This window comes from Ochlerotatus camptorhynchus, unplaced genomic scaffold (genome assembly GCF_037179485.1).
Source record: "Ochlerotatus camptorhynchus isolate MF236.1 unplaced genomic scaffold, CSIRO-AGI_Acam_v1.1 ptg000137l, whole genome shotgun sequence".
Taxonomy (NCBI): Eukaryota; Metazoa; Arthropoda; class Insecta; order Diptera; family Culicidae; genus Ochlerotatus; species Ochlerotatus camptorhynchus.
In genome coordinates this window covers 3381584-3506286 of record NW_027040627.1, presented here as the reverse complement: position 1 = coordinate 3506286, position 124703 = coordinate 3381584, and the positions used below count along the sequence as shown (strand labels likewise).

Below are 124703 nucleotides of genomic sequence, written 5' to 3'. Positions count from 1 at the left end.
TTATGCAGCATCAGGTTCAGGTTATAAAAATGAAAGGAACATAATGTTCACTACTGATATTATTCCGCATTTATCAACCAACAAACGGAATGTTATCGTAGGCGATTTCAATTGTGTTTTGTCTAGAGTGGATTCAAATAGTAGAAATGCAAATATTTGCACAGGTTTGGAAACATTAGTTAATACACTGAGGATATACGACGTAGAGATGAAAAAAAAAATGAAAACCAACTTTACTTTTATTCGAGGTGATTCCAAATCCCGATTAGACCGGTACTACGCATCAGTAGAATTCATCGATGAAGTACGATCGATTACTACAAAAGCAGTTGCTTTCTCCGACCATCATGCTGTAATGGTGAAATATCAGGTACCTGATAGCATTTCGCTCCACGTTCGTGGAAGAGGCTATTGGAAAATAAATCCAAGTCTCCTTTTTAATGAGAATGTATGTGATTCTCTAATACGAAGTTTACTAGAATGTAAAAGGAACGGTATGTATCATAACCAGAGGTGGCAACAGTACATTTTTTGAAAAACCATCGTCCAGAGCGAAACAAAACAGCCAGCACACGGGCGACCGTGTATAACTACATTCCAAGCGAACAGCGGAGATAGAGAATAAATAAAATCTCGCAGCCTGATTTTTCCAAACAGTTTATTGTAATGAAATTTTAGCTGCAGGCTTGCGTGTGACAGTAAATTACCAACTCCTTTATTTACGCATAATTTTAACATCAATGCTTATGAGTGGTCAGTCTTCATTCTTATCTTTTAATTCCATGCAATAAACATCAAATAAATGCAGTAATTAGCCAGAAATCAGCAAAATTCTACACGACATAAATTTATGTCGCGCGCGCCGCCGGTCTTGTCTGCTTCTTTGTGCGAAAATGTTCTGTCGCTGGCAGAAAACAGTTTAGAAATGTCATGACATTTTTGCCGCTTGCCAGTTTGTTTTTGTGTGTCGTCACAATGGTTATGGCAAAATGTATCAAATGTTATGGAAAAAATGTTAAACTCCAGGACTCGTGCCACCACTGATCATAACGATATCAATGTGTGGTGGAATGAATACGCCAAACACAGAATTTCTAGATTCTTAAAAAATCAAAGCTTTCTTTTAAATCAACACATAGAGAGAAACAATTTTACTATGTATGTTTGAATGAAATTATTGAAAAACAGTCGGCAGGCGAAGATGTTTCCACTGAAATGTGTTTCGTAAAGTCCAAATTAATGGAAATTGAAAACAATAGGTTATCAAATTTAGGAATGAAAATTAGCGTAGAAAAAATTAGCTCGAATTCTCTGCTGCACGATGAAAACATTAGTTTATTTCAATTAACATCTCGAATAAATAGACAATCGAAGAGTACAGACTCTTGCTTAATAGTTGATGGTGTTACAACGTCTGATCCTAGTGTATTGAAGAACTACTTGTTTTCACATTTTAGTAAGGTTTTCCAATCAGATAACAATGAAACTGAATACGAAGAGATTCTTGGACACCTTACAGCCAAGATGTCTGATGAAGATGGAGCTGATTTGGTCAGGCCTATAGAAAAAAAACTGAATTAGAGACAGTTTTAAAAGAAGCTGCCAAAAAGAAAACCCCTGGTCCAGATGGACTAACTTACGAATTTTATTTAAGATTTTCTGAATACCTCATTGATGATTTGGTGGTACTCTTCAACAAATACTTGGTCGAAGGTGTGCGTCCACCTATGAACTTTTCAAAGGGTATAATAACCTTGATTCGAAAGAATGGTAATCCACATGATATAGCTAATAAAAGACCAATAAGTATGTTGAACGTGGATTATAAGCTATTCACAAAAAAAATAGCAAATCGACTACATCCCTTACTAGATAAAATAATTGGACCTGGCCAGACGGCATGCAATCCGAAATACTCATGCGTTGATAACTTAAAAAAACTGCGTAACATAACCATTCGTGCAGGACAGACCAAAAGATTCAAAGGGCTTCTTCTAAGCCTTGATTTAGAAAAGGCCTTCGATAGAGTTAACCATGCGTTTCTATGGGCGGTGCTTGAAAAATTTGAATTTCCAGTTTCCTTTATCAACTGTCTTAAAAACCTTTACTGTAATGCAAGTTCCAAAGTTCTCTTCAATGGATTGCTAACCAATGACATTCATGTTAAGTCTTCAGTACGCCAGGGGTGTCCTATTAGTATAGCACTATTTGTTCTGTACATAGAACCGCTTATACGAATGATTAGTGATAATATTAGAGGCTGCTTCTTGGCCAATACTTTTATAAAGGTATTAGCCTATGCAGACGATCTCAATATTTTTATCCTCAACGATCATGAGTTCGACACGGTTCTGGAGATCATCAACTATTTTAGCATATATTCTAAAATAAAATTGAACATCCATAAATCGCATTATATGCGGTTTAACAATTGCAAATCTGGACCGCACCAAATTCAAGAACAGGACAGTTTAAAAATATTAGGTGTAATATTTCATGCAAAATATCCATATACAGTAACAAATAATTATAATTCAGTGATTCGATCAGTTAAACACTGCCTTACAACGCATTCCAAAAGAAATTTGAATTTAATACAAAAAGTCTGGGTTCTAAATACTTTTATAGTATCGAAAATATGGTATCTAGCACAAGTTTTTCCACCCAACAAAAATCACCTGGCACAAATTAATACAAGTTGCTGGATGTTTCTTTGGAATCGACAAATATTCAAAGTTGCTCGCAACCAGTTGTTCATGGATACGAGTAAAGGGGGCCTCTCCCTCATTGACCCTTACCTTAAAAGTAAAGCGTTGTGCATTAAAAATGTATTATTTTCCGAACAAGCCGATGACACAGTTGATCATTTCATGATGGCTCAAAAGAACAACACCTCGCTAACTTTAAACAGTCGCGAATGGCTATGCTATGCCGATACAATTGCTAATAATCCTTTGCTAATTTCAACAAAACTAATGTACAGCGCTATGCTAAGTGAGCGTAATCATGCTATTAAGATAGAGATGGAAAACCTTGACATACAGTGGGATATCCTGTGGGAAAATTGTAGCAAAGCTAGAGAAGGTCTTTACATGTCCTTGAATGATATTGTTAGCTCTAAAGTGAAGCAATTTAGGAATAGAATTACAGGGATAAATACTGATACATGCGAATATTGCGGACAGTTAGATACTACAGAGCATCGTATAAAGAAATGTATAGGATCAGACCAAATATGGAGCTGGATTCATAATTTGATTAGAAGAAGATTGAATTTAGTGTATGATGACCCAGAAGAAATAATAGGAATAAGTATCAATGAAAAGAGTTATAAAGAGAAAGCAGCATTATGGCTAGTCGGCGAAGCAATCGCCTTTAATTTGAGAAATTTTGGAAAAAATAGAATGTATAAGTTTCAAAATCATATTCGGCAACAACGGTGGAACAATAATGATGCAATGAAGAAACATTTTAAAAATTGTTTGTGTATATTCTAATAAATTTATATAATAAAAAAAAAAGACTAGCATTTCATAAAAATTTTAGTACATTAATTGAAAACAAATAAACATTTAAATAATTATAATATGTTTAACCTTATGAAAAGTTTCAAAAAAAAACTACACAAAATAAATGTGCCTGAAAGAAAATTTGGACGAAATTATTTTCAAACTAAATTTAATGGATTTAAACAAGTTTTCGACTCGGTTTTGAATCTCCTGTTCTTCAAAATTCGTAATTCAAGATCATAGGAAACTTACCTAGATTCTGAGACTCACAGCATTTCTCGAGAGAAAAATTCTTCGAGATAAGAAAGTAGAAAAAATAAAGATTCAAAAATTTCGAAAAATCTTGACTGTGAAATTGTGAATAATCAGGTTATAATTTTATTTCATCAGGTTTTAAGATACCGGATTCTGAATGTCATGATTCTGATATTTGAACAGAAAAAAAAAAGTAATAAAGAATTTATCCAGAACAATTTTTATTCGATTCATCGGACTAACTAACATTCAGAGTTATATAAAAAATCAAGATTTAACTATATTTCTAATCGAAAGGAATGAGCTCGAAACTTGAATGATTGTGTCTCTTTTTATAACTAGATAGTAATTTAACTTATTTTTACAAAAGTTGGGTCAGTGAAGTCAGTCAACTGACTATTGATTGCTTGTGAATAATGCCTTGTTTGGCAACCGGTATTTTAGCAGTTCTTGTTTTTGTTTTGTTTTTCAATGTTTTCAAAAACGACACGGACTCCAGTTGGGACTACACACTGGATGCACCCGTCTCCAAGGATGCCTGCAACGGACGAGCTCCGTTGCTGCACGATCCTTCCATCTTCGGCGGAAGACCAACCCCGCACAACGAACGTCAATCATTAGTCAACCAACCCTTCTGGGAGCCGGCGGAGGAAACGGATTTGCACCGAATTTTTCACCGCCCGAGTATCATCCGTTGGAAAACTGGAAACCAACATCGGCCGGACTGATGATGGACGCACCACTGACCCGAAACGGATCACCCGTATGCCGTCCGAGGATCTGCTGCTGACTCCATTCACCAACAAGGACTGCCGCCCGTCGCAAGTGCGAATGTTCCCGCTGAAATCGGAAAGTTCCTCGTCCGGATTGGTTGGGTTCCCGAGCGTAGCCCTGGTGGTGAACGTCATCATGAAGTGCAACCACAGCGCGATCGATCACAAATGCACAAAACTTCCGTTCATTATGAAGCTGTACTTCTCGTCCTTCAATGCTGCTGCTGCTGCTGCTGTTCCGTTTGCTCTAAAATTCGTCAAAAAAGACGGACCAGCAGCAGCATTGGAAGCAGCCGCAGCCGTGGGAGATACATCGCTAGTTCGTGTAGCCATGGCCGGAATCCTCGGTCAGGTCAAGATACCGCTGTCAGCTGTTCTTCGTCTGGGAGGAAATGTGGATGCGACTGCCGTAACCATGGGTGCCAAACAACGCCAATGACTGCACCCGGGTGTGCCCAAGTTTGATTTTGGCACTCTGTGCAGAGTGACCAACCCCTTTGGTTAAACCCATTTGGTATCTATTTATTATTTACACATACTTTATACAGGTCAGAGTTTTTTTCAGGTAATTCATTTAATCAAAAAAAAATACACACAAAGTACGGAATTTTTATGTGCTAATCCATGCAAACTATCCTGCAGCTGAATTCTGGGCATACAATTCATCGAAAAGTAAGAAATTTATACATATTAGGTATATGTAGAAATGGAAATTTCTGCCCGGAATTCAGCTGCTGGAGTGCAAATTTTTGACAATATAGCTAAATAACCAAGGCACGGGTCTTCCTTATAGAGAATGTACAAATGGTCATATAAAATCGAGATTCCTCATTCAAGATTCCATCTGATTCCATTAACTGGAAAAGTTTATCTAATCTAATCTAATACAAACGCAGCCAGTACGAGAAAGCATCCTGGAAAACGATGAGGTTAGATGAGGTCTAATCATTTTTCTTGTCTAATTGATGTTTACAGCATATCTGAGATATGATATAAACATCAATACGGCCAGACCTACTGCGGAACATTTCTTGAATCTACAGGGGTGGAAGGATGCGTGGACATACCGTACCAAACGCTCCGAGTTACTATGTGTAGTTGTGTGTAATGTGTAAATATTTGTACAATATTGAAGAATCATAAAATAATGCAATTAAAGGATCTTACCGAATTTCCTCCTATGTTGGTAATGATCCTTTTGCGCTTAAAAGTTTCGTTGGATGCATCCGCTCCTTGTTTATCATGGGGTTTGGGCTGCAGTTCCTCATTATTGCTCGTGGTTATGTTTAGTGATGTGATGGAGTTCATTTCTTTCACTAGAAACTACTACTGCGAAAACAAAGAGAAACAGAAACAAAACAGCTTGTTAATCACCAAAAGAGCACTGCTTTTGTAGATCATTGGAGTGTTGCATTTTTTGACAACGGCCAGCTCCTCGGTTTGAGCGCGTTAATAGGCATCCTCGCAGCTTGTGTAGATGTTTAGACTATGCTTAATCCAGGGATGCCATTCTCCCCAGTGTAAGCAGGGTGGTGAGTTGAAAAGACACCTCGCACTATGACAAAAGCAAACTCACCCGAGAGATCTTTATTTTGTTATCAGTTTCTATCGCTTCTCCCACTTCGCAAACAAATACAGTTTCTGACCTCGCACCTCCACCAGTCCGACACACCGGAGCGTATGAGTGATCACTAGGGAGCACCGTAGAGAGTTCGTTTGCTTCACCGGGGAGAGTCACCCCGGTGAAGACTTTGGTTGTTAGTTTGTTGCTAAGAGGAAGAGGAGACAACTGACTTCTTACTCTTTTATCTCTATTTCTATCTCTATCTCCATCTTACGCATTTCAAATCGGCCAATCACGAGATGGTTCGCGTTTGACAGAAAGTGATTCGTTTTCGCCCCCGTATTGTCTTCTCTTCCTCTTAGGTTTATTGCATACAAAGATTTTTTAAAGGTTACTATACACATTTTGGAAATGCGAATACGGGAAGTGCATCAGCGCATCATTATTGAAGTTTAGTCAACAGACAGACATGGGACAGAGATCGATTAGGATCACAGCGGGAGTTCCACTAGGCTCCATCCTTGGTCCAACGATCTGGACCGGGATGTACAATGGCGTGCTAACGCTGAAGCTGCCCAAAGGAGTTGAGATCGTTGGCTTTGCGGGCGACATTGTCTTGACGGTAACAGGCGAGACGCTGGAAGAGGTGGAAGTGCTGGCGACCGAGGCGATCGACATGATTGGTAATAGGGTTCTTTAAGGGTATTGAGGTAAATGCATATTCGTAATCTGCATTAAAAATGGAACCCAAACCCAAAATTTCATCAATTTTGGTACACTGGAACTATTTTAAATGAGAATGATTACATTTGCAAAAATCAACTTATTAGCGCCCCTCGGTGTCATTTTGTATGGGAGCGAGCTGTCTGTTTGTCAGTTTAGTGTCAAACAGTGATGTTATTATTTTGCTTTAAATATTGATTTAAAAATCGAGATGAAAGTGTGTGGGTTCGAAAAAAATATCGCTGTGCTCAGAAAACGAAGCTCTTTCAGATGATATATAAAAACCGATATATTTTTCAAAATTAAAGAACCCAATTGGATGTAAGGAGCGAAGCTGCAGATAGTCCATCATAAAACGGAAGTTCTATTGGACAGTAACTGTAAAGCGGTACAGCGGGAAGATATTGCCGTCGGTGGCATGTCATAACCTCAAAGTGGAAGACAGCGAGTGCTACAGGCGGAGGAAAGCCGGAAGAGTACGGAAAGTTGTGAGAGCGGAGTCGTTGGCTAAGTGGCAACAGGAGTGGAACACGGCAGAGAACGGTAGATGGACACGTAGACTAATAAAGAGATGAACCAGCCTCTGTCTGAAAGTCTCTCTATTAAACCTAACCACGTAGACAAATACAGATTTTTTTTCCAACGTGGGTGAACAGAAATCACGGAGACCTCAAATTCCACCTAACGCAGTTCTTGTCTGGCCGCGGCTGCTTCAGAAAGTATCTGCATCGGTTCGGACACGCAGTGTCACCCCTCTGTTCGGAGTGTGGCAACGTAGATGAAACGTCGGAGCATGTGGTCTTCGACTGTCCAAGGTTCGAGGTAGTTTTGTGAAGGGAGATGCACGCCCTTAACGTGGAGAATGTCGTCGATGAAATGTGTCGAGAGGAAGGCACTTGGAATGCCGTCAGCAGCTGCAGTGAAAATGGAGAGAGGAGCAGAGCCACACCAGAACACCCGATGAATATTGACGAGATGCCGCTTCAAGTTGAATACCGTGACCACTTTTAATGTTTTTTTTTTCATTTGCCCTGCAAAGCACAACTTTCACAACCACCTTTTCGGTACCGTCCTCAAACCGCACTAAACTCAGCAACACAGAGGCTTTCGGTAAAATGGCATTGGGCTATAATTTCCATAGTAATTTTTTTTTTCGCCCCTTCCTGGCTCAAAACCTGGCTACGCCCTTGTCTTTGCATACGTTTTTCAGCCATTTTATTGATGTTTTCACTCACTCACGTCAAGCTCTGCCGGAATCTTTGGAGAAACAAAAACGCATTTGCGCTGCCAGCTTTCTCACGGAAGTGAGTGTATAAACAGACAAAAAGTGAACTGTCAACATTCTCACTCTCTCGTTCTGTGTCTAAAAATCTCTCCAGTGGTGCCAGGAAAAATCTCCGAGGAGACAAGCAGAGATTCACCCCAGAGAATGATATCTCTTGCACCCGGGTGATTCTCTCCAGATAATTTTCAACTCTGGCTTAATCATGAGATTGTAGAATTGCATCCGAATGTTGTAGGAAATTTTGGTAGAGTCTGCTTCCAGTACCGGTGGAACAGGTTTCGCTGGCGGTGGAGGTGGAGCAGCAGCAGTAGTAGCAGATGAGGTGGAAGCCACTGGCGCTGCCACTGCAGAGGTCATGTGAGCTACTGGACCGACACCTTTGGGAACGGTTGTGCGGTTGTACGTATTCCTTTCATTTTTCGCAGTTGTTCAATTTTTTCCTTCGCCTTCTGAAAGGCTAGAACGTTAACGGCTGGTGTGAAACGACTTCTTGGTGTTGTACTTATGAATATTTTACATGAACAAAAAGGCGAACTAAGAGGGGAACGCCTGAGCCCTTACACACTTATATTGCTGTGAAGCAACTGTAAACTCTAGAGGGAATTCATATCTGCAACTGTAACCAGTTCGAATTTGTCTGCTAACCCGGTCACAATGACATATTTAATCATCTTAAAGATAAATCGTCCAGCTCAAACCATTGTAGGGGTAAGATGTGGGACCATCATGATTCTATTCTATGTTGGATGTGGAGAAAGGTTTGCAGCAGGGATCGTTCTGGTAAACTAATATTGATTGAAGCGATTTATAATAGAAAATACCTAAACTTATCTTTGTTTGCTTCTTCCGTCATGTTACATAGAGGAACCTTGTAAATACACCTTCTCCAGGCTTTCGACGATCCCCAGTGGCTGCACATTTCGGGAAACGGAACTCACCGAAACATCCATATTGGCAACCCTCTCCTTCGTGCCCCATAAGCCAGCTGCTCATGCTACCCGGCAAGAGCTTTGAATCTCACTCATCTGGCACACAACTCACACGCGTATCTATTATGCACTTTTCAACATTGATTTAAAAGCTTCGCGACATTTTACAAGCAATGCAGACATTAAGTTAAAAATTGATAAATCAGCGGAAGAAAAACACGCAGCAAAAATTCACTCGTCAGTCTTCAAGCGCGGACTACTTCGATCTTCCATTAACTGGAAAATTTTTGAATACTTTCTGATCAACCTACATACAACCTACCAAATATTCAGTGAACTTTACTAATATTTTCGACTATATAGAGATCTTTCGAATATTTCCTGCTGTCCAGGAAGGATGTCTGAAATAATATCCTGTAACTTATGCAATCTGAACATCTACAAAACTGAAGTTTTACAAAATTTTCTCAACTTCTACGAAGTTCCCTGAATTTATTCCAAATTCCATATATTGTCCATCTCTTTTAATTTTACAAAGATCTCTGAACATATTTGCACTTCTGGAAAGACAACTAAGACATCTACAAATATTCTTGAACACCTAGAAAGTTCCTTGAAATTTAGCGAAGTTTCCAAAAACTTCCATGAAGTTCATGAAGCTTTTTTGGAGTAAGATTTCTGAGGCAAACTGCAACGAAGTTCCCTAATCTTAAGCGAGGATCCCTGAGGTTCTTCAAAGTTTATTGGACTATTTTTAGATCGTTTAAAAAATTCTATGAACTTTTTAAAAATTCCTTACACTTATATGACGTTTTTTTTTACCAATCAGCTCCGCAAAATGCTACGAAATTCGAAAAACTTCTACAAAGTATGCTGCACTTCTACGTTTCTCGTGGATTTTCCACGCACTTGAACGAAATTTCTTGAATTTGCACGTAATTTCCACAACTATTCCTTGTCCATAAGGCTAAAATAAAGTAATGTTCCTTTAACTTCTACGAAGCTCCTCAAATTTAAATGAATTCTCTACTTCGACGCAGTTTTCAGAACTTTTCCAAGTTCCTTTTGTCTACGATTTTTCTGAAGGTCTATGAATTTCCAAGAATTTCGACCAAGTTTACTAAATTTCTACGATCTTCCCTGAACATCTATTTGAAGTTTTACGAAGTTCCCACAAGTAAAAGAAAAATCCCTGGACTCATGGCCCAAGCTTGTCCAATGTTGCGATTGATATGCGGTGATTCAATTGATCGAAGGCAGCAGATAAGTCAGTATAAATGAAATCCGTCTGAGCACGATCCACGATGCTGTTAGAGATGTAGGAAGTAAGACAAAGGAAGTTAGTGGCAGTGGAGCGACCAGTCATGGAATCATGCTCCACTGCCACTAATCGGCTTACAGTGAGTGAGTAACGGCTCCATAACAACAAGTTCGAACAATTTAGCAACAGCGCTAAGCGAAGTGATGCCACGTTAGTTGCCAACGTCCTGTTTGCTGCCCTTCTTGTGTAGTGGAAACATCCCAAGTAACCAAAAGTTCCGATAAAAGGCTATTTGTGGCTTAAGCAGCTTGGTTGGTGTTGGTCTATAGAATTCTAAGCAGCCTCATTTTTAAGTCGTTATAAGAACTTGATAGTTCCGGTATCATAATTGAAGAGCATTCTAAGCAGCTTCTGGCGGAACTTGAACGGAACTTTTAGAAAATATTAAAAAAGGTTTTTGTCCTCTACAATAATTCTATATTTAGTTCGCACTTTTATGAAAGTTAGTTCTAAAGGCTGGTATTAATATGTATTGATTTATCAACATAAGTGGTAGAGAATTGGAGCTGTTTGAAGAATTAAAACCCAGTCCTTCTGCGTGAGAGTTCCAGCACGAACCACTGCGTCATCTGAGATATAGTAAAGTGAGCTGTTGTCCCGCCTACTGTTGGAGTTTTCAGTCCAGCTGACTGACTTGAATACGAAGCACAACACCTTGATGAATTTTAAATTGGTGTTTGCCTGCATCGTATACTAATACATTTGTGGCGCAGTGGTTAGCGTGCGAAGATCACATGCCGAAAACACGAGTTCGAATTCAGGAAATAACTTTTTAATTTTTTTTATGTTTGTATAGAATGTTGATGCATTGCATAAATATAAGAATTATGATTTATTCGGGCCACTGATCATTTCATAATTACGTACATTAAATTTTGTAGCTAATAAAGACTTGTGCGGATTGCTTCATGTGGCTTGAAAGTTCTGTCAGAACTTTATTTGAACTTTATGGAACTTGAAAGTTCTGTCGGAACTTTATTTGAACTTTATGGAACTTGAAAGTTCTGTCGGAACTTTATTTGAACTTTATGGAACTTGAAGGTTCGGTTGGAACTTTATTTGAACTTTACGGAACTTGGAAGTGATTTTAATCGTTGAATGCGGAACTTTTGGTTACTTGGGATGTGCGCTAGCTTCCAACAGGATGGGAAAACGGCGGCGTTCACTGACCGTTGCAGTGATCCACTACAGCATTCACAATGATTGGGATATCGAGTAACACCATAATCAGGAAGTTTATATGTGCCGTGATGTACCCTAATACCAATCAGCGCCAGCGCCTAACTCCGTCCACGTGGGTCGAAGCGTTGAATATCAAGCCGATTTGTCATGAAACATCTGCAAAACTATGTAACTTAGTGTTCACATTACCGCTGCTTTGTGAGAAAATTCCGAAATGATATCATTTTTTTTAACTAGTATGTTTATTTGGAAGGCTCAATCGCGTTAGCTTTACGGAGCCGATAGTTCAGTTCTTTGTTAGTAACAAAATTCACTTAATTCTATGTCTAGTAGGAGTTGGGCCGATTACTCGAAGCTTACCCGAGGTTAGAGAGGTACATGTCGAAGGATAGGATCAGGGGAGGAGCTTGGGAGTAAGGTTTCATTGTCTCGTCAGAGCGTTGTCGACAGTATGAATGGTAGTGCGGTTCTAGTTTCGTCTGGAGTTCGACCGGCTATGGTGGGTGACCAGTGGGCGACGATGAGACTCATCGAGACGGGGGGACAAGACAAACAAAAACTAATAAAGAGATACAAAAGACAAAGGAATTAAATTCTTATACAAGACATTTGAAGAAACACATAAACCGACTGCATATAGCAGAAATTGCGAATTCCCAACACGTCTCTGATAGGAACATAGGGTTGTCTTCCTTGGGCCTCAAGGGTATTCAAAAGTCGCTCTCTGGCGGCGTCATTATCCATACATTGTCAAACTGCGTGATCGATGTCATCGTAACCGTTTCCACACCGACAGATGTTGCTGTCCACGAGGTTCATTCTATTGAGATGAGTATCTAGCGAGTAGTGGTTGGACATAAGTCTACTCATCACGCGAATGAAGTCACGACCTAAGTCCAAGCCTTTAAACCACGCTCTCGAAGAAACATTAGGAATAATTGAATGTAACCACCGTCCAAGATTTCCATTGTCCCAATCGGTTTGCCAACTCGAAAGGGTATTCTGACGCACTAAATGGTAAAATTCATTGTGTGAAATTTGCTAGTCATAAAATTCGCCTTCCTGCGCGCCCACCTTTGCGAGAGAGTCCGCCTTCTCATTGCCTGGTATGAAGTGATCATGTGGAAGATGCTTACCTCCAGATGAACTTTATCATGAATGAAAATTTTCTAGGTGATCAGGGCTTAGAAGTACATACAACATCAAGTTTTGTTTACGAATTTGGAAATAACGCGTTTTTTTTTTACACGGTAGGTACGTATCCCCCTTGAAAAAAAAAACGACCTTAGTGTATTTGTATCAAATGATCGATTTTTCCAACTATTCATCATTTCTATTGATGTTTGTCATTTTGAACTGTATCGAAACTGAGCTGTCCATCAGCTCTATTGGTTGGGCAAATTGAATCTCCCACATCCAGTTCAATTTTCTTCTACGGAACACACACACACACACACACAAAGCCATCCACGCTCCGTTGGTTGTTCCTTAGCGCGGTTAATCATGTTTGCAACAACTTCCGTCCATTTGCACTTCTCACATCGACCAAGAGTATATCCTGGATGAAAGGAGCAAGAGGGGACCACTGACTGCCAATAATTCAATTACGACCAATAATAGGTTGGCTATTAACTACAAAGTGAGCCTGTCGCTTTATCAAATTGACTCCGATCGGTGAACCCTTTTTGTGTGTTTTAGCAGTTGGCCAATCTACCAGCAGAAACCAACATCGGCTCTCATGTGTGTTCCCACAATTGCCACCACCATCATCAAAATGGATCATGGCTTTGCGGAAAGTGCCTTTGGTTGGATGGATCAGCATTTTTTTTTCCCCATCGACAAGTGCGGAATAGAATTTATGGAAAACAAAACAGCCAACAGAACACAAAGAATGGACAGTTCCTCTCCCACAGGCACGCTTCCCTGGATGACATCTATCAATTAAGCGTTGAACCATTGCATTGAGTGGAGGTGACATCGAGACACCTATAAGTGCTTTGCGAAATTTCAGTACCTGACCAATTACACATCATGTTGGCACCACTTTGCGTCTGAGCAAAATTCAAATCGACAATAGAGAAGTTGGTAACAGTTATAAAAATATTTACCTTTTTCTCTCTCTCTCTCTCGCAAAGGAATGCCATCAATCCAAACAATGCCCGGCCAGGATGCTGCTCAATCACAAAATTGAATTTAGGATTCAATTAAAAATCCTTTATTCCTACTAAATCGAATTAATTCAATAGGATGTGATGATGAAATATTGAGTCGGAATTGAGTTCACGACTGGTTTAAAAGTGCAAAGCAATGAGTGAGCCCGAGCGCGAATGTGTAACTACAGGCAGGAGGTTGTAAGTAAAAAAAAAATCTACCCCGAAGGATAATCAACAGATGGCAGCACGTGTGACGAACACCTCCGGCCCCGACAATATTTCAGCCGGAATGCACCGCGAACCTCTCAAACAGGTGGCCAGGTGTGGTATCACTCGACCGACCTCCTCCACCCTTCCAACGCCACTCCACTCGGCTGCTGTCACATCCGGTTGATTTTGCTTACGTGCGATCGGTGTCGTCAGTTCGTTTGAAGCTGGGCAGGTAAGCTGTTTGGCTGGGTGGAACTGGAAATTCAATTATAACTACCGATATTTTGCTTTTGCCGGTACACTAGAAGCCTAATGGATTGATGTCGTTGTTGTTTATGGGGGAGAAAAACAAAAGCATCGGAAATGTGCGGCAGTCTGTGATTTTGCAGGTGAAGTGCAGAGCTTCCTCTGGGTTGTCATCTTTGATGTCTTTAGGTTACTATCTCTATTGCTTTGCGAAAGGGGTTTCTCGTAATTTTGTTAAGAAGTTTTCAATGGTAATATAAATTCTTTAACCATAAAAATGTTTACCGATATTCAACATAAGGTTGGTAATGGATTCGATGACTGCATCAAACAATCATTAAGTTTGCAGTTATTGATATAACATCAATAATTTAAATCGAAGTCGTGGAAACGGAAGGCTTTGTTGTTTATGGATCTGTTAGTTTGCTGGAAATAAGATAGAGATGTCGAACCTATTACATTGACAATTTGGTAAGCGCCCTCACTTCAATATTACAAATTTTGACAATAATAAGAACAATATTAACAATTCTGAATGTAGCCAATCAGGGCTGGGGAGAGGCGCAGTCCTTCCATAATGCAGTAACTAAATAAATTTTCAAAAATTTCTAGGAACTACATAAGAATATTGAATAATTGTAATTCTCATGTCGTTGATAATCATCCATCTCTCAGACGTCAGAATGTGTTTGAGCTTGAGCATAGCTTGATTACCGTACATTTCGTTGTTGCAACTCCGTGATTGACAAGAACCTGCAAAACTGCACATAAGGTCTGTATCCATATTAATCCGGACACCTTCAAATCACTGTAACTTTTGAAATATTGCACGTAGGAGTGAAAAAAATCGCAGGGGTATAGCTAGGATTCATTGATGGAAAAGACTATGATTGGTGTTTACATTCCATGTAAACACGTGCGCGAGCGGATTTTGTAAGGACGTAATGCAAATCCCGACTTGTCAATACGGGAACTTGCAAAAATTGGATTTACCTAAATCCACGCTTCACGGTGTGCTTAAATCATTTTCGGAACGTTTAACGGTCGAGAGGAAACCGAGAAGTGCTAAAAACATTGGACGTGCTGATCCTGTCATGGACCGAAAGGTGAAGAGGATATTGAAGGATAACCCGAATCTCTCTGTTCGAACGGTGGCTCGTAAAATAGGAATGTCACCTGGTTTGGTAAAAAAAATCAAAACAGCGTTTGGGGCTGTGGTCGTATAAAGTAAAAACAGTTCCAAATCACTAGGACAAACAGAATTTGACAGCTTAATCATGGGCTCGATGTTTGTACTGCGAATATTTGACGAAGTTCTCATGTTGTTATGAACGATGAAACTTATGTCCTTGAGGATTTCAAGCAGCTTCCAGGGCTGACTTTCCAAAAGGGCCAAAAATGCCACAGCTGAGCTTTTCAGGACGAAGAAGGCATCGAAATTTCCAAAAAAATACCTTATTTGGCAAGCAATTTGCACGTGTGGCCGAAAGAGTAAATCTTTCGTCACTACAGGCACAATCAACAAGGAGATTTGCCAGAAAGAGTGCCTGTGCCCTTCATCAAAATCAACAAGGAAAACTCTTAGTTCTGGCCCGATTTGACATCATGCCATTATGCTAAAACTGTAATGGATTGATACAAAGCATTGTACCAAAAAACACAAATCCACCAAATTATCCAGAGTAACGTCCAATCGAGAGATAATGGGCTCTGATGAAGCGGAAGCTTTCTGGAAAGAAACCAACAAATTTAGACAAAGACGGCCACCCTAAAGCATGGAGTTTAGCGCAAAGTTCGAAAATGCAAATATCGATTAACTATGTTTTGACTTAATGAATTTTTAAATCATATCCCATGAATCTGAAATAAACAACTTCAATTGAATTATAATACGAAATTTGTGCTTCACATAATTTTTGATGTGTCCGGATTATTGTGGATACAGACCTTAGATCCAAATAGCGTTCCATCGATACTAAAGCTAGATATCGTTATACAAAATTTATGCAATGATATCATTTGTCATCAGCCCTGTAGATAAGCCATTTAAACAAGATATGGGTCTACCTAACCCAAATATCGCCCAAAGTTTCACAGTCAAGCATCGAGAAACTCGCCAAGGAATCTTTGAATGTGGATGAAGTTGTTGTGGAATCGCTGATACCACTGTCGGTCGATACTGTCTTTCGTATCATACAAGGTGGGAGTCAGCCTCGAATCGAAGTCGAAAGCTAAGGATTCTTTATCTTGTTCACAAGAAATCGAATTTCAGGAGTTTATTGAGGATGATACAAGGACCCGACATTTTTGGAAGCCGGTGCTGACATCAATTAGAACCAGCCGTAACAATTACCTCTTCTACTGCTCTCGTCAACACTCGTGATCATTTGACAGTCTACTATCAAAACATTTTGACATCGTTGTTTTCACAGGTGGTGGGTCATTACATCCTGCCGAATCTAGCTTGGGGCTTCGATGAGGATGTCCGAAGAATTATTCCCTCTCAATGCTTCATCTGAATAGGAACTTTCTGTAGTCGAATCCTTCAATCAACAATCTGGTTAACGCGACTGGTAAAAATCTCGACCAAGTGCTCGTTAGTGATTCAGATCCAATTGAGCTGTTTGAACCGCCATCTGCCATTTCGAAAGTTGATCGCCATCATAAGCCGTTCGTTTTGAAAGTTGATATCAATTCGAGTCACCATCTGTCACCGTATCCAGCAGCACGCAGTGAGTAAAATTTCGCACGTTGTGATTTCGATGCAATTAATGCGAGGATCTCAGCGTTGGATTGGGTGCAATTACTTGGCTGACCTACCATTGATACCGCCGTGTCCTTATTCTATGATAATATTTATAAAGTAATCCGTGATACTGTTCCGGTAAAGGTCTACGAGCCTATACATATCTAATAACCGTGGTGGAATCCGAAATTGCGAAATCTGCGTTACCGTCTGCATTAGGCTCGTAACCGTTACTTTCGCTCCAGGAATGCTGAAAACAAGTACGGTGCGCAGCTTGCAGAAGTCGAGCACAACAGTTTGCATGAAGTTCACTTTCGTGAGTATATCGATAACCTCCAGAGTGGCTTCAAAGAAAACCTATTGTCGTTCTGTTCTTTCGTAAACGCTCGCAAAAGATCAGTTGGTATTCCGGCAGACGTCACCTACTGCCGATGCCACTTCTGCAAACCACTTCGCTGATTTCTTCCGAAGCGTTTTCGAACTCGATCAAACTCCTCCGCATCAGCAGTACATCGACCAGTTACCGAAAAAAATAGTCTGCAGCTTAACTTCAGCCATGACGCCATTTTCAAAGCCCTTTGCTCGGTGGATTCATCGAAAGGCCCATGTCCGGATCATATTTCACCGTCTTTCCTCAAGAAATGTGCAGCATCGTTGGCGTGTTTTTTTTTAGGATTCCTGGAAGCTTGCATCCACTACACCAACTCAAGTCAGGTAGCATTCACAACGTGGAAAACTACCGACCTATCTCGATCCTTTAATGATTGGCCAAAGTTCTCGAAAGTCTTCTGCATGACAAGTTGTATCCAGCAAGTAGACGCCGTTTACATTGACTTCTCTAAGGCTTTCAACAAAGTCCCTCATGACCTCGCTATCGTAAAGCTGAGCCGCCTTGGTCTTCCATTGTGGGTCGTTCGCTGGTTAAAATCATATTTATCCTCCAGGAAGGCCTTCGTTATGTTCATGATGCCAGATTCGATGTGTTTTATATATCATCGCGTGTTCCACAAGGGAGTCACTTAGGACCTCTTAATTTCGTTTTATTTATTAACGACGTGTTGTACCACTTAAGTTCCTGTAAGTTGTTATATGCTGATGATTTGAAAGTCTACCGTGTGATCAAATCGACCATAGACTGTTGTGCTCTACAAACAAATACTGCCAAATACAAAGTCATTACCATCATCCGTAGTCACTCGCCGATCAGAATTAATTATTCGATTCTATTAAAGATCTTGGGCTTATCTTGCATAGCAAACTTAGATTCAACGAGCACATAGGGGAAATGGATGTAATGTTGGCCTAAATGCCCCTAATTTGGGCCCATACATAAATTCAGCAAACGACTAAATTTTCAATAGCGACCAAAAATAATCAATAGTACCGTCATAATGACGCGTTGATCTAGATAAAATTGATAAATAGCAGATTTTTAGCGATGGGCCCAATCTTAGATCCATAGGCCAACAATACCAATGCATGAATTTGTATATTGTGTGGCAATATACCCAGGGAAGTCGAGAAAATTTCCAATCCGAGAGATTCCCTCTATCGGACCGGGAATCGAACCCGCCACTTCCAGCTTGGTAATACGGTGCTGACTAGTCTATGAGACCCCTAAGTAATGGGGACGGTACTAATAAATATTTTAGGTCGCTATTGAAATGTTTGTTGGTTCCTGAATTTATGTATGGGCCCAAATAAGGAGCATTTAGGCCGACATTACATCCATTTTCCCCTATATATCCAAAATCTCATTTATTGCGGAAATTGCTTCCGATTATTTGTTTTGACATTCCGTGAGAACATTTAGTAAATTAACTGGGAATGGCGTCTGCTGTTTTACTATATCTTTCATGTATCGATTCCGTCCGTTTGGTGGTCCGTTTTATAGAATCCAAGAAATTATTAAAACTGGACGTGTTAGGGAAGCTGCCTAGTGTTGTGGAGGCCACACGAAATCGTCATGACGTTGTATGATGTTATATTATAGGCGCACCAGCCTGGCCTTTTTATAAAATCTGATAATACATTCGAATGTAGCGAGGTAAAATCAATAAAATGCATTGCGCGAGAAACATTTCAAATTTATCAATCCATGCTACCCTTTCGACAGGCCCCATCTTACGAGCGGCCATGCATATATCTCCACTAGACCTGTTCATTTTAAACGAAATGTTCGGAATGTAACGGGTCAACCGTGATTACTGTTCGTCATGTTAATTTGTACTTCTGTGTAAATTTTCAGCAAAATCGGTGTTGATTTAGAGGTGCTTCTAGTTAATTTTATGTTTTCAAGGTAATTTACGGCTTATAATATTTGTATCTCGAGACTGAAACAACGAAAGCTGCTGTAACAACTTTCATAGCAAAGTTTAATGTGTCATGTATCAACTTTGTGACCAAAGGTTGACTATTAGAAGTGATTCTATTGAAGTTTGACTTAGTTTCATGCTCGAAGATATCTTAAAAAGTGAAGAATTTTAAAGTATTTGTTGTACGAATTTTCCACCCATATAAAATGTGTAGTCTACGGCATAATGTTCCTCATATTGTTCTAGAAGTTTCGTTCAAACATACACAGCAAAAAAATAATTTTGATATCACGTCAAAGTGGATGCACTACAATCATGTCGAAAATATGGTGTAATATTACTTGCTAAAAATGACAAAATTATCATTAATACAATGCATGAACTGACATTACGCTGCTTTTACTGCATTTGTTTATTTATGTGGTCATAAAAATTACATGAAATTTTCGACATGATTGTAGTGCATCCACTTTGATGTGATATCAAAATTATTTTTTTGCTGTGTAGTTTTCGTGTATATTTCATAGATTGAGAAATAAAAATCAGAAAAGAGGCCGTTTAGCTAAAATTTACAAGACAACAGAGCCAATAAAAGTCAATTAGATTGACAGAACATAGTTGCATTGCTTTTCAATGACGACCGATGACTGTTTCATTGATATATGATTTTTTCATAAATATGAATCCTCAGTAGACGTGTTTTTTTATCAAAGGCAAGTGTCACTCGAGCCATTCAAAATGTTCGTTATTTTATAAATTGCTGTTATGGTTCGAGTGACACTTGCCTTTGATAAAAAAACACGTCTACTGAGGATTCATATATATGAAAAAATCATATATCAATGAAACAGTCATCGGTCGTCATTGAAAAGCATTCTTCCATTCATATGATGGAAGAGGAAATGAAGTCCAACCTAATTTACGAAGAGCGTATAATAGAAATTGTTTTTGTACTGATTCTAATCTTTCTTCGTGCGTGATTGAAAAAGGAGACCATATAATGCTGCAATATTCCAGTATTGACCTCACATAGGCAATATATAGTGTTTTAATTGTGTATGGGTCCTGAAAGTTATAGCAAAAGTGCTTGATAAGCCTAGCATGTTATTTGCTCTGTGAATAATTTTGTTGTAATGGTCTATGAAGGTTAGTTTAGAGTCTAAGATAGTTTCTAAATCCCTAACTCTTTCACATTTTTCTACATTTTGATTTCCTACTGCAATTGAAATATTTGAAGTTGTTCTTTTCCTGCTTAATGATATTAAGTTGCATTTTTTTACATTCAATTCTAGTAGACTTTTTTTACACCTGTGCATTTCATTCCGGAATATATTGATGTCTTCTTCATTTCTTATTTCCAAAAAGAGCTTCATGTTGTCGGCATAAATAAGCAATTTAAGTTTTTTGAGAATGAAAGAAATGTCATTTACGTATAGAATAAAAAAAAGAGGTCCCAAATGAGAGCCTTGGGGGACGCCTGAAGTGACTTGAATTGGACTCGATTTCTTTCCGTTGAATTTAATTATTTGTTGGCGGTTAGTTAAATATGATTCAAGCCATTTTAGGAGCCCTGACTCAATTCCAATTTTTCGCAATATAAAAAGTAGCATTGGTATGTCTATGCGGTCAAATGCCTTGCTAAAGTCTGTATAGAGAGCTTCTACGTGGTTTCCATTATCCATTGCATTCAATGAATAGTCTATACATTCAAGTAAATTTGTCGAGGTCGAGCGACCCTTGAAAAAGCCGTGTTGCATGTCAGTAATTCTATTTTTGATTAGGAGAAATAATTTTCCGTTGACAATTGCCTCGAAAAGTTTAGGAATGCAAGAGATAATGGCTATACCACGATAATTACGTCAGGTCCAGGACCTTTTGAGGCGTCTAAGTTTTTTAAGGCCTGCAAAATATCCAGCACTTGAAGTTGATTTAGGCCAATGTCCCTTGAAAATTCTGGAAAAAATGCAAAAAAATCGCGGTCGCAGTCTTTTTCAGAAAATGTCGTATAGATTTCTTGAAAAAATTTTGCAAATAGATTGCAGTTTTTTTCCGAGCTATCACCGACATTTTCGTCGAGTTGCATTATTGAAAGAAAATTGTCAGATTTTAATTTGATTTTTACGTATTCAAAGAAGTTCTTTGGACAGGAATTTATTTCATGTTCTGTTTTTGCATTATATTCTTCAAATGCAGTACTGATAGCTAAATTCAGTTGATCGCATACATCCAAATAAATTAATAAATTATTACTACTATTGTGCTTTTTTATAAATTTTATGTGCTTTTTGCTTCCGATTTTTCAAGTTCTTTAGTTGTCTGTTATACCAGACTGGATTTTGTGTGTTTCTGTTGCGTCTTTTTTTCTTCAAAGGAATTTCTTCCGAAATTATTTCTGTTAAAATTTTGTAGAACACATCTATACCAATTTCGACATTTCCTACATTCCTTAAAATTCATTGCCAATTGACACTGTTTAATTTAAATTTTATTTTTTCGTAGTCTGCTAATTTGTATTCAAAGACTTCTTCGTATTCGCAGTCGTTGGGTCTTTGGTTTTCATGCACAAATAAAGAATATTCAATTGCTGTGTGAAACGCTTCATTTTTCCACAGTGGATTTAATGATTCGGTCACACAGAAATCTTCATAAATATTCGTTAGTAAAAATTCCAAATAGCAATTTTGTTGGTTTTTAATGTGGTTAATTTAGTTCAGTCCTAAATTAGCAGCTTTGTCAAAAATGAACTGCAATGTTTCAATATCCCCAACGACTGGGACATTCATTTTCAGAGTCCAGAATGAAGTCAGCATGGCGTTGATTAAAGTCTCCATAGATGTGAACTTTAACCTCAGGAGGAAGCTCAGATAGAATTTGTTCAGCACTTTGGAAGAAGGCTTCATAAGTGCTGTTATGAGCATGGTCTGGTGGAAAATACACTGAGGCGAACACGTGCGGTTCACCGGCTATGTGTGATTTCACCCAAATATGCTCAAATTATGTAAATTTTACTGTAAAGATGAGTTCTGAGTTAAAATTGGCCTTCATTTTAGCTGGGCTTTTCATGCGATTGAAATTTTGACAGTAAATCAAAATTTCAGTCGCATTCTGTTTATGTGAAGAAATTGTTGGAAGTACGTCGGTTGATAAAATATTTTCATTATTATTATTATTTACACTTACGTTTCCATTTTCTTCTGAAAGTGTCCGAAGACTGTTGTCGTTTGATGAAAAGGTTTCTTCCAAAGTGTGCGTCAATGTCGATGAAACTTTTGGGTGCTGTAGAATTTATATGCGGCTTCCCGTGTGTGCTGCAGTCGTTGTGTGCGTTCACTAGATAAAAACGCACGGTGTGATTCCAGGTCTGCCAGGGCGTCAATACGTGGGATTCCAAGTTCTTCGTGGACGTCTAGGAAAATTTCGCGCAAAAGTTGTGTGTCCGTTGGTAATCCTTCGGCTGCTAGCATTAAAGTTGAACTTGTTTTCGTTATTCCGCGGACACATACTAAAGGCGGTTGGTTATGCAGGAAAGATTTAAAGTGAACAAACATCTACAAACAAAACTGCTTGGATAACAATTGTGTAACTTAGAATGCACAAAGTTACACATTTTGCTACCAGGTGAATCTTTGTCATTGACGAAAAAATGAATGAGATTTTGACAATTTTTTTTGAGAATCAAGTCTATCAGTGACTATGTGAAAATCAATATTGTCAATATCGCGCGAAAGTCTGTCAATAGCAATGAAAAATCTCTGCACTGGTGGTAAGTACAATGATACTCTATGCCCTGGGAAGTCAAGAAATTTGTCAACCCGAAAAATTCCTACACCAGACCAGACATCGAACCCAACCACCTCCAGCATTTTCTTGCTTTGTAGCTGCACATCGACTGAGCTAAAGAAGGCACAAGAAGCATCATGAAATTGTGATGTTCCGCATTATTCGAAGCGTTCTGGGACCACTCCAATCAATTTCATCAATCAAAGTAGGCCACAGGGTTGAAAATTCTCTGGGGAGAATCACCCGGGTGTGAGAGATATCATTCTCTGCGGTGAATCTCTGCTTATCTCCTCGGAGATTTTTCGTGGCACCACTGGAGAGATTGTTAGACACAGCACGGGAGAGTGAGAGAGTTGACAGTTCACTGTTTGTCTGATTATACACTCACTTCCGTGAGCAAGATGGTAGCGCAAATGCGTTATTGTTTCTCCAAAGATTCAGGCAGAGCTTGACGTGAGGGTACAAAGTGCAAACTGTTCTTCACGAAGAAAACTGCGGTTTGACGACAGTACCGGTGGTTGTGAATTTTGTGCTTTGCAGAGCAAATGGAAAATCATTCAAAGTAGACACGGTATTCAACTTGAAGCGGCATCTCGTCAATATTCATCGGGTGTTCTAGTGTTGCTAGATCGCTGCTCTTCTCTCCATTGTCGCTGCAGCTGCTGACGGCATTCCAAGTGCCTTCCTTTCGACACATTTCATCGACGACATTCTCCACGTTAAAGACGTATCCCTTCGCACTGCCTCGAACCTTTGACAGCCGAAGACCACATGCTCCGGCGTTTCATCCACGTTGCCACACTCCGAACAGAGGGGTGACGCTGCGTGTCCGAACCGATGCAGGTATTTCCTAAAGCAGCCGTGGTCAGACAGGAACTGCGTTAGGTGAAAGTTGACGTCTCCATGTTTTCTGTTCGCCCAGATCGAAAGAATCTGTATGAATCTACCGTTCTCAGCCGTGTTCAATTCCTGTTGCCACTTAGCCAACGATTCCGCTCTCACAGATTTCCGTACTCTTCCGGTTTCTCTCCACCTGTACCACTTGCTGTTCTCCGCCAGGGTGATGCCGATAGGGATCATACCGGCGATAACGCATACTGCTTCCGACGAGATGGTTTTGTACGCACTTACGACTTGCATTACCATGAGCCGGAACGTACTACTCGGTTTCCTATGGTTTTGCTTCATTTCCAGCGCTGCAACCCAGTCTGGACCTCCATACATCAGTATCAACGTTAATATAAAAAGTAACCTTTAAAAAATCTTTGTATGCAACAAACTAACAACCAAAGTCTTCACCGGGGTGATTCTCCCCGGTGAAGCAAACGAACTCTCTACGGTGCTCCCTAGTGATCACTCATCCGCTCCGGTGTGTTGGACCTTTGGAGGTGCGAACGTCAGAAACTGTATTTGTTTGTGAAGTGGGAGAGGCGGTAGAAAGTGAAAACAAAATAAAGATCTCTCGGGTGAGTTTGCTTTTGGCATAGTGCGAGGTGTCTTTTCATCTCATCACCCTGCTTACACTGGGGAGAATGGCATACTAGGCCACAAATATTAGGTAACGCAAAAAAACTGGATTTTTGAATACCCCCTCTCCCTTGTCAAAGCACTTTTCCTATACATAATACATGGGGGTTAACACATTTCCAGCCTACTCCCACCTCCTTTTGATTCACGTAATATTTGAATCGGCCCATAGTTGGTTGATAGAAATGTTTTTAGAAATTTTAGGAATAAATGCAAATAAATCGCGGTCACAATCTTCTTCGGAAAATGTGGTATATACCTACTTCATGGAAGAAGTTTGCAAAGAGATTGCAAATTTCATAAGAATTCTCACCTACATTTGCATCCAAATTCATTCGCGAAGGAAAATTGGTACTTTTTTAATTTCGTGTTTACATAATTTAAAACGTTCTTAGGACATGACTTGACTTCATTTTCGACTTAACGGTTTTGATCCTCATATGCAGAGTTGATAGCTGTATTTAGTTGGTTAAATAAGTATGATAGTTTTGCAAATTGCTTTCAGTGTTTTCGTTGTTGTATAGTTTGTGAGCTTACTGTTTTTTTATTAATAAAATTCTCAGTTGTTGATTGAACCACACTGGTAGTTTATTGTTTTGTGATCGTCTTTTTTTTTTTGGCACCACCATAAAAATAGGCCTTCTTAGAGACAAAACCAAGCGATGATACTGATATTTGATTCCAATATAAAAACCGTCAGCAAGATTCATAATCGTCAGCAAGAAAAGCTTAGAGCCAGAGTTCAATGTGGTAGATCTTACACCAGTAATGCACCACGAAAAGGTGATCTAGCTGCGTTACTGGTTGAGGAGAGCATATTTCCTTAACTCTCAAACTCTTTGGAGCCGGAGAGTACACTTTGATTACCAGCAATTAACAGAATCTGCCGCAGCAGATTGTGTGCTCCAAATGTGTATAACTTTCTCCAATGATTATTGAAACTGTCAAAAAGAAGAAGCCCACACTGCAGTATTGTGAAAGCCCTTTCGCTGCCGCCTTGTTACAATACAAAACTATCCCAATGAATTTCCATCCGGTTCCGTCCGATGATGTCAATCGCTGAACATCGGATATGGGATGGGTTTGGAAATTCCTGGCTTACAACAGGGGAAAAAGAGTGCTCAGAAAACAGCCACACTTTGATATGCATGAATACACACGTGTCTCGTACATCGAACATGTTGACTGATACTGCGATGTTTTTTTTTTGTGTGAACTGGAGAGAACATTGTGCAATATCGACAACCAGATCCATGGAGCCGTATAGGGTTGGTAATCCGTATTCTGGAGGGCGTGGGACATAATCTATTGCACTTCAAAGCCATTTCGCGGTTCAGGAAACCTCGAACGAGGTCAATGAACATGAACTGGGAACTCCGCTCAGCAAAGGGTCATGGCGATTGTACCACCAGCGAGATAAGTAATATTTGCAGGCAAAGGGTGCATAATAGATGAGAATGGCATGATGGGTTTTTTTTTTATCAGTCTCCTATGCTGAAACATGCATCCTCTGAGAACTAATTAAAATATTGTTCTGGGGAACTATACCAATGCAGAGTAGGCATGAGGGGGAATTTTCTCTACAGCAAGTACAAGTGAGCAAAACTATTCCGGCAACAAATCAACCATTCTAACCAAACAAATTCTTCATTCTTCATTAGAATGTCAATCGTTTAACCACCAAATGGGTAAACACACATAGACTGCTTCTTTCCAGATTTGCTGTAATTGACAGCAAATCAGACCTAAACACGGCTGTACACAGTTCAACTCGCTGCCAAATAAACGTAAAATACGGTGGGGGCGTCACGGTTGAATGCAATTAAAGGCGTAACACGCGCGAATCGTCAGAACCAAATGCACTGAACGACAACATCGTTGCTGCTTAGATAGCGACCGGTTGTATACCTACATACATACTCTCATTCATTCATCGAGCACCTATAGGTGGTGTACTCTTTCGTGGCATTAAAATGGGAATTCCTGTGTATATTTGCTTCATTACCGGTAAGTACACGCAAAACATGAATTAAACCCACTCAACAAGGGTCTAGGAACACCTCATCGCACGCTCTGTCCACTATCCGTTTAAGTGTGCACAATTCCATGTCGTAAGCCACCTTTATTCATGTGATTTTATGCGTTTGAGCTGATTCAGATTTTTTTACGGTTCGCGATGTCAAGCTCGAACAACACACCGACATCCATCGCATCGTTTGATATAGGTTATAGTTGGGATCGTTTCGAACGAATGGGATTCAAATTAAAGACAAATTTTTCGAGAACGGTAATGAAACTGTACCTACCTACGACCATACATTAGGCTAGTCATGACAAACGACAGCGAGAGGTGGAAGTAGTTTTGTTCTGTTCCTGCTAGACCGGAACCGAATGGAAGTGCTCGCCGATTTGGGGGGGCTGTGGCTGCTAGAACTGTCAGTTGGCTCTTTGCACTACGACACGGTGGCATGCTGTGTGCTGACTGGTACTATTTGTGACTTTTGGCTTTGGAATCACAACGTAATCGAATCGTAGCGAACCGGTGGCAACTTCAAGTGAGACTGGCAATCGGTTACTTAAACAGTTTTTCGCGGTAATTAATGCGGTACGGATGGCCATTCGGGAGAGTTGTGTTCGTTCTGTGGAATTAAATTTAAATATGGGATACTTTTGTTTTCCTAAATCGGCTACATGAGCAAACAGTGCTAATTACTGCGCCGAAAGTTTTTTTTGGAAATTGCATTCAAAATTCAATAAAATTACAGGATTGGTTGATTTTCTGTGGTGAATAAAAGTGAAGTGATGGAGCAAAAGTCGGTGCGGTTCATTGTTCGATGCAAACATCATATAGGGTAAGTTGAAAAAATAAGCGAAAATATTGCAAAATCTTATTATCACCCATCAAAGAACATTGCGCTTCCGTGATGACTTCGCCAGGGGTAGGTGAGCCAGTTTTGGCACTCCAATATTTGGTCCACTTGAAAACTGTAGCTGATAATAAGATAACATTGATGTATTGAGCTCATTTCAGTTCATTACATTTCAGTTCATAGTCCTTCAATTCAGTAGCATTAAATTGACTTCCAAATATTTCTTCTCTAAAAGGATCGATTTCTTAGCCGCACGGCTAAAAATTTGACGTTCTGTTTCGCGATATTTTTACCATAATATGACAAATGTTGATGATCTTTAAGCTGATGATACCGCATTAGCCATAAATACGCTGGCCATACGAACGTTTGCTATACAGATGCTTACCATAATAGGCATTAGCAATAAAGTTTTTTTTTTCCGAATATGGATGTTAGCCATATTGCACGATTGCCACAATGGATGTTTGTCATAAGTCTATAAATTTGAATGACATCATTTATTTCGAATACAATCGTCCATGAGTCAAGATTGCCATAGTCCATAGTTGATCCTTATTTTGTGACTAGCAAAAATGGGGAAAGAAGTGGATGCAATGAAAAACAATCGCTTGGCGATAATTTCAATAAATAGAATCAAGGAAAAAATCAATGAGAATTGATAAATCAACAAAACAAAACTTGATTACGTGTGCTCCACCAAAACAGCTTGCTGTATATGAACTAGCAATCCATTATTTTCTGGATAAACATCACCCAACAGAAATTATTTTTCCAACAATACATGTAATACAGTAATTCATTAAAAATCATTCAAATTTGTGTAGTAATTAAGGATCATTTTTACTTTTAGTATAAAATTTTATGTCATTTTTATGAATTCCTCTTACTCTAGATGTTTTAACCTTCAAAGGTTCATTACCTTAGACGACTCAATATCCTAAATTTCAAGTTTGATTGTAGAAATTATATCAGTCGAAAAAAAAACAGCTCATGGATGAAAGAAGTAGTTAACTCCAAGAAATCGTGTAAGCCGCACCGGTGTTGTAGTGGTAAGCATGACTGCCTCTCACTCTAAAGGGTATGGATTCAATCCCAGTCGGCGCCGTCGGTATTTTCTGAGGCAAAAAATCTTTGATCACGTCTTCCGCCGTTGGTCCCCGGTTCATGAGTTGATGGGTCGATCGGTAGGGTACAGGTTTTGGAGCTGCCTTCCTGGTGTCGGTAGCATTGGTACTCAGTACGGAAAACAAGATCGACGGAAAACAAATCAAGGAAAAGGAAAGTTCTGAACGGTAGATGAATGTATGTTTAATTTTCAGCTTATTTATACCATCCTGCCTCACTTCTGAGAATTTCTGAACATTCCTGACCATTCAAAATCAGCTACTCAACAGCTAGGTCTTGGCTTACTTTGCATCTTTCGCATTTGTATTACTTGGGGACTACGTATTAAGAACGTACCGCGCTAAGGCGAGAAAGGGAGATTATAAATCTGTGACGAGTAGGGTAGAGCGCTACTTCGTCGTAATCGCCCATGCCCGTTCTATCAATCAGAAAAGATCAATAATATCAACGATTTCACTGTGCACAAATCAATAATAGGTTTTTGCCGATGCGTTAGTTTATTAGCTACAACATTAATCCTATTATAGCGCAATGTATGCATATTTACGCTCATTGTTCTCAAAACAAAAGAAGCGCTCCTAGCGAATCCCCTTTCGTACAATTATCAGTAGGACGAAGAAAATCTAATGACGTTTCAATGCGCTAGGGCGGAATTGAAACTCATAGAAAAAATTTAGAATCAAGAAACCGTATTAGATTTTAAACCATATCTCAACAATTTGTGACTATTTATCAAATGTAACGGCACGTTTGGAAAGGTGAATAAATTTAAAAACAAAATTCATTGATATGAATAAACCCATCATGTGACACCTGAAAGCACTTGAGAAATAAACAAGTTAATTGGTGGTCATACTGAGTGCCCAGAACCACATTGGTCACATTTGGCCATGTTCCAGGTTCCTCCCACTTTCCCAAACCCTTATAATGCGACACCCCAAATTGCATGAGAATTTGAAAACAATACAAATAACAGCCAAAACGAGTACCTTCTTCTTATAAGTATTATTATTATTACTCACATTTCAAGCATATTGCTTATCGCATATTAGCTTATTGCGTGCCCTGACCTTAGTGTTCTAAATGCACTTCCACAGATATTAATTGAGAAATTTCGATGCAAATGCCAATGCATGAATTTGTTTATTGTGTGACAAGCAAGAATATTTCCAACCCGGAAGATTCCCTCGACCGGACCAGAATCGAACCCGCCGCCTCCGGCTTGGTAATACCGTGCCTTTACCGCCTAGGCTAAGTATGAGACCCCGTAAAACAAGTGCCGAGTATCGCATTGGTCATACCCGACCATGTTCCGGGTAATTCCAAAGAAGTGGCCGGTTCCTGACTAGAACGAAAATCCAACATTCGACACATCAAATTACATCAGATCGAAAAAAAAAACAAAACCAATTACAGCTGAAACGAGTAGTTTGGACCACATTGGCCGCATCCGGTTATGTTTCGACTACCCGAATGGAAGTGACTAGTTCCTGATTACGAAAAGATCCCATCATGTGACACATACACTTTTATTAAAATTCAAAAACAAGGTGATATTCAAAATGGAACATATTCAGTGGCCCATTTCTTGAAACTTTTAATTGAGAATGTTATGATTGATGACTCTGAGTCTGGAGCCCTTGCAAATTGTAGGCCAGGCTTTAATCCACCTTAGCCCTACCGTAAAGACGGCCGAAATGTAAACATTGATATACTTTTTGTATTTGGTACATTAAAGCTATTTTTATTTTATTTTTATTAATCTATTTGATAATGCTCAATCGAATTAACTTTACTGAGCCAAGGATTCTTGTTCACTATACAACACATCTTAAAACTATAGTCAAAAGGTACAACACAATAAACACGCTATCCAATAAGCCTCCTTCATTAGAACGGGAGCCGCTTCCAGTGATTTCATTGTATGACAGTATTGTCAACGGGGGGCAGAGCGCTTCCATTGCAGCAACGGACGCAAAACGTGGTCAAATTTCTGGCAACACTGTTGAGTTAGCAAGTCGTGTTTTATTTTTGCGACCCTTGTTTCCACCGTTATATAAAGTGTTTAACATCTTAATATAGTTTAATTTGATGACCATTAATTGACAATTTGTTGACCGTATATGAATGAAGTGAAGCCATTACTGTGTTGTGGCGATTTGTGTTAATATTTGATATTTATTCGTTCGTGCTGTATTCCGTTGCTGCTTCTCCGTCTTTGGATTGCTTTCCCAACATTGAAACAATATGCAACTAATTCGAGCAAATTCTCGTCTCCGTTGTACTACGCATCGGAATAACTTATTTGGATGTCTCTCACGGAAGCAATCAATAATACTATGCAGACGGAAATAAAACAGCTGTCGTCAAAGCCAAGTCCGTCTTTTCTTTCACCAGCGATGGCCCTCAATAAAACCCGTTCGACCTGCTAAACGACTTCGCGGATCTGATTAGGCACAAAATGCTTCTGAATGCCAGTCTGTTTCTAAACAGATAGGGCAGAACATGGTATCTGTCCCTATCAGTGTAAAGCTGGTGAACATCTTTTGGCTTTACTTGTTCCGCATACGACCTGATGTATCCAACGAAAAATTTTTCGACTATGGTACGAGAAAATCTCGAGATGACCCAGGATCCGGAGGTTGTTAAACTGGTGGCCGAGGGAGCAGACATCATTAACATTACCATTAGGTCATCTCCTTCAAAGTTGGCCTGGACCCAGCTTTGAAGATGAACGCTCTTGACCCATCGACATGGCCGGAAGGCATCTTGTTCCGTGAGTGTAAGGAGTACTCTACCCAAACATTTCGGAACCGTCCAGTGTAAAGCTGAAGCTGATATCCGTAACACCACTCGAAATGGCAAGCCATAAACACTGTTTAAACACGTTCTTCTTTGGACGGTAGGAACCCTCGGCGAGTATTTTCAATCAGTTTCTTTTATCCCAACACTCACACACCCTGTGTTGCAGCATGCTTCAACTGCCGTGGATTTATTACCAAAACGTGAGAGGTTTGAGGACTAAACTGGACGATATATTTCTGGCATCTATCGACAATGACTACGATGCAATTATGTTGACGGAGACAAGATTGGACGAAAGTATCAATTCCCCGCAGATTTTCGGAACATCGTTCAACGTCTTCCGTTGTGACCGGTGCCACTTGAAGAGCGACAAACGTAGCTTTGGTGGTGTGCTTATATTTAGCCGTTGCCGCACGACATGGTAGCTCACACATTGCCATGCACAACAGCAGAAGGCTAGATCAGGTGTGTGTTTCTGCTAAGATTCGTGGTCGTCGACTTCTGGAGTGTAATATCTACATTCCACCGGATAACTGTCACTGTCGGTGAACTCTGTGAAAATGCTTCTCAGGATAACACTGTCTTCGTGTGTGGCGATTACAATCAGCCTCGTTTGGTTTGGCCAATAGATGAAAATGGCATTCGGCTAAAAAACTCGATACTTTTGACTCCGACGGGTACAGCTTTAATCGATGGTATGTGTCGGCTCCATTAGCCAACGTTACGATGGGACAGCGGGATACTGGATGCTCGAAATCCACCAGCACCAATCTCGAACGGCTCAGAGGACCTTTCGTGGAATAATCTCTGGCGCTGAACTATTTATGCCCTTCAATCGTCTACTGTCCCTATGGCTAGTCCTGAAAAGGACTAACGCTAAACTCTTTCAAGGTGGAACAGTAGCGAGGAACTGTGGCAAGATAGCAGCTTCAGCCAGAAACTAAGAGAACTACGCAGCAGTGAAAGGTCCTCGAAGCGGATACGGAATCAATCAGCAGCAGCGGTGGTGGTGGCAAATAACGACAGCAGAACTCAATTTGCAGCAGGTCAATTCGGCGACAAAGACGAGCAGCAGATAGCTGCACTTCCCAAGGCTCTGGTTTGAATGAACTTCAACACTGCTTCTTTGCTGTTTTATTATTTTATTCTGCACTGTATAGAATACAAATTACTTCTATCTTATTCTTCTAGACAACACTTCCTTAAATATCGTTCGTTGAAACAAAATTCGTTGCGATACAACAGCTCGTTCGATTGGTCCACCAATCAGGAACGTCGTTTGATTTGCGGTGTACAAAAAAAAGTGTTAGCTTGGGTGACCGATTTCCCGCGGTCTGTTCGGGGTTAGTGTGTGTGTGTGTTACAGAAAGGAATGAGGAAAGGGAAAGGAAATAGAATAGACGTCGTACCGGCTTTGCTTTGTAGCATGGCTGTTGAGTGACGCGATGCTAGGTGCTATGCGACGATGGTTAGGCCAAGAAAATTCGCTGTCGCGAACAGTATGGACATCATGAACCTGAATCAAGTTAACGTACAACTGAATAATTTAGGTCACACTCTCGATTTGGTTTTCGCACCTGAGAGCAGTTGTGCTGTGGTATATGCTGCTGAGGAATCACTGCTGCCAATGTCCTAGGTCACTTCTGATCGCGAATGAACACGAAATAGCACTCAACTACTGCAAAATCGATTTCGACGGACTTTTTTTTCGTTTGGTTTGTTTTCCGTCGATCTTGTTTTCCATGCTGAGCACCAATGCTACCAACGCCAGGGAGGCAGCTCCTACACCTGGACCCTACCTATTGACCCATCAACTCATGAACCGGGGACCAACAGGCTTTACTTCGTGATCAGAGAAGTTATGCCTCAGAACATCCCGGCGGCCCCGACTGGGATTGAACCCAGAATACCACTATACCACCGGTGCCGCTGATTTCGACAGACTTATTGCTCATCTGTCTGGTCTAGACTGGAATTGTGGATATCCATGACAGTGTGGATATCCATGACATGACCTCAAATTTCTGCCAAATCATCCGTCAATAGTTGAACACAAACGTACCTATAAAGAGAAAACCTGTCCCGCCTCCTTGAAGTACGCCATCAGCGGACCCATAAATCGTCATTTACAAAAACTAACTTCAAACGAGCAAGTGATGACTACCGAAAGTTGAATGCTGCACTCTACAAATCACACGTTCTACGGGTGCAGTTTGATTTACGCCGGAATCCAAAATCCTTTTGGGGCTTCGTAAATAGCAAGAGGAAAAATCCGTCAGTTCCGCCCAATGTGGTCTATGACGGCAGGGAGTCGAAGAGTGAAGTGATTTCTTCCAACACCGAGGCCGAACTGGCTGCGTCAAACATATCGCTGGATGCAATTGATCTGGACACGGGGGTCAGGCGATCGCGTGACACACATCGAGAGTGACCAAAGAAATCAAATGGCTGTCTATGAGACTAGTTCATGTATTGCAGTTTTTCAATATTGGTACAGTCAGGAATCCTTAATGCCGGATTCCTTATTTCCGGTATCTCTTATTGCCGGATCCTTATTGCCGGGCTATCCGCGAATGAGGATACTAACAGCTTATGGGATTTTCACTCATGGGGGCTGTAGTGGATTATCTCATTTGTTTCAATACATAAAGCTATACTGTCTTCGACAAAGTTGCTGTACTGGGTCAGACCAACAAGCCTGTGCCATTGGATTCAGGTTAAATTGGGAACTATGCCGCTAGAGGCGCTTCACTTTTATGTTACTTATGATGGGCGCTATAATATATGGATCATATTTTCAACATCGAATATTTCGTGATCCTGACCATATAGAAAGTTACTGTCTTCAGCAAAGTTGTTCAGGTGACCAAGTCCTTTCAGATGGTGGCCATATTAGTTCAGAGCTCTCTCACTACGCAGCGCTAGTGTGCATGTGCAATTCCTATATAAACTGTATCTCGAGAGCCTGGCCATATAGAAAGTTGCTGTTTTCAGCAAAGTTGGGCAGGTGATCAAGTCCTTTTGGATTATGGCCAAATTAGTTGAGAACTCTCTCACTACGCAGCGCTAGTGTGCATGTGCAATTCCTATATAAACTGTATCTCGAGAGCCTGGCCATATAGAAAGTTGCTGTTTTCAGCAAAGTTGTGCAGGTGAGCAAGTCCTTCTGGATGGTGGCCATATTAGTTCAGAACTCTCTCACTACGCAGCGCTAGTGTGCACGTGCAATTCTTATATAAACTGTATCTCGAGAGCCTGGCCATATAGAAAGTTGCTGTTTTCAGCAAAGTTGTGCAGGTGAGCAAGTCCTTTCGGATGATGTTCATATTAGTTCAGAACACGCTCACTACGCAGCGCTAGTGTGCAAGTGAATTTCCTGTATAAGCTGTATCTCGAGAACCTGGCCATATAGAAGGTTACTGTCTTGAGCAAAGTTGTTCAGATGACTAAGTCCTTTCGGATGATCGTCATATTGTTTCAGAACTCTCACGCTACGTGGCGCTAGTGTACACATGAACTTCCTTAATATGTTATGTCTCCAAAGCTTGTCCATATAAGATGTTGCTGTGCAATGTGATAACAGGAACCGGAAAAGGGATGACGTGTAGAGGCCGGAAATCGATGTCAGATCCCATTTTGGAATCCAAGATGGCGGGCATCGGTTCAAGAAAAACTGTCAAATACCCTACAATATGGATATTTTTGGAAAGGGGACGACGTGTAGAGGACGGAAATCGATGCCAGACGTCATTTTGGAATCCAATATGGCGGCCATCGGGTCAAGAAAAACTTTCAAATACCCTATAATACGGGTAGGCCAGAAATCGATGCCAGACGCCATTTTGGAATCCAAGATGGCGACCATCGGGTCAAGAAAAACTGTCAAATACCCTACCATATGGGTATTTCCGGATAGGGAACGACGTGTAGAGGCCGAAAATCGATGTCAGACGCCATTTTGGAATCCAAGATGGTTGCCATCGTTTCAAGAAAAACTGTCAAATACCCAACACCATGGATATTTTCGGATAGGAGATGACGTGTAGGGACCGGAAATCGATGTCAGATGCCATTTTGTAATCCAAGATGGCAACCATAGGTTCAAAAAAACTGTCAAATACCCTACAATATGGATATTTTTGGAAGGAGACGACGTGTAGAAGCCGGAAATAGATGCCAGACGACATTTTGGGATCCAAGATGGTGGCCATCGGGTCAAGAAAAACTGTCAAATACTCTACATTATGAGTATTTCCGGAAAGGAAACGACGTGTAGAGGCCGGAAATCGATGTCAGATGCCATTTTGTAATCCAAAATGGCGACCATAGGTTCAAGAAAAACTGTCAAATACTCTACAATACGGATATTTTTGGAAGGAGACGACGTGTAAAAGCCGGAAATAGATGCCAGACGACATTTTGAAATCCAAGATGGCGGCCATCAGTTTAAGAAAAACTGTCAAATACACTACAATGTGGGAATTTCCGAAAATGGACGACGTGTAGAGGCCACATATAGATTCCAGACGCTATTTTGGAATCCAATATGGCGGCAACATGTTTTCCATGGTCACCATAGCCGATCGAACTCCAGACGAAACTAGAACCGCACTACCGTTCATACTGGTGACAACGCTCTGATGAGACAACGAAACCTTACCCCCAAGCTCCAACCCTGATCCTATCCTTCGACAATGGAAGGACTTGATCACCTGCACAACTTTGCTGAAGACAGTAACCTTCTATATGGCCAGGTTCTCGAGATACAGCTTATACAGGAAATTCACTTGCACACTAGCGCCACGTAGTGAGCGTGTTCTGAACTAATATGAACATCATCCGAAAGGACTTGCTCACCTGCACAACTTTGCTGAAAACAGCAACTTTCTATATGACCAGGCTCTCGAGATACAGTTTATATAGGAATTGCACATGCACACTAGCGCTGCGTAGTGAGAGAGTTCTGAACTAATATGGCCACCATCCAAAAGGACTTGCTCACCTGCACAACTTTGCTCAAAACAGCAACTTTCTATATGGCCAGGCTCTCGAGATACAGTTTATATAGGAATTGCACATGCACACTAGCGCTGCGTAGTGAGATAATTCTGAACTAATATGGCCCCCATCCGAAAGGACTTGGTCACCTGAACAACTTTGCTGAAGACAGTAACTTTCTATATGGTCAGGATCACGAAATATTTGATGTTGGAAATATGATCCATATATTATAGCGCCCGTCATAAGTAACATAAAAGTGAAGCGCCTCTAGCGGCGTAGTTCCCAATTTAACCTGAATCCAATGGCACAGGCTTGTTGGTCTAACCCACTACAGCAACTTTGTCGAAGACAGTATAGCTTTATGTATTGAAACAAATTAGCTAATCCACTACAGCCCCCATTAGTGAAAATCCCATAAGCTGTGGGTATCCTTATTCGCGGTTCCTTATTCACGCCCCCGTTACCCCGGCAATAAGGATTCCTGACTGTACTTAGTTTACTGAGAAATACATCTTTCAATCTTGCGTTTCAGGCACACAAATACAAACACATACAGAGTGGAATTGATTGGTACACTGAAAAAAGTTTTCACTTAGTTTCTATTAGGAACGCACATAGTATTTTTCCAAAAACAAAAACAATGATTTTTACCTGAATATCACATAGCATTAGAAATTATATATGAGAAATCATATAGATTTCATTGGACACATAACGTTCATGTGATTTAGTGGTGCAATTTCCAATCATGGGATCATATGAATGTTATGTGAAATTCACATGGATATTTTCCACTGGTTATGTGATTTATTTTATGAGTGTATATTATAAATGTTGAACCGAGGGGACGACACACCTAAAATGGCATGTAGATAACAGACAAGATGAACCTCGCTTTTTAGATCAGTGTACTTTTGACAGATTTCACTTCCTACCTTTTGCTGCGTTCGCTGCATCTACTTTTTCGATGCTGCAAAAAATTTAAAAGATTAAAGCCAATCGCTAGGTAGATGACAGAACAGAGGTTGCTATTTCTCCAAGAGAATACATTTGAGTCTGGAATTTGGAATGGTAATCGTTCTTAACAATCCATTATTTGTAAGGTTCACTTCCAAAAAACCATAATACATAAGGTTGAAACTTTATCACACCAACGTTCATGTTAAGTTCCATAGCCATTTCAGTTAATGTTTAGCAGGTATTATAAACAATTTTTAACAATTTTTGGTAAGGTCAAGCAATGGTTGGCATTTATGTGGGTTGGCGGCCAATTCTGCTTCTTTTCGAAAAATATAAGATAATTCGGTGCTAACATTTCATTAGGGCAAGAACAGTAAACCTTTGTAAACAATGAGTTTAATCTCCGATTTCTCAAAAATAAAAGATCACTCCTGTAAATAAACGATACTGTGTGTATCGTTACTTTGCATGTTTCAACTTTTATTCGCGATAAATGGACGGTCAAAGTCAATGTTTATAAAAGCAATTTGCCCCAATGAAATGTTGTTATAGAATGGACGATTTGATTGAAATATTGCACTGCGCTTTGATATCAAACGAAAACGAGAATATAGAATCTCGAATATCACCTCACGAGCACCATTATTAAAAATGTAAAAATGAACGAGCAATAGTTATGTTTCTTACTTTGCTGTACTATACTTTCTTATAATGGTTACCTATTTATAGTAACAAATAATAATTTGTAATTAGAAAAATACATGGTTTTTCATTTTGTTTGCCTGAGGCTAGAGTTCCTACCTCACGCCTCCACGAGTCATATGATCACAAAAGACTGCCAGCTGAAACATGGACACAGCTGGTTGGCGTAGCGTGGGCAATGTTGTCAATCCGACAATAGCAGAGTGAGAAGGTGCGACGCGAACACTGGCGCGGTAACCATAGCACGGTGATAGAGGAAATGCTTCGCCAACCCGAGCGTCTGTTCACCATGGAGGTGCGGCTCAAACAGCGTCTGACTGGCATCCAGCACATCCTACACACGCTGACTTGAAGATCCAGCGGTAAAAAGGTCTTTTGTTGAAGAACTTGAGACTCGAGCTGCGGACGTTGCAGAAGGTGGCAGCGTAGAAGAACAATGGACGGCCATCAAGAATGCCTTTATAGAAACAAGCGAGAACAACTTGGGTGAGCTGCGCACCCATAGGAAAGAGTGGATCACAGATGAAACCTGGCGGAAGATTGAGGAGCGTAGAGAAGCAAAAGCCGCGATAGAGCGGGCGAGAACCAGAGGAGCCAAGAACGAAGCCCGTCAACGGTACTCGGCTCTAGAGAAGGAAGTCAAGCGCTCTTGCAGACGGGACAAGCGAGCGTGGGTGAACTCCCTGGCCGACGAAGGGGAGAAAACCGCAAACACTGGCGATATACGCCTCCTCTACGATATCTCACGACGCCTGAGTGGAGCAAGGATGAACCCGAGGATGCCAGTGAAGGACACGACTTACCGACCCCACTGACTAGCTGAAACGCTGGTTTGAGCACTTCGAACAACTTCTTCAAGTTTCGACGGCCAACCAGCCATCAACATCTCGGCATGATCCGCCTAGGGTGCGGCGCATCACTCGCGTCAATTCCGAGGCCCCATCACTGCAAGAGATTGAAGCAGCTATCCGAAGCATGAAATCCAACAAGGCTCCAGGGGTCGATCGAATATCAGCAGAGATGCTCAAAGCTGACCCCATGCTATCCGCACAAATGTTGCATCAACTATTCTGTAATATATGGGACACCGCGACTTTTCCGGCCGACTGGATGCAGGGCATCTTAGTGAAGGTCCCAAATAAGGGGGATCTGACTGTGTGCGACATTTTGCGAGGCATCATGTTACTGTGTATTGTTCTCAAAGTTCTGTGCAAAGTTATCCTGAATCGGATACAGGAGAAGATCGACGCGACTCTCCGACGACAGCAGGCAGGATTCCGTCCCGGAAGATCTTGTGTGGACCATATTGTCACGCTTCGCATCATCCTGGAGCAGGTCAATGAATTCCAAGAGTCCCTTTATTTCGTATTCATTGACTACGAAAAAGCTTTCGACCGTCTCAATCACGAGAATCTGTGGGGCGCCCTGAGACGCAAGGGAGTCCCGGATAAAATCGTCAACCTCATCGAAGCGCAGTATGAGGCTTTCACGTGCAGAGTTCTGCATAACGGAGCCTTATCCGACCCTATCCTGGTAGTCGCTGGTGTGAGACAAGGATGTATACTATCACCGCTACTGTTTCTCATCGTAATCGACGAGATCATGGTAGGTGCAATTGACCGTGTACCGAACCGTGGGCTGCTTTGTTAGCCTATCACCATGGAGCATCTCAACGACTTCGATTTGGCTGATGATGTTGCTCTACTAGCACAACGGCACTCTGATATGCAGAGTAAGCTCAATGACCTAGCCGAACGCTCCTCTGCGGCGAGTCTCACCATCAACGTCAACAAGACCAAATCGTTGGATATCAACACGGGCAACCTTTCCAACTTTACGGTAGCGGGGCAAGCAGTGGAGAAGGTCGAAAGTTTCCAATATCTTGGCAGCCAAATAGCGTCGGACGGCGGGACCAAGAACGACATAGGTGCACGAACCAAGAAGGCTAGGGCTGCCTTTGCGAGTTTACGAAACGTATGGAGATCCAACCAGATAAGTCAACGCACCAAAATCCGAATTTTCAACTCGAACGTGAAATCTGTGTTGTTATACGCCAGCGAGACGTGGTGTGTATCAGCGGAGAACACTCAAAAGCTGCAGGTCTTCATCAACCGATGCCTGCGGTATATAATTCGTGCCTGGTTGCCTCACAACTGGATCTCGAATGCCGAGCTCCATCGTCGATGTCATCAGAAGCTGATAGCAACAGAAATTCGAGAGCGGAAGTGGAGGTGGGTCGGCCACACACTTCGACGAGGCGGAAACGAAATCTGCAAGCAAGCGCTGGATTGGAATCCGGCAGGACATCGCAGCAGAGGCAGACCCAGGGGCTCATGGCGGCGGAGCCTCAATAAGGAAATTAAGCAAGTCGATAGAAATCTGACCTGCGCCCAGGTCAAGGCAAAAGCGAGCAGCCGCCCAGGATGGAAGTCTTTCACGTTGGCCCTTTGCACCGCTGGTGGTGCACAGGACCCTTAAGTAAGTAAGTAAGTAGAGTTACGATGAGGCTCTGACTTAAACCATTTCCTGGCCAGACGGTTTTTAAAAAAGTGGTACTGTGTTACCTGACTTATAACGAATATGCATACGTTGTATCCGGGGGAACATGAACTCGTCTAATTTTACATGCATTATTCTATGTTAAACTAACTGGGGGCGACCCCGGCGTAGTGGTAAGCATCCATACCTGTCACGTCAAAGTCACGAGTTCAAATCTCACCCCCGGACAAATGACGAATGACCCAAGAGCGTGAAAGTGACTATAACACAAAAAAAAAAATGTTAAGCTAGACGAGGGTCACGGATCCAACGAATATTCATTATGAGTCAGGTTACACAATAGAACAAAACATGTTTCATATCTAATCTAATCTAATCTAATCTAATCTAATCTAATCTAATCTAATCTAATCTAATCTAATCTAATCTAATCTAATCTAATCTAATCTAATCTAATCTAATCTAATCTAATCTAATCTAATCTAATCTAATCCAATCTAACACCAACACAGTCAGTTCTTGAAAGCATCTTGGAAAATGATATGCATATATACCTACATCATTTTTCTTGTCTATTTGATATATGTTTCACATCGAAAATGCGTCACACATATCAAAACGGCCAGGCCTACTGTGCAGCATTTAAGGGGCAAGATGATTCAGAAAACATCGGGCCTGTTTGAACCGAAGATTTAAACACGATTCTTCAGAGTCCAATAAATGGATGAAACGTGGACATCTCGTACCGTACGTTCCGGTTTTGGTAATTATATGATTAATTGGTCGTTGGAAGCATCAAAGCTAGAAAGGTTAAGTGATGCTCCATTTTTCTGTTGGGGCATGAGCACTAACTCTTGTCATAGCCTTTAAAGGAGAAGGACAAAGGGAAAAGGATTATGTGAAATCTATGAACATAAACAATATGTTTGATTTGAAATATACAATATAGAAATGCATGACGTGGTCACTACCCGAGTCTTGTCACTATTATCAAATCATAAAAAGTAACAAGGACTAAATTGTGATCCTTTGATTACTGGAAAATCCTGATTCCCTTGTTTGAAGTTGTCACGACTAGGGTTCGGTGGTAGATCTTATACCAGTAACGCACCACAAAAAGGGTATCTCCCAGCGTTACTGGTTTGAAAATATAGTAATTTACAAAATGGAACGAGCTCACCAAGTTTAGCCAATAAAGTTCTCTACCACCGTTAGTATTAGTGAGCAGTTTCACTAATACATGCGTTTTACTGGTTGAAAATTAAAAAAACAAACCGCTTTCAAGTCGAACACTTTGACAGCTGATTTCATGGTTGAAAATAATAAACAAATCGACTTTGCACGGCTACACTAGCAAGGTTGCATTAGTGAGATCTTGCATCGAGAAGTCAATTGAACCTGAAGGCTGCCTGACATGTGTTGATGTAGAAGTCCAAATTGTAGACGAAGCTTGACGAAGATCAAGATGAACTAGTCCGGTTTATGCACGCAAACCAAAAATTTATTACAATGAATGTTAGTTCCATTTCCTATCATCCTCTGTTCATGAACATCACAGCGAATGTTAGAAGTAGACCTTACAGGCGATGCAATGGTTTTTTGCCTTTTTTATTTCGTGTTCTGTCTGTGCTTTCATCTAAACAAGCAAGCATTTGCCTTGATTTTTATGTATAACATGGCAGAACGACGCACACACTTGCCTCGAATCTCTCCAGCAGAAAAAGCATACCAAGTCAAGTGTGACAGGAAATAAGCGCTTCTTGTTTGCTTTTAGGCTATTATGGAGAGAGCAGGTGAGAAAGCACAGGTCTGATAATCACAACGTTCGTGGTTCGAGTCCCAGTCGGCAACCTTTTTCCAATTTTTTTCGACATAATTTATTTCACTCACTAATACACTCCACATTTTTCGGTCTCCAATTCTCTTGCATTGGACCGCAGCTTGGTATATTGCATCCTCGGTTCATGCGGTCTCCACTTACATCCTCTGATGATGAATCTCACATAATTGTAAGCGAATCTTACATCACCCTGTTGGGTGTAGCACTAAAAACAGAACTCAAGCCTCGAGTAGAACGTTATTTAATTATCTTGGAATAAGTTTAAAAAAAGTGTTGGTAATGTAAACGGAATCATGACCAGATGGATATGATGTACGCTGAGACCTCTCCTTTTGGCAACCTTTTGAGATGGTAGTAGAATAGGCAGCATAACATCTGGCACCTGGAAAAAATCACCAGTTTCAATGCTAGCAAGATACAAACTCCTCCATATTCACATGTTCAACTCAATTTAGTCGATCGCATATTGCCTGACAGTACACCGATGAACTTGTTCCATCTATTCATAAAGACTGACCCTCATTGTAGGCATCACTCCATTTATGCAAATATTTCAATTACAAATTTTAATCCCTTCCCTAATTCACTTCTCCGACCCTTACTGTAAACCACCTAATCGGCCGCCAGAAACTATCGTATGTCCTTTCGACACAGTAGTACCAACGCTACCCGAAAGAACATCCCCGAGGAGATAAATTAAATTGTAAAGAGCTCGAACAAGGAAAAATCACACTCTGTCAGGGGTGAACCTTCCCTCCCGTAGTACTTCGGTGGCAATGATGGGTTGTCGTTGTCGTCGTCCGTCCGGGCGCCGGAAATGACATCGAAAGTAATCAGCCTCTGGGACACATACACTCCAAATCGTGTCTCCTCTCGAACTTCTGTTCCCGTTTTGATTTCTTGTCTCTTCTACACGTGTAGATATAGAGTCGCCCGCGCAGAAGCAACTAAAATTTGATGCAGTTTCAAGGTGGTTCGTTTGGAATACAGGGATCAATTTGCCAATAGGGTTACAAAAGTGACACGGGTTGCAATAAAATCAATCTACACTACATAAAAAGTCAAATGAAGTAATCGAACATTATTCATTTCCATTTCAGAACCCTATTGCCCTGAATCATCGTCAGCGGGTGGTCATTCGCTCATTAGGTAAGTCGACGAAATAATTCGCATCAAGATGTGTATGTATTGGTTTTTGCAACGCTTCCTCCCGAATGGGCGAAACATTTTTTCATTAAATCAGGGGCAATCGGTTTCGCGTTGGGCGGTATACAAATAGTAGCTGAGAGGGGTGCACTGCTTTTACATTGCCACTTTGGTTACAGCAGGGCGTAAAATGAAGCCATCATCATAGTGCAAAAAACCGATAAATTGAAAGGGAGAGCAATCATTTAAGAAAATCATAGCAAGAGGAACTCGACCAAATCTTCGGTCCTTTTGTGATAGCAATGTATAGGAAAAATCATAACTATCATCTATGACAGTGATAATCTTCTGCTTCCGCTGCCAGATGCCTAACCTTTCTGGCCCTCCACTAAAAGCAAGGTGCTGAAAGTTCATCGCTTCCAACTAGTGTGACACTAAACCGCATCGACGTTGTCTCCCAAAGCGGACAATAATTGCGTTTATCTCAGATTTATCCCACAATCTGCTATCCTTCGGCTAGCTTCAGTAAGCTGAACTTCGGCGATTGCAGACATGAGACAAACGAACGAAATTGCAACACGTTTAATGATTATTGCTGCAGACGATTTGCAATTACCTTCCGGAGAATAGCTTGTCACGATGCTTGCCTTTCCAACCTGCCAAAACTGATTCATAAATTTATTAATCGTTCAAAGATGGGATTTTTTATTCGTTCTGGTCCAAACGAAAATCTGCACTAACATTTTACAAAACAAAAGGAATCCTTTGGCAAGAGCTGATGGAGCCAGGTAACTCAAAAAGGGAGAAAATTATTAATACGATTAAGCATTCATTGTTCCGTGACTGTGAGTCGCTTCGCTTTTTCAGGCTCGCTGATAATCCAGCCTTTTTTTGGGTTATGCGTACTAATTTGCTTCACAGCTATCCATTTTGGTGGTGGTGTGTCGCTATACATCAAACCGAAAACGGGAGACATGGTTAAGAACCACGTGTTTTGAAAATATGGCAGCGTCTAGGGGTGAGTCGATTTTGACAATGAGATACGTATAGTTGAACTTAATTGTAGAAATTATAGGAAATTTTAAAAATAATTAGAGCATTTTGGAGAATAATAATCAATTTAAACAACTGACTAAAATTTGATTGTAGAGCTTCCATCCATTGGCGGGCCTCCCTTAGCTCAGTCGGTAAAGGAGCAGTTACCAAGCAAGACCATGCTGGAGGTGGCTGGGTTCGATTTATGGTCTAGTCTGTGAAGGGTTGCAAAATTTCTCGACTTTCCTGGGCATAGAGTATGGTTGAACTTGCCACACAATTATACTAATGCAAAAATGGTACACAGGCATCGAAAGCTCTCAATTAATAACTGTGGAAGTGCATCTAGAAGCTTGAAATTCGAATAAGAGGAATAAGAAGAAAAAGAAGAAAAAGCTTCCATCCCGGGTTGATTCGGGTTTAAAAATCCCATAATGTTTACATTTCAAGCTGAACATTGCATTAGGTCCTAAGTAACATTGCTCGATTCTCTTCGTCGACTTTCTCTTTCGTTAATAACTTGAGCACATAACCGTTTCTTGTTTTGTTTATCGTATTAGATGCTAGATAAAAGCTTCTTTTGTCGAATAGTCTGCTGAAAATACCTGAGAATGTCTTTACATGGCCGTGGGGATACAAAGAGAAAGTCGACGAAGAGATTCTGTCAATGTTACTTAGGACCTAATGCAATGTTCAGCTTGATTTATTTGAAAAAAAACCCTTTGAATTGTTGGATCCAATAATAATTGAATGCACGATATATGTATTGTATTGTTATGATCGTCACAATATCAGCTTCAATCGAGAAAATCGATGCGTCGAAGAGACTGCTAGCTTTTTTATATCATCTCTTTATTTGTTCCAAATTCAAAATAAATTACATTTCATTTTAACCTAGGTGCTCCAGTTACTACAGTAACTTACCAGCCTTAATTGTTATGATATATAGCTGAGTGTTTTTACATTGTTCCTGTCTTGGCAATTAAGTATTTTAAACAGGTTTTTTAACCTGCATGTCAGTATAACAATTGATATCTTAAAACTAAAAACTAAAACTAAATCTTATCTAAGTATAAAAGGAATTAATCGTTGCAATTGAGGATTGCAACGATTTTTGCCTGAAATTATTAATTATTTTGTTGGACATTTGTTCTAAAGTCTCAACATTCGAAATTCTATGTACCTCGGTAGTACTGTACCAGGGAGACAACTTCAAAATCATTTTCAGAACTTTTTTCTGAATCCTTTGAAGTGCTTTTTTCCTGGTAGTGCAACAACTAGACCATATTGGCACAGCGTAAAGCATGGCCGGTCTAAAAACTTGTTTAAATATTAGAAGTTTATTTGTCAGGCAAAGTTTGGATTTCCTGTTTATAAGAGGATACAAACATTTTATATATTTGTTACATTTGGCTTGAATGCCTTCAATGTGATCTTTAAAAGTTAATTTTTGGTCGAGTACTAATCCAAAATATTTCACTTGGTTTAACCAGGACATTGGAACTCCGTTCATAGTGACTATGTGACTACTACTAGGTTTCAAAAAGGAAGCTCTAGGCTTGTGTGGAAATATTTTAAGTTGAGTTTTGGAAGCGTTGGGAGAAATCTTCCATTTTTGTAAATAAGAAGAGAAAATATCTAAACTTTTCTACAGTCTGCTGCAAATAACACGAAGACTTCTTCCTTTAGCGGAAATGCCTGTGTCATCAGCGAACAAAGATTTGTGGCAACCCTGAGGCAAATCAGGGAGGTCCGAAGTGAAAATATTATACAATATAGGCCCAAGAATGCTACCCTGAGGAGCTCCTGCTCTAACAGGTAGTCGATCAGATTTGGAATTTTGATAATTTACCTGCAGAGTTCTTTCAGTTAAATAATTTTGTACTAATTTCATAATGTGAAGTGGAAAATTTAACTTTTTCAATTTAGCAATCAAAATACTGTCGAATGCTTTTTCTATGTCTAGAAGAGCAACTCCAGTTGAGTGGCCTTCAGATTTGTTTGAACGAATTAAATTGGTGACTCTTAAGAGTTGATGAGTAGTTGAATGCCCATGGCGAAATCCAAACTGCTCATCTGCAAAAATAGAGTTCGTATTGATGTGAAGCATCATTCTATTTAAAATTATCTTTTCAAAAAGTTTACTTATTGAAGAAAGCAAACTTATTGGACGGTAGCTAGAAGCTTCAGCTTTTTATCCGGCTTCAAAATTGGAACAACTTTTGCATTTTTCCATTTATCAGGAAAGTATGCCAAATGGAAACATCTGTTAAATAATTTTACCAAGAAAGACAAGGTACTCTCTGGGAGTTTTTTGATGAGGATATAGAAAATTCCATCATCACCTGGAGCTTTCATAGACCTTACTTCGTCCAAATCAGTCCTCCGAAAATCATCAAAAATATTTTCCCGAGAGAAAATATTCAGAAAATCCCGAGCAACCTGATTCTCAATAGGACTAGTAAGACCCAAACTGAAATTATGGAAACTCTCGAATTGCTTAGCAAGTTTCTGAGCTTTTTCCAAATTTGTGATCAAAATTTTACTATCTTCTTTAAGCGCTGGAATGGGCTTTTGAGGTTTTTTCAAAATTTTTGTGAGTTTCCAAAAGGGTTTGGAACTCGGGTCTAATTTAGAAATATTATTTTCAAAAGTTTTGTTCCTCAGGGCAGAGAATCGCATTTTAATTTGTTTTTGCAAATCCCGCCAGATAACCTTCATGGCAGGATCGCGTGTTCTTTGATATTGTCTCCTACGGACATTTTTAAGACGGATCAAGAGCTGAAGATCGTCGTCTATTATAATTGAATCGAATTTAACCTCGCATTTTGGTACTGAGGCAGCTCTTGCTTCAACTATAGAAGTAGTCAGAGATTCAAGAGACTGCTAGCTTTCTTTTTCTGTTGAAGTCGAGCAACTTCGCAGCATTGTAGCGCCTCGGTCGGCGTCTGCAAACAAATTTTAAATTGTTTGTCTCCAAGGGGTACTCAACTCTGCACATCTTAATCTGTGCCTAGTACTTTATCTGCACCGACAGCTGTCCCTAGTACTTTATCTGCGACAACTTCAAGCTCTCAAGGATGGTTCATTGAAAAACGGAAACGAATGTTATTTTTTCCTAAATTTGCTGCCTAATTTCAAAAGATGGTTAGCTTATTATCGATCATGTTGATAATGCTGATGGTGTTGTTGCTATTGGAATATATTTCTGAACAAGAAACAATTACATTAGAAGCTGTGTTTAAGATTTATCTTCTATAAATAATGTTTGCAAATAGACAATGGCCAACCGGTGGAAGCTAACGATTTTAAATTGGCTCACTACTTGACTAGCCTATTGGTCCCAAGCAAATCGATTAACGTACCCCATTAAAGTCAAAATTCTAGTACTACACTATGTTTGTTTTGATTCGCTATGAAATGTTGACAGATAAAATGAGAGGTTCGTGGCTTTTCCTACGTTTCGAGGGGTGCATCGATTAGCTTGGGACCGAAGAGAGTACCAGAACTGAGCCAAAAAGTTGAGCACGTTTCTTCGGGACCTTCTGGTCTTAGAGTTACCCCGGCGACTCTATAAGTGAAATGTAAGCACAAATGTTTGCTTACCGAAGAATATCATTCGATAAGGTTTGCTCTCCAGTTGAAGCAATGGTGTAAAAGTTACCCAAAACCATGATGCCTCTAGGGTTTTTGTCTTCAGGGCATAGTAAAGGAACAGATGTGGGTGGACAAGATTTTTATCGACCTGTAGATTGTAATTATTATAGTTTATGATATTAATATCTACTTTAAACTTCATTTGCAACGGGCTGGAGTCGGAATCGGTCTTGCCGGAAACATCACACCAACCAACTGCAGTTTACCGCCACAATGTTCTGTCTTTTCTGCTGAAGCTGATGCCATCTTTATCGCTGCTACAACGCCCTCGGACCGACCGATCCTGGTCCTCACGGATTTGCACCGCGTCAAACAAGCCCTGAAATCCGAGGTCCCAACTCATCCGTGGGTACAGGCGACGATGAAGTCCGCATCACCAAACACAGTATTTTGCACTGCAGAATACCACACACTTAAAAATTTTCGCCGAGATTCCTACAGCCGAGTAATTCTGCAATTTATTTTGCTGAGATTCAGTTAAACAATTGCCGAGACTCAGCTAACAAATAACATGTTGCTGAGATATCAGCTAACAAACAGAAATTTTGCAGAGATATCAGCAAAAGTATATGCCGAAGTAATCGGCTGTTAGAGATTTTACCGAGCTAGATTAAGTGTGCAGGCAACTCTGAAGCTGACTTTCTGGCTGGGGCAGGAGCATCTGCCCCTCGCTATACCAACGAAGTACCGTTACACGATGTCAAGCGCTGGATTGTGAACAAACTATTGGAAGCTTGGGACGCAGAGTGGGCCCAAAACCGCTCCCTGTTCATCAGACGGATCAAGAAGATAGCGTTGCGTTTGAGGACCGGTCACAGCAAGATCTCGCACAATTTCGGTGGAACACCATTCCACAGAACTTGCGTCGGTTGTAGAACCACAGCCTCAATCGAGCACATTCTATGCGTATGCCCTAAGTATCAAAACCTGCGGGAACTCCACGGGCTACCAAATAGCATACGCGACATGCTGGGTGATGATCTCTCCACACTGGCGCTTTTTAAAGGATGCTGTATTGTATTTTATAGTTTGGTATTTTTTAAACTCCTTTCGGCTGTTGGGACATCTCTGCCTTATGGGGGCCCTCCCAGTTCCCCCGGTGTAAAGCTCTGTCTTATTCAGACTTTAATGTTTATGTTCTTAATATGCTTGATGTGGAGATTTATTTGGCCATACTTCAGCTCCAACTGTTTCCAAAAGTACGCCTAAAAGTTGAGTTTGTATAAAATATTTGATAGTTTTTTAAATCGAGCAGTATGTTTGACAATACTTGCCGCATCCCATGCCCCTTCCATTTTAAAAACGGTACCAAACTTTGTACATCTCAATAGACTTTTATAATTCTAGGATTAATCGCTGCTACACCAGTATTGACAGATATTTTCATTTGGAGTAAACAATCCTTAGCAAAGCGGAAATCGATTAGATTCAGCGATCAACAGTGTTGCCGTTTTATATAATATTGTTCGTGTCATACGCTGATACGTGTGCCTTAACGTGCCGAACAAAGTGTCATACTGTGTTTCGGCACAGTGTGCAGAGTTGACCGGGGGGTGCCCCCTTGCTGGTCACTTTTTATCCCGTCGCTTCAGCTTCGGTGAAGCGAATGAGTGGAAGAGCACTCGGTTTTGATAGTTTCGTCATTCATGAGACACATCAACCAGGGTTTTAGGACTTATATGACCGAAAATGAAAATACATGTGGGTAATTCCGCGCCAAGTGGTCACAAACAATTGCAAAAGTGAAATTGACCTCTTCCGATTTAGACCCAATTTGGAGGGAAGGTTCATTTAAGCTCAAATTCTAAAAATCCAAATTTGAATGCTAATCGGAGCACCCCTCGATCAAGGGCCGCATTTTCCATTTTTCGCTAATTTTTAGAAAGCACTACTTTCTTTTGTTCATATTTCCGGAACGGATGAAGATACAAATTGCATTATGCATTGTTTTAATAAGAAAATTAGACAAGACATCTAAATTTGAAACGGTTGTTTCTGTACAGTGTTGCAAAATATTTTTTATTTACGTTTGAAAATTTTAAATGCTGTTTTCTCATAATACATGTCGTTTAATTTTCAATTTGAAAATACCATCGTGTTCTCCGTACTTTTTTACATAAGAAACATTTAACGACAAAAAGTAATTTGCGTAGTTCCTGAGATATTGCATTTTGAATAAACGAATGTGGATTATAATGCATCAGTGAACTAGAAAAAATGCCATCTATCATCAGAATAGATTAACGTATGTTGTGTCGATTAGTCCTGAAATCATAAATTAAGAAAATAAAAAACTAAAATGAAAGATACATTGAAAATTAGCAGCGTTCATCATCGGTTCCAGTATCAATGCTGTCCTCGTCGCTGTCACCAGCATCGGAATAAGCTGAATCAAGAAGAAGAGATCTGGCATCTTCTGACAGTGGCATTTGTTTTTTTGTCAGGAAGTGCCCTTAGCGAGGAGATGAGGGGATCAGACGATTCTAGGAGCCGATTTAACAGGTCTGTGTTTGTTGCTGTCCGTGAACATTTTCGTGTGTGGTCCAATCGATATCGCTTAATGTCCTTATTCCGACATTCTTGGGCCTCTTCCGACAATTGCCCAATTGGCACAAGAAAATGGCTTATGATCTGGGATCCATGCATAAGAACTTTGTGTACAGTCATCGGGAGATAAAACCAGGGATAATTCTTGATTAATTCTCTTGCCGTTTCAAAACAATACACTTCAAACTTTTGAGAGTCAATTTCTAATCCCGAAGTCAGAACTTCTAGTATTATTTTGCATCTATATAGCAATGCAGGGTTCAATGCGGTGATCTCAGCTGACTTCTCTCAGTTCTGGAAGAAGCGGCGTGCACTGTTTCCGTCATTCGAAGTTCCAGATCCTCCTGAACGAGGTTTGTCGACGATCAATCCTGTTTCCACGCGGAACCGTTCTTGTATTTGTTTCTTCCTCTGTCGCATTGCCTCATTATCAGCTCCTCTGGCTTGCCATTTTTTGATATCCAAACGATACGAGATGTGAAGGAAATATTCATAAAAACGTATCCATGCATGTAATGTGCAAAGACCAAATCGAAAATTATCCTTGTTTGTTGGGCGTTGATGTATTTTGGAGAGATCGTTCATTTGGATAGGCGTGGCACCACAAATGTAGCACCTTTGGGCAGATTTTGTAGACGTTACCGAGTTGCACACTTTTCCGTCTACCATTGTCATGAGCATATCATATTTGACAACAATATTCTTCCCGTTTATCGTCAGCTTCAATGTTTGCAAATCCGAGATCTGTTGTTCAATGTAGTCGTTTTCTTTAACCGATACCTCGATTGTTTCAGTTATGAACTGAATATAAACTGGACGTGTTGAAGACGGTCGAGGGTTCTGAAAAAGGCACTTCTCGCCGCTTCGAGCAACAATGGGAACAATAGATGTAATGAGCATGTTGGAATCCGATTTAGCTGCATCATCGCAGTCAAATCGTTGCTTATACTCGGCGTGACCGGAACTGCCATCAAACCCCCATTTAACGGTAAGCACGACGTCGAGCAGTTCACTTTCTGAAAATTCATCAAGCTTTGAAGTATTCGCTTCGATAATTCTTGCTGTAGTATGGTCCAACAATTCTTGAAGTTTCACTTCGAGAACGTCTTCGGTAACGGTGATTGCATCGCTATCTGGGTAGCAAGCTTTTTTAGCAGACAATATTTCGTGGTAGTTCGGATACAACTTGTCTCACTTTAAGGTATTGAGATTTTGTTAAATAAGCATCCAAAATCAATGCCAACGCGTCATTATTTGAGTACGGCATGATCTTGGGCTGGCATGAGCCTTGCAGAGTTTAAAGCATCCGTTTGGCCCGAGTAGGTGTCGTAGACGTGGCATTCTGGACAACAGTAGCTTCGTTACTTCTCCCGCACGATCGTAATTTCATCTGAGCTGCGTAGCATAGCTCACTTGCTGCATATTTTTTGCGGAAGTCAGCTGTCTTTTGCCTTTTAACGCTATCGATACAGTCATCAAAAGACAACGGCTTTCGACCACGCTTAACACCGTTAGATGTAGACGGAAGTTCATTCATAATTGCTTCCGGTAATCGAAATGTATTCGGCTCTCGAGAAGGAAGTGAAGCGCTCGTGTAGGCGGGATAAGCGAGCGTGGGTGGACTCCCTAGCCGATGAAGGTGAGAAAGCCGCAGCAACAGGCGATATCCGTCTCCTCTACGATATCTCACGACGCCTGAGTGGAGCAAGGATGAATCCTAGGATGCCAGTGAAGGACGCGACTGGTCAGTTGCTCACCGACCCCACTGATCAGCTGAAACGCTGGTTTGAACACTTCGAACAGCTTCTACAAGTTTCGTCGGTCAACCAGCCATCAACATCTCGGCATGAACCGCCAAGAGTGCGACGCATCACTCGCGTCAATTCTGAGGCGCCATCCCTACCGGAGATCGAAGCTGCTATCCGAACCATGAAATCCAACAAGGCTCCCGGGGTCGATCGCATATCAGCAGAGATGCTCAAAGCTGACCCCATGCTATCTGCACAAATGTTGCATCAACTATTCTGCAATATCTGGGACACCGCGACTTTTCCGGCTGACTGGATGCAGGGCGTCTTAGTGAAGGTCCCAAAGAAGGGGGACCCAACTGTATGCGATAACTGGCGTGGCATTATGTTACTGTGTTGTGTTCTCAAAGTTCTATGCAAAGTTATCCTCAAACGGATACAGGAGAAGATCGACGCGACTCTCCGACGGCAGCAGGCGGGATTCCGTGCTGGAAGATCCTGTGTGGACCATATTGTCTCGCTCCGCATAATCTTGGAGCAGGTCAACGAATTCCAAGAGTCCCTTTACTTGGTTTTCATTGACTACGAAAAAGCTTTCGACCGACTCAACCACGAAAACCTGTGGGGCGCCCTAAGGCGCAAGGGAGTTCCGGATAAAATCGTCAACCTCATCGAAGCTCAGTATGAGGCTTTCACGTGCAGGGTGCTGCACAACGGAGCCCTATCTGACCCTATTCGGGTAGTCGCTGGAGTGAGGCAAGGATGTATTCTATCACCGCTACTGTTCCTCATCGTAATCGACGAGATAATGGTTGGTGCGATCGACCGTGTGCCGAACCGTGGGTTGCTCTGGCAGCCTATTACAATGGAGCATCTAAACGACCTAGATTTGGCGGATGACGTTGCTTTAGTATCACAACGGCGTTCTGACATGCAGAGTAAGCTCGACGATCTCGCCGAACGCTCCTCAGCGGCAGGTCTCAACATCAACGTCAGCAAGACTAAATCGTTGGATATCAACACGGGAAATCCATCCAATTTTACGGTAGCTGGTCAGGAAGTGGAGAAGGTTGAAAGTTTCCAATATCTTGGCAGCCAGATAGCGTCGGACGGCGGAACCAAGAGTGACATAGGTGCACGGATCAAGAAGGCAAGGGCTGCTTTTGCGAGTTTACGAAACATCTGGAAGTCAAATCAGATTAGTCTCCGCACGAAGATCCGAATTTTCAACTCTAACGTGAAATCTGTACTGCTGTACGCTAGCGAAACATGGTGCGTATCAGCGGAGATCACACAGAAGCTGCAGGTGTTCATCAACCGATGCCTGCGGTATATAATTCGTGCTTGGTGGCCTCACAACTGGATTTCGAATGCCGAGCTCCATCGACGGTGTCACCAGAAGCCGATATCGACAGAAATTCGGGAACGTAAGTGGAGGTGGGTTGGCCACACTCTACGGAAGAGCGGAAATGAAATCTGCAAACAAGCGCTGGATTGGAATCCAGCCGGACATCGCAGCAGAGGCAGACCCAGGGGCTCATGGCGGCGAAGCCTAAACAAGGAGATTAAGCAAGTCGACCGGAATTTGACCTGGGCCCAGGTCAAGGCGAAAGCAAACAATCGCCCAGGATGGAGATCTTTCACGTTGGCCCTTTGCGCCAGGGATGGCGCTCAGGACACTTAAGTAAGTAAGTAAGTAATCGAAACGGCTGTTTAAAGTATTCAACGTTCTGCTAGAAAACATTACTCAAGGTTCGGTTGTGCTTATCCCACAGCCTCTTAAAGTATTTCCACAGATTCTCTGCGATTTCAAATACCTTTGAATGAACCTCTGGCATGAGGTCGGCATCGATGTCGAATTTGCTCAAAATATGTTGGGCCACAGAAAGACACTCAGTTTTAGATGCTCCATTGGCTTTCCATAAGTGAAACAACTCATGTTTGTCGATACATTCTATATAAAACAAATTATCTTGTAGCATCTAATCATGTTCAAGCAGCCATCAATACAAGGCATTAAAAATAAAAATACGAACGTACGTGACGAAGTCAATCGTTTTTCGGACTCCATTTTCAATAAATCTTTTTCCATCAGCGGTCTTGTTATACTGAATTAAATTTGACAAATCTCAACCGAACTGAGCTGCAAGCTGCACTTCACAATTCACTTTATTCTAAGCACCCCAACAAAAAATTCAGAGTCACAAATATGCATACATATTGAATAACTGCTTTATAATAGTGTACAATGCTGAATAAAACGGGTTGTCAAATTATGTGCCGAAAAAACCTCATTGAGATCGATAGATGCGCTTTTATTCCGCTGTTTGATCTGATTTGATTAATATACTTATTAAAAGTTATATAAACGTTGACTGTCTTCCTGATTCAACACCAGAAGTTTGATCTAATAACATATTAAATAAGTGTAATTTTCACATACATTGACGCTTTAATTCGACTGTTTTCAAGTGATTTAATAACATGCCTTATTATACGTCTAATAATTGTTTTCTAGCTCCATTATTAGATTCCATGGCATTGCTTAACAATATTGCTGAATAAAGGTGAATACAGTCAGCATAATAGCTCTTATACCACTATGCGTCCATGTTTTAGTTGCATGCTTTGTAAATGCTTTACAAACGGCGTATTCATTCATTATTCCACAACACTGTTTCAGACTAACAACAAAACAAAATTGGTAGCATAGTGGTTACCGTTACCGCTGTCCAAGTAGAAGGTCGCGAGTTCAATCCCACCCTCAACCCTTTTTTATTGTCTACGCCTAATTAATTTAAATCGTAATTATAGATCGTATCACTCACGGCAACCAATTCATCGATCTATCGAAAAGAATAGCCCGGAATCCATCGAAATTAGAGAGATGGGGAGGTAAAATTGGTCTCATGTAAAACAACTATGAATGAATTAATGATTCTCACATCTCCTTAAATTAGCTAGACTTAGAGAGCTAGGCAGATAGTGCTGATAGGTATTCAGATTCAAGCTTTTATTGTTTATATAGCTGCCCATAAGATGTATTCTAGGATAGCTCAGCTGGCAAGGCAAGCGGCTGGTGATCGGAAGGTCCATGGTTCGTATCCCATCTTAACGATATGTGTGTGTATATGATGTATGAATGTTATAAATTTTCTAGTATTCTGTGTGGTTGGTACGTGCTTCGACAGAAATAATGACACAACAATCACCAACGGAGAACAACACCCTGCTCTGTCCCGTTCTTATTTTCGGATTAATTATCCCGTAGTTGAATAATCGTTTAATAATGTATAATAGTGTTTAATTAAATATTATTTCACATGAGAATCAAGCGTCTATATACACCTTTGTAACCACCGCTGTTTAAGGAAGTCTAATAAACGTTGAATAATCAAAAAAATGATCGAATAAGCTCTGTATTACAACTCTTGTAAGTCGAATAAAAGCTTCTCGACATACTTTATTCAACACCCAATATTTCGATGTTGTGGTTGAATAAATTCTCCAGATTTGTGTGAACAAAGCCTGAACAGAAGTTATTATTAAAAATAGTACAAGTATTATTAAGCATGCAGTTGAATAAAATCGTCAAGAAGTCGTTTCTTCAATAGGCAATTGTTTGTTGGGACCTCACGTAAAGCCAATTTCATAAGCACATTGTTGTGTTAATGCGCCAGCTAAACGTTTTTATCATGGCTTGCTAGGATCATGATGTGAAGCCGAAAAACCTCATGAACCTAATGAAACCACTTGTATTTTGTAGTTCAAAGGCATACTTTTTGAATGAAGATGGTTTGGCTTGCCCGTATTTGCCCGTTCTCCAGATATTTTGCGTAGAAAATGTCCTATTTGTATGTTAAAATATTGAATAACTTTTGATAGGTTCATTATAACAAACTAATGTCTTCTAGTAAAATGCGTTTTTTGATGATATCTACTATTATACTGCTAAAATAAAATTTTGAACATTTTTTCTAACAAAAAACGATTTTTGAGGGACTTTTCATAAAAACGTCAGTTTTTTTTTTTTTTTTTTTTTTTTTTTTTTTTTTTCCTTCGGTTTGTTTTTTCCGTCGATCTTGTTTTCCGTGCTGAGCACCAATGCTACCGACGTGCCAGGAAGGCAGCTCCCACACCTGGACCCTACGTATCGACCCATCAACTCATGAACCGGGGACCAACGGCTTTATTTCCCATCCGAAGGAAGGCGTGATCAGAGATGTTATGCCTCAGAACATCCCGGCAGCGCCGGCTGGGATTGAAACCAGGCCTGCTGGGGTGAGAGGTAATCACGCTTACTGCTACACCACCGGCGCCGTTGACAACGTCATTTAACTCATCATACATTGAGTATACGATATTGACATCTTAAGCAAAGTTGCTAGTATTTGCATTATCTACAACTTTGCTCAAGATGCCAACCACTTTTGAGCATGTTTACAAAATTTGAATTTTCTATTGCCCTTCTAGGTGGATAGATCCTAATTTTACTTACTTCAAAACAAAGCTTACAAAGTATCTAACAACTTCTCTGAAGACACTACCCTTCCAAAATGACGTTTACATACCCAAAATAAAAAACGCACGTTTTCGGTAGGTTTGAACCACCGTGCATCGGTAGTGTAATAGTAGCATATACTCTGAAAATCATTAGTTGATTACTTGTGCTATTATTCTTGTATTGTATAAATAAATAAAAAATAAGGAGGTTTCTTAATATCACGTTTTACCTAATCAGGTCAGCGGCGCCGGAATATTCTGATGCATAACATCTCTGATCACGCCTTCCTTCGGGAAGTAAAGCCGTTGGTCCCCGGTTCATGAGTTGATGGGTCGATAGGTAGGGTCCAGGTCTGGGAGCATCTTCCCTGGTGTCGTTATCATTATTAGTGCTCAGCACGGAAAACAAGATCGACGGAAAACAAATCAAAGAAAAAAAAAGATCATACTGATGTAAAATGTAGGCTTCCATTTCATGTTTTTTGTTTAGCCTATTTGATGTGTTTTAAAGTAATTTTCGTCAGGAAATCATATGATTATCTTTGAAGGGTGATTTACAACATTTCACCATAAATGACCCTTTGGTATTGAATCGGTTGTTATTGTTGGCATATCTGGAAGTGGGAACTGAACCCATGACTTTCCTCGTGAGTAAAGGGTGATACGGTCAAAATTTGGTCAATATCAACTTGACGTATTTCTTTCAATTTTGCATTTAAAAAACCTGAACACCCCTCATTTTGAAGGTGTGTGTATGTAGAATGTTGCTTCTATTTTGATTTTGGAATTCACTCTTCAGTTCGAAACCCTAACCTCTCTCTCCGAGATGCCGCAAATAAGCTGGGTGTATCGTCTACAACCGTGCATCGAGCCAAAAAACGAGCCGGACTATCGACTTACAAGATGGTAGTGACTCCAAATCGCGATGATAAACAAAATACAACGGCCAAAGCGCGATCCCGGAGGCTGTACACGACGATGCTGACGAAGTTTGACTGCGTGGTAATGGACGACGAAACCTACGTCAAAGCCGACTACAAGCAGCTTCCGGGACAGGAGTTTTATACGGCAAAAGGAAGGGGAAAGGTAGCAGATGTTTTCAAGCACATGAAACTGTCTAAGTTCGCAAAGAAATATCTGGTTTGGCAAGCCATCTGTACCTGTGGCTTGAAAAGCAGCATTTTCATAGCTTCCGGGACTGTCAACCAAGAAATTTACGTGAAAGAGTGTTTGAATAAACGTCTGCTGCCTTTCCTGAAGAAACACGGTTGTTCCGTACTGTTTTGGCCGGATTTGGCATCTTGCCATTACGGTAAAAAGGCCATGGAGTGGTACGCCGAAAAACAACGTGCAGGTGGTTCCCAAGGACAAGAACCCTCCCAACACGCCAGAGCTCCGCCCAATTGAGAAATACTGGGCTATTGTCAAGCGGAACCTAAAGAAGACCAAAAAACTGCTAAGGGCGAGCAGCAGTTCAAGGCAAACTGGCTTTCTGCGGCGAAGAAGGTGGACAAGGTGACTGTACAAAATCTGATGGCAGGGGTCAAGCGTAAGGCCCGGCAATTCGGATTTGGAAAAGTGGAAGCCTAACTGAATATTTTTCCTTAATTTTATACTAATTGAACTTGAAAAAGAAATTTAATTTGATTTTTTAAATAAACGATTTCACCGATTTACACGCGTTTTCCCTTGACCAAATTTTGACCGTATCACCCTTTAGTACAATTGTTTATAGAAAATGATATCCTTTCGGATGACGTTAACAAAGTTGTACTAGCTGTGGACCCCTCGTGTTGACAAAATTCCACATCCTGTCCCAAAACCTTCAGCCATCCGACCCGAAAATTTTCTTTGAAAACAAAAGAAAGTCGGCCGCCCCGCCATTCAAGCGAAAATTATTGTGTCACACATGCTTTGATTTCAGTCCGTGTATGGTGGCCTAATTCCAGCCTTCATGCGTAACCATATGATTTCTATTCATGGCGTTCGAAAAGCGTAGATACCCACACCACGCATGTCGAGAGGTTGAATTTGGGTGAGAGCAATTAAAATTATTTTGGCATACCTACCTTCATCATTGGTGTGTGCTGCCAAAAAATTATTCCGGTCACATCAAACGACCATCCGGACTGAACGAACTGGACTGTGACTGTGACGATTACCGGGAAAAGCGTAGAGAAGGGTACATTGTTCCGAGAAATCGGCGTAAACACATGGAAATGTGGTTTGTGGTCACGCTACAATTACCGGTTTTGGAGGGGCCGGAATGTATGACTAATTGAAGCAAATATTGCCGTACTACAATTCATAAAATAACAACAGTTCATCCCATCATTAGCTCAGTAAAACTGCTCCAATATAACCACCACTCAAATCACAAAAAACATCATCGATTGTCAGTGTAACTCACTCATCATTCATAAGCAAACGGTCACCCTACGAACCGGTCCCCTCCTTTATTCGCACCATCACTTCCATTGAACGGTTTCATATTGCTAACGTTAAATACATCACACCAGATTTGCTGACCAACCGGGCTGCAATTGCTCCTGCGGATGCCACCGAACTAGGTGCACGGACGCATCCCATCGGTTCCAAACCATCCGAGCAAGTAACGCACATAAATGGATGTATTAAATTTCAAATTACGTTCACTTTCCTACGATGTACTTCTACCGTGCGTGGTGCAATGGAGGAAGTGACGAGGCCCCAGCATCAGACGACAACAGGAGCGATGGAAGCCTTTTTAATCATCGTCATCATCGGGCGTACCGACCATACACAAACACATACGTCTACATCCATTCAACGCATCATCGTTGGTTCATATCACTTTTTGGTACGCTGTATCTCGTCAATATTTCATTTTGTTCGTGTCCAATACGCCTCTTTGACAATCCTATCATTGATACAGTTTAAAGTTTATATCTATAGCAACCGAAGTAAGGCAGACTCAGGTTTGTTTGGGCATTGCAACAGGATTGCAAATTTATGGAACTGATTTGCTGTAATGTAAAATTGGTAGCTTATCAAATTAAAGCGTTGGGCCCTACTCTTGGAACTCAACATGTTAGATTTATTGTAAGACTTTATGATGCTATGATATACGAGGTATATAATTTAAGTATATCATCTAATAAGAGACCATGAATAAATGACGTAGCCTTTAACTCTCCGCTACTCGCGCTGTTGTACTTTGTACAATACATATGAGTTTTCCTTGCCAAACCAACGTGTATTCCTCAAAAAACTTGTTCTGAACTAAAACCAGCAAGCTAAAATGTGATTACAGCAAACCCCCAAAAAATGCAGATAATAAGGAAAATGTAAATGAAAACCGCATTGTTCAGGGGGTCCAAGCCTATTGCTTGGTGAACAATAGTTCAGAATTTTCTCACTGCGCAGCGCTAGTATACATGTGGTATATATGCTACCAACGCCAGGAAGGCAGCTTCCACACCTGGACCCTACCTATCGACCCATCAACTCAAGAACCGGGGACCAACGGCTTTACTTCCCTTCCTCGAAGGAAGGCGTGATCAGAAATGTTATCCCTCAGAACATCCCGGCGGCGCCGGACTAAATGTCTTCGGCAAAGTTGTTCAGTAAGTCAAGATCTTTTCGTTGGTGGACAGTAGTTGGCCGCTTGTTACACTTTTAAAACGATAGAAAACCTCAATTCAATGTTCCGCTCTTATGAAAAGTCACAAACAGTCGTAGCCAGTAAGCTGTTGATTGTAGAAGCTTGTTATAATCCGAAAACTTGAGAACGTAATCCAAAACGAGAGAAGTCTTCTCTGCCGTACTTGGAACGACTGTCCTCCGCATTTCTAGAGGTGATTGTTCTGCGATTGGGTCCGATATCCATTGTTCCTTTGGTTTCTTCAGCCAGCTTGGGCCACTCCACCAGGATACGTTGTCCAGTATTTCGTTCGAAAGAATGCCACGAGAGATTAAATCTGCAGGGTTAGTCTTCCCCGACACGTGACCCCAGTTACAGCCTTCCGTCAAAGTTTGGGTTTTGGAAACTCTATTTGCCACGAAAGTAGTCCATGTGGCTGGGGGTGATTTGATCCATTGCAGCACGCGTGCCGCGTCCGTCCAGAAGTGTACTTCAACTTCCATCTTCGTAGCACCTGATACCTTCTCCCAAAGCTGTGCTGCTAAGAGTTCGCCACATAACTCCAAGCGTGACAAGGACTGTACCTTTATAGAAGCGACCTTCGACTTTGATGTTAGCAGATGAACGGTAACAGTGCCATCCCCTTCTTCGCTTCGCACGTAGACTGTGACCGTGTGCTAACATCGACACATCAGAGAAACAGTGAAACTCAACAGATGTTGCGCCGGGTACGACGACACACCGTGCGACCGTTAACGTGTTCAGTGACGGTAGCTGTTCGTGGTATTTGCGCCACTCCTCACCCACTGTTTCGGACAGTTGATCGTCCCAGCTTAATCTTTGATTACGTTCGTTTACCAGAGTCCATAAACGTTGCATAAACACCTTTGCAGTCATGATAGTTGCACGCAGCAAGGACCTCTAGGACAGAGGGTTGGAAATTAAAGTGGTCTGAGTTAGGAAGCCAGTTTAGTCCCAAAGTTTTGACTTCTGCATTCCGGTTCCAATCGATGCCATGCGTAGTGGGTAGTGTCAAATCCTGCTTGGGAATTTCCTTTAACACTGCTGGAGAGTTTGACGCCCATTTTCTCAACCTGAAGCCTTTGCTAAGTGGCATAGCACCCAACTGACATCGTAGTTCAATGGCAGATTCTATATCATCCGCACCGGAGATCACATCGTCCATATAAACGTCTTCGTCAACGGCTTGGGTAGTTCGCTCGCTCATCCTCTGCTAATTGTTTTAACGTACGAGTAACAAAGGATTTCGGATTTCGTACCGTAAGTCACCGTAATTAGTTCATATGTGGCATTTTGGTTATCTGCACTGTAGAGGGGTGTCGAGCTGAGTGATCCAAATCTGTCGGTACATCTTTTCCGCATCTACGACTACCATAAATTGACGGAACCAGTTACGGTGAATGATCGACCTTAGACCTTGCAGTACTATCTGCCCTGCAAACGACGCATCGTTTATCGAGATGCCTGTAGATTTTGCATGACGCATCAAACACCACCCTGACATTAGTTGTGGTGCTTGACTCCTTAATCACAGGATGATGGGGTATGAAGACTCGTTGGACGACATCCGTATCTTCTACCTTCGGCAAGTACCGCCTCACGACAGTATTCCAACGGCTGTTGCCTTCTTTTTCTTACGACTGCCTTGATACTGAGGGATACAGACGCCATAAAAATGTATCACCTCGATAAGGCGTCCATCGGTGATGCAGCTGGTGTATTGAATACTAAGATCCTTAGTGAAGTGAATTATCGACAAGCTTGGGACATTTTGAAGGATCGCTACGAAAACAAGCGGGTTCTCGTAGAAACCCACATCTGTGGTCTGTTTTCACTACGAGAGATGTCATCGGAGTCAAGTTACTCACCACGTCGAGAGCCTGAAGTTCCTCCAGCAGCAGATCACTGGCGTTTCGGAGCACATGATTGTGTATCAGGTCGTCTCCGCGCTCGACAAATCTACCCGCAAAGCCTGGGAAGGGATCAAGAAAAAAGGAAATCTTCCCAAATACTAACCAACCATCGTCTTCCTGAAGTCCAGGTGCCAAATCCTCGATAATTGCGAGGAGGCATTCCAGACTAGCAAATCCAGCTCGAAACAGAAGCAAGCTCTTCCACCATCGAAGATCCATCCGTAAAAGAGCTATGCAGCATCGGGCTGGTCTTGAGCGAAATTTGTGGTTGTTCTCACCACAACCACCAGTGCTCGGCCTTGTCCAACCTTACTCCTGCCCAAAAAAATGATAAGATACGAACCGCTGGAGTGTGCTTCAACTGCCTGCGCAATGGGCATCAATCCAAAGACTGCCCTTCCGACAAGTCGTGCCACAAGTGTCAACGCCGACAACACACGTTGCTCCATGATGATGGGGCACCCCGTCATGAGAAGAAGTGTAACGTTTCCGTGGAAGCAGTGTCAAACCCGCCCCTGGTTCCGGCTGCTCCGAATCAACCGATGTCGGTGCAGACGATTCGTGCCCCAGTGGATCCACCGGTGTAAACAGCCTGTTCGTCGAATGTTGTCTCATTTCCCAAGACGGTACTGTTGCTGACCGCAGTGGTACATGTCTTGGATAAAGAGAACCAGCCATATCCGTGCCGGGTCCTTTTGGATAGTCAACTTTCTTATCAAAAAGATGGTTAACCACCTTGGCCTCCCAACGAAACCAGGCAACGTTCGGATCGTGGGAATCAACGCCTGCGGTCCCTCGCTCGCAACAAGGTGGTGGTCAGGTTCCAGTCCCGTGTATCCAATTTCCACGCAAGCCTCGAGTGTCTGGTTACACAGATAGTGACCGGCACAATCCCTACATCGAGAATAGACATCACCAAATGGACGATCCCTGAGGGGGTAATCCTAGGTGATCCCAAGTTCCACAGTCCGAATAAGGTGGACTTGCTGATCGGTGGGGAGTTATTCTTCGATATCCTGAAACCTGATCGGCGGAGCCAAGCCGACGGTCTTCCACAATTGCGAGACACTTATCTGGGGTGGATCGTAGCAGGTGCCATCAATAACCAGCTCGTGTCAAACTTGTCGCTCCAATCCATCACAGCCGTTGAAGACATTGAGCAAAGTATGCACCAGTTCTTGCAAGTCGAGGAGGTGTCAGACGTTCCCAAGCTGTCGACGGAGGAAGCAACATGCGAAGCCCACTTCCTTTCCACCTACCAACGAGCCGAAACTAGAAGAATCATCGTGAAACTACTGTTTAAGGATAATCTTCTCCAATTGGATAACTGCCGCAGTCTAGTTTTGAAAAGATTCCTGATGTTGAAGAAGCGATTAATCCGCAACCCCGAGCTGCAAGTTCAGTATGTGATCTTCATCCAGGAGTACGAAGCTCTCGGCCACTGCACCGAGATCAACGAGTCTGAAGCTCCACCCAACAAGCAACTCTACTATTTGCCGCATCACGCAGCGTTACGTCTGTTCAGCTCTAGCTCGAAATGTCGAGTCGTGTTCGACGGAAGTGCAAAGTTGTCGTCATCGGAACTTTCCCAGAATGATGTACTGTACAGTAGTTCAGAACGATCTGCCCCATATCGCGCTACGGTTCCGAAAATTCAAGATTGTTATCACCGGAGACATCTCTAAAATGCACCGTCTAATACTCGAAGCCCTGTTGGATCACAGTTTCCTTCGAATCTTTTGGAAAGAGCACCCATCGTTACCCCTACGAGCCCTAGAACTCTGTACCGTTACGTACGGTATGGCTTCGGCACCATATCAAGCAACCAGGTGTTTGCGCTGAAGCTCGTCGAGAAGGATGGCGAGGACTTTCCTGTCGCCGCTCGTATTGTGAAAAAAGAAACGTACATGGACGATGCACTCTCCGCTGCAGACTCGGTGGAGGACGCTATTGAGGCTCAACAACAACTGAAGCAGATCATTGGACAGGGAGGTTTCCCCATACACAAATGGTGCTAGAGCATATTCCCGTGGAGGATCAAGAAAAAAGGATCACGTTGGAAGAGCATGGAGTGAATGAAGCCACCAAGGTGCTTGGTTTACTCTGGGATCCTTCTGCAGACTCGATGCTCATAGACTATCGTCCAAATCCAACATTGCATCCGCAAAGGCCCAAGAAAAGGACGATGTACTCCGAGATCGCCAAGTTTCTTGACCCCCTGGGACTGGTTTCACGAAGCTTCTAGCGCAGAAATTGTGGCAGCTTAAGTCCGGGTGGGACGACCCGGTTGACGAAGACATCGCACAGCAGTGGTGTCAACTCCAATATTCTTTGTCGCATCTTCACGAGATCGCGATCGAGATCCCAAGGCGCGTGACGATCGACAACGTGGTCGCCTACGAGCTGCACGGCTTCTCTGATGCCTCCAACATGGCTTATGGAGCCTGCATCGTTTTGCGAAGTATTTTTGACGATGGCTCGGCGAAGCTTTGTCTCCTCACCAGCAAATCGAAACTGGCTCCCCTAGAAGAGCTGTCAATCCCACGTAAGGATCTGTGCGCTGCTCTCCTACCAACCCGGTTGGAGCAGAAGGTTTTTCCAGCCCTGGATATGACTTTCCGTGACAAAGCCTGTGGTGCGACCGTACGGTAGTCCTTGCTTGGGTTAAGAAACCTCTCAACCAGCTACAGTTGTTTGTACGGAATCGAATCGCAATTATACAAAAGCACACTCGTAAGTACCGGTGGGAGTATGTCCGGTCCCAACAGAACCCAGCTGAGAACAACAGCCTTTGGTGGAATAGGCCCGAATTCCTACAGAGAGTTGAGTACTACGTAGATGCCCCTGAAGACGTTCCAGACGAGAAGCTACCGGAACTTAAGGCCTTGGTAGTAGGGTCTATGTAGATGTGAGTACACGGGAAAAAAAAAGAGTTCCCATATTCGTGAACCACAGCCATGAACCATAGTTCACGGTGTATATTTAAGAAAATTTTGTTCTGGATAGCTGGCCGTGATTTTTAGTTGACGGTCCGTTCCCGTTTTCGGGAACGGATTTTTTTTTCCGAGTATGGACTTCCTATATTTTCTTCCAAAGTTCAGTAACTTCCACAAAATCCAACGAGTTGTGGGCTATGTCCTGCGATTCACTGCCAATTGTCGGAAAAGGGACCCGACCAATCGAGAGATAAAGCCCCATCTGACCGTCCGTGAGTTACGGCGCTCATCTGAAGTCGTCATGCAAGTTTTTAAGAAGGCACATTTCTCCGACGAAATTAAGCGAATTCTGGCAAACAAGCCCTGCAAGAGACTCGGAGGTCTTCGTCCAATTTACCACGACGGACTGCTTCGAGTAGGTGGTCGGTTGGACCGCTCACAATTACCATTTGAAAGCCGCCATCCAATCATTCTGCCAGATAAGGATTCGCTAGTACGACTAGTAATTCAAAAAATGCACGTCGAGCTTCTTCACGTCGGGCAAACGGGCCTGATGAACGCCATGAGACAACGTTATTGGTTGCTGAACGCAATATCCACCATCCGATTTATCACGCGCCGGTGCGTGAGATGCTTCCGGACTAATCCTACCACCCCAACCAATTGATGGGAAACCTGCCAGTATCGATAGTAGTGCTGTCGCCCCCTTTCGCTGTGACCATCGTGGATTATGCCGGGCCTTTCGGGACCAAGCAAGGCACATGTCGTCCAACTTTGGTGAAGTCGTACGTGGCCGTTTATGTTTGCATGGTAACCAAAGCCCTCCATTTGGAGGGCGTCTCCGATTTGAGTACCGATGCCTTCATGGCGTCCCTTCGACGGTTTATCGCTCGTCGTGGAATATTACAAGAAATCCATTCGGACAACGCAACCAATTTTTTGTGGTGCTCACCACGAATTGAACAACCTTTACCAGCAGTTTTGTGACCAACCAGTCGTGGAGATCATCGAATCGTTCTGCCGCAATCAAGAGATTGAATGAAATTTCATTCCACCCGACGCATCAGAGTTCGGTGGTTTGTGGGAGGCGGCCGTGAAGTCGGCTAAAACCAATTTGAAGCGGGTAGTCAGCAATACGACTCTAACGTTCGAGGAATTGTGTAAGATCCTGTCAGAAATCGAGGCCATCTTGAGCTCGCGACCATTTCGCGCAATTTCCAACGACCCGGCGGACCCGCTGCACTATGATCCGAATCGACAATTTAGCAGGAAAAAAATGTTTTCTCCGTTGTTGTTCATTTAAGATGGTAAGTGTCTTGAGAGAAGTTGTTTGTTATCATACCATGCTTCTTTTGAGCAAAAAGCCGGTTAGGGTGGTCCTCGTTTAAATCCAAATTCAAATTCTAACTTTTTTGTTTCAGGTTATAGCTAGTTACATTGCTGAGCAAAGTTGTAGAAAATATTATTTTAGACAACTTTGCTCAATACACCATTTATCTATCTCTTTAGTTGACGGTTTTAGAGCATTTATTAAGTATTTAGTTAGGGTGTCCCTAAAAAAACTGGTTTTTTATTTTATCTTTTTTGAACCATTTTTTTTAGAAAATAGTCTTCAAAAAACTCCGTACAATGACAGTTTACAAAAAGGTTGTTCCCCATGATAATTTATAATTGATATAGGGTGTCTCACACAAAAAAACATAATTTATTCTATATCTTTTACTTTACATTCTACAAAAAAGTTGTGCAAAGAAGACTTTAAGATCTAGTCAAAACCTACAATTTTGATGAAGACAGTATGTTGTTATGTTTAGACATTTTTGAGTTACAGGTAATTTTCAAGTTTTTTTAGGGTATTTTTAAAATTGATTTATTCAAATTTAAAGAAAGTTTGTCCTCGCAGTTTTTTCCTAAAATATTTCTTTAAGTATGGCTTTTCATATGATACCACAAGACAAATTTTAGCGATCCAAGTCCATGTGATATAAGCATTTTAACACCACTTGGTTTTTTGGGCAAAATAGTCAATAATTTTTTAACGTTAAGACTTATCAACATGCTTTGTTCAGCAAAACGGTGCGCCAAAATTAGTTTTTTGAAGACTATTTTCTAAAAAAAAATGGTTCAAAAATAGATAGAATAATAAACCAGTTTTTTAGGGACACCCTAACTAAATACTTAATAAATGCTCTAAAACAGTCAACTAAAGAGATAGATAAATGGTGTATTCAGCAAAGTTGTCTAAAATAATATTTTCTACAACTTTGCTCAGTAATGTAACTAGCTATAACCTGAAACAAAAAAGTTAGAATTTGAATTTGTATTTAAACGAGGACCACCCTAACCGGCTTTTTGCTCAAAAGAAGCATGGTATGATAACAAACAACTTCTCTCAAGACACTTACCATCTGAAATGAACAACAACGGAGAAAACAATTTTTTCCTGCTAAATTGTCGATTCGGACCATAGTGCACTGGAAGCTAGGTCGCATCGTAGCCGTCTATCCTGGAACCGATGGCCTGGGCCGTGAATGGAACCACGTATCGACGTCCCATCAATAAGGTGTCCATTTTGCCCATCGAAGATAACGATCCCCGTCCAAGACCTCTGACTTCCAAAAGGAGTTGAAATCTCTCAACCGGGGGGAGGATATTCCGCCTACCGCCGAAATAGAGGAGAAAACGTCGACCAATCAGCAACGAGTAAACGATCGTCCGAGCATCCGTTCGCAGCAGCAGTAACTATAAAACGTTGTATCGAGAAACAAAGCGAAATACAGTAGTGTCTAGTGTAGTCGGCAGCATTCGTCATTTCTACTGCATGTCCATTGGTGTCCCGGAGAGCAGCGTCAAATCTATTTATTTATTTATTTTTTATTTATTTATTTATTCCGTCAACCAACGTAGACTAGTACAATTAATACAGTTTTGTTTTCTTAAATATATATTTATATAAAAAAGTAGTGTCAGCTTTCTTGTCTTTTCTTTTATGAGTTGTTATTTCTTATGGAATAAAAATATTGCTTTAGTTTATGCCGAGACATTGTAAAGTCAATGGTTTCGCAGTGTTTATTGTAAGAGGCCATCATGCGGTTTAATGGCCCATATTTTGCATAATTTGTGCGATGATGTTTTATGGCAAATAAATTTCGATTTCGGAGTTGCCGAGTGGGTGCATGGAAATTTAATTTTGATAAAAGTTCTGTTGAGTCAATGCGTTGCGAAACGATATCGTTTACAAATGAAACCATTGCATATTCACGACGCTCTTTTAATGTTTGTATGTTTATAAGCATGCAGCGTGCTTCATATGATGGAAGAGGAAATGAAGTCCAACCTAATTTACGAAGAGCGTATAATAGAAATTGTTTTTGTACTGATTCTAATCTTTCTTCCTGCGTGATTGAAAATGGAGACCATACAATACTGCAATATTCCAGTATTGACCTCACATAGGCAATATATAGTGTTTTAATTGTGTAAGGGTCCTGAAAGTTATAGCAAAAGCGCTTGATAAAGCCTAGCATGTTATTTGCCCTGTGAATAATTGTATTGTAATGGTCTATAAAAGTTAGCTTAGAGTCTAAGATAATTCCTAAATCCCTAACTCTTTCACATTTGTCTACAGTTTGATTTCCTAATGCAATTGAAATGTTTGAAGTTGTTCTTTTTCTACTAAATGATATTAAGTTACATTTTTTTACATTCAATTCTAGTAGACTTTTTTTTGCACCATATGTAGAATATGTGTATTTCATTCCGGAATATATTGATGTCTTCTTCATTTCTTATTTCCAAAAAGAGCTTCATGTCGTCGGCATAAATAAGCAATTTAAGTTTTTTGAGAATGTAAGATATGTCGTTTACGTATAGAATGAAAAGGAGAGGTCCCAAATGAGAGCCTTGGGGGACGCCTGAAGTGACTTGAATTGGGCTCGATTTCTTTCCGTTGAATTTAATTATTTGTTGGCGGTTAGTTAAATATGATTCAAGCCATTTCAGGAGCCCTGACTTAATTCCAGTTTTTTGCAGTTTAAAGAGTAACATTGGTATGTCAATGCGGTCAAATGCCTTGCTAAAGTCTGTATAGAGAGCTTCTACGTGGTTTCCATTATCCATTGCATTCAATGAATAGTCTATAAATTCAAGTAAGTTGGTCGAGGTCGAACGACCCTTGAAAAAGCCGTGTTGCATGTCAGTAATTCTATTTTTGATTTGGAGAAATAATTTTTCGTTGATAATTGACTCGAAAAGCTTAGGAATGCAAGAGATAATGGCTATACCACGATAATTACGTACGTCAGATTTTCGACCAGATTTAAAGATAGGTACTAGAAATGAGCTTTTCCAAATTTTAGGGAAGGTTCCGGATTCCAGGGACATATTAAAAAGCCAAAACAATGGAGCAGTGAGTTCCATTGCTAGACATTTAATAAATACTGGAGGAATTCCGTCAGGTCCAGGACCTTTTGAGGCATCTAAATTTTTTAAAGCCTGCAAAATGTCCTGCACTTGAAGTTGATTGAGGCCAATGTCCCTTGAAAATTCTGGATAAAATGCAAAATAATCGCGGTCACGATCTTCTTCAGAAAATGTCGTATAAATTTCTTGAAAAAATTTTGCGAATAGATTACAGTTTTTTTCCGAGCTATCACCGACATTTTCGTCTAGATGCATTATTGAAGGAAAATTGTCAGATTTTAATTTCGTTTTTACGTAATTAAAGAAGTTCTTCGGACAGGACTTTATTTCACGTTCAGTTTTTGCATTATATTCTTCAAATGCAGTACTGATAGCTAAATTCAGTTGATCGCATAGATCCAAATAAATTAATAAATTATTACTACTATTGTGTTTTTTATAAATTTTATGTGCTTTTTGCTTCCGATTTTTCAAGTTTTTTATTTGTCTGTTAAACCAGACTGGATTTTGTGTGTTTCTGTTACGTCTTTTTTTCTTCAAAGGTATTTCTTCCGAAATTATTTCTGTTAAAATTTTGTAGAACACGTCTATACCAATTTCGACATTTCCTACATTCCTTAAAATTAATTGCCAATTGACACTGTTTAATTTAAATTTTATTTTTTCGTAGTCTGCTAATTTGTATTCAAAGACTTCTTCGTATTCGCAGTCGTTGGGTCTTTGGTTTTCATGCACAAATAAAGAATATTCAATTGCTGAGTGAAACGCTTCATTTTTCCACAGTGGATTTAATGATTCGGTCACACAGAAATCTTCAATATTCGTTAGTAAAAATTCCAAATAGCAATTTTATTGGTTTTTAATGTGGTTAATTTAGTTCAGTCCTAAATTAGCAGCTTTGTCAAAAATGAACTGCAATGTTTCAATATCCCCAACGACTGGGACATTCATTTTCAGAGTCCAGAATGAAGTCAGCATGGCGTTGATTAAAGTCTCCATAGATGTGAAGTTTAACCTCAGGAGGAAGCTCAGATAGAATTTGTTCAGCACTTTGGAAGAAGGCTTCATAAGTGCTTTTATGAGCATGGTCTGGTGGAAAATACACTGAGGCGAACACGTGCGTTTCACCGGCTATGTGTGATTTCACCCAAATATGCTCAAATTCTGTAAATTTTGGTGTAAAGATAATTTCTGAGTTAAAATTGGCCGAAAGAGCTATAAGAAATCCACCACCTGACTTCTTCTGTGTTGCATGAAAATTTCTGTCGTCCCTGAATACATTAAAGGCATTTCCAAAGATTTCTTCACTTTTTACGCTTTCGTCCCAGCTTGTTTCAGTTGCCAGAATGACCGAAAAGGATGAGCATAATAAATGTTGATAAATTTCCTTCATTTTAGCTGGGCTTTTCATGCGATTGAAATTTTGACAATAAATCAAAATTTCAGTCGCATTCTGTCTGTGTGAAGAAATTGTTGGAAATACGTCGGTTGATAAAGTATGGTCATTGTTATTATTAGTTACCTCAGTCTCATGCCGAGCATCGTTATATAGAAATAATGAGTCTTCCTCAAGGTGCGTCAGCGGCGTTGAAAATTTACAGGATTGTAAAATTTGAGGGCGGCCTCCCTAGTAGATTGTAGCCGTTGCGTGCGTTCACTGGACAGGAATGTACGGTAGGATTGCAGGTCTGCCAATGCGTCGTTTCGAGTAATTCCAAGTTCTTCATGGACGTCCAGGAAAATTTCGTGCAGGAGATTTATGTCTTTTGGTAGTCCTTCAGCTGCTAGCATTAGAATAGCACTGGTTTTGGTGATTCCGCGAATACATGTTGATGATGGCTGGTCATGCAGGAAGGAGAGGTAGGTCCGAACAATGTCGATAATTTTCGGGTCCCTTAGACGCGCCTTCAGGAAGCGTTGGTCGCCAGTTACGGACTGTTCAGTAAGTCTCACTATTGGCGGACGCATGGGGTCCAGAAGAGGAGGGTGTTCTCGCTCAGTTGGTTTTTCAGTTCGATAAGGGTTAATAGTTTCCCCTTTTTCGAAATTAATGAAATTTAGTCCGCTTTCTTTGGGTGGCCGAGAAAATTGTATTCGTGCAGCAGCCAAAAGTTCTTTATCCAAAGGTAATGCAGTGCTGTTGTAGAGATGGCTGCTTCGGGTCCTGTTGTTGTTAATGTTGTTGTTATTGCTGTTGTTGTTGTTATTGTTGTAGTTGTAGTTGTTGTTGTTGCTGTTGTTGTTGTTGTTGTTGTTGTTGTTGTTGTTGTTGTTGTTGTTGTTGTTGTTGTTGTTGTTGTTGTTGTTGTTGTTGTTGTTGTTGTTGTTGTTGTTGTTGTTGTTGTTGTTGTTGTTGTTGTTGTTGTTGTTGTTGTTGTTGTTGTTGTTGTTATTGTTGTTGTTTTTTTTTTTTTTTTTTTTTGTATTTATTTAAGACATTTTACATCCGCAGATGCATTCATGTCTGTTTCAGTTTAGTGTAATGATGTGTGGGTGTGAGTGTAAGTGTTTATGGTTAATTGCACTTAGCTTTGTTTCGTCTCCTTCTGGTTCTTCGTTGATCATTACATTTCATCTCTTTCACTTCTGCTTCTCAATTAATTTCACTTTTACTTCTTCTATCTTTTCTTCATCTTCTTTCTTCATCATCTTGTTCGTAGCCTTCGTCCGTTTCTTGTTATTCGCCATGATGATATTTCGTTGACGGGTCTCTTTCATTTTGCTGAATCGGTTGCGGCATCTTCCCATATCTGATCATGTGTTGCTTGTTGGTATTCTTCTTCATTCACTTTTAATCTATCTTCTTCTTTCTTCTCACCATACTTCAAATTATTTTCTTTACTTCTTCACCAGCTTCTTCTTCAATTCCATTGTTTTGATTTCCTCTTCCCCATCTTCATGATTTCTCCAATTTTCCATCGGTGTCGCCTTCTTCATTTTACTATTTTCCGCTTTATCTTCTTGATCTTCTTCGTCTTTTTCCGCTTCATTTTCCGCTGCGCTTTTACTTCATCATAATTTTTCTTTTGATCTACTTCTTCTTGTTATTCTTCTTCCATCCCCTATCCGCTTTGTATTCTTGATGACCTTCACCTTCTTTACATGACCGTATGAATTTTGTCCAGCTCATCTTCTTTGATCTTCATCCAGTTACAAGTTTGCCTTCATCATATTCTTCCTTCCTTCCTTGCTCGGTTAACTGTTTCACCTTCTTGCCTCTACACCGGGTTTCGGCTGCTCCATCTTCTTCACATTCTTCCTTCCTTCCTTGCTTCGTTAACTGCTTCACCTTCTTGTCGCTACACTGGGCTTCGGCTGCTCCATCTTCTTCACATTCTTTCTTCCTTGTTTGCTCCGTTATCTGCTTAACCTTCATTGCCGTTACACCGGGTTTCGGCTGTTCCTTCTTCTTTTCTCTGTATTCTTCAAATTTTTCGGTAAAGTCCAGTTTGGCGTAGAAAATTCAGCATATTTGTGGTTTGCTCCTCAGAGTTTCCTAGCGCATCTCGTAAGCTTGTTGTATCAATGTTGTTCTCTTGTCGTCGCCTTTCATAGTTTTTACACTGCAAAATCACGTGTCGCACGTCTAAAACTGTTCCACAACAACTGGGCGGGGCTTCTTTCTTCAGTAAGAACGTATGGGTTAGCCGCGTGTGACCAATTCTCAGTCGTGTAAGCACACGCTGGTCGAAAGTGCTTCCCCGTTCCGTCCACTTGTGCGTGTCGTCTTTGACTTCTCTCAGTTTAAAGTCTCTGGACGCGAACCATTGGTCGTTCCATCGTTGTCGAATGTTTTGCATCACCATTCTCAGCGCATCATCGCCTGAGATTGGTACATCAATGGGAGGTTGTGTTCTCGCCATGTTTGCCAACCGATCAGCTTCGTTGTTTCCGTGGATGCCGGCGTGTCCAGGTATCCAGCAGAAACGGACGGATTTGTTTCGTGATATTTGCTCCACTTCCTGAATCCACGGGTGCTTAGATGTTCCAGCTTCTAAGGCCTGGAGACAACTTGCAGAGTCCGTTAGAATGACTAACTCGTTCGAAATATTCGGAATGGAAACAGCCATCTTAATGGCGTACGCCTCCGCAGAAAAAACGCTACATTCTTTTGGGAGGCTGTACTTTCCCGCTAAACCATTGTTATGGAATGCGGCACCTACAGTGTGGTTGTGTTTGGATCCATCGGTGTAGACGACAGTTGATCGGTGGAAGCGGGTCGACAGTAGTTGTTGCACTACCGGGCGGACTTTCTCTGGAGGATCGCCGGCTCGTACACATTTTTTAACGTCCCACAGGATTGAAGGTTTTCGTGTGTGCCACGGACGATCGGTCTGCCGTACAAGTTGACCGACAGCGGGGAGCGCTGAGTTTGTCAGTTCATTGAGGCGATCCGATGCTCGTCGAATGAGAGGGAGGCTGTTGTTGTTCTGATTCTTTGCTAGTATCCGAATTGCAATTCGCGCGATGGATTGTGCTGCTAGCAGTTCGAACGGTAAGGTGCCCGCTTCAGCCATGATCGATTGTATCGGGCTAGTGACGAAGGCTCCGGAAGCAAAGCGTACCATTTTATTGTATGCTGGGGCAAGGTTTTGCAGGGTTACCGGTCCTCCTCGGCTAACTACTCCAATTCCATACATCAGTTTCGCGGTCACTAGGGACGATCCCACCTGTAGTAGCGATTTTCGATTGCCACGCGGAAGTTTGGCACCGATCATCCGAAGGATTCGTAACCGAGGTTCGCACGCTTTCTTCACCATTTGACAGTGAGGTTTGAAGCTCAGAGTTCGGTCAAGGGTTACACCCAGGACTCTCAAACGGTTTGTCTTCGGGATGGATACTCGGTCTATCACGATGTTACTTCCAGGTTCTCGACGTGCATTCGGACTGCAATAAAAGGTGTACGACTTTGAAGCTGATATTCTGAATCCAACGCTTTTCGTCCACTTGTCGACAGCTTTGACGGCGGCCTGCAGTTTACGATGTAAGCCTTCATTTTTAGCCCCTCGTACGATGAGAAGAATATCGTCTGCGTACAAGAGAGTGTCGACTCCTCTCGGTATCACCCGAAAGATAGGCTGCATCGCAACGAGAAAAAGAGTCACTGATAGGACAGAACCCTGTGGTACTCCATTTTCCAACTGGTGTTTGCGAGACATATGCCCTCCTACAGACACCTGGAACGTCCTTTCCGATAGAAAGCTTTGTAGCATATTCATCATCCGACCACGTAATCGCCATGATTTCAGTGTGCGCAGAACTCCGTGTCGCCAGGTAGTATCGTATGCCTTCGACAGGTCCAAGGAGGCTATCAGGCAGTGTTCGTCGTGTGTTGGCAGCGATCTTTCCAACTCGGCAAAATAAGTATCAGTGCCGCGGCCTGTACGAAAGGCATGCTGACGTTTGTCAAGACGTCCACTCAACTCTAGTTCGGTGGTCAATCGACGATTGAGGATTCGCTCGAACAGCTTCGCCATGCAACTGGTGAGCGATATTGGACGGAAGGCATCAGGTCCGGAATCGTTGCAGTGCGGTTTTGGAATGGGTACAACGACAGCATTCCGCCAGCTAACGGGAAACACACCCTCGTTCCAGATTCTATTGAGTAGCTCAAGAAGCGTCATTTTCGCGGGCAAAGGAAGACGTTGGAGTAACGGATACCCAATTAAGTCAGGACCAGTCGATGCACCTCGCCCTTTGTCGAGGGCCCACAGGAGCTCGTTAAGGGTGATATCGACGTTGTAGTCTTCATCGGTGTTTGATGAGAGATCCAAGGATTCTCGTTCGGCTGCTGTCTTAATCATCTGGAAAGATGGAGAGTAGCTAGAGGTTGCTGATCTTCCACTATAGCATTTCGCTAATTCCTCCGCTACTTCTTCGGGCTTGTCCGTGAATCCATCTGCTCGCTTGAGTACTACGGTGCGTTGTTGTCGATTGCCTCGCAGAGTGTTGACCGTTCTCCACAAATCGGTGGTCGAGCTAGTTGGTGAGATTTTCGCTACGAAGTTTTCCCACGAATTCGTTTTGGCCTGGTTGATAGCCTGTCGTGCCGCTGCTCTGGCTTCCTGGAATCTAGCCAATGCTTCGTGTTGGTCTGGGTCGGAAAGTTGTAGACGTCGCAGGGATCGTAAACATTTTCTTCGCCGTCGAATAGCCGCCTTTACTTCGGGGCACCACCATGGTACCGCTTTTGGTCCAACATGACCACTGGTTCGTGGTATGGACTTAGTTGCTGCGTTGATGATCATTTCGGTGAAACTGTTGACGTCCCACTCGACACCTGATCGAATACTTTCGGCTGTGATGCTTTCGTATAACGACCAGTCGGCTTGTTCGTAAAGCCATTTTTGTCGCGTCGTTCGCGAATACGACCACCCGGGAATGGATACCGTTATCGGAAAGTGGTCGCTGTTGAAAGTGTCCGAAAGGGTTTGCCAAGTAACCCTTCGTGCCAGATACTCGGAGCAGAACGTCAGGTCGATTGCCGAAGTGTTACCTGTAGCCGGATCGATGCGAGTAGGGGAGCCGTTGTTGAGAATGACTAGTTGGTTGTCCAGGGTTTTTTCGGCAATGAATCTGCCGAGAGCGGTTGATGTTTGTGACCCCCAAGCGAGATGGTGCGCGTTGAAGTCACCCAGAAATATAACCGGACCGTTTAGTTGCTCGAACAACTCATTCAGTGCGGCCTGACTACCCTGGATTGCACTCGGCGGAATATAGATGGATACTACTGTTACCTGCATCGGTGCGTAGATGCGTGCAGCTACGAGCTGTAAAGTGGTATCTATTTGCACGCGCTCGAAAGGTATACCTTCCCGGATAGCAAGGCCTACCCCGTGCTGCCAGTGGTGTACGCTGTTCGACTCTAAGAGGAGCGTGTAGTTCCTTCCAACGAAGTCTGGTTGTAACACGTTTTGATTCACCTTGGTCTCCTGAAGTGCTACAATGGACGGTTCATGGTCGGCGATGAGGAGTTTTAGCTCGTTAATGTTGGCCCGTAGTCCTCGCAGGTTCCATTGAAGGGCGAAACAACCGCCAGGGCGGCTATCCGCGGATGATAGTGATGACGTTGACGACGATCTGTGTACTCGTGAAGAAATATCGGCCGGATTCCAGGAGGAGATAGAAGGTGCAAGACACTCGTGACTGGTCCCACCCACTGCCCCCTGGACATCCGCTCCCGTCCTAGGGAGGGGGGAGGTTACTTCACGCTCTCCCTCCCCACACCGACTTTGCGGTGCTGGCTGTCGCAGTGATGATGACGGTGTCGATGCATCTCGACGGACTTCACCGGCGGAATGCCGGTTACTAGGACTGATTGAACGAACTTCACCGGCGGTATGTCGAGAGGAAAACTGCATGGGCGTTCTTTCCCCCGGAGCAGACCCAAACCGGCTACTAGGAGTGTTGTTGCAAACACTGTTGTGATTGCTAGTGTACGCTGTTGCTGTTCCCGAGATGGAAAAAGTTTCGTGACGATGGGGTGATGGCGGAGTGCATACGTGTGGTTGTGGTTGGTGGGGAATTGATAGAGTGGTAGGTAGGTAGGTGTTCGAAAAGTTCGTTACATTAACATCGATCGCAGAGGGGGAATCTCTATCAACGGGTTGGGGTAAGACGTCCCGGACAGATCCTCCCACCTGCTGCGCTCTCGCTTGTGAGAGTGGAAGAGGTACTACACATTCCCTGCTTCCAAATCGATGGTCCAAATCGTTGTCCGTGTTCGTTGCTTGGTCGTTAATACTGCTCATTGTGATATTAGAGGGGTTGATGTCGTCGATTTTGCTGGCTAGGGGGCGTTTCGTCGATTTCAGACTCCTCGTCGACACTTACAGTTTCAGAATCGTGCGGTGGGTTTTGTTCGGCGATTACTTTTTTCAATGGAGGACTTTGGCGACCGGGTGATGTGTTATTCGACTTGTTGCGCTTATTCTTCTTCCCAGGTTGACTGTGTTTCGGTTCTATAACTGCAGGTGAGCGGGTCCTTAGATGCATGGATGGTCCCGCTACTCGCGACTCTCTGACTTGTTGTTGCTGTTGTTGCTGCTGTTGTTGTTGCTGCTGTTGTTGTTGTTGCTGCTGTTGTTGTTGCTGTTGTTGCTGCTGTTGTTGCTGCTGCTGTTGTGGTTGTTGAGCTGGTTGGCTTTCCGCATGACACATGTTTTTTATATGAGCAATCAGTTTGTCGATCTTCTCGTCCTTTCGCTTCATTGCTTCCAACAGATTAGCAATCTGGGCATCTTTCTTCTTCATCTCTCTCTCGAGTTGTTCGAGCTTTTGACGATCGACACTTGGCTGGGCTGCTGCTGCTGCGTAGCTTCTCACTCCTGCTTCAACCTGTTTTCGCGCTTCCGGGTATGTAAGATTGCGGTCGACCTTTATACGGATAACATCCGTCTCCTTCTTGTAGACAGGGCACTGGCGATTGTTCGGACGATGCGGTCCTCCACAGTTAATACAGTGGGCAGCTTCTCCGCATTCCTCATTCTCATCAACATGGCGTTCAGCGGAACAATGCATACAACGTTGTGGACCAGGACAGCGGACGCGTGGATGACCATATCGGAAACAACCATAACACAGCAGTGGATTTGGGTAGTATGGACGGGTAGCAACACTCAAGAGACCAATCTTAAAATTTGCGGGGTAGCTACATTTAGCGAGAGTTAGAATCAAGGTAGACGTGTTAACGCGGCTGCCGTTATCGTTGCGTGTAATTCGTTGAACACGAATCACCCCCTGTCTAATTAGTTCAAGTAACACATCTTTTTCCTCCATGTCGATCAACTCAAAACAGGAAATGACACAGCGACTAACGTTCAAGTTTGGATGTGGCTGGACCAAAACCTCGGTGTCATCGATTAATGCTGTCATCTTCAACAATTTTTCAACCTGGGAAGGATTACGGACTTTCAAGGTGTATCTGGTACCTTGTGCTTCAGTAGACGCACCTTCGATAGGACCACCTGCGACTCTTTCAACAGATTTGCCAATTAAAAAAGGGTTTTTCGGCAGTGGCGCATTGTCCTTTCCGATAAGTTGCAGAAATGTTAATTCTCCGAACTTGTTCGTAGGATCCATAAACATTGGAAGTCTTCTCCCTGACCCGCCAGGGTCACCACTGCTTGCGGCCGTCATGGCCACACTACTCTACCCTACCACTACTACCGCGACCAGTTGCACGTTGGAAAAAAATCAATGTAAAACGGGCAACGGTCACCCGTTGCCTACCCCAAAGATAATAGAAATAGAAAAAGAAGGGTTTTTCCTACCTTATTATCCCCTTCAACGGCTACACCACAACACACAAGGTCAAAAAACAGCTTTACCGACCTTCCGATTCAGTGAAAAAACTTTTCACCGAAAACCGAAAAAAATCAGTTTGTTCGCACTTGAATACCCCTTGCTACTCGGGTCACACAGCTGTGAAACCACAATGGGCCACACTACACACCGGTAGAACGATGCGATGGCGCGCCGTTGTTGTCACTTTTGCTGCTGGTAGAAGCACTTTAGTCGCACTTATTTCACTAAAATCTTCGCCGATTATGATCGGACTTTAGTGTTAGACACTAGTTATCACTAGTCACTTGTTGCTGGTAGCGTTTTCAGAACGAAAAAACCGCGAAAAACCACCAAATACAACGATATCCCGAGCGCGCGCACGTTTGCTACTGATAGCAACAATGTTGTTGTTGTTGTTGTTGTTGTTGTTGTTGTTGTTGTTGTTGTTGTTGTTGTTGTTGTTGTTGTTGTTGTTGTTGTTGTTGTTGTTGTTGTTGTTGTTGTTGTTGTTGTTGTTGTTGTTGTTGTTGTTGTTGTTGTTGTTGTTGTTGTTGTTGTTGTTGTTGTTGTTGTTGTTGTTGTTGTTGTTGTTGTTGTTGTTGTTGTTGTTGTTGTTGTTGTTGTTGTTGTTGTTGTTGTTGTTGTTGTTGTTGTTGTTGTTGTTGTTGTTGTTGTTGTTGTTGTTGTTGTTGTTGTTGTTGTTGTTGTTGTTGTTGTTGTTGTTGTTGTTGTTGTTGTTGTTGTTGTTGTTGTTGTTGTTGTTGTTGTTGTTGTTGTTGTTGTTGTTGTTGTTGTTGTTGTTGTTGTTGTTGTTGTTGTTGTTGTTGTTGTTGTTGTTGTTGTTGTTGTTGTTGTTGTTGTTGTTGTTGTTGTTGTTGTTGTTGTTGTTGTTGTTGTTGTTGTTGTTGTTGTTGTTGTTGTTGTTGTTGTTGTTGTTGTTGTTGTTGTTGTTGTTGTTGTTGTTGTTGTTGTTGTTGTTGTTGTTGTTGTTGTTGTTGTTGTTGTTGTTGTTGTTGTTGTTGTTGTTGTTGTTGTTGTTGTTGTTGTTGTTGTTGTTGTTGTTGTTGTTGTTGTTGTTGTTGTTGTTGTTGTTGTTGTTGTTGTTGTTGTTGTTGTTGTTGTTGTTGTTGTTGTTGTTGTTGTTGTTGTTGTTGTTGTTGTTGTTGTTGTTGTTGTTGTTGTTGTTGTTGTTGTTGTTGTTGTTGTTGTTGTTGTTGTTGTTGTTGTTGTTGTTGTTGTTGTTGTTGTTGTTGTTGTTGTTGTTGTTGTTGTTGTTGTTGTTGTTGTTGTTGTTGTTGTTGTTGTTGTTGTTGTTGTTGTTGTTGTTGTTGTTGTTGTTGTTGTTGTTGTTGTTGTTGTTGTTGTTGTTGTTGTTGTTGTTGTTGTTGTTGTTGTTGTTGTTGTTGTTGTTGTTGTTGTTGTTGTTGTTGTTGTTGTTGTTGTTGTTGTTGTTGTTGTTGTTGTTGTTGTTGTTGTTGTTGTTGTTGTTGTTGTTGTTGTTGTTGTTGTTGTTGTTGTTGTTGTTGTTGTTGTTGTTGTTGTTGTTGTTGTTGTTGTTGTTGTTGTTGTTGTTGTTGTTGTTGTTGTTGTTGTTGTTGTTGTTGTTGTTGTTGTTGTTGTTGTTGTTGTTGTTGTTGTTGTTGTTGTTGTTGTTGTTGTTGTTGTTGTTGTTGTTGTTGTTGTTGTTGTTGTTGTTGTTGTTGTTGTTGTTGTTGTTGTTGTTGTTGTTGTTGTTGTTGTTGTTGTTGTTGTTGTTGTTGTTGTTGTTGTTGTTGTTGTTGTTGTTGTTGTTGTTGTTGTTGTTGTTGTTGTTGTTGTTGTTGTTGTTGTTGTTGTTGTTGTTGTTGTTGTTGTTGTTGTTGTTGTTGTTGTTGTTGTTGTTGTTGTTGTTGTTGTTGTTGTTGTTGTTGTTGTTGTTGTTGTTGTTGTTGTTGTTGTTGTTGTTGTTGTTGTTGTTGTTGTTGTTGTTGTTGTTGTTGTTGTTGTTGTTGTTGTTGTTGTTGTTGTTGTTGTTGTTGTTGTTGTTGTTGTTGTTGTTGTTGTTGTTGTTGTTGTTGTTGTTGTTGTTGTTGTTGTTGTTGTTGTTGTTGTTGTTGTTGTTGTTGTTGTTGTTGTTGTTGTTGCAATTGCCAATAGTGTAGTTGTTACTGCCGCTGTTTTTGTTGGTATTGTTGTGGGGGTTGTTACCTGGTTTCTTTTCTCGTTTTTTGCGCCTAAGTCTGGCTTTTTCCTCGTTTTTTTTCCTGGAGACTGCGGGAATGTTGCTTGGCGTCATATTCTGTCCAGTCACGCTTCCATACTTTTTTTATTTCCCAAGATTCGCCAGCTGGGGGCTGGTTCGTCAATTGTGTAATTCTTGGAAATGATGACGGCTGGTGTTGAAAGAGATTTTGCCATTTCTTCTATGTGAGATTTTATTTCACATGCTAGAGTACTTTGGGAGTCCGCTAACTCATTCTTGAGTGTGGAAATTATTGCAGGTAGTTGGTTAATTGAGTGCGTTGTTGGTAGTTGGTTAATTGAGTGCGTTGTTGTTGTTGTTATTGCCGCTACTGCTGCTGTTGCCGCTGATTTGGCTGCCGCTTTTACAGCTGTGCAGGTGTCCGCCGAAGGTGTGTCCAGAATTGATGAGATTGCATTTATCATTTCAACAGCAATAAGTTTGTTGCTGCTGGTGACGGTCGACATGCTACGCTTAATATTGTCAAGCATTTCTTCAATGTGTTCAAGCACTGCGTCATGCGTCGCACTGAGGTTTTTGAAGTTAGTAAGCAATTTGTGATTTGCTTCCAAAGTATTGCCAATGTTTTCTTTGATGCCATTCAATGTTGTAGACAGTTCCTTCAGATTAAGTTCATTTATGAACTTATCCTGGCAGTCTTGGCACAAAGGCAGCATGAAGGTCCGAAGAATGTCTTCGTGATTTCGCTGTGCTCCAACACAACCTGCGTGAAAGGTCCGGTTGCAGGTGCCATGGCAGCGCCATAGAAAGCGATTGTCTTTTTGCACGCAATTCACTATTCCGCACTTCATTTCACTCGCGTCGGATGATAAAAAAAAACGTTTAAAATAAACACGGAGTTCGCGCGGGTCAGTTTTTAAAATATGATAAAAAATTGTTTGGATATTTAAAAGTATATACAAGAGCGCTGCTAAAGCGCGTCCGAACGCAAAGGTGGTTCGTTATCACCAGCTCTTTTCAAAGCTCCTGAGATTAGAACATCGATTGACGCTAGCCAACTCCGTTCACTTCCGCCCAGCACAGTCCACTTCGCCTTGACACGCCAGTTCAGAGACTTGAAGCATGCTTTAAACCCTCCACGTTTTGTTGGTGGTCAACAGTAACCGGCCATTGATTTGAATGTAGAGAGAACAGAGAACAATCGAAATGAAGGTGTTTGAAGAATGCAGATTCACTTTGGCCAGACATATGTATACGCGTTCTAACCAACCTGACTGGTAGTAGAACAGCTCCAAGGCTATCTACGTTGTTCTGCAAATACTCAAAACGTCCGAAAGGGGCACAGGAAAGTCGAACAACTTCATCCTCAGTCCAAACCATGAAGCAGCAACTTCATAACGATACTCCAAATTTCCAGTTGTCTCCAAACTTGCGATAGCGTAGCGATCCAGGCCAGCGATCCACGTCTATTCAAATGTCCGTCAGATAATGACGATCCTTTATGTAGGATAACGACACCATGCGATGGCGATGATCTTTTCAGGTGGTGAATAGGACTTCTCGATGGCGCAAACTTCCTCAATAGGACAATGGGTTAAAGCGATGGCGGACCAGGTTCTAGGCTTATCCCAACCTCTGCTCACGCCGGAGTTGATATGGGTGGAATCTGCAACGTCTCGAATGGTTGTAGGTCAGTATCATCACCAAGCGCCTTTTTTTCCCCTTGATTTGTTTTCCAACGATCTTGTTTTCCGTGCTGAGCACCAATGCTACCGACGCCAGAGAGGCAGCTCCCACACCTGGACCCTACCGATCGACTTGCCTACCGTTTGCCCTGTCCAATTCATTGCTTGGTTCAATCCTGGCAGATTTCTCGTCCGTCAATTTCTTCATGATGGAGTCCATTTTCTTCTTCATTTTTCTGCAAAATTAAATGAAATACGTTGATTTTATGACTTGTTTTCTTTAGGTTTTGATTAGCTTAATGCTAACAAAACTGTCCAATCGAAAAATAAATACATAAAGATATATTTAGTTTTGCAAATAACTTTTAAATATTAAATTTCTTCAGTCTTCTGTTTTTTTTTTTCAAAATTTCAACTAGGAGTCCTCTCACTCCGTGTACACTTAAGAAGTCCAAGTGCCCCACTTTTCACCTGGAGTCAAATCGCTCCGTTTCCATTTCTAGGAGTCCTCTTGCTCCGTTTTTTTCCATCAGGAGTCCAATTTCTCATCCAGAGTCCAATCGCTCCGTTTCCATTTCTAGGAGTCCTCTCGCTCAATTTGTTTTCCATCAGGAGTCCAATTGCTCCACTTTCTCATCTGGAGTCCAATCGCTCCGTTTCTATTTTTAGGAGTTCGCTCGCTCCTATGTTAATTGTTCAAGTCTTTTTGCTTAAAAAAAACTATTTTCGTTGGAGTCTTCTTGTTCCAGATCTAGTACAATATAATCCGTACACTTGAGAATGCACCAGACTCGAACTAAGCTAAATCTAATAATACAGTATGGTACCGATTTTGGCCACACATATATTTTGACTTCTTAGTCTTCGACAAGTTTTTATAATTAAAAAAAATGATTATAGAATCACGCCTAAAGCTTCGAACGAATCCGTTAAGCCTATGAAAAATATAAAGTATGATTTTTTTTTAGCAAATTAAACATTGAAAACGTGTTGCCAAAAATCATTACATTACTGCATTGAACAAATTAATTTCACAATCCTTTCACTTCTTAAAATCTTTTTTCGAATCCATTCACTTTCACTTTTATTACGATCTTTATTAAATACATCTAAATACTGCGATTTCCTACATAGATAAATTTATGACCCTTGACCCGACCACAACACGACATTGGGTTTACATCGACCTTAAATTAGCCTTACATTGATCCGACATCGGGTTGACTTGTCTGTTCGGGACCATTTTGCTGGATTTCTTCCATACTCCACTGTCGTATATCAAATGATAGTGAGTGACTCAATTGACAGTGACAATGAGCTTCCAATGAGAAAGGGGCTCTTCAAATTATGGTCATGTGAGAATTCGTTTACACAGAATTGATTGAATGGTTGTATTGGTTCAAGATGGGAAATGACAGGTGGGCAGGAACTCACGGTCTCCCAGTGTTGGTAAGTTCTTTGCCGTTAATGTTCACGAAAAGTTCACTATTTTGCCATACAGAAATTCAAAATCAAAATTTTTATCTGCGGATTTGGACAGTTTTTGACCTGTTTCATACGACCTGAAGGTGCATGATGGTCACAAATGCCGTACCAAACTGTTTTCCTACGCAATTTACCAATCTTTGATGTGAATTTCGCTAATAAACACGAGGAGCATTTCTTATAGCAAAACTTGCCATAACAAAATGGGCGGTTCATTTTAGTTAACAAACTAACACTTCTTCCGACTGTGTCACCTCTCTTACTCATCTTCAATCGAATGATATGAAAATTTAAAGCACTGCTGCGGAGTGCCTTCGCCGTAACCGCAATAGCAATGGCAGTGCTCAGTTTTTGTAACTACTGATTGACACATGCTAATTATGAACGGCGCCGGTGGTGTAGTGGTAAGCGTGATTACCTCTCACCCCAGCAGGCCTGGGTTCAACCCCAGTCGGCGCCGCCGGGATGTTCTGAGGCATAACATCTCTGATCACGCCTTCCTTCGGATGGGAAGTAAAGCCGTTGGTCCCCGGTTCATGAGTTGATGGGTCGATAGGTAGGGTCCAGGTGTGGGAGCTGCCTTCCTGGCACGTCGGTAGCATTGGTGCTCAGCACGAAAAACAAGATCGACGGTAAAAACAAACCAAAGGGAAAAAAAAAAAAAAACATGCTAATTATGAACAAAAGAGGTAGGAAAAGGATTAAAGAGTCATATTATTAGTTACTTGAATTGATATAACATGCAATTCCTGATCGACTCAAAGTATCTTCCGTTACTACAAATAGAGAAAACCATAGTTGTTGGCAGTTTTATAGCTCAATTAATTTTCTGTAGTTCAATTATTACAACTCAACAAAACGAAAACAAACGGTTTACAACCAACATCTATCCGTTTAAATCCAAAGCTGATCCTTAGTCATGCTAGAGCTATGCAGGAGAATCGCTGCCCAATATATTTACCAACATATAAGTAAACACCGACTGGAACTCATCGAGTATGAAGCCAAATATGTTGCACTGGTGTAGGGATGTGAAAATCCATCTCAATATTACCTGTAACACGAACGGATTAGTAATTGTTTTGTGTAATTATTAATTAACATTTTCCCTCCCGATCACACTCGCCTACGTTATTACATAGGTGTATGGACGTAAGAGCATGGTATGCATCGAGATAGGCGTCGTCATCGTCATCGGTAACCATGATTGTGGTGGTCAGTTCCGATGGAAACCGCCTGTTCTCCTGTTCATGCAATGCAGCGCTCGATGATGGTGCTAATATAGTATGTCGTGTGGTACTTCATCAATTGATGTATTTATTTATCGGCTGTGAGATGTTTATTGTCCTGCAGGTAGGTGCACCATGAAAATGCTCTTCGATTACTAGGTTGAGCCAAATGCCGCATGCTACAATGAAACTTTCCACTGTGCTACCGTATCATGGACGGTCATCCGCACAAAATCCTCTTATCTCAGACACCTTCTCGGAGTGTGCTCACTTGTGACGCCGTAGACTTACTCATACCAGTCAGTAGGTAAGAGGATTTCCTTGGGCATGAGTCGATTTTGCATATGCAGGTTGGTACCAACGCATCCATCAAGAAGCCTGAGCAACCGGCAAATGAAGCTCGCCTGCAGCATGATTTGCCTTCAGCTTTGTGAAATTGAAATCATTCTAGAGAGAAATTCGACACTGCCGTTCGGGCGCACCGAAAGGAGCTGCAACTGCACTTGAACTGATAATATTATCGATGCGATGTCATCGACCACAACACAACCGAATGGGAATGAGCCAGTTAAAGGGGCAGGGTGAGACGAATCCTTGACCTCAGCTGTGGTTGGCCTAATCGGCTCATTAAGGAATCGTAATATGTTTTAGAACAAGAAGTTTTCGCTTTCAAACACTCTTGTTAGAAGAGAGAGAAGGATTAGTAATTTCCATTTAATTCCACTATCTTATTTGCTTATCCTTGACAGATACGCGTATTTCGTCTACAATGTGCAGACTTCTTCAGAGTCGACTGAAGAAAAACTCGCTATATGTTCTTTAAATCTGGTTTGCTAAAGTTCTCTCGGTTTGTCCTGCGTATACTTTGTTACAATGATTACAGCTTATTTTATATACACCTGCTTTACCTAAAACATTAACTGGGTATTTAGTGGATCCTAGCAATGATTTCAACTGGTTATATGTACTTGTAAAAACAAAATCTAATCCGAATTGTTTTAACTGTGGTCTTAGTTTACAAGTAATATCTTGATCCAATGGAACGGACACTCGTTTCAAGGGTTCAGGTGCTGCTGTGAGGGTTGTAAATAATCTCCTTTGTAGAATTCTCGCTTTTTTTATCAATGATTGCCTGGATTGTGGTCTCCTTATATCCGTTGAGTCTCGCTGTTTCGAAGATGTACTGTTATTCCTTAACCTTTCCTGTATCGCTGAGTGGAAGAATCTACATCCGATGAATCATGTGGTGGAAGGTGGCCATTTTCTGCTGGAACGAATGATTGGAAGTATAGGGGATAACTCTGTTGGTGCTTGTTGGATTCATGTAAATTTCGTATTCAAGCGAAGAAAATGATGACGATTCCCTGATGACTGGAATATCGAGATATGCGAGTTTCCCGTCTTTTTATACCTCGTGAGTGAATTTGATACCTTGTGAATTCTGTTGATCTCATCTAAGATTTATTGAAGGGCTTCCCGTTTAACTACGCTGAAGATATCGTCAACAAACCTCCACCAACGGTTTGGTAATAGTCCTTTCTCCTTCAGGATTGTCTCCAAGTTGGCCATGAAAACTTCACACAGTCTGCTTGTAGAAGTTACCTCGGAAAGAGAAGTAGGGTTAACTACCCCATTTCCGGCCTATTAAGCATAACCGACACTTAGTCTTTCTTAATCTACCATAGTTTAGCACCAAACGCAATGTTGGCTTGCTGATGGCTTCCAAATTTATTTACCTTTCCGTATGTTTCTCAAGATTTGATAAAGAGAAACCAATCGTTGAGATATTGTCAAAAGTCTAACACTGCTTCTTGACGCCAAACTCGGCCTACGGATTCTAAACTCGGCCTAACGAATTAAAACGCCATTGAAACGCCACTTCGGCCTATCGGATGAAGATAAAAAATGATTCGTTCGGAGCGCTTCTTTTGTTTTTGGGAATAATGGGTGCAAACCTTCATATCACGCGTTCTCATTGACTTCGTTCCGTAGCTTATTAACTAAAGTATCGTACCAAACGCATAATTGACTTGTTAACTCTGGAATCATGGATTTATTTGAAGTTTTCTGCTCCATAGGCCCAAAATGGGCGATTAGGCCGAAGTAGTTCTCTGCCCTAGTTCTCTTCCATACAAAGGCGGGTCAGCTTAAGGTACGTCCAAACCTTGTTTCCCCATGCAGCCAGTCCTCCAAATGGTTGATCGCTTCCTTGACCGGTACGCTGGGAAAAAGAGCTGTGACATCGAAAGATACCATAATCTCGTCTTCGTTGATTTTTTTCTGAAGATTGTAGTTGCTGGGCGAACTCCTTTACTCTAGAACTGATTCGGCATACTCTGGAACTCTGTGACTAGCCACTTCGCTAGTTTTCAACTGCAAACATTCCCCGGTTTTTGGACTTTGGGGAGACCTTTGATCCTGGGTAGAATGGGATTGGATTCTCGTAAACGACCTGCTCCATCTCCTAATACTGATTTGCACTTCTTCAGTTCTTTCTCCACGAGTTTCACTATGTTCTGTAAGGGGTTTACTCGAAGCTGTCTTTACGGTCCGTTGTTAATCTTCGTTGCCATCTGATTGTCGTAATCGTCCTTGTCCATGATAACGACCACGTTGCCCTTGCCTGCTTTCACATAGTATACTACTTTACTTTTCAGTTCCTTTACAACCCGAATTTCCTTTTCGTTGGCGCGACTTTGTTTCTGTCCGTCCTTGATTATGTTCAATGTGATAATCCTGACCGTATTCTGTGATGATGTTGGAAGTGTCTTGGTAATCGCTATTTCTACGTCAATGATAATCTGCTCCACGTCTGGCTTGGTTGTAACCGCGTATCCTAGCCCCTTTGTGTGTTAATTGTTCTTCCGTGAATGCGGTCGTCGATCGGTTGACAACCAACCCATCAATGGAGTAAACCCTCGGCGTCGTGGTGATGGTGGATGGGATCTGCTCACCCGTTCGGTGTGTCGTCCGTCTCCGTTGAGACTCGTGTCGTAGTATGTTTAGCTTCCTATCGTGCAGCTTCCGTTTCCTATCCGATTCGCACTCCTCTGCTACCCTGGCCCTAGACAGAAACTCCTGGAATTTAATTGGATACTCCTTGGCCAATTTGAGATGTAGAGAATAACATTCCAAAATCTTCATATCCAGTTTGCTATATAGTCGTCTGATGCTATTCTTGATGAAATCTGCTTCCATCCTCTTTGCTGGGATTCCACGTTGTGTCATTGCTCCAGCGTCGGAATCCGTAGAATTTCAGATTCCTCGATAGTCGCGTATGGTGCGACAATCTATGTTCGTTGTCAAGGACAAAATGGTTCGGTTTCGGTGCACCTTATGACTTCAAAATCAAAGGTAGCACCCCTGAAGGTGCAATATCTACCATGGTTGGAGCTATGTGGAGCGCTCTTAGCAGCTCAACTCTGGGAAAGGGTAGCAGAATCGTTGAAGGCAATGTCCACTTCTGGATAGATTCAACTTGTGTACTTCACTAGATCAGATCACCGCCAGGAACGTAGACAACTTTCGTCGCCAACAGAGTTGCGAAAATTCAAGAACTGATGGAAGGTAAACAGTGGAGTCATGTTCCAGGAAGTACGAACCCAATAACATCCTAGGAAACGATCTGTGGTGGCATGGGCCTATCTGGTTGAAAGATTCATCGGAATAATGGCAGAAATCTGTGGGAAATACTACTGATAAGGAATTGGAGAGACGACGCAATGCGGTTGTTTTTTTTTTTTTCGTCGAAGGAATCTGATTCTGAATTCTTCATTTACGAGACTGATTTGGATGACCGCATACTAATTGCGCTTCCTAAATAACTTGCGGTGCCCTGAAATAGAAAGACTATCAGGATATCTGTCTACAAACGAGTTACAACATGCAGAACGGTCGATCATTCTGATTGTTCAAGCAGAATCATTCTCGGACGAGATCAGGAAGCTGTCGTCGGGCGAATCGGTGGCTCGGAATTCTCCGTTACGTTGTTGGTTCGATCCACATATTGACGAAAACGGTATTCTACGGGTCGGTGGAAGACTGGCTCACTCCGAGGAACCGCAGCAAACAAAGCACCCGATTGTTCTGCCAGCTAAGTATAGGTTTACAGAGCTGTTTTTTCTGCACTATACCTTCACACTGGGGTGCAGTTACTATTGGGTACCGTTCGGCAGCTATACTGGTCACTTGGAGGCAGAAACCTAGCAAGTAAGATCGTTCATCAATGCCAGCGATGCTTTCGTGCAAAACCTTCGAACATTCAGCAGCAAATGGGGGAGCTATCAGCTGCTAGAGTAACCATTTCCGTTAACCGTAGGCAGTTTTCGAAGACCGGCGACTTCGGTCCTATATACCTGCGGGCCGGTCACAAACCGTGAGACGGTTTGCAAGGAATGCGGTAATGACGGAATATATTTAAATCCAAGTGCACCACACTTCGGCGGGCTGCGAGAGACAGCGGTACGGTCAGTAAAGTTTCATGTTCTAAGAGTTCTTGGTGGCAATCCAGTGACACACGAAGATTGCATCACCTTGTTAATCCAGGTGGAAGGGTGCCTCAATTCGAGACCATTGATGGCCCTCTTCGATGATCCTCTGGATGTAGAGACACTAACGCCAGCGCACTGCATTATTGGTGACCCACTTCACGCTCTGCCAGAACCAGATCTCGGTAACATTAAGTTGAACCGACTAACACAATTTGAGCTCGTTCAGCGACAACTTCAGGATTTCTGGAAACGATGGCGTCATGAATACCTCACACAGCTTCAAACAGTAGAGAAGAAAATCAGAAAACTTGTAGTCATCGTGGATCCAAATCAACCACCAACACAATGGAAGATGGGCCGGATCCAGGAGCTAAACCCAGGCGAGGATGGAGTCAGTAGAGTCGTTACAGTGCGAACGTCAACCGGTTCATTGAAGCGACCAGTAGTAAAATTATGTTTCTTGCCAATGCATTGGTTCTATAATGTAGCTCCAGTTAACAGAGAGAAAGCGGATTGCATCACTCAGAGTTATTTATGATGAGCACCGTAATATCTAACATAGGAACGAAGTTAATTTTTCTTTTATACGTGGCATGAATTGCAGCTTTCCTAGTGTTACTGAATATTCTTGGCTCATGAATCTTAAATTTATGGAATCAACATAGTAAATAATTAAAACATAGTAAAAAATCACGCTGAAAGAGACCTCATGATGATTTAAAATGGCAATGGAAGCATAAGTCGAAACAAGTATAATTTCCCAAACCTAGTTGTAAATGTAAATCTTCATTAACAAAACCATCCCAACAATTGTTGATAAGTATTCCAAATACATAACGTTCAACTCAGATAACATTTCAAATATAGTACACTCTCTTTCTGATGAAAAAAATATAGTTTTTATGAAATTTATTTCTAAAGGCAGCTATGAAAGTGTATTCATTTATCAGTATTTATTAGCAGTAGTTTTGGAGCTGTTTGAAGAATTAAACCCAGTCCTTCTGCGTTAGAGCCCCAGCATAAATCGCTACGTCATCTGAGATATATTAAAGTGAGCTGTTGTCCCGCCTACTGTTGGAGTTTTCAGTGCTTGAATATGAAACACAAAACACAACAACAATTTTAAATTGGTGTTTGCCCGCTTGGTATTCCAACACACTTGTGGCGCAGTGGTTAGCGTTTGTAGATCGCATGTAGAATTCACGGGCTCAAATCTAGGAAATGGTATTTGTATATATTTTTATATTTGGATAGAATATAATAAGAATTATGGTTTATTTGACCCTCTGATCATTTAATATTTACGTACATTAAGTTTTGTTACTAATAAAGACTTGTGCGGATTGCTTCATGTAGGATGTATGCCATGACGGACCTTTATAGAAACTTTAAAATTGCTTAAAAGTTCCACAGGGAACTTTTAAGATACTTTAAAGTTGCTAAGAAGTTCCGCTGGGAACTTGTCTGGAACTTTATTGTGGCCATGTTTTCAGCCTTGCCTGAATTATTAGAAGTGCTAAGGGATGTTTATGGAACTTTTTTTTTGTGGACTTTCTATAGCTTTGAAAGTAGCCAGTTAATGCACTTTATGGAACTTGATAGTCGGTTTTATCGATGAATGAGAAATATTCGGTTGCTTGGGAAGAAAGTTCTGTCGAAACTCTATTTGAACATTATGGAACTTGAAAGTTCTGTCGGATTTTTGTTTTAACTTTTTGGAACTTGAAAGTTCTGTCGGAATTTAAATTCAACTTTATGGAACTTGAAAGTTCTGTCAAAATTTTATTTGAACTTAATGGTACTTGGAAGTGAGCTTTATCGTTGAAGGCGCTCTACCCTAACAGGGTATTCACTCAATTTGTTAAATAGAATTCCCTGTGATTTCTAGGTTTTTCCAGGACTTCAATGGGAACTTTTCAGACTGTCAGTTTTAAAAGATCAGCATTGCAATCAAAACTATTAAAAATTTAAGTTTTTGGAAGACATGCCCAAAGTATATATTTAAAAGAATCAGAAGTTCTTGATCAATTGCTTTAGCATTAGTATTTGGTGGTTCCTTTTAGTTTTTTTTTTCTTCAGTTATTGTTCTTTTTTAAAAAACAGCATAGGGTTAACTACCCCATTTCCGGCCTATTAAGCACAACTCGCACTTATTGTTTCTTAATCTAGCGCAGTTTAACACCAAACGAAATGTTTTTATTACTGATGGCTTACCTTTCCGTACGTACCATAAGATTTGCTAAAGAGAAACCAATCGTTGAGATATTGTCAAAAGTCTAACACTGATTCTTGACGCCAAACTCGGCCTATGGATTCTAAACTCAGCCCAACACATTGAAACGCCATTGAAACGCTAATGCATTCACTTCGGCCTATCGGATGAAGATAAAAATTGATTTGTTCGGAGCGCTTCTTTTGTTTTTGGGAATAATGGGTGCAAACTTTCATATCACGCGTTCTCCTTGACTTCGTTTGGTAGCTTATTATCTAAAGTATCGTACCAAACGCATAATTGACTTGTAAACTCTGAAATCATGGATTTATTTGAAGTTTTCTGCACGATAGGCCGAAATGGGCGATTAGGCCGAAGTCGTTCTCTACCGTACTTTAATTTTTCCCTTGAATTTTCCTAAAAATTTCAATGGAGCTCTCCTTGGAATTTCAGCGACAATCTCCTCATAATTTATTGTAAATACTTCTAATAATTCAATTGAATGTATTCTCAGAATTTTGATTGCAATCTTTTCACAACTCATTTTCTTGGAGTTCTATTCACAACTATTTTGGAGTTTTTCTTATGATTCGTATGCAGTTCTCCTCACAAATCGTTTACAATACTCTTTCAAATTAGTTTGTCATCCTAGTTTGAACTCATTATGGATTCTCCTCCGAATTCCTTTGAAGTACTTCGAAATTCTCCTCCCATTTAATCGTGATCCTCCATAGCATACGCTAAGTGTTCTTTAAAATTCCTATCGATGCTTTGGATTCCTTTTATATATATTTTTTCATAATTCCCTCAGAACGTATTTTAGCGAAAATCTATTTAAAGAATACTTATTAGTCGCATAGAAATGGTAGCACCGATAAAAATCCATTCGTTTACCGAATCCTCCAGATATCCATCCATCCACCATTGGAAGGTTCCTGGAAGCAAATGAACCGAAACACTAACGGAAAACTTTGGCAAGGTGCAAAACAGGTGCAACAGGTACGAAAGAGACAGCTCTATCTCCTCCACAGCACGTCACCTCTAAACGTCATCGTTTTCCCCTTCGGCAGGTAACGCGCGGCGGGAAAATCTGCGCGATCATAGCCGGCATCGGTGCCGGACGAGTGTGCCTCTGTAAGAGGGGAAATACACACTGGTTGCTTCTCGTTTACGCTCAACAAGTGCGACTTTCTGTCCCCTTTTATCCACCCACCGACGACAACGGCCGGGAATGACACCTGCGTCACCCGGCGCCGGCGGTAGCATTCCCCTCACTTGTTGGCACTTGCACAGCTGACAACGAAGTTTACTTCGCTATTTCCTGTTTTAAAATTAACCAAACGTGCTTTTGGGATGATGACGACACCACACCGCACACACACGGGAGCAAAAAAAAAGCCAAAACCGAACCAAACAAAGGGAAAGCGTTAGGCTGGGAAAATTGGCGCATTGTAGATACTGTGCTTGATTTTATTGTACAGCTTAAATCATGTTAGGACAGTAGTGGTCCAGTAACATAAAAGTTCTACATTCAAAGTGATTTTATGTTACTTATGCGAAGTTTGCGATTTTCAGAGTTTGTTGGAAATGCTATCTAACATGAAGCTTTAGTGTGATAATTTATTAGCTAGAGAATGATCTTAGAAGAGGGTAGGTGGATAGTGAGCAAAGGCGGGCGCACACTTTTTGCCTGTAGATTTGAAGACATACTGCAAATTTACGCGTACATCGTACGGGTTTGGCGAAATTTTAGACGTATTTTTAGTATTGCGTTAAAGTTTCCTAAAAATATATGCGTTTAGAATACAATGTTTACTATGATCTTATAACTTACGTTTTGTAATCTTCTTTCATTTTTTAACCCGGAATGGAATCTATTTAACGCTAGGCCTAGGGAATCCTGAAGACAATCAACTAAAATTAGAAGATATTTAAATTAAACTTTTAGTTATCAAATTTACCGGTTTGTGCAGAATAACTATAGTTTTCTTTTCTGCCTAGAGGCGGCTCAAGGCAGAGTGCAAATCAACTTAACCTATAACAATTTCTAGGATAATAAATTTCATTTTAATTCGCACTTCAATAAGCAACACTGTTATTTGTTCAACTCACTGCATGTGTAGGATATCAAATTTAGGTTTAAATGCAAATACATACGCAAAAATTAGGCAAATAAATTTAGATAATATTTTTTGCCATCGTGTCACACCAATTCAGCTTTGTTATAAGCACTCTTTGTTCTTCTCCATGATCTCCTTTTGTCAGCTTTCGCTTGTTCAGTTGGTACCGAAGTGTTGATTTGGAGGTAGGCTCACAGCGGAGGAGCGTTTGCAACATAGCATTTCCAACCAACTCCATAAAAGTTCTAATTTTCCATGGCCCATCCGTTATATTTGTACCTTTAGGTGAGAAAATCATTATCCAAACGTTTCAGCTCATTTGGTTCTAAGATGGTGCAGTTTGAATTTTGTACGGGGAATTTGGATAATATACATGAAAAAAATGACACTCCTACACTCCATCGATCATATAAAAGTTTTCTAATTATCGATTTGATTCAGATTTTCAAAACTTGTAATTCAATTAATGAGTAATATTGCTGAAGATTGCATCATGAATCCAGTCAGTTTTATTGAGATAGTCGCTTTTGAATGTATATGAGCATGTTGTATATGAAAAATTTCAACAAAATCTCCCACATATATGAACATTAAACATAAAGCGCCAGCCCGTGTAACGTCATAAACAGCTGAAACATTCAGAGAGACACGAGCCTGGAAACACCAAAAGACACGAGCCTGGATGTCTGCCTGTGGAAAATATGAACTTACATCAAACATAAAGTTAAATAAATTAATTGCTCAAATAAAGTATAATTCAAGTAGCAGCGTTATCTACAACTAAAATTTTATATACCTGCTAATCTATCTGATTTCATCGTACTTCTAAAGCACAACGTTTTGGATATATCCCATAGGAACGTATTTTTCACTTTTAGGACCACACTACCACTCACTCATCTGGTCATATCTCAACAACTGTTTGTCCAAATCATTTTCCCTTGGAAACTCATCTAGTAGAAGAGTTTTCCAAAGTGTGGTAAAAATTTGAGTCCAAAATATTAAGAAATAAAACATCCCACCCATGGTGAAAATAGGCCATTTTTTTACAAATTGGATGCCTGCCGGTAATCAGTCTGTTAACTGTAGTTACTATAACAAAAACAAAATGTGGGTACATCTATAAAAATCAAAATAAAAACCCGAATTTATCCACCTATGGTGTGAACAGACCCTTCTTACTTATTCAAGTTTATTTATTTTAATGTCATTATCAGTGACCAAGCCCCCCACCCCCGTGTCATCCAGTGACGCTACGCCACTGCCTGGGGGTACCCGGAATATATCCGGGTGTAGTCTATTTGGTGAGGCTACCAATCACCTTATCATCGTATTTTAATGTGATTTAATGGGTTTTAATTCAATTCATATTCAAGCAACTTCCCCGGGGTACCCGGAACATGTCCAAGTGTGTCCAAAACTTATTTTTGAATTCTGTAGTAATTTGATGTGTCGCATGATGGTTTTGATACGTTTTCCGTTAAATCCAGCGTGAAGGCCCATATTCACCGGATCTTATTCCGGCCATATCTCCGAAACCGTTTCACCGATTCCAAAACCGTTCAATAGCGTTCAATGGGACTCCAAGACCTATCATTTGGAGCCGAGTTTGTCCAAATCGGTTGAGCGGTTGCTGAGAAACGTGAGCGCATTCATTTCGTTACATACACTCACACATACACACATACACACGTACACACACACACACACACACAGACAGGCGGCATGCAAACGGCGGTTATACGGCTTTCGACAGCTGCAGCGAATAAGCTGTTGGAGACGGGCAAGGTCAAGGTTGGCTGGTCATTGTGCTCGCTGAAAGCCACTCCTCGGGCTACCAAGCAATTGGAGCAATGCTTCAAGTGCATTGGATTCGGTCACCAGGCGAGGAACTGCAATGGCCCTGACAGATCTGATCTGTGCAGGAAATGCGGAGAGAAAGGCCATATTGCAAGAGGCTGCACGAAGCATCCGAGGTGTATGCTCTGCAAAAAAGAGGACGGTAACGATCATACGACGGGAGGCTTCAAATGCCTAGCATACAAAAAGGCGATGGCAGGCCAACAGTAATGGAGGTAACCCAAATAAACCTCAATCATTGCGACATTGCTCAGCAACTGTTGTGGCAGTCGACAACAGAAACAAAGTGCGACGTTGCAATCATTGCGGAACCGTATCGAGTCCCTCCCGATAACGGTAACTGGGTTGCGGATAGAGCTGGGATGGCAGCTATACAAGTTATGGGCAGATACCCCATTCAAGAAGTGGTTGCGAGCTCATACGAAGGCTTCGTCATCGCCAAAATCAACGGAATCTTCATGTGTAGTTGTTACGCACCCCCCAGATGGACGATGGAGAAGTTCCACGAGATGCTTGATGGACTTACCGAAGAGCTGGTCGGACGACGACCGGTAGTCATCGGAGGAGACTTCAATGCTTGGGCAGTGGAGTGGGGAAGCAGGTGTTCCAATGCAAGAGGGCACAGTCTGCTGGAAGCTCTGGCAAAACTGGAAGTTATGCTGGCCAATAAAGGCACCAGCAGCACTTTTCGCAGAGATGGCCGAGAATCCATTATCGACGTTACTTTCTGCAGTCCGTCGCTGATGGCAAACATGGATTGGAGAGTGTGCGAAGGATATACCCATAGCGACCATCAGGTGATACGATATGGCATCGGTCAACGGAATACTGTGGCAGTACGGAGGACGAGAACTTGTGACCGAAAGTGGAAGACGAAAGCTTTCGACAAGGATTTGTTCGTTGAGGCACTTCGTGTGGACGGGAGTCCCGTAGATCTAAATGCGGACGAGCTGACAGAAACGTTAGTGAGAGCATGTGACACGACCATGCCGAGGAAACTGGAGCCAAATAACAGACGGCGTCCAGTCTACTGGTGGAACGAGGCACTTAGTACTCTCCGCGCTAGTTGTCTCAGAGCCAGAAGACGTGTTCAGAGAGCAAGAACGGAAGCAGACAGAGAGGAACGAAGAGAAGTGTTTCGAGCGGCCAGGGCCGCTTTTAAACAAGTGATTAAGCAAAGCAAGTCGAACTGTTTTAAGGAGCTGTGTCGAGACGCTGATGCCAACCCCTGGGGCGACGCATACCAAGTCGTGATGGCGAAGATCAGAGGTCCAACTATGCCCGCTGAAATGTGCCCAGAGAAGCTGAAAGTCATCGTGAAAGGACTTTTCCCGAAGCACGACCCAACAACCTGGCCACCTACACCGTACGGAGAAGGAGAGGGAGATAACGTCGAAATCACCAACGAGGAGCTCGTAGTAGTGGCGAAAGGATTGAAGGTGAAGAAAGCTCCCGGTCCGGATGGAATCCCCAACGTAGCGTTGAAAGCGGCGATCCAGTCATCCCCGGACATGTTCAGGATGGTGCTGCAGAAATGCCTGAACGAGGGTCACTTCCCTGACAGGTGGAAGATACAGAAGCTAGTGTTGCTGCCGAAACCAGGAAAACCGCCGGGGGATCTAGCATCATACAGGCCTATATGCCTGCTGGATACACTCGGAAAACTCTTGGAGAGGAGCATCCTAAACAGGCTGACGAAATACACGGAGAGTGAGCACGGATTGTCGGAGAGGCAGTTCGGATTCCGGAAAGGGAGATCGACGGTGGATGCAATTCGGACAGTGGTCGAGAGAGCTGAAAAGGCGTCCAAACAGAAGCGGAGAGGAGATCGATATTGCGCCGTGATAACGATCGACGTCAAGAATGCGTTCAACAGCGCCAGCTGAGAGGCCATCACCGAAGCACTGCATAGAATGAGGGTCCCTGACTACCTGTGCAGGATCCTGAGGAGTTATTTCCAGAACCGGGTTCTGGTCTACGAGACAGACATGGGACAGAGATCGATTAGGATCACAGCGGGAGTTCCACAAGGCTCCATCCTTGGTCCAACGCTCTGGAACGGGATGTACAACGGCGTGCTAACGCTGAAACTGCCCAAAGGAGTTGAGATCGTTGGCTTTGCGGACGACGTCGTCTTGACGGTAACAGGCGAGACGCTGGAAGAGGTGGAAGTGTTGTCAACCGAGGCAATCGACATGATTGGTAACTGGATGAAAGGAGCGAAGCTGCAAATAGCCCACCACAAAACGGAAGTGTTATTGGTCAGTAACTGTAAAGCGGTACAGCGGGCAGAAATCACGCACCGTCGGGGAGCACACCATAGCCTCGAAGCGTGTGTTAAAATACCTGGGAGTGATGATCGATGACCGGCTAAACTTCAACAGCCACGTCGAATATGCCTGTGAGAAGGCTTCGAAGGCCATCAACGCGATAGCTAGAATCATGCCGAACAACGCTGGTCCCTGCAGTAGCAAGAGGCGTCTTCTGGCCAGCGTGTCATCATCGATACTGAGATATGGAGGTCCAGCAGGCATGGAAAATCATTTGCATTCATTTCGTGCATTCATTTACATTCATTTACATTCATTTGCCCCTAACTTTTAACATCAACAGAATTCCGCAAAATTATGTATGGAGTTTTTGTAGGCTTTGTTATTAGCTTTAACTTTTTTTAGCAATTCAAATCCGCATCTCTTATGCATGACGAACCAGAGCGAACAGAATCCACTACTGTTTTTCAGTGAATGTATTTTATATTCACTGAAAAACAGTAACAAGTTCTGCCCGCTCTAATTCGTGATGCATAAGAGATACAGATTTGACTTATGAACGAAACTTGTAGCTAATAACAAAACCTACTAAAGCTCAATACATCATTTTGCGGAATGCTGTTGATGAAAAAAGTTAGAGGCAAATGAATGTAAATGAATGCATGAAATGAATGTAAATGATTTTCCATGCCTGAGGTCCAGCCTGGGCTCCAGCGCTGGAAACGAAGCAGAACCAAAGGAAACTGAGCAGTACGTTCCGGCTCATGGCCATGCGAGTCGTGAGTGCGTACAGAACCATCTCGTCGGAAGCAGTATGCGTTATCGCCGGTATGATCCCTATCGGCATCACCCTGGCGGAGGACAGCGAGTGCTACAGGCAGAGAGAAGCCGGAAGAGTACGGAAAATTGTGAGAGAGGAGTCATTGGCTAAGTGGCAACAGGAGTGGAACACGACGGAGAACGGTAGATGGACACATAGACCGATTCTTTCGACCTGGGTGAACAGGAAACACGGAGAAGTCAATTTCCACCTAACGCAATTCCGCAATCCGTACATTTCATACAAAATGCCTACTTTTTGTATGAGGTGTACGGATTTTGATGCTGTACGGATTTTGGTCCCCCACGGTACAGATTTTATTTTAGATACGATACGTTTCGTCGCTCAGCAAGAGTATCCAGACCAAGCAAACGACAGCGGTCAGCATACGGTGGTAAGTTCAGCGGGCCACTCCAATAAAGATAGCGCAGTGCGTATCTGACGAATTTGCGTTGAACAGCTTCGAATCGTGCAGGGATTCCATATAACACACGCGAATTCCAGCAGTGAGTGTACCAATGAACAGTAAAGGGCTTTAAAAAACAGAGAATCACAGAATTCCTTAGAGATCTGAAACATGAATCAAAGCTGACGATTTCCTTTATCGATTGTTGTTGAGAAGTGGCGAGTGTAAGTGAGCTTTTCATCCAACATGACACCGAGGTCTTTGACGTGATTGACACGTTGGAGTGCAGTCCCAGCAACGTTATAATCAAACAAAACGGCAGTCCTAGTTCGACGGGAACTAATTACGCAGCACTTTGAGACGCACAGAACCAAAAAATTACGTTCACACCAATCATTAAAAAATTTCAGAAGATTTTGTTGTTCTAAACAGTCAGTCGGATAGTCTAAACAGTTCACAAATAAAGAGAAGAGCAGTGCTCCCAAATTGCTACCCTGCGGAACTCCCGATCTGTTCGAGAAACAGTACGATGAGTAGTTTCCAATGTATACAGTAACTTCACGTTGCGCGAGGTTCGATCTGCAAAAGGAGGCATAACATCACATTTTTTCAAACTTTGCTAGCAGAACGTCGTGCACAACTCTATCAAACGCAGCTTTAAGATCAGTATAGATGGCATCCACTTGCAGCTTCTTGCATACATTTACCATACAGAACGACGTAAAGTAGACGACATTTGCTTCCACGGAGCGGCCAGGAAAGAAACCATGTTGACAGGTATTTTTGTAATGCTTGCAGGAAGCAAACAATCTCTCATTAATCAGCGACTCAAACACCTTAGATTCAACCCCGAGCGAGGTAATCCCATGGTAGTTTTCAACATTGCGTTTGTCTCCTTTCTTGAAAACCGGGAACATAGCAGAGCGTTTCCATAGCGCGGGAAATTTCTGCTGACGACGCGACAGGTTGAAGAGCAAGGACAGCGGAGCAGCAAAGATATCGGAGCATTTTTTTCAGGACACCCGATGGAATAACACTCGGACCTGCTGAAAATGATGATTTGGTTTTACTTATCACAGAGAGAACCATTTGTACGTCTACGGCAAAAACATCCATGTCTACGACGTCGATTGTCACATCACGGACGGCTCGCTCAATTTCTGCTTGAGAGTCATTCGAGAAGATCCTCAAGAAGCGCCTAGCACATAGGCTGCATTTGTTCTCAGTTGTCAATGCAACATCATTGCAGAGAAACATTTTTGAAGGCAGACCGGTTTCCTTCCTCTTCACAAACAATCGGAATCCCTTTGAGTGGCTTTGCAGATTATGTTGAGTACGAATTACATACATCTTGATAGAGCTGGAATTAGGGCGTAATAGCTTTTGTAAACAATGACTTCTCTCGATGATTTATAGGAATTCAAGGCACGCCCACGCAAACCAACATAACCATCGGGTAGGGGAAGTCTTCCTCTATCCGATGGTGATGAAAATTTGCGTTGGCTAGCCTTGACATTCTAGAAATCATCGGAAGAAGTCACTGTTTACAAAAGCTGTTACGCCCTAATTCCAGCTCTATCAAGACATCTTGTAAAGAAGCTGGCAATTGAACAATTTCGTTCGGTTAGGGTACACCGTCGATGAGTGAGAGCGCGGAGAGCTTTAGCTCGCACTCGTTTCAGGTCGCGGAGAGTAGCATTAGACCAAGGTACTGAAGCACAGACACAGTCGCACAAAAGGCAATTATAGCGAGCAACTCCTGTACGATATCAAGGTCATTCAACACGTTCCAGTCGATCCGGGACAAGAAACGCCTAAACAAACGGAAATCGGTCTTCCAAAAATTGAGACGATTGGCAGTCGAGGTTTCATCACAACAATTCGAGATCCGTTCGCTATAGATATACCTATCCAAAGCAGGGTGGAAGGCGCTTCAGAGACTACACAGTCCAAAAGTGCACTTTCGCTTACAAAAACCAAGTCAAGAAAACGAGACTGGAAATTGGGAACAAGGTTTATCTGGCTCAGTCCATGAAAAGCAGTGTCGTCTACAGGCAACCTGCTGGCAGGAGTAGTTTAAGATGCAATCGGATCCGGAAACGCGTAACCGTGGCCTGAGGGTGACCAGATAAGCCCAGGCTGATTAAAATCACCAAGTAGAAGAAGCACATCCGTGAAAGCAGCCAAGGACGATGCAAATTCTTATTCCAATCTATCACAAGCTAATTATAGTTTTCATATGTGATACTATTGAACACAATTTCATTTTCGCTGGATCAAACGGATATTGAAAAAAAAAAACTGATCCCACGTGTGCGCTACGGTCATCGGCAAACGCTGCTGATACCCAGTCAACCTAACGGTTGACTGACAACGTCTAGCTCAGAGATGTCAACCGGAATTGTCAGTAATGCGAATTTCACTATCATTATATATACACACTACGAAAAAATACATGTAAATTTCAGTGCCCTGAGACCGACACATGCAAGCGGCCCTTTTGACATAAGAATCAGTTGAAAAGGACAAGAAAATCAATTCAATCAAACGCACTTTTCGTCGAGTTGCATACGTTTCAGTTTCAGGACACTTAATTTTACATGCCATGTTTGTTTACGTTCTATGATTTACGTCAAAGCTGAATTACGTCTCGTGTAAACATAATAATTTCTAAATGTGTAACTATTGTTTTCACTTAGTACAAAGAACACAGAAGAACACGGAAGCATACGTTAAAATTAGGTATTTTGTATTTAGTGCTACACACTTAGAAATACCTAATTTTACACGCGACGGAATCCATCTTTGACATAAATGATGAGACGTAAACAAACATGTCGTGTTAAATAAAGTGCTCCGAGACTGAAAAGTTACTCGACAAAAAGTACTTTTCATTGAGTTGAATTTCGCGTCTGTAATGACTCTATTTTATGTCAAAACTGACGCTCGTATATGTTAGTCTCAGAGCACCTAAGTTTACATGATTTTTTATAAGTGTGTTACAACAATCAAACAAAGCAACTGTTTCACGCAGAAGGATTAAAACGAAGAAGACTAATAATTGTAAGTAACACTAAAAATTAATGAAAACGTGAATAAACTAATTCAAGAAAGAATTGAAGAAGTCCGAACGACACCGTCTCCGTAACAAACTTTTGGAATTATTAATATTTCTAATTGCTCGAGTTGGACATCAGCAAGAAATCAACAGTAGCACATAACCATGTCGCTACCAGACCCTGTGCCCTGATTCTGCTGAATCACCCGATCATCAGTGTATTATTTGCAATCAACCGAACGATGCACCATGGTACCATGTGTGTCGGTGTCAACGACAGTATAAGGAAAAAGAAGATCGATGTTTATGTGCATGGCATGTACATGGCATGGCTTCCAGAGCTTGAGAAGCCCGGTTGCAGCTCGAAATGCAGTGCTTGGCAGATGAGAAACAGCTGCGGAACGAAAGCAGGAAGAAAGGGAAAAACAAGACAAGCAAATTCATGAGATGGCGTTACGTTTAGATGTTCGCTTTGGAGAAGGAGTTTGATATCCTCCACACTCAGCTGGATGAGGCAAGGCAATAGTAAGGTTCAAGATTGGATTAGTCAGAACCAGGCCGTAAACCTGAGCGCCAATACTGGGGGTATTCCCACTGGGCTCACGTTGCAAACGGAGAAACCAAATAACCTCAGCGACAGCTACTGCAGTGGCTGGAAGCAGGCATCCATGGTTAGTGTCAGTGAATACCCTCTGATGGTGACGACCAGTTCTCTGATTCCTCCATTAAACTCTTTGGCGTCCACAATGTCACAGCAAGTGTTTGTACAGCCACTTTCATCCGTTGAGAAACCGCTGCCTTCTCCGCCAAAATCAACAACATTGATGCAGTGGAATCAAGGTATACCAATACCAACCCCGTTGGTGAGTGCTCCGCAGAACGTGAATCTGCCGTCCACGACGAATGTCAACAATATGTTCGTGATTTCGTACCCGTTGCCTTCATTTCCACCGATGGCTTCTGTTGCATCGTATACACAGTACCCTGTTACGCTATCGTCACACAACCGCAGGTACCGTTATCGCCAGCTTAGCCAATACCATCACACCCGCCCACAGTATCATTATCTTCCGTACCGGTGTATGCGCAGTTAGGTGCAGCTCAGTCGGTTTAGCAGCAGCCTTCGTATTTTATACCACCATCTCACCATTCAACGCCAAAAAGCATACCGCATGGAGAGCATCTAGGAGCAAGACGTGGGGTTAATATGACGCAGCCGATCATCTCGGGTATGCAACCATCAGCCTTGATGATTTACCAGTCAGGATATTCTCCCGACGACAGTGGTGAGTAATACCACCGGTTGGAAACTAACGATTTAAAATTGGTTCACTACTTGACTAGCCTATTGGTCCCAAGCAAAGCGATTCACGTACCCCATTCTAGTCGAAATTCTAGTACTACACTATGTTTGTTTTGATTCTCTATGAAAGTTTGACAGATAAAATGAGGGCTTCGTGGATTTTCCTATGTTTCGAGGGGTGCATCGATTAGCTTGGGACCGAAGATAGTAGCAAAGCTGAGACAAAAAGTTATGCACTTTTCTTCGGGACTTTCTTGTCTAAGAGTTACCTCTATGGTAATACATGTTATGTGCATGACCAGCGAAAAACAAATTCATTCTCCGTTAGCAATTATATACCGCGATCGTCTATGGCACAGCAAGCAAGTTATTCAAAACCTTTGTCTGTGTCATATTCCGATGGTAATTGGGGACAGAATCGAAGTTCGGGGTACCTGGGTTACGAATTTAATCAACCTGCCATGTCTTATTCGCAACCAGTACCAACAGGTACTCGTATGGCGGTGATCCACCTCATCAAGAGACATTCAGAGGATCAAACGCCCATCAATTTGCTGCACATCATGTGGTTCCAAAGAATATTCCGTCTTTTGAGGGAATCCCACCCAAGCAACATTGCTAGTTTTATCGAGGTTTTAAAGCATTCTACAAATCTAAATCATTGTCAACAGAACCACCATAAAACCAGAAATGTTACTTGGGCAGTGGAGTGGCCATTATTATTGAGTAATTTCGAAACATCGACGCAAATGTGCGGGTACAGGGATGCCGAAAATCTTCTGAGACTGCAGCGCTGTATGAAAGGCGATGTAAGAAAGGCGTTTAGCAGTTTTTTGTTACATCCATAGAACTACTTCATGAAGCTCGCAGCACCCCTAAACCGAAACCGGAGAAACTAGAGACTCTAGTAAATTTCCGATTGGTATTACGCAACCTTTGTGCTTATTTTGTGTCAGCTGGGCAAGAGATGCATTTCTCCAATACTATATTTCTCCAAGAGCTCGTGGAGAAGTTGCCGGCCAACATGAAATTGCGATGAGCAATGCACAAGCAATCTGTATTGGTAAAGGACTTACGCGCCTTTGCTGACTACATGAACATGATCATCAACGCCACTAGCAGTGTCAGCAGTGGATTTTCAGAATGCACGAAACCAGAGCGGCAGGAAGGAAAGGCGTTTGTGAAATCTGGATGAATCTCAATCTCCAAGGGTTCCTATGATAGCCCCATGTGCAGTATGTCAAACCCCTGGACATAAACCTAAGGACCTACCAACCTACTTTCAAGGCAAAGAAACTTAATGATGGTTGAAAGGTAGTTTATGACGCACATTTGTGTAAACGGTGCTTGTATCCACACGGTAAGTGGCCGTGCAAGGCTCCAGTATGCGGAACTGACGGTTGCGGAGAACATCATCATAGAGGTAACTCTAAGACTAGAAGGTCCCGAAATAACGTGCTCAACTTTTTGGCTCAGCTCTGGTACTCTCTTCGGTCCCGAGCTAATCGATTCACCCCTCGAAACATAGGAAAATCCACTTGCCCCTCATTTTATCTGTGAAACTTTCATAGTGAATCAAAACAAACATTGTGTAGTACTAGAATTTCGACTTGAATGGGGTACGTTAATCGTTTGCTTGGGACCAATAGGCTAGTCATGTAGTGAGCCAATTTGAAATCGTTAGTTTCGTATTGATTGTTGACATCATCGCATCCGGGAAATCCGAAAGACGGCGGAAATTCCAGAAGTTCAGCTGCAACAACGAGTACGGGTATAGCGACGGTCCATCAACACCAACACCAGAGAATACTGTTCCGCATCATTCTGATTTTGCTTCATGGTAACGGGAAAACAGTGAACACGTTCGCTTTTCTGGATGGGGGATCAGATTCAATGTTGCTGGGGAGTTCGACAGCTAAGGAGATTGAACCAGTCTTGTAGATGCAGTGGATCAATGGTGTAAAGGATTCCCAACTAGTTCAGGTGGAGATTTCTGGAAGCAATTCCAACAAGCACTTCACATTGAGTGGAGTACACACAGTATCCAGTTTGGACTTACCGCACCAAACTGTCGACTTCAATGAACTGCAGATTAAGCTGCTGAAGACGCCTCTCAAACTCCGGGAAGGCAAAGGGGATGAACCAGTTGCAGCGAAGACACGTCTAGACTGGACGTTGTATGGGAGATCAGGAAATGCTAATGCCAAGTTGTCCCATCGAGTTATGCACGACTGCAATCACCTGAAGAATGATGAACTTCACGAGATGGTGAAAAGCTTCACTCAAAAAAGGGTTTTTTCCTGCTTTTATTTGTGGTTTTCCTCCATCGTGAAAATTTTCTCGGGAAACATTTTTCAGCTTATAATTGATATGGATTGCTGAGATAATTTCCTTATAATTTTACTATAAACATTTGTTCTAGGATGCTTTGATCCTGAGCAATGAATTGGCAAAGTGCGTGATGTCCGGGAAAATCCTTTAACTTTAAATAAAGCTTTCCTGGAAAATTGACCACGCCAAATTGTTTGAACTGTTATTTCATTCATATCATACCTGTGAGCGAAATTTTATAACGTTCTGATAACCTCCCGCCTATTTTGTCCGAGAATTTAAAAAATCGCCCATAATTAAAAACATTAGCGCTACCACCAAATATAACTATGATTAAAGTTACCTTTGAAAATGGTAATCAAAGCAATTGTTTGATTTTACACCAACACTGCTTCGCCGACAATAGCCTCAAGAATTTACGTGTTTATTGCACAGTTGACCACTACCCGAGCAGGAACCGATAGCTAATCGATAACAAATGAATATCTTAATGTGGTATGATACCAGATTTCGGTATGCTTGTGGTATAAAACCTTGTTTTGATATTATTCAGTTATCGAAAATTTTGCAAAATATCAAATTAATACCAAAATAACAAAATGTTGAAAGATCACAAAGGCAAAAACACCTAAGAGTTATTGAATTGGTATTAGAAGACCTTCAAAATAACTAACTATGGTATTCTGGAATCGAAAAAATCGGCTGTAATCCGTTTGGTATTGTATTAACTAAATCATCTATAAGCTCGTTATTCGAAGAACATTTTTGAGGTATTATGTCAGCCTCACTAATACCATATTTAGGTTGCCAGTTATGCTATTTTCATACCTGAATTTGGTATTCATGAGTTATTTGAATCAGATCATATGAATATTGTCGTTCCAGGGAAAATAATTCTGAACCCCACAGCATGCTATTAAAGCTGATAATTGGACGCCAAATGCTACTATTTATCTGAATCAGCAATATGATCTGCTACACCAGAATCCTTGATTCATCCTTTGGAAATTTTGACTCCAAAACCGAACAATTTTCCTCTGGCACACCCGAAGCAACAGCTAGCTACTCGAACACTCTGCGTATTTCATCGCTCCCACCTGTTCTGTTCCTGTTCTTCTCCACCTCTACGTCCTAAAAAGCCACCCACAACCACTCACCCAAACTTTGCCGGCTCTGGCCGTTGCCTGCAAGTTATCCCCCTCGAGCGACTCCTTCGCACCAGCAGCAACATTAAAAGCAATCATACTCCGGCGATAAACATTGCAACCGTTCCCTCTCCTGGATAAACAGGGAAAAAGCGGGAAAGCGATATAGAAGCAACGGCAGCAGCTACAGGAGAGCTCGTCTTGCACATCCCCTTCTGAGTCACCCGCGCGCTACGAAGAACCACAACCCCAGCACAGGATTCCCCAGCATCCGTGTGGCTGGCTGCTAGCATCCTGTAATGGTACAGAACGGAACTATGCAGCATCAGTTCGATAGTTGACGTGATTTAAAACGGTTCGTAGACCGGTGAACGCTCCCAGGATTTGAGCCTTGCGATTCACACAAGTGCCTCTCAAATCCAAATGATGGAGTCCAGTCGGAAAGTTGCAAATTTCTTGGAACTCCTGGTGCTTCGACATAGAGGAGAGTGAAGAAGTTAATCGACGTTACTATTGGTAGAGCAAGGGACGCAGAATGCAATTGTAACGGGTACAGGAAGCAAAACTTTTACTTCGTTTGTTTACGCGGTTTAGCGAGTTCGTACCTGCGAGGAGTTTGGTGGAACAAGTGGGTGTTGGAATTGGTGAGCTTATAACTGAGGGCTTCTTGTAGTTGTGCCTCGTAAACAAGTGGATGAATGTAGGTACAGTATATAGCTCGAGTTGATCTGCGTGGGTTGATTAAATTTCACTTTCGGTGTTGGTGGACTGGAACAAATGGCGATAACATGTGTGCATTCGAAAATGGCAAAAGGCGCGGACGTCAATTCAAGGGAGCAGCTTCTTGGCGGTAAGCAATAGTTTTCCTTTTTTTAATGTGTTTGGTTATTAGCTACACACTTGGAAAAATTCATGTATATGTAGGTGCTCTGAGACTGACATATACGAGCGTCAATTTTGATATAAAGTTGAGCCATAATAGACGCGAAATATAGTTCAATCAAACGTACTTTTCGTCGAGCAACGAACTTTTCAGTCTTGGAGCACTTAATATTACATGATATTTTTGTTTACGTCTCATCTTTTATGTCAAAGATGGATTCCGTCATGTGTAAAATTAGTTATTTCTAAGTGTGTAAGTGAAAAATTAAAAATATATACATGCTGGAGGGGACGGTTTGATTCTCTAAAGGGTCAACGAATATTTCGAACCGGAAAATTAATTAATTTATTTGTTTTACGTTTTAAAATTAAAATTTAGGCACAAATTCAGGAATAATAAAATATTTACCGTAATGGACCCAATACCCAATTTTATTTTTATAAAATACTCCGTCTGCTTTGCAACAAAATAAAATCAATAAAATGTACAATCTCAATCTCAATGCATGAAAAGCATTGACAATCAACTTTTAGAAGTATCGGATATCGCTCCTCAATAGTACAACAGCAAATAGAAAAGATTCACAAATTTACCGGCCAATTTCCCTTTGTATTAATGTAAACTGTTAGTTTTAATCTCACCACTACCTTTTTTTATCCTGACTGCTTTAAATTTCCTGCAGTGTAGACTTACGTGCTGGACTTCCAGAACCGTTCCACAGCATTTTTTTTAACACGTTTATTTGAAGTTTAGACCATTAACAAATGACACATTTAACACGAGTAAACAGTTTAAAACAAAATCGAATGCTTCTACACATAGTTGGTTATTGGCATCTAAAATGAAATTTTCATAACTAATAAACAGCTTTAGAGCCTGATATCTTCTTCTTCTATCAATGTTTGTTAATTCTGGAAAACGAAGATTTGCAAAACTTATCCTCCTACCTAGGATGATTCCAAAGAGCACTGGTGTGTTGGCAATTGGTAAACTTGTGCCCTAGATCCTCTACGATGTTAGGGCAATGTTGACACATAGGACTATCGATTCGGTTCTGTCGATGTAGTAGCGCACCATGTGGAATCTTTCCATTTACTAACAGATAGTATGTAGATTTCTCTTTTGACGAAATACCTTTAATTCTTATGTTGCTCCACACTCTGGTCCATACGATGGCTGCATTCTCTTCCATGATTTTTGGTTTCTTCAACTTCTCACGATTGACATTATGAAGGAATGTAGCAGAAGGATTTTCACTATGTTGCCCGGGAATATAGGGCAATATTTTGGCAAGACTCTTCAGGCAGAGGTAAAGAGCTGGAATGGCAGCTAAATTTGGCGGGTTCTGCAAATGTTGGATAAACGAGCTTGCGAATGGCGTATGTACAATTTCTTTCAGGAATCTGTTGGTCAGAAGTGCTTTGCACTTATGCATAGGCTACTGACAGCATGGTGCCACTATCCTATGAGAAAAATGTTATTCGAAAAAAGAAATAAGTATGGATTATGAAATTTTTCCAAATATATAGATTTAAGTATTGCAAACAGAAAACACATTTGGTAGGCCACTTCAGTAGAAATTAAAGCTGATAATCTGATGCCAAATGCTATTTTTTTCTGATTTGGTAATATTATAATCTATTACAATAGAATCCTTGATTCATCCAGTGACAAAAAATTTACTCCAAAACCGAACAACTTTCCTCTGGCACACCCGAAGCAACATCTAGCTTCTCATGATTTTTCGGTTTTCTGCAAACAAAATTTATGACTGTACATTTTTTTAATACGTCATCTGTTACGTCCACAGTCCTTCACAAATCATCAGCATTCAGGTTCTTTTTTTTTATTTTCTGTTGAAATGGCGGGTGACTCTATCTAAGATGCAGGAAAAAATTTGCACCGCTGTTGTGAGATGATCGCACGCCTAGTAGATAGAAGGAAGATTGATGAAGATTTTGAAGATTGCCTGCAAAAGGTGCAGAGCGATGTGAGTAGATGGATTTAGATTCAAGAGATGGAAAAAGATTTATCATAGATTGATAAGAAATTTTCCGGTCATCTAAAATTGAGATTCAGATGTGGCGCACTCCCAGTGTTGACCTATTTGTGACCAAAAGTTGCTCCTTGTGGCAATTTAAAGAACTATCTAAATAATGAGTATTGTAATTTTTTACGGCGACGCATGGAAGAAAAATCTTAAAATACTGTTATTATCCGAAAAAAAAAATCTTCTAATGGCACGACCTAAGTATGTCGAAGTTAAATCGCAGATACCTTTAGGCTGCTACGGGGGATTGTAAACATTTTCAAAATGATAAACAAAACAAATTAATGCGTGACTCTCTCGTAGCTAATGTATACCGGATTTTTCGGTTGGTTGATTTTTCGTTTTTCGCAAGCAATTAGAATGAAAAATTATGTCGCAAAGCGGAACAAACTATTTGAAGTGATTTGGGAAACAATAGCGATTGGATTTATAATCAAATTTCAATACTTCGCATCCGTTTCCATCTTTTTTTTTTCCTTGATTTGTTTTTCGTCGATCTTGTTTTCCGTACTAATGCTACCGACGCCAAGGAAGCAGCTCCCACGCTGGACTCTACCCTATCAACCCATCAACTCATAGGCCGGTGACCACCGGATTTACTTCAAATCAGAGATTTGATGCCTCAGAAAATCGCGGCGGCGCCGACTGGGATTGAACCCAAGCCATTTGGGGTGAGAGGCAATCACGCTTACCACTACACCACCGGCGCCGTTGTATTTACATCTTGCAGCAATATAAAAATTGGTTCACCAGACCCAAGGCACGACGCCATGTGATGAGATAATTCTGAGCAGAACTGTCCACCATAAACAGGTTTTACGCCAACTCGACCAGCGGTTGGCAGCACCCTCTCAGATTCCAATGAAACTTGGTGGGTGCAAACATTTCGTCTACTTGTGGGTGTAAAGATTTTGCATTCTTATTTTCCTTGAAAACAAATCTAGATTACTATTTGAACAGGGCGTAACTTTTTTCAATTCTATCTACAAAGAATTATATCTCAACAACAATATGATCTACAAAAAAATTGCCAGTCCGCATCTCCCTAAAGCTACAACAAATTTAAACAGCACTTTTCAGTGCTCAACCTGTAAAATTTCTACCATCTTCTTCTTCTTCGCATTTCAAGCTTATTGCATATCGCATATTAGCTTATTGCGTGCTCTCAACTTAGTGTTCTAGATGCACTTCCACAGTTGTTAATTGAGAGCTTTCGATGCCTGTACCATTTTTGCATTGATATGATTGTGTGGCAAGTCCAATCATACTTCTATGTCCAGGGAAGTCGAGAAATTTTCCAACCCGAAAAATTCCTAAACCGAAGCGAGAATCGAACCCAGCCACCTCCAGCATGGTCTTGCTTTGTAGCTGCGCCTTTACCGACTGAGCTAAGGGAGGCCCCAAAATTTCTACCATGTTTGACTCTTATTCCTCTTCCATCCATGTTTGGACCCTACCCGAGGTCATCTTGCTTGAATATTGATTTGTAAAATTCCTCTTCGATCCTTCGTATTCTTATAGTACTCTTCTAGGAAGTCAATTTGGAGAAACTTGGTTCTGCCACCATTGCGCCTAAGCGCAAAAGAAAAGGGCAATCGCTTGATCCCCATACTGATAAAATTCAATTGAGCTATCAATTTGATATGCTTACGGATAATAAGAATGGTCCATCATCCAGGCCAAATTCCATTATACATTCCCGGCTTAATACCAAAAAGGAAAAGGTTCCTCCTATTGTTGTAACCACTTCCGATTCCATGCTTTTCTCAAGGAACGTTTGAACTTCGTTCAATTTAAGTTTTCACTTCAAATTGGCCGTCGAGGTGAATGTCGTGTATTGGCTGAAACCTTGGACGGATTCAAACGTCTTCTCAAGTACCTTATTGAGAAGCAACACACATATTTTACTTACGACACCAAAACTGAACGTCTGTTCAAGGTTGCCTTGAAAGGTCTGCCTAGTGGTGGATGGTGGATTTGATCTGGATCAGATCAAAGATGAATTGACTAAATTAAATGGAGTTGAGCCTGGCATAGTAATCAAAATGACCTCAATGCATTAATTGTGGTGATTCCTCTCACTGTTAAAGAAGATCCTCGAATATTTTAATGTTAGAATTGTGGTGAAAACCACAAATCAAATTTTTGGGAATGTAAGACTCGCAAAGCGATCCTACAATCTCGTTTTAAATGTAACCGACTAGGCACAAATTCCTCTGCTGTTAACAACGGTCAGCGAGGCACAAATTCTACATCCGTACCCATAGGTATAAATATCACCCCTGCTTCAAATTCTTCATCTATACCTGCTCCGAGCGCTACTGGCAATGTTCAGCGAGTAAATGGAGCTACGTATGCTATTATTGGTAGAAATCAAAATTCTAACGGACATAATTCTAACGGAAATTTTGATTATTTTGACTTAGGAAGCATTACTGCTCCTAAAACGGAATTTTTACATGATATGCTGAAAACAAACTCCATGTTTGATGCTATTCAAACTGGAGTAACATTTGAGGATAGTATCGTCATGACTAAATTATTTAGTAATGGGTTTTAAATCATTATATTTTTTTGAGAGTTCACAGAGCGTAACATTATTGACTGCTTAGGCTAAGTGTGAAAGCACTACTATATTCAATTCATCATTCTATCCTGACTGTATGTATTAAACGGTAAAGGACGAGCCAATGAAAGAGCCAACCAGTGTTGGAAAAGTTCGCGATATTTCACGAAGTTCACCAAGGGAAAAGTTCGCGAGTCATAGGGAACTTTGATGAACTTTTCCATCACTGGAGCCAACAAAAACATTCAGTCACTCACGAACAGGCAACTCACACTGCTTGCCTTCGCTCACACACAGCGGTGCCAGATCTACGGAAATCTCCGTAGATCTACGGATTTGACAATTTTTTGCGAAAATACGGATCCGTAGGCAAAATCTACGGAATTTCGTATAGTTTCTACGGATTTTTTTTTAATTCAGTGTACGTCAGTTTACTAGTTTTCTCCCTTCAAAATCCAATTTTACGATCTAGAGTTTAATCTGATTCTGAAGGGAAAGAAGCATAAAGTAAAATACAACCCTGCAACTTGTCAACCGTTTCCTTGCTCGCTTTCCAACGCAACGAAAATACACAACGTGCTACAAGCAGAGCTGGTAAATATCACAATTTTCATGGCGATGAGAAAACAGGTCCTCTCACTATCACGAGACAAAACTACCTATCATGAACTTTCTTGTCATTTTCCAACGACCAAGCACTCATGAGAATAATTCTCGTGCGGTTTTGACATCAAAATTTCTAACTGTTTTAGACGAATTTAGGCTAGCAACAGTATGCAATCGGTAAAATGAATATATTTTTAAGATTTTAGCGGTACAAGTAACAATAATATTAATAAATGCGATGATCACACCACTGTCATGTTCTGTCATGACAAAAATATCGATGAGATTTTGAATAAAATCTCTATCATCGTTTGCTCATCCGATGATAGTGACCGAACTATCTCAATAAATATCGCGTGAAATCTTTCACTGAAAATGACATTTGTCAGCCCTGCCTACAAGACCCAATTACCGAGCTGTACCTGGAGTTCCTTAATTTAATTCTGCCGATTGTCGACAACATTAACAAGCTTTTTCAAGCAGAAAAGTTTTGCTCGCTGCTTCTAATCCGAAAGAGCTTAGATTATAAAACAACGATTTCAAATCAATGGGTGAAATATACTTTGGCGTTAAAGTATCAGTCCTCATCAGCTCCGTAAAATACGACAGGAAACAGGAGCTGGTTAAGCAAATGCTTAAACGATTGCAATTGGATAACGTGGTATTCAGGAATCTAACCCTTTTGGAGCCGAAAGAACTTAAACAATCCTCTTGTTTGGGTCCTCTACTCAGTCATTTCAACAACGTTACTGACAAAAAAAGACTGGCAGCAAGACGACAATGAGTTCAATGAGCTGCAAGTTTTTGATTTTAAAGACATCGGCGTTACGGATGAAGACAATGCTGACGATTTTTGGACAACGATTGTTGAGCTACGGAAAGGCGATTCTTGCATTACCGCATTCTTCCGCGGCGGTTGAACGAATATTTTTAACCCAAAACCTCAACAAGACTAAAACACGAAACAGATTATCAAACGAAACGCTGGTTGGAATATTAAGAACAAAGGATTGGCTGAAAATATTTGGAACTTCCAGCTCAATTTCAATCCCAGTAGACATGCGAAGCAAGTTCACAGACAAACGAAGAAGAGGAAGAAGATTTCAGTGATGTTTTGCAAATTTTAAACAAAGTTTAATTTGTTGTTGATTGATATGGTTAGTTATCCTAAAATCATTTTAAAACACCTAAATGAAAAAAGAAAATGATAAAATACACAAATAAATCTCAAACTGTCAATCTGTCTGATTCACCAAGCGTTTTTATATTTCTTAAATGAAGTAATGCAATTGGGTTGTTAGCGGAATGCTTTAAATAAAACCGCAAAAAAGGTTATCTTTCATTTAATTCTACTCAATTAATTTAAATATCCATGACATTTTCATACCAGTGATATTGACATTTTTACCTAGGGGATGCGTACTTAATGGGGTTAGGTTTTGATACGTTTTGACGTAGAACTACGTCTTTGTCGACTATACTGGGGTGCAAATCAAAAAATATGTGTGGTGAAGGTGTGTTAGGTTTTGAACGCTTGTTACTTTGTCATTTATAGATGAAATTAAAATCCAAATACGCCAATCGATAGGATATTACATTACGAACCTGCTGAAATAAATATTTTCCAATTTTTCTGTAATTAAACTTTTGAAAATGTATAAATGATAATTTTATCAGTCATTTCATGAAATAAGCCTTTTTCCCAAACCCAGTCATCATAAACGAATACCACTTGGTTGCACATCATTCTGCTTGAACCTGAAAAGATATAAATCAGCGCTGCTCTCCTGCCTCTGCTCCTTACCGCTTCAGACGGCGTGGCACTAGGTCCTGCAGCAAGCAGGACTAAGTCAGCGGCTAAAGGTGGATCACGGCGTGTCCACCACAATTAGGAATGAGACTTGAAAAAACGCGCATGTAAAACCCCCTCCCCCTTAACAACCTCTCCCCTCCCCCCTTAACATAACCCGAAAAAGACATGGACTTTGACGATCATTTTTTTTTCCGGGAAATAAATTTTAAGCAAACCACAATTATGTATAAACAATTATTTTTTTACATGCAGAGCCAACATTTAAAAAACAAAATTGCTTAACAGGAGACATATACTCGATGAATTACCAACAACTGACTGTAAAGCATATCTGGTACCTCTATATATGCAATTATATTAACATCCAAAGTCCATCCTATTTTACATATTCTGCACAAAAGAAACTTTCTGCTCCGCCCCATTCATAAAAAACTGCGGGAAATCCCGTCAGATGCGGTTGCACATCGTTCTGCTTGAACCTGAAAAGTTATAAAAGAGCGCTGCTGTCGTGCTTTTGCTCATTGTCGCAGTCAGTAGGACCAAGTCAGTGGCTAAGTGGATAACGGCGTGACCACAATGAGCAATGCGACACAATGAGGAATGAGGAAAAGCAATGTATGTAAACCCCCTCCCCCCCTTCACAACAACCTCTCCCCCCTCAACAATAACCCGAAAAAGACATGGACCTTGACGATCACTTTTTTCCTGGAAATAAATTTTAAACAAACCACAATTATTAGTAAAAACAGAAATTTTTCCCTTAATTTCTTCCCGCACCAATACTTTTAAATTTGAGAAAAAAAATTGCTTGAAAGACATGTTCGATGATATTATGTTGGTGAATAACACACAACTGACTGTAAAGCATATCTGGTACCTCTATATATGCAATTATATTAACATCCAAAGTCCATCCTTTTTTCATATTCTGCACAAAAGAAACGTTCTGCCCCGCCCCCATTCATAATAAAATGGCGGGAAATCCTGTCAGTTGCAGGGCTTAGAAAGTATGTTTTGTGCAGAATATGTAAAAAAAAAGGAGGGACTTTGGATGTATTTTTTCCGCAAAATATGTAAAAAGTCGGATGTTAACGCATATATCATGCATCATAGATAGAGATAGATAAATAGGTTCTACGTCATACTGCGGTCGTGTCTAGGACACAACCCTTTAATTTTTTTTTTATTGGAAATGACACTGATGAAGACAGCACATTGTAGTTGAAATATGTATCTGTCATGGATACCAAAATTAATAAAGTGGAATTAAATAGAAGATGAATTCTTAAAGAAAAGTATACATAGCACTTGTAAAATCAACTTTTGATGTTCAAAACAAGAAATCCGTAGAAATCCGTAGATTTGAATAAGTCTACGGAATTGCATAGAAAAAAAATCTGGCATCTCTGCGACACAGCATGTAATTGAGGCATTTTTCCATAGAAAATGTACGCTCAATACAAGGGTTGGGTACCATCATGGAAGAATAAACATGCAGACTGATCTACCGACTGAGTGCTAGACTTTCAGTGACTCATTTACTTCGCAATCATTCAGACTCTCACGAGGCAATGAATAATGAGGCGGATGGCTGTCCATATTCATATGAAAATGACTCATTGAACCTGCCTGTTTTGTGCACTGGTTCATATCGTACATATTGCCGTTATAACTTAAACCTGACCATAAGGTTAAGAAGGACGCAAATTATTTCATTTATAGAATGATTGTCCCTGTGGTGGCGTTGCCATCATAGTTCATAGACGAATCAAACATAAAATTCTTTCTTCATTTGAAACCAAAGTTTTTGGAACTTTGGGAGTTTCTGTTGAAACAAAATTTGGACAACTTAAGTTTATAGCTGCCTATTTGCCATTCCAATGCGTAGGCCAGAAAAAGAATTTTCTCAAGGGTGACCTTTAGAAACTTACCCGTCATAGGTCGAAATTCTACATTATTGGTGATTTTAAGGCAAAACACCGCTCATGGAATAATGCTCAAAGCAATTCCAATGGTAATATTCTGTTTGATGATTGTTCTGCGGGTATTACACTATTCAATATCCAAACAGCCCAACATGCTTTTCTTCAGCAAGAAATCCCTCAACTATTGATTTGGTCTCAACTGATTCATGTCAACTTTGTAACCAATTTGTAACTCATCATGACTTCGGTTCTGATCACCTTTCAGTAACTTTTGAAATATCCCAAGAAATAATTTCTATTCCCAACCGCTCTACTTTCAATTACCATAGAGCTGATTGGGAGCAATATCGAACATTTATGGAATATAACTTCGATCCAAACATCCTTTGCAAACCAAAGATGAAATTAATTATGCTCTTGAATCTCTTACTACTTCTATAGTTGAAGCAAGAGCTGCCTCAGTACCAAAATGCGAGGTTAAATTCGATTCAATTATAATAGACGCCGAACTTCAGCTCTTGATCCATCTGAAAAATGTCCGTAGGAGACAATATCGAAGAACACGCGATTCTGCAATGAAAGTTATCTGGCGGGATTTTCAAAAATAAATTAAAAAGCGATTCTCTGCCCTGAGGAACAAAACTTTTGAAAATAATATTTCTAAATTAGACCAGAGTTCCAAACCTTTTTGAAAACTCACAAAAATTTTGAAAAAACCTCAAAAGCCTATTCCAGCGCTTAAAGAAGGTGGTAAAATTTTGATCACAATTTCGGAAAAAAAGCTCAGAAACTTGCTAAGCAATTCGAGAGTTCCCATGATTTCACTTTGGGTCTTACTAGTCCTATTGGGAATCAGGTTGCTCGGGACTATCTAAATATTTCCTAGCGGAAAAATATTTGTGGGTATTCCTGGGTGACTGATTTGGACGAAGTAAGGTCTATAACTAAAAAAAATCAAAATATAAAAGCTGAAGGTGATGATGGGATAATTTTTATCCTCATCAAATACTCCCAGAGAGTACTTTGTCTTTCTTGGTAAAATTATTTAACAGATGTTTCCATTTGGCATACTTTCCTGATAAATGGAAAAATGCAAAAGTTGTTCCAATTTTGAAGGCGGATAAAAATCCAGCTGAAGCTTCTAGCTACCGTCCAATAAGTTTGCTTTCTTTAAAAAGTAAACTTTTTGAAAAGATAATTTTAAAAAGGATGATGCTTCACATAAACACAAACTCAATTTTTTGCTGAAGAGAATTTTGGACTTCGCCATGGGCATTCAACTACTCATCAACTCTTAAGAGTTACCACATGCGTGTTTTCGGCGCAACTGACGCACTCATCTGAGGTAGAATTTGACAACACAGCTGAGCCTGAGGATCATGGCATCTCACATAACTTGAGGGATGTCGGGCAGTATGCAGCAACTTCACCCCCTGACCAGCACCACGTAAGTGACCATGTCGCTAGTTTATCAAGTAGCTCTTTTTTAAATGAAACTACAGTCTATTGCCAAAATTTTAACCGTATGCGTAGTGCGTATAGAATGAATGAAATTCAAAATAAAATAAGCGGCTGCACATATGATATAATAATTGGAACAGAAACTAGTTGGTATGAAAGTATTAATAGCGAAAAGGTCTTTGGTAGTAAATTCAGTGTGTTTCGAAGTGACCGCGATTTATCATTATCAGGTAAAAAATCATGTGGTGGTGTACTTATCGCTGTGAATGCTACATAAATAATTTGAAGATGTGTGGGTTAAATTTTAATAAATGGTGAAGAACATCTTTTCGCTTCTGTCTACTTTCCTCCACACTTTTCCAAAAAAACCAGCTTACGAAAAGTTTTTCACTATTGCAGAACTGAAAATTCAAAAAGAAGATCCAAGAACCAAAATTCATATTTATGGAGATTTCAACCAGAATACTGTTAATTTTATTCAGGATAGTGATAATAATTCTCTGCTGTTACCAATTGTAGGTGAAAACGATACTTTGCAATTCATCTTTGATAAAAGCAGCCACTTGGGACTTCATCAAATTAACCATGTTCGTAACCAGCTCAATTCCTATTTGGATCTTATGTTTACTAATTGTACAGAAGATTTTTGTATTGTAGAAGCAGCAGTTCCATTATGGAAGAATGAAAAATTTCATACGGCTATTGAATACTCAGTGTTCACAGACTCGCATAGGTCACGCCCAAGCGTTGTTGATTTTGAATTAGTTTATGATTTTAGAAATGCAATTGTTCCTGAATTTCACAGCAGACTGAATAACATTAATTGGCAAAACCTATTAAAAGATGAAAATAACATGGACAAGGCTGTTGACATATTTTATACTAACTTATACAATATTATTGAAGAATTCGTTCCTAAAAGACTAAAAAGAATAGTGAACAGCACCAAATATCCTGTGTGGTATACACAAGAAATCAGAAATATTAAAAACAGGAAGCAAAAAGCACACAAGTCGTATAAAAAGTTTAAAAATGCACAAAATTTAGAAAAATACGTTGTTATTTGCAGAGAACTTGAGGCAGAAATATCGTCAGCATATGAGAATTACAATTCAAGAGTAGAGAACAATATAAAATCTAATCCCAAAACGTTCTTTAACTTCGTGAACGAAAAAATGAAGTCATGTACATTCCTATCACGCATGCAGTTTGAAGAGTTTGATAGCACTGATAGTGAGGATATTTGTAACCAATTTGCTCGCTTTTTCCAAAACATATATAAGAAATCCAGTAATGCTCTTGATTTGAACTATATTTCTTACCCCCCTTCATGTAGGTGGGGGGGGGGGGGTAACTGACGTATCAGTTAATAATATCACTGTTCAAGAAATTTTTATGACTCTTGAAAGTCTCGATGCCAGCAAAATACCTGGTCCTGATGAAATACCTCCATTTTTATTGAAAAAATTAGCAACTAGTTTTGTTAAACCATTGTTTTGGCTTTACAATTTATCTCTCAAAACAGGTGATTTTCCAAAAATTTGGAAGAAATCATTTTTAGTCCCAATATTTAAATCTGGCAAACGGTCAGACATTAAAAACTTCAAAGCTATTGCAATTATGTCATGCATTCCTAAAATGTTTGAAGCAATTGTTAACCAAAAAATATTTAACCAGGTTAAGCATCGCATTTCAAATAATCAACATGGTTTTTTAAAGGCCAATCAACGTCTACTAATCTTTTGGAATTTGTAAACTTTTCTATTGAAGCAATGGATAGAGGTAATACGGTTGAAACCTTATACACTGATTTTAGTAAGGCCTTTGACAGAGTAGACATACCCTTACTTCTTTTTAAATTAAAACGTTTAGGTATGACAAGTACACTTTTAAAATGGATTGGATCATACTTGACAGAAAGAACACAGATGGTCCGGTTTAAAGGAAAAATATTTTCACCAGTTAATGTTACCTCGGGAGTTCCACAGGGATCTCATTTAGGTCCTTTATTATTTCTAGAGGCGAACCAGCCCCAGACTGAAAGCCTCCCTAATAAAGATAAATCAATCAATCAATCCTTTATTATTTATTTTATTTGTGGATGACGTGAAGTTTGTGTTAAATCATTTAAATGTGCTCATATATGCTGACGATATGAAACTGTACATGATAATCTTTGACAATTCTGATTTGCTACATTTTCAAAATGAAATTGATGTCTTCTACAATTGGTGCGTTAAAAGTCTGTTGGACATTAATGTTAAAAAATGGAATATTATATCTTATTCCAGAAAACACACCACTCTAGATTTTACATGTACTCTAGGAAACCAGCTGGTTGTAAGGTGCGATAAAATTAGGGACTTAGGAGTAATTCTAGACTCGAAGTTGATATTTGTAGATCATGTGAATACCACAATTCACAAAGCAAATAATATGTTGGGATTCAGAAAAAGATTCAGTTATCATTTTAAAGACCCATATACCATCAAAACACTTTATATAGCTTACGTGAGATCAATTCTCGAATATTGCAGTGTCGTTTGGGCTCCAAACTTATATAAATCGTATAGAATCAGTTCAAAAACAGTTTTTTTTTATTTGCTCTTAGGAAACTAGGCTGGACCTCTTTTCCCCTTCCTTCTTATGAGTCCCGTTGCATGTTGATAAACATTGAAACACTTAAGAAACGAAGAGAAATTTCCATGATTTCCTTTGTTAATGATATTATCTCACAACGCGTAAATTCAGAAAAAAATATTAGCAAGCTTAAATTTTTACGTACCATCACGCATGTTAAGAACTCGAAATGTGTTTCAACTGTCACCCCACAGAACGAATTATGGTAAAAATGGACCAATCAACAGAATGATGAGAGTTTATAATAATTATTGCGAGCGTATAGATCTAACGATGTCTAAAGATACAGTAAGGAGAACACTAACTGCTAGGCTTTCATCTCGTTAAGTTTAAACAATTTTTATTTCTTAGATATTTGTATATGTAATTTACATTTATTTTCAATTTCAAATAAAATGTTTGAATTTAAATAGCATGTAAGGCAACAGAACTATTGTAAAACGGTCTACACTGATTGACGACAAATAAATAAATAAATAAATTTAATTCGTTCAAACAAATCTGAAGGCTACTCAACTGGAGTTGCTCTTCTAGACATAGAAAAAGCATTGGACAGTGTTTGGCATGAAGGTTTGATTGCTAAATTGAAAAAGTTTAATTTTCCACTTTATGTTATGAAATTAGTTCAAAATTATTTAACTGACAGAACTCTGCAGGTAAATTATCAAAATTCCAAATCTGAACGACTACCTGTTAGAGCAGGAGTTCCTCAGGGTAGCATTCTTGGGCCTATATTGAATAACATTTTCACTTCGGACCGCCCTGATTTTCCTCAGGGTTGCCACAAATCTTTGTTCGCCGATGATACAGGCTTTTCCGGTAAATTGTAGCAGGCTGCAAAAAAGTTTAGATATTTTCTCTTCTTCTTAACAAAAATATAAGATTTCTCCCAACGCTTCAAAAACTCAACTTATAATATTTCCACATAAGCCTAAAGCTTCCTTATGAAACCTAGTAGTAGTTACATAGTTACTATGAACGGAGTTTCAATTTCCTGGTCAAACCAAGTGAAATATTTTGGATTAGTACTCGACCAAAAATTAACTTTTAAAGATCACATTGAGGGCATTCAAGCCAAATGTAACAAATATATAAAATGTGTGTATCCTCTTATAAACAGGAAATCCAAACTTTGCCTGACGAATAAACTTGTAATATTTAAACAAGTTTTTAGACCGGCCATGCTTTACGCTGTGCCAATATGGTCTAGTTGTTGCACTACCAGGAAAAAAGCACTTCAAAAGAATCAGAACAAAGTTCTGAAGATGATTTTGAAGTTGCCTCCCTGGTACTACCGAGGTACATATAATTTTGAATGTTGAGACTTTAGAACAAATGTCCAACAAAATATTTAATGATTTCAGGCAATCCTCAATTGCAACGATTAATTCCCTTTATACTTAGATAAGATTTAGATTTAGTTTTTAGTTATAAGTTTTCAATTGTTTTACTGACATGCAGGTATAAAACACCTGTTTAAAATACTTAAATGCCTAGGCAGGATCAATGTAAACACACTTAGTTATAAATCATAAATTAAGGCTGGTTACTGTAGAAATCTCCTTTTCCACGTCCATATGTATACACCTCGCACACCAGTGTACATGTTGAGGCAGGGAATATCTCCCGGATGACTGCCAACAATTGATCATTATATTGCACTTCCAACTCGTACGTATTTCAAGTTGCCTCCCTAATGTGACATTCATACATCCACTACCTTTCCATTAGCATAATGGAAAGTTAATTGCTCTGGGCTATGCATCAGACTGTAATGCATTCTTGCCTCAGATTTGAATTTAATAAGGATTGCCTTATTTCTTCTAGTCCATGGAAGGCCAGCGATTTGGATAGGCAAAAAACAAAGTGTGCCAAAGTTTTGATACTGCTGTAGTTCCTGATCTACCAAATTGATACTTGCTAAAGAGGCTGAATTGGGTAGCAGGTTGTCTGCTCGATTGGAAAAACTTTAACAGATAACCGATTGTTCCCATTATGACGTGTCACCTCTTTCTGGATTCAGCCTCTTCAATATAAGCCATTATGGTTAAAATGTCATATTTAATTATCTTTAAAATAAATCGTCCAGCTAAAACCTTTGTAGGGGTAAGAGGTGGGACCATCATCATCACCATCATCATCATCATCATCCTTCAATGAAAGATATTGTTTTTAAATTCTTACGCGTCTTAAAGTTTAACATGTTTGCTTTAGTTTCCAATTTTGTGTAGTTTGTAAGGAATACTTTTTTTTATAAAATTTAGAAGTGACTTAAAACCGTCAGCGTCAGCGTAGTAACAATTATTGGCAGTTTTTGATCAAATTCCTAGGCCTGAATTTTACACCTCGGTTGACCGGAAGAATGTTAAATCAAAAAGAATTCGAAATTCTCCACAAAGTTCCTTATCAAGCAATCTGCAGTTGGGGGCTGTAAAGTGAAACTTTGGTTACTTCTGGGACCATGAACCAGAACTTTACAGAATGAGTGCCTAAGGAAGAGGCTACTGCTGGATTGCCTATTCTGACCATACTTGACAAGCTGCCAGTAATCAAATTCCACCAAACAAAGGTACAGCGAAAATGGTGTCACAATGGTTTCCAATGAGATTAAAACGGCCAATACTCCGGAACTAAGGCCAATTGAGGAATACTGATCAATTCTCACGCAACACGAAAAAAGGGCCTATCATTGTTGATCGATTCTCTTCTAATCTAATCTAACACCAACACAGCCAGTTCTTGAAAGCATCCTGGAAAATGATATATACTTACCTACATCATTTTTCTTGTCTATTTGATATATGTTTCACATCGAAGATGTGTCACACATATTAAAACGGCCAGGCCTACTGTGCAGCATTTAAGGGGCAAGATGATTCAGAAAACATCGGGCCTGTTACAATCGAATATTTAATCACGATGCTTCAGAATCCAATAAATGGATGAAACGTGGACATTAGACTGATGCAAGATATTTAATTTTCGCTCCACAGTGCTTAAATGGT

The 124703-nt window shown here is 41.0% G+C and overlaps 1 protein-coding gene across 1 annotated transcript; it reads left to right on the top strand.

The window, feature by feature from the left end:
• The first annotated feature begins 6645 nt into the window (after window positions 1-6645).
• On the top strand, window positions 6646-64533 carry LOC135700481 (uncharacterized). Its single transcript, XM_065221000.1, has 5 exons — window positions 6646-6784; window positions 59479-59570; window positions 62806-63098; window positions 63273-64113; window positions 64240-64533. The coding sequence occupies exons 1-5, from the start codon at window positions 6646-6648 to the stop codon at window positions 64531-64533; spliced, it is 1659 nt and encodes a 552-aa protein (XP_065077072.1).
• Window positions 64534-124703: the final 60170 nt, after the last annotated feature.

Bases quoted from the DNA above. Each gene is read 5' to 3' on its own strand.
- LOC135700481 (XM_065221000.1), top strand. From the start codon at position 6,646: ATGTACAATGGCGTGCTAACGCTGAAGCTGCCCAAAGGAGTTGAGATC. The intron at 63,099-63,272 runs GTAAACAGCCTG...CAACGAAACCAG, and splicing joins GCCCCAGTGGATCCACCGGT to GCAACGTTCGGATCGTGGGA. The intron at 64,114-64,239 runs GTACTGTACAGT...GTTGGATCACAG, and splicing joins CGGAACTTTCCCAGAATGAT to TTTCCTTCGAATCTTTTGGA.